Raw genomic sequence first — 144,179 nt, forward strand, 5'->3', positions numbered from 1 at the left:
GACACACATGACCGTGCACGCCAGATGCATGAACTAATGTGATTGGACATGCAAACACACATTCGCATCTTTGAAAGTTCGAAACTCAAATGTTTGTATGAGGGGACTTTATCCATCTCTGGCTAATGTGTATTACTCATCAAATTCCTCTATAGTTCTCACTGAGAGTCTCTTCCACCCAAGAGAACTGGAAACATGGTCATACAAAAATGTGTACACTAATGTTCACAGTGGCATTATTCATAATTGTCAAAAATGTAAACACCCAAACGTCCATTTGGTGAGAAACGGATAAACAAAATGGGGTCTAGCCAAACAATGGAACAGTGTTCAGCCTGAAAATGAAAGGCAGTTCTGTTTCAAGCTACTCATGAGTGAACTTTGAAGATATTGTGCTACGTGAAATAAACCAGACACAAAAGGACCAATATTGTTTGACTCCACTTTTATGAAGTTCTTAGAATAGGCAAATTCACAGAGAAAGAAAGTAAAATACAGGTTACGAAGAAATAGGGATGTTACTTAACCGGTAGAGTTTCAGCTTGAGTTTTAAAAACAGTTCTGCAGACGGATGTGGGGATGTTGCACAACAGTGTGAGTGTGCATCATGTCACTGAACTGTACACTTAAAAATGGTTAAATTTTAAAAGGCACAGGCAAGAAAAAAGAATGAAGTACTGATATATGCTACAACATAAACTTTGAACATAGTATGCTGAGTGAAAGAAACCAGACACCGAAGCCATCTAGCATATGATTCCATTTATATGAAATATTCAAAATAGACAAATCCATACAGACAGAAAATAGATGAGTGGTTTCTAGGGGCCAGGGAGCAGGGGAGGAGTGACTGACTGTAATGGGTATGGACTTCATTTTGGGGGGTAATGAAAAGGTTCTGAAATTAGACAGTAGTGCTGGCTTTACAGCCTTGTGAATATATGAAAATGCTGGGTGGTGTGGTGTATGAATTGCACCTTAATTTTAAAAAACAAATCAGGATCCCTTTTAAAAAATTATGCTATGATTTCTTTAACTCTAGATGTATATAATGAACTTGAAATAGTCCATCTTTAAAGCATACAGTCAAAGCCTTCTTTCCTTTTAACGGAGCATCTTTGCCCCAGAATATAGCAGTAGACAGAATATCCTACCCTGTGAGTTACTGAGATTCATTTTCCCATATGTCTTAGTCCATTCCAGGTGCTATAACAGAACACTGGTGGGAGCGGGGGCTTATAAACAGCAGAAAACTTATTTCTCATAGTTCTAGAGGCCGGAAAGTCCAACATCAAGGTGCTAGCAGACTCGGTGTCTGCTGGGAACCTGCTTTCTGGCTCAGAGACTCTCCATGTGTCTTCATATGACAAAAGGGCTAAAGGTCACTCTGTAGTCTCTTTAATAAAGGACACTAAACCCATTCATGAGGGCTTCCCTGGTGGCTCACTGGTAAAGAATCCGCCTGCCAATCAGGAAACTCTGGTTTGCTGTCTGGGTCAGGAAGATCCCCTGGAATAGGAAGTGGCAACCCACTCCAGTATTCTTGCCTGGGAAATCCCATCAACAGAGAAGCCTGGTGGGCTACAATCCATGGGGTGGCAAAGAGTCAGACACAACTGAGCGATTGAGCATGGATGCTCGCAATCCCATATGCGAATGCTCTCCCTCATGACCTAATCCTCTCAAAGGCCCCACCTACCTCCCTGGGTCATTACCACAGGGTTAGGGTTTCAATTTCGGAATTAGGGGTGACATAAACATTCAATCCATCATAAAGCTCTGTATCTTACTGTTCTTGTTTGTCTGATTTAGTCACCACTTCTTTTCTGTGCTGGTCTACAAGCTCCAGTCTAAAGATATTTACTAACCTAAAGAAGGAAAAAAAAAGTCATGTACACAATGTTTCTGGAAGACTTTACATATCCTCTGGAGAAAGAAATGGCAACCCATTCCAGTATTCTTGCCTGGAAAACCCCATGGACAGAGGAGCCTGGCAGGTTACAATTGTGGGGTCGCAAAGAGTTGGACATGACTGATCGACTTCACTTTACTTTTACTTTTACAAGAAAAGGGGCAATATTGATTTCCTTCAGACAGGAAAACTGTCTAAAGGGTGGAAGAGACTCTTACCTGGAGAGCCTTTTGTGTCTTTTGAATTTTTAATCATGTGAATGTTTTTAATCATGTGAAGGTAATATCTATTCAAAATAATAATAAAATTTTATAAAATAAATTCACTAAAAATGGCAAAATGAGAAATACCCGAAATTTAAAATCTAGCTAAGTTTTTCTCATATTGTATTTGTGTTTTTAAACTAACTTTGTTACCAATAACTTAAAAAAGAGACTTATAAAAAAAGCAAATAGATAAAAAGGGACATATTTAAAATGACTATCTTTGCATTTTCATTCTACATACTATGAATGTAAATCCCTAAATTAATATAACCAGGGCTAATATTCAGCCAGAATTCATTGGTATGGCTGAGCAGCCTCTGCTGATTTTGATTGGTTGATAGCATTGCCAGTTGTTAAACATTTTTAATATCACCCTGGATAAAATTCAAGGGCTTCAAACTTTTAAAAAGATCTTGTTAATTCTTTTCTTTTACCATAACTAATAGAAGCCTATATTTCAAAGGTCACTGATATTTGCAAAGATCACTAATTATCTCTCTACTCCAATCAGCCAAACTATAGGGTCAGGCATGGTTTTACCATGCTCCTTGTTGTACATTGCTTGATGCTATCAGGCATTTAATAAATATTTTCTAAATGAATAAATGGTACTCACTGGTTTTTCTCTTTTGCCCAACAACAAACTTATTCCATAAATCCACTAGATTATATGGTAACCTTTACAGCTCCATGAAAGCCACAGGAATTAAGTTTGAAGGGGATATTTCCAGTTTATTTTTATTCAGTTTTCTCTCTCCAGTTTAGGTTTAGGCTTTATTTGTCTGTGTGTTTTATGAACAACATAACAGATTGATAGCATAAGGAATGCATTTTCAATAAAAAAAAGAAAGGAGAGAAGTAAGTAAGCATACAGGTTTTTTTTTGTTGTTGTTTTTAATTTTCCTTTATTTATGGCTGTGCTGAGTCTTCCTCGCTGCACAGGCTTTTCTATAATTGTGGTGTGCAAGCTTCTCATTGCCAGGGCGTCTCTTGTTGCAGAGACTGGGCTCTAGAGCCTTCTCGTTTAAGTTGTGGTGCATGGGATCAACACAGGCTCAGTAGTTGTGGCACACGGGCTTAGTTGCTCCGCTGCATGTAGGATCTTCCCAGATCAGGGATCAAACCCATGTTACCTGCGTTGGCAGGTAGATTCTTTACCACTGAGCCACCAGGGAAGCCCAAGGATACTGATTTTTAAACTTAGCATTACTTGGGATTTTCATTGTATGAGTCAAGTATTGGCTTTAAAGCTCAATCTCATATTAGAAGTAAAGTCACTTTTAAAAACAATCTGGATAGTAAAGGGCAAGATGTAATGTGAAACCTATTCAATGATAGACAATCCAAAAAGTATTTTATATTTAGCCATGTGTGCATGCTCAGTCGTGACTGACTCTTTTGCAACCCCATGAACTATAGCCTGCCAAGTTTCTCTGTCCATGGGATTTTCCAAGCAAGAATATTGGAGTGGGTTGCCATTTCCTTCTCCAGGGGATCTTCCCAACCCAGGGATCAAACCCAGGTCTCCTGCATTGCAGACAGATTCTTTACCAGCTGAGCCACCAGTGAAGCCCAGGATAATATAACCAAAAAGCAAAAAAAAAATAACAGCCTCTTCCTTCATCTTGACCTCACTGCCTGAGAACTTTCCTTTCCTTGCCATTTGGTGTGCGATGAGTGGCGCTGATGCCCTAGCAATGGTCCTCACATCTTGAAAGTGCAGCAAGAATCCTTGTAACAACTACTCTGAAAATGGGATTTTCACAATCTTATTGTCAAGAAATCTCGAAAGGTATTAAAAGTAACTATAAAATATAATTATGATATGATATAAGATAGTATTGTTGCTGTTTAGTAACTAAGTCATGTCTGAATCTTTTGCAACCCCGTGGACTGTAAACCCACCAGGCTCCTCTGTCCATGTGATTTCCCAAGCAAGAATACTGGAGCCAGTTGCCATTTCCTTCTTCAAGGGATCTTCCTGACCCAGGGATTGACCCCCTGTCTCCTGCTTGGCAGATGTATTCTTTTCCACTGAGTCACCAGTGATGGGCATATAAGATAGTATAGCATAAAATAATGTAGCACAATGTTGTATAGTAATTATATGATATTAATATTAAAAAGGAACTAACTGTAAAATGAGGTATCACACATGGTACTAGGATAAGAAAACGGTCTTAGCTGCTCCCCTACCTCACACATTAGATCCCTGGCTGTGATGGTATGGCTCTTTTTTCTTGAAGAGCTGAAGCAAGTGATGTGGGACAGATATATATACTACTATATATATATATGTATATATATATATATAATAGATTTGAAAAAAAAAACAACAACAACCCAGGAACCTACTGTATAGCACAAGGAACTATATCCAATATCTTATTATAACCTACAGTGGAAAAGAATCTAAAACAGAATGTGTGTGTGTGTGTGTGTGTGTGTGTATACATATATAAATCAATATGCTAGATACCTAAAAGATTGTAAAATAACAATGCTTCAATTTAGAAATTTTTTTAAAAAAGAGAAGGATACTGGGCGATTACCAAATTCATGTAGAGTTAATTCTTCCATGGATTATCTACTTTTTGGATTATTCCCAGCACCTTTTAAATTCCAAGGGGATTTCCCCCAGCTGTTAAGCATTCTTCTCAGTCATCTACCCACCTTCAACTGGTAGAAATTCAAGAAATGCAAATTCGTTTTCTATTAGACTAAATAAACACAATTAGAAAGGGGAAACCCCCAAGGCAAGAACACCTATCAAAGCCAAATATAAATTATCTTTGACTGTTATAATCAGGGAAATAGATGAGAAACCAATGTAATTATCTTTTTAATCTCTAGAGGAAAAGGTTTGAATGTTTTCTTTTATAGATTTCTTCAGCGCTTTATAATCCTAATGTTCTTTTATATTCATTCTAAATCACTGTTCTTCAATCTGAGCCTGTTCTCTTCTTTTGGGCATCCATGACAATAATTGAGCTGACCTCAATCCTTGCAAATGTGCTTCCTGTCCTTGTTAATGTACAAACATGGTAACTTTATGCTTTGTAATTTAATTATTGTATATCTAATGATTTACCCCTCATGCTTATTATTTTTAACATCACTATGATATTTTCTAACAGGGGTCCCCAACCTCTGGGCCACAGACCCATTGGTACCTCTCATCAGATCAGCAGTGGCATCACATTAGAAATAAAGTGCACAACAAATGTAATGCTGTAGTTTTTCCAGGAGTCATGTATGGATGCGAGAGTTGAACCATAAAGAAGGCTGAGTGATGAAGAATGGATGCTTTTGAACTGTGGTGTCGGAGAAGACTCTTGAGAGTCCCTTGAACTGCAAGGAGATCAAACCAGTCAATCCTAAAGGAAGTCAGTCCTGATTATTCATTGGAAGGACTGATGCTGAAGCTGAAACTCCATACTTGGGCCACCAGATGTGAAGAGCCGACTCATTAGAAAAGACTGATGCTGGGAAAGATTAAAGGCAGGAGGAGAGGGGGACGACAGAGGACCAGAGGGTAGGAAAACATCACTGACCCAATGGAGATGAGTGTGAGCCAGCTCCAGCAGATGGCGAAGGACAGGGAAGTCTGGCATGCTGCAGCCCATGGAGTTGCAGAGTCAGAATGACTGAGTGACTGAACTACAATAAAATGCAATGCGCTTGAATCACCCCGAAGCCATCCCTACCTGCCTGTTCCCCCCGTCCATGGAAAACTTCTCTTCTATGAAACTGATCCCTGGTGCCAAAAAGTTTGGGGACCACCGTTTATAAAATTAGCTACCATGAGTACAATGAGTCATACACTCTTTTAGGAATTTTATACATATTTTCATTTCTTTAATCTTCCCAGTAACTCTAAATTTCGATATAATTATTCAATCAATGTGACTCTGAATGGCCTCACTCCCAAAGCCCCCATGCATCCTTAATGCCGTATTTTCTCTTATCATGTTGCTGAGCTGATTCACTATTGTGAGGCATTTGGGGTTATTTCTGATTTACTGTAGTGATAATTATATCCCATAAACATTTCTTCCCTCATCATCCTGGGTCCCCACATAGCTCAGTTTCTACAGAGTAGCACGTAGCACTGCCCAAAGTAATTTTAAAGATGAATACCAATTTTCATGTTGTCTCTCAAAGAAAAATCACAGGGGATCCAATTCAGAACTCATAACACTACCTACCAGATCCCCTTTCTTCATTCCCCAGTTCTCTCACACTGTATAACTGCTGGAAAGGCAGTTACAGTCTGAACCTCCACAGACTGCCTACACGCCAAACCCCTGCAGCTCTCCTGTCTCCATATGCCCCCCACTGGCTCCTTGCTTTAGAGATCACCGCAGCATCGTGGGCTGGTCCTTCCCCTGGCCCTCACCACTCTGGTCTGGCTTCTCTATCATTCTAATAACCCATCCCCAAAGGAAAGAAGTCTCATATTATGTTAGTTAGAAATATGGACTGTGCAGAAACAGGCGGAGAGGAAATCTGGGAACATTCATACATGAATACACTTTATTCACTTATTTGTAAATTAAGATTTCTGATGTTTTTTTTTTCTTTTTTTTTCATTTGAGAGTCCCCCCTCCCCCTTGAATGATAGTGTCCAAAGTGAGATTGATGAGCGCTGAAAAGATCTGGTAACAGTGAATAGTTTTTGTTTTATTTAAAAATCTTTGGTTTGGCTGCACTGGGTCTTTGTTGCAACACAGGCTTTCTCCAGTTGTGGCATGTGGGCTCTTAGTTCCCCGAGCAGGTTATCAACCCTAGTCCCTTGCATTGGAAGGCAGATTCTTTTTATTTGTTTGTTTATGGTTGAGCTGCGTCTTCGTTGCTGTGTGCAGGCTTTCCCTAGTTGTCATGAGCATGGGACCACTCCTCCCTACTTGCAGGACGCAGTCTTCCTACTGCAGTGGCTTCTCTGGTTGCAGAGCACAGGCTCTAGGGTGCTTGTGCTTCAGGGGCTGTGGCATGTGGGCTCAGGAGTTGTGGCTCTCAGGCTTACTTGCCTTGCAGCAGGTGGAATCATCCCAGACCAGGGATGGAACCCATGTCCACTGCACTGGCAGATTCTTAACCACTGGACTTCCAAGGAAGGTTTTAATCAAGAAGTACTCCAACTAATTAAAAAAAATAGATCCTATGATTACAAAGAAGTTGACTTGTCATAAGGCTTAAAATACATTTTTCCTTTTATGCCTTTTTTTTTTTTTTAAAGGGCTTCCCTGGTGGCTCAGATGGTAAAAGCGTCTGCCTGTAATGTGGGAAACCCAGGTTCGATTCCTGGGTCGGGAAGATCCCCTGGAGAAGGAAATGGCAATCCACTCCAGCACTCTTGCCTGGAAAATCCCATGGACAGAGACGCCTGATAGGCTACAGTCCATGGGGTCGCAAAGAGTTGGAAATGCCTTCACTTCCACTTTCATGCCTTTTTAGGTGGTCAATGTATTTTATGATTAAAACTAAAGTATTATAAAATTCTGATTACTTTATACTAACTAGAAAATATCTATTGATGAAATGCAATAGTGTATAAAATACAAGTAGCCCCAAACTTTCCTGTTTTCTCTTCTCTAATGGACTAAAGAAGAAAAACAGAGGTTTAGACTCTGATAACAGCTCCTTCTGCTGCTAGCTGTTCCCATAAGAACCTTTCTTTTGATTTTGGCCAGCTCTCACGCTCTCATCTTTGATGAGTCACTAATCTTGGGACTGGTTTGGGGTCATCACTGGGGAAAATTGTGAAGTAACCCAAGCGTTTGTTTGGTATGCCCCAGATTGCTTTGGCATGTACTTCCTGTCTCTGGCACTCTTTTTTTTTTCCAGGCCCTCCTATCAACTTTTCCTTTCCAATCATATCAATCATTTACATATTAGTAGGACTTTAACTCGGAGAAGGCAATGGCACCCCACTCCAGTACTCTTGCCTGGAAAATCCCATGGGCTGAGGAGCCTGGTAAGCTGCAGTCCATGGGGTCACTAAGAGTCAGACACAACTGAGTGACTTCACTTTCTTTTTTCACCTTCATGCATTGGAGAAGGAAATGGCAACCCACTCCAGTGTTCTTGCCTGGAGAATCCAAGGGGAGCCTGGTGGGCAGCCATCTATGGGGTCGCACAGAGTCAGACACGACTGAAGCGACTTAGCAGCAGCAGCAGCAGGACTTTAACTGGACCTTCCCAGGTGGTGCTAGTGGTAAAGAATCCACCTGCCAATGCAGGAGACCCAAAAGGCACAAGTTCGATCCCTGGGTCGGGAAGATCCCTTGGAATAGGAAATGGCACCTCATCCCAGTATTCTTGCCTGGAAAATTCCATGGACAGAGGAGCCTAGCCGGCTCAGCAAAGAGTCAGACAAGAGTGAGTGACTGAGAACACACACACACACACACACAGGACTTTAACCCCATATAGTCCCCCTTCTCAGAGATATTTGCTTGTATTGCCTTATCTCTAATTGTGAATGCAAAGGTTTGTTTCTGGTCCTGGAGTTTTAATCACTAATGAGCTGATGTAAACTATGGGCGAAGACTGACTGCCCAGGTGTCTTCTCTTATGGTTGTACAGACAGTCCGTGGCTTAAGATGCTTTGGCTTAGCAACTTTTTGGCTTTACAGTGATGCAAAAGTGATAGACGTTCAGTGGATACCATATTTAAAATTTTGTATTTGGGTTTTTTTGGGGGAGGGGTGGCTAGCCATGTGCAGTAGGATACTTATTTATGGTTCTGGGCAGCCACTGAGCCACAGCTCCCAGTCAGCCACTCGGTCACAAGAGTACAGGCCAAATACACTTAAAACCATCAGTACCCAGACAGCCATTCTGGTTTCACATTCAGTGTGCTTGTATACATGCTAAGTTGTGTCAGTCATGTCCAACTCTGTGCAACCCCATGGCCTGTAGCCCACCAGGCTCCTCTGTCTATGGAACTCTCCAGGCAAGAATACTGCAGTGGGTTGCCATTCCCTTCTCCAGGTGTAGTAGTCAATAAATTACATGAACTAGTCAACGCTTTCTTCTAAAATAGGCTTTGTGGTAGATGATTTTGCCCAACTGTAGGTTCATGTGAGGGCTTCCCTGGTGGCTCAGTGATAAAGAATACCTCTGTCAATGCAGAGACTCAGGTTTGATTCCTTGGTCAGGAAGATCCCATGGAGGAGGGCACGGCAACCCACTCCAGTATTCTTGCCTGGAGAATCCCATGGACACAGGAGCCTGCTGAGCTACAGTCTATGGGGTCGCAAAACAGCTGGACATGACTGAGCAACTAAACAACAGCAAGGATCATCAGGGTTCATGTAAGCGTTCTGAGCACGTTAAGGTAGACTGGGCTAAGCTAGAATGTTTGGTAGGTTAAGTGTATTATGTGCATTTTTAATTTATGATACTTTCAACTTATGATGGATTAATTGGGATATAGCCCCATCAGAAGTTAAAGATCTACATTTTACAAGTCTGTATATATTCTCAGTTTACGACTATGACCAGCTCCCAAATGTTTCTGTAACTCCAAGTTTTGAGGTCAAGTGCATGTCTATGTCCACACCGGCCTTGCTTGGGCTCACACACACACATGTGAGAAAGAACAGGTAGGTGGCAAAACATGGGGTGTACTTGTTAGGGAAAGAAATGCATGCAATTTGTTAAGAATAAGTTACTAAACTCACTTTCTATGCAGTTCTTTATCTCTTTCATAATGCGTCTCTGGTGTCAGACTAAACCTGGAGCTTTTTTTTTTTTTGCTTTGCTTTGCTTTGCTTTTTTTTTTTTTTTCCAGTTTGACAAATGGATGGACACTCAGAGGAGAAGAATCCTGACAGTCCTGTTAGAACGCTGCTCCCTGTCACAGCAAAAGTTCTGCTGTTGAAAGCTTCAGGAGTAAATTCCAGCAGAAGCTCTGGATTTTATGACCAAGCTCCCAAAGGTGTTATCTTTATACATCTTTTCTTTCCTGGACCCCCAAAGCCTTTGTCACTGTGCACAGGCACAGATAAAGAAGCAGGGTTCGGTGTTTTGTAAAGACAGCCTAGAAAACACTGAACCTTGAGGGAAAAAAGAAAGCATGCATACAAAACCGAGCACCGACAAGATGCTCACCGCATTTTGTTTGCACAGTTTGGATTGGCCCCATCTCTTTGTGTCTGGCTGTGCACTTAGTGCTCACAGGAGAGAAAAAGTAAGCCATTGCTAAGTGTCCGTAAAATAGTATTAGCCAGTTGGGGAAATATATACACATGTATATAATGGTTCATCATCAGAATAGCCTTATATTGCACAGCAGAGGACCATAGTAAAACTTAAGAGTGTAGAGTGCAGGCCATTCATAAATAGAAAAGCATGAAATAAGGTGCTAATGTGATAAATACAGAAGCATGTGAGACTAAAGGAGTTCAGAGTGGGCAAATGTGCTCACAGGTTGGAAAAGCATCTGACCATTATTTTCTTACAAATAATTTCACGGTGTATTCAAGTATATTTTTTAAGATATAAAATTGATAGTCATTTTGTTGATTTCTTTTCATAGTCTAGAAAGACCAGAAATTCCCTGTTACTGTGCATTCACAGGGTAACTTTAGTTTTTAAAATTAAGAAAATGAAAAAAAATTAAGAAAATGAAAGCAGTAAGATAGATGATGTATTTAATAATTGGTGCTGGGACAATTGGGCAGTATCTGGAAAAAAATTCTAGAAGGATAAAAGATTGATATGAAATTATGGAAAACCATTCCCTACTCAAAGGAGGGAATTCCTTGGTCCAGTGGTTAAGTCTCTGCTTTTTCACTGCTGAGGACAGAAGTTCAATCCCTGTTTGGGGAACTAAGATCCTGTAAGCCACCAGGCATGACTAAAGGGGAAAAGAATGTAATTAAAGGAAATCTAGGGAAGGAAGACTTTGTGAGTAATCTATAATATTCAGAGCCTCAAAAGAAAATGTATAACTTAAAATCTTTATTTATTTTATATATTTTGTATATATATTATATATGCTTTATAAATAAAGAAAGCAAGATTTTAAGTTGTGATTATAAAAGTTAAAATTTTCTCCATCGAGAAGAAAACTGTAAATAAATACAGACAGTAAACAGGAGGGAGCTCCCTGGGAGTGGTTAGGACTCAGTGCTTTCACTGATTAGGGCTCAGGTTCAGCCCCTGGCCGGGAGACTATGAATCCACAAGCTGCTGCAATGTGGCTCCCCAAAATTAAAATAATCTGGGGAAAAACATGTTGCCAGCAAAGGGGTAATTTTCTTATTTTTTAAAGAACGACTATAAATCTACATTAAGAAGAAAAAAAAAGCAAAGCCTAGCAGAAAAATGAGCAAAGGAAGTGAGCAAGTAGTTCACAGAAAGAAAAGCAGATGTTTTGAAAATAGATAAAATGCTTAGCCTCATTTTCATGCCATCGTTTGTGACTCAGATGGATTTAGTTTCTTTTTTAATGATAACATTTTATATTGTTAGGGGTGTGGGGAAACAAGCACCTTCATGTGTTGCACCTTCATAGATAAATTGATGCAAACACCCAGGAGAGCAATTTGGTAGTACCCAATTTTTAAATAAAGATTCCTGGACATTCCCTGGCGATCCAGTGGCTTTCACTACCAAGGATGTGAGTTTGATCTCTGGTCGGGGAACTGAGAGATCCTGCAAGCCATGAGACATGGCTAAAAACTTAAAGAAAGCAGGAATAGAAGGAACATACCTCAACATAATAAAAGCTATATATGACAAACCCACAGCAAACATTATCCTCAATGGTGAAAAATTGAAAGCATTTCCTCTAAAGTCAGGAACAAGACAAGGGTTCCCACTTTCACCATTACTATTCAACATAGTTTTGGAAGTTTTGGCCACAGCAATCAGAGCAGAAAAAGAAATAAAAGGAATCCAAATTGGAAAAGAAGAAGTAAAACTCTCACTATTTGCAGATGACATGATCCTCTACATAGAAAACCCTAAAGACTCCACCAGAAAATTACTAGAAATAATCAATGACTATAGTAAAGTTGCAGGATATAAAATCAACACACAGAAATCCCTTGCATTCCTATACACTAATAATGAGAAAACAGAAAGAGAAATTAAGGAAACAACTCCATTCACCATTGCAATGGAAAGAATAAAATACTTAGGAATGTATCTACCTAAAGAAACTAAAGACCTATATATAGAAAACTATAAAACACTGGTGAAAGAAATCAAAGAGGACACTAATAGATGGAGAAATATACCATGTTCATGGATTGGAAGAATCAATATAGTGAAAATGAGTATACTACCCAAAGCAATTTATAGATTCAATGCAATCCCTATCAAGCTACCAACAGTATTCTTCACAGAGCTAGAACAAATAATTTCACAATTTGTATGGAAATACAAAAAACCTCAAATAGCCAAAGCGATCTTGAGAAAGAAGAATGGAACTGGAGGTATCAACCTACCTGACTTCAGGCTCTACTACAAAGCCACAGTTATCAAGACAGTATGGTACTGGCACAAAGACAGAAATATTGACCAATGGAATAAAATAGAAAGCCCAGAGATAAATCCACGCACATATGGACACCTTATCTTTGACAAAGGAGACAAGAATATACAATGGATTAAAGACAATCTCTTTAACAAGTGGTGCTGGGAAATCTGGTCAACCACTTGTAAAAGAATGAAACTAGACCACTTTCTAACACCATACACAAAAACAAACTCAAAATGGATTAAAGATCTAAACGTAAGACCAGAAACTATAAAACTCCTAGAGGAGAACATAGGCAAAACACTCTCCGACATACATCACAGCAGGATCCTCTATGACCCACCTCCCAGAATATTGGAAATAAAAGCAAAAATAAACAAATGGGACCTAATTAACCTTAAAAGCTTCTGCACATCAAAGGAAACTATTAGCAAGGTGAAAAGACAGCCTTCAGAATGGGAGAAAATAATAGCAAATGAAGCAACTGACAAACAACTAATCTCAAAAATATACAAGCAACTCCTACAGCTCAACTCCAGAAAAATAAACGACCCAATCAAAAAATGGGCCAAAGAACTAAATAGACATTTCTCCAAAGAAGACATACAGATGGCTAACAAACACATGAAAAGATGCTCAACATCACTCATTATCAGAGAAATGCAAATCAAAACCACTATGAGGTACCATTTCACACCAGTCAGAATGGCTGCGATCCAAAAGTCTAAAAATAATAAATGCTGGAGAGGGTGTGGAGAAAAGGGAACCCTCTTACACTGTTGGTGGGAACGCAAACTAGTACAGCCACTATGGAGAACAGTGTGGAGATTCCTTAAAAAACTGGAAATAGAACTGCCTTATGATCCAGCAATCCCACTGCTGGGCATACACACTGAGGAAACCAGAAGGGAAAGAGACACGTGTACCCCAATGTTCATCGCAGCACTGTTTATAATAGCCAAGACATGGAAACAACCTAGATGTCCATCAGCAGATGAATGGATAAGAAAGCTGTGGTACATATACACAATGGAGTATTACTCAGCCATTAAAAAGAATACATTTGAATCAGTTCTAATGAGGTGGATGAAACCGGAGCCTATTATACAGAGTGAAGTAAGCCAGAAGGAAAAACATAAATACAGTATACTAACGCATATATATGGAATTTAGAAAGATGGTAACAATAACCCGGTGTACGGGACAGCAAAAGAGACACTGATGTATAGAACAGTCTTATGGACTCTGTGGGAGAGGGAGAGGGTGAGAAGATTTGGGAGAATGGCATTGAAACATGTAAAATATCATGTAGGAAACGAGTTGCCAGTCCAGGTTCGATGCACGATGCTGGATGCTTGGGGCTGGTGCACTGGGACGGCCCAGAGGGATGGTATGGGGAGGGAGGAGGGAGGAGGGTTCGGGATGGGGAACACATGTATACCTGTGGCGGATTCATTTTGATATTTGGCAAAACTAATACAATTATGTAAAGTTTAAAAATAAAATAAAATTAGAAAAAAAAAAAAAACCCAAGATTACCTTTGGCCAGTAGTTTCACTTCTTGGAATTTGTCTGATGGGTATACTTCAACACATGCAAAATGTATGTCTATATAAGAATATTGCATCATTGTTTGTAGTAGCAAAAGGTTGGAAACAATGGAAATGTCTGCTAATAGCAGACTGGTTGCAACTATCTCCTCAATATATCATCAATAAAACAACAAAGGTGCAGAATTATCCTACCACTTTGGAAGAATAAAAGAATGTATCCATATTTGTTGCTCTTCTGGAATGGCACACAAGAAGCCAGTAACAATGGTTACATTCACAGAGGGAAATGAGTGGCTATATGACAAGGATGAGAGAGGCTTTTTTTTTTTTTTACTTTTTTTTACAGTGTGCCCCTTGGTATCTTTGAATTTAGTATTGATGTACACATATTATTCTAAAATTGAAACAATTTGTTTTTTAAAAAAACATAGTGTTTTAAATGCCCAGTAATAGAGTATCATTCTGCCATATAAAGAATTATTAGGCAGTCATTAGAAAACATGTTTGGGAAGAACAGAGATGCTTATTATGTATAAAATGAAGAAAGCATGATTTTAAATTGCATGCAGTTTCCCAATTTTGCTTTCATATATACCTGAAAAACAGAAAGGAAAATAACTCTACCAGCTTGTTGATAATGTTTGGTCATCTCTGATTGACAGGGTTCTGGGTATTGTTTTTCTTCAGGTTTCTCAGAATTTTCCATGTTTTTCACAATGAGAATGTTATCATTCCAGGGAGATGTGATACGAAATAGATAATCTTATCATCTATGTGTACCATATGTCAATCTTGGTAGATTTCAACATTTTATTTTATTTCCCAGAACTGACTGTGAGGCAATTGTTCTTTAGCTAGATTTAAAGTAAACAATAAAGTCATTGCACCAAGATGAGCTTTGAGCTGTTTGAAAATGTGGTGGTGGTTGTCTTACAGTTTTGAAAGAGCTTCCCCACCCTCAACTTTCCTCATTCCTGTTTAGTTTTAAACAAACAAAAAGCAGCAAAAATCAAAAACAAAGCAAAATTTTATCTATCCCCAGTGCAGGGGGGGAACCCCAACTTAACTACCCAGGTCTAAACCCGATCTAAGTCAAAAGAGGAAAAGAATGAGAGTTGAGAAAAACTTTCTCCCCATCCCCTCCCTCCCAAACCCCACATCTTGATTGAATTAACTAACCATATGAGGATTAAGGGCAGTGCAGTTTCATTCTGGGTTGCACAAAGTGGTTGTGATCTCTGTTTCTGCCTGCAGTGTTGTGTAAGATCCTCTAAGCCTTTTCCTCCATCTAGATCCTGAACCTACTGTTTCTCCTATTTGTGCCCCACCTCTGCTTCCCTCTCCCCTACATGTCTTATCTTCAGCTCATAAAATAATCCTGGACATAACACACTGGCCACCTGATGCAAAGAGCTGGCTCATTTGAAAAGACCCTGATGTTGGGAAAGATTGAAGGCAGGAGGAGAAGGGGACAACAGAGGATGAGATGGTTGGATGGCATCACCAACTCAATGGACGTGAGTTTGGGTAACTTTGAAACTCAGTACACAATGGATGGAAGGAGGGAGGAAGACGGACAGATAGATAAACAGATGGATGGGTAGTGAGTTCCATTACAGAGTGTTCTGCTCCTTTTGGGGGCACTCAAACATTATTTATTATTGAGTTAACCTTGAAAAAGAGGCCAGTTTTCCAAAGATGAAATGAATGTGAAGACTAGTTACCATCTCTGCAATTCATGTTAAGAGATATGGAATGCCTAGTCTGAACTTTATATATGGACTTGACTCTAGTTTCTACTAAGACTTATTTAAAACCTGGAATAAATTATTTTAAAAACTACTACACATAATAGGGTCACCTCCACCATTTTCTGGATATGTAGGATTGACCATAATGCTGTGAAAGTGGAATGTACAGAATACTTTTTTAAAAATGTATTAATTTGGCTGCACCAAGTGTCAGTTGCAGCACATAGAATCCAGTTCCCTAACTAGGGATCAAACCCTGGCCCCCTGCACTGAAAGCATAGAATCTTAGCCACTAGACCACCAGGGAAGTCCCCACGACAAATACTTAATGCTTCATTGAATCTTAAAGGCTATTTAGGACACATCAATATAGTATTAGTCATTGTGTTCCCTTTATATATTTAGGTAAATCATAAGCATGTAGGGAAAACAGAAGCATATCATGAAAAAAATGAGCAATGTGCCAACTGGAGTTTCTGTAGCCTTCACACAACGTTCATATGCAGACTCCCAGAGATCCTTCAGTTCAATTCAGTTCAGTCACTCAGTCGTGTCTGACTCTTTGTGACCCCATGAATCGCAGCACACCAGGCCTCCCTGTCCATCACCAACTCCTGGAGTTTACCCAAACTCGCGTCCATTGAGTTGGTGATGCCATCCAACCATCTCATCCTCTGTTGTCCCCTTCTCCTCCTGCCTTCATTCTTTCCCAACATCAGGGTCTTTTCAAATGAGTCAGCTCTTCGCATCAGGTGGCCAAAGTAATGGAGTTTCAGCTTCAACATCTGTCCCTCCAATAAACACCCAGGACTGATCTCCTTTAGGATGGACTGGTTGGATCTCCTTGCTGTCCAAGGCACTTTTAAGAGTCTTCTCGAACACCACAGTTCAAAAGCATCAATTCTTCAGCGCTCAGCTTTCTTTATAGTCCAACTCTCACATCCATACATGACTACTGGAGAAACCATAGCCTTGGCTAGACAGACCTTTGTTGGCAAAGTAACGTCTCTTCTTTTTAATATGCTGTCTAAGTTGGTCATAACTTTCCTTCGAAGGAGTAAGCATCTTTTAATTTCATGGCTTCAATCATCATCTGCAGTGATTTTGGAGCCCAGAAAAATAGTCAGCCACTGTTTCTCCATCTATTTTGCCATGAAGTGATGGGACCGGATGCCATGATCTTAGTTTTCTGAATGTTGAGCTTTAAGCCAACTTTTTCACTCTCCTCTTTCATCAAGAGGCTCTTTAGTTCTTCTTGACTTTCTGCCATAAGGGTGGTGTCACCTGCATATCTGAGGTCATTTATATTTCTCCCAGCAATCTTGATTCCAGCTTGTGCTTTCTCCAGCCCAGCATTTCTCATGATGTACTCTGCATATAAGTTAATAAGCTGGGTGACAATATACAGCCTTGATGTACTCCTTTTCCTATTTGGAACCAGTCTGTTGTTCCATGTCCAGTTCTAACTGTTGCTTCCTGACCTGCATACAGGTTTCTCAAGAGGCAGGTCAGGTGGTCTGGTATTCCCATCTCTTTCAGAATTTTCCACAGTTCGTTGTGATCCACACAGTCAAAGGCTTTGGCATAGCCAGAGATCTTTAGGAAGTTCCGAAGTCTTATCTGAAGCTTTTTTTATTCTCCCCATTTGCAAGGGGAGAATATTAATTATACTACCCTTCAGGTTGTGACGAGGATGGTTAATAGGTGCTCAATAAATATTAGTTGACTTGGATTCTGTCTGAATTAACATTTAAAAAAAGAAAAGAAAAGAAAAAGGGGTACCTAAAGCCAGTGCTCTGTGAGAACCTGGAGGGATGGGATGGGGAGGGAGGTGGAAGTGGTGTTCAGGTTGGAGGGGACACATGTATACCTATGGCCAATGTATGGCAAAACCATCATAATGTTGTAATTATCCTCCAATTAAAAAAAAATCTTCCTGCCTTGTTAGGAAGCACTTCAGGTAAGAGGTAACTTGGTTGTGATTTGGAAAAAAAAGGACCAAAAAGAAACTACTTGTGAATTCCAGGCCTGGTTTATCAAGTTAAAATTATGTTTGCTCTGATTCATTCATGAATGAATCCATGAATCCACTTCCCCAGTGGCTCAGTGGTAAAGAACCTGCCTGCAATGCAGAGAAGTGGATTCGATCCCTGGGTCAGGAAGATCCCTTGGAGGAGGGCATGGCAACCCACTCCAGAAAAAAAAATAAAGAAGTTCTCTCAGTACCAGGGTGACGGCTCAAAACCTAGAAAAAGTGGACATGTAACCTGAATAGTTTTTTACATTGTTTCTCCAGGTGAGCTGGCATTGGAAGAATTTAACTGAACTGGATCACCTCTGGATGCTAAAATGTTTATGGTTTAACTGGTATATCAATGTCTCCCCAGCTCCCTATGAGCAGGGTGTATGGAAGAAGCATTATATTCAAATGGTGAAAGAACTCCATGTTACCAAGCCCAAGGTAAATTTGGGAAAAGAAGAATTCCTAACATCAGCTACTTAGGAATTCTAGAACTAAGTTGGAGAAGGCCATTGTTTCAAAAGAAATATACCATGACCTCAAAATTCCCTTGTTCTAAGAACTTAACAGCTCTTTTCAAGATATCCATGTTAGTTGAAAGTAATCTGACACTCACAAACCACAGTTCCACCAGGTTATGACTTGGAGCTCCTCATTCTCTCCAGATTCCTGGATTTCTGTGTCTCTGATGCCTACAGTACACAATTCTGACACTGGGATTCTGTGGGTAATGTGCAGTATTTATTACCTATGGGTCATCAAATTTTACTTAACTAATTCAAATTTTCTGTGATTCTACCAGGCAAACTGAATGTTTATGTTTCTATCATTAATAAAGAAAAGTTTGCAAAAAATTAGTAATTAGGAAATGGCATAATGGGCATATTAAAGTTCTTTTCACTTTAGAAACTAGCAATGTAAAGTCCTTACATAGAATTGTAAACAGTAAACAGTATGAGCATAAATTTTTCTAGTGGTTTTCTATGCATTGCAACCAATGTTTATGTTCATTCTTATAGTCACAGTTAATTAGATAACTTATGGGAAATTTGTATGAGCTTTTTCTTTATGGCATGATCTATATACATGCACAGTTGTGCATTGTGTTGTATAATAGAAGAGTTCCTGAAAATTATGTGTAAATTACAATTTTAAAATTATTTTTAAAACCACGGGGATTTTTTTTATTTATAGAAAAGCTGCAGTGGATCCTTTTTGAGTTGGAGAATCCTTTTGAAATATGAATAGTTGGCTCTTAACATGCTGATGTACGTTTCATTTTATTGTGTTTACTTGAAGTAGAAACCCTCTACATTTAATATAGTAATAAACTGCATAATTAATATTGTTATAATTACAATGATAAAAGCAGTCTTTCTGATTTCAGTGATGGCTGTTCTTCATGAGAATTTCTTTTAAAAAGAAAAATGTAAAGTGCAGTGGTGGAAGAGTTATTTTAAAAATTACAATAGCTATGACTCCTTTTATCACAAGGCTTTCCTTAACTCTCATTCAACATCACTCATAGCCAGGGAAAGGCTTCAATAGCTGACGCGTGGGCTGTTCTGGGACAGAGGAGAGAAAAGTGATCAACCAGGTTGTAGAATGAAAAAAGGTTTTGAGTATTGTATGTAATACTGATTTAATACTTGGTCTTCAACAATAACTCTTTTTCCAGAAACCATTTATGCACTTCCCTGGTGGCTCAGACGGTAAGGAATCCACCTGCAATGCAGGAGATGCAGGTTTGATCCCTGGGTTGGGAGGATCCCCTGGAGAAGAGAATGGCCACCCACTCCAGTATTCTTGCCTGGAGAATCCCCATGGTTGGAGGAGCTTGGTGGGATACAGTCTGCAGGATCATAAAGAGTCGGACATGATTGAGCAACTGTTGGAGGCCAGCGTGAGGCACTCCGCCCGTGGCAAAGGTCATGAGGAAGGAGGCTCGACATACGCAAAGGCGGGATCGAGCCCCAGGAGTCCCCCTGGAAATCCTCGAGCATCTACCCCCATAACCAGAGCCTGTCTACTTTACTACTTTGTACTCTCACCTACACCTCTGACTTTATGGGGGGCTGTCCCCCACCACCTCGTTTGGAGAAGGAGTTAACTTAGAGCTCCAGTTAACAAAAACTCCTGGGTGCGACAAGGGTGTTTTAACCTACAAACTCCTCTGAAGGTTCTCTAGCCTGCCTGACAGGCTTGTCGGGCCACATGTGATTGCTCACAGCCTCCCAACCGTGAGAGGCACAAGATGCTTTAAACCTTCTAAAAACAGATTCCTTAGAAAAGTTAGAAAACCATTAGTATAAGTATAGTGGGCTGATTAGAAATTGTATTGCTGAAGGGTTTTTCATTTGTTGAGCCAATGTTTGTTGCTAAGTCTCCACATTCCCTGCCCTTACACACATTAATGAATATATAGAAGAAATAAGTATTAACCTTTGATATTAATCACGTTAGACCTTAGGCTAAGTAAATTCTTTCCTTAATTAAAACCCACTACACCCTCACCCTATAGGAATGTAACTTTATCTGGTACCTTCGGAAGGTGGAGTCTTTTTGAAGAATAATCACCCCTGGAGAAATAAGTGTCCTGGTTGACTGACCGCTGTCACAAGGAGAGGGTCATAAATCGTCAGCAGGCCCCCTGGCCAGAAGATGATGTAAATACCCCTAAGACCTCTGTATACATTTGTATGAAGCACCTGACTTTGATAAAAGTCAGGACTGCTGACCCCACATGACTTTTGTATAACACCTCAGTGTATAAAAACAGACCCTGGAAAATAGAGAATCGGGATCAGTTTCTCGAAATACTAGTCTCCCCATGTCACTTTCTCTCTCAAACTCTGGCTGAGTCTCCATATGGAGCGCGGAACCCGCCATGCTTACTAATTATGCCTAGGCTTCTAAGATCCGACCGGGGAGGCCTCAGTGTCTCCTCTCCTTTGGGAGAACGGAAGGATGCCTGTGGCCTACGTAAGTGGTGCAAGCTTCTTGTCTTGAAGTTTTATTGGTCTCCCGCGTAAACCAAGCTACTCAGCCTCTTTTCTCCACTGAATTTTCCTACTGAGCTATCCTCATTCTATTACTCTTTACATCTCTAATTAATATCTAATTGAAGCTATTGTATCCTTATCCTCGCCGACACCGTCCCCGCTTCGAACTCCCTGGATCAGCCGGGCTGGACCTCGGCAAGCAACTAACACACACATATTTTAAGATGATGAATAGTTCTGATACAAGAAAGTTGCCACATTGTTGCTTAGTATTTCATTTCTTTAGGGAGTAGTTTGTTATAGTAAATTTCAGTTTTTCTATTAAAGAAAAAATTGCAAATTAAACCTGGTAAGATATAAAAAAGGAATAATACATGATGACCAAGTGGGATGTATCCAAGGAGAGTAAGGTTGGCACAATATTAAAAAATCAGTCCATGTAATTCACAGAATAAAAGACAAAAGATGTTTGGTTATTTCAATATATGCAAACAAAAGCATTTAATTTTTTTTTCATCATTTGCCATTTTAAAAAGTCTCAAATGGCTTTGGGTAAAGGGAACAAAGTTTTTGTTTACTTAACAGAAAAGTCATCAGTTTTCATTATTATCTATTCTGTTAATGGGTCAAATATTTTGTACTTTTCAGAATTAATGATGTTTATTTATGTATATAGTTACGAGCATTCATGCCCAAATTTTCTCCCCTGAAAATGCTTTTTTATTATCATGTATTCTTTATTACCAGTGGTGTTAAACAAGATCTCTTCCAGCAAAAATAGATTTCATTCCATATAAACTCAGAAAAATGAAATGAATGTCCATCTTATTTTATTTATTTTATTTTTTTGGCCACCCCGTGTGACTTGGGCTTTTAGTTCCCTGACCAGGGACTGAACTCCTGCTCTTGGCAGTGAAAGTGTGGAGTCCTCACCACTGGACCACCAGGGAATTCCTTGAATGTCCATTTTAAGTGAGATCCGCACTGTGCTGTGCTTAGTTGCTGAGTCGTGTCCAACTCTTTTCAGCCCATGGCCTGTAGCTCACCAGGCTCCTCTGACCATGGGGATTCTCCAGGCAAGAGTACTGGAGTGGGTTGCCAGGATTCACACAAAACACTGAACACTAATCTTGTAATGAGCCATCTATTATATAAAAGTAAAATGTCTTCTTACTCTACTTACAATCACTCACTAAATCAGTAAATATGTATTAAATACTGTTATGTGCTAGCTGCTAAGGGTACAATGGTCTTAACCCCACTTTCTGGGAGTCTAGTCTATGGCCCAGGACAGAAACAGATAGTTACCACACTGAATACGAAGTACTATCCTGTAAGAGAAACATGCACAAAGAAAGAGCAGTTGAAACAAGGATAAGAAACTAACTGATTCTGCTTGGAGGAACTTGGGGAATTTTTAAATTTTCACAAACAATTTAAGCAAACCAATTTACTGAGCAAAGCTTCCCTAATCTCTTAAGGAAAAAAAAAATTAAACCTTTAATGGCTTCTCAACGTAGCAGTATCTCTTCCCTTAGGCTACAACCACATAAAAACCCTTACGAATTTTACATACAAAAAAACAAGACTTTCATTTTGGGCAATTAAAAAATAGACTTTTCAAAAAAAAGACTTTCATTTCCCAATTCTTTAGGAATGGCTGAAGTTTTGATAATTGATAAAATCTATAGTTTACCCCTACATAATGGAAATTATTTCTGTGTTTTAGATAGGTAGAACAGGGTACTGTTTTTAAGAACATATATTGTTATGAACAAACTAACTGCAGTTGTGGAATAACTGTATAATGATATGGCAGGAGAGGTGGCGAGACAGGATAGAGAAGCTCACTGTGTGGCCTGAAGCTGGAGAGTCCTGGATTCAAATTCTGACCCTGGGTCTTACTGCTTATGTCTTCACAGTAGTAGTGGGAAATTTTATCAGTTTATCTTACCTTCAGTTTTCTCTTCTATAAAATTGAAGCAGTTACGATTACCTTTTAAATTTATTATGAAGGTTAAATAAAGTAATGTAGGAACGGGACTTTCCTGGTGGTCCAGTGGTTAAGACTCTGTGCTTCCAATGTAAGTGGTGCAGGTTCGATCCCGGTAGGGGGAACTAAGATCCCACATGCCTCACTGTATAACCCCCCTCAAAAAATAATAAGGTAGGAATACTTCCTGAGACAGTGCCTGGCACATACAAGTACCTCTGGGTTGGTGGCTGCTATAATCACTGCCACCATTATCAGTGCCATCATGGTGATGATGATTTTTTTGAAGGATTTATTTATTTATTTTTGGTTACAAAGGGTCTTCGTTACTGCCCTTGGGCATTCTGTAGTTGCAGTGAACAGGGGCTATTCTTTACCTTCTGTGCTCAGGATTCTTATTGCGATGGCTTCTCTTGTTGCAGAGCACAGACTCTAGAGCTCTGGCTCAGTGGTTGTGGCACACGGGCATATGGAATCTTCCTGGACCAGGGATTGACCCAGCGTCCCATGCATTGGCAGGCAGATTCTTAATCACTAGACCACCAGGGAAGTCCATGTTCTTTGTTTTACTTTTGTTATTATTATAGTGTTTTGAGAACAGAAATAATTTTCTCCTTCTGCTGCTGCTGCTGCTAAGTCTCTTCAGTCGTGTCTGACTCTGTGCGACCCCATAGACAGCAGCCTACCAGGCTCCCCTGTCCCTGGGGTTCTCCAGGCAAGAACACTGGAGTGGGTTGCCATTGCCTTCTCCGACAAACTATGAGCACAATCGGACATTTCTCTGGCTTAAAAAACAAAACAAAAATCAAAGGCTAAACAGAAACCCTCTCTCTGGGTTTTTGACATTTACCATCTGTCACCCTCTAGCAGGGCTTGCTTAAGTTAAAACAGTCATAAATTAAAGACTTCAAAAGTTGTGCTCATTCAAGCCGAAAGGGAAACCAGGGCAAAGTAAACACGGATGGAACACCATTAAGCTACGAGTAGGTGAAGTGTGCGATTATATGGACCTACTTGTGTGTGTTATTTGCTCAGTCATGTCTGACTCTTTGCGACCCTGTGGACTGTAGCCTGCCAGGCTTCTCTGTCCATGGAATTCTCCAGGCAAGAATACTGGAGTGGGTTGCCATTTCCTCCTCCAGGGGATCTTCTGACCCAGGGATTGAACCTGGGTCTCCTGCATTGCAGGTGGGTTCTTTACCATCTGAGCCACCAGGGAAGCATACTTGTGTGGTTTCTGTAAATATGCTAATTAGAATCACTATTTCTGCTTAATTATGATAAGGAGCATTAAGGCATAATTAAACCCTCCAAAAGTGAGCTGGGATGTTTGACTCAACATTGGTGTCTATGATATGCGTGCATGCTCAGTCTTGTCTGACTCTTTGCAACCCCATGGACTGTAGCCTGCCAAGCTCCTCCTTTCCATGGAATTTTCCAGGCAAGAATACTGCAGTGGGTTGCCATTTCCTACTCCAGGTGATCTTTCAGACCCAGGGATCGAACCCGAGTCTACTGCATCTCCTGCCTTGGCAGGCAGAGTCTGTACCACTCTGCCACTGGGGGAGCCTTGTGGCTGTTCAGGCCGCAGACTGCAGGTGGCTAAGGCCCCCTCCCTCCACTGCGCCAGTTTGCCACGCCCCCCGCCCACCACACTCCTACATGAGGCAAGGTGATTGTGAAAATGAAATACTAGCTATGGGGCCTGAGAGGAGAGGAACTGGGTTTTGAGGAAATTCATTTAGGGGACATAAAGAAAATAAGGAGTAAATAAAATCTGACAATAAAATGGATAATGAAGGACCTACTGTACAGCACAGGGAACTCTGCTTAATGTTATGTGGCAGCCTGGGTGGGAGAGGGGCTTGGGGGAGAATGGACACATGAATACATACATCTGAGTCCCTTTGCTGTCCACCTGAAGCCATCACAACATTGTTAATCGGCTGTACTCCAGTGTAAAATAGAAAGCTGAAAATGAAACAGAAACGACAAGTGCAGCTGTGGAGAGAGTGTGGTAGACACAGCCCAGGTGTGATTAAAGTGGAGAAAATCACAGATTCATTAGATAGAAAGTTCTTGCATCATTTAGACAGGTTTATCTAGGAAGATTCAGGAGGAACTAGAGAAACAGGGGAGCAGGAAAAACTTAGGGGAGTGCCTTACAGAGCCAGGATGAGAAGGACAGATCACCAGCGCCCAGGGAGGACCTGAGGCCTGAACACTGGTGTGCACCCTGCCCCTCAAAGTGGGAAGAGGCGTGTGATGCTAGGGGAGGTTAAAGCTTTGTGAGATGGGGCAGTTAGACAAACAGCGTGGGTGTGAAGGACAAAGAACATTCCTTTGAATATCCCTAAACTTTTTGGCACCAGGGACCAGTTTTATGAAAGGGGATTTTCCCCATGAATTGGAGAAGTGGGGAAGGTTTCAGGATGATTCAAGTGCATTACATTTATTGTGTACTTTATTTCTATTATTATTACATCAGCTCCACCTCAGATCATCAGGTATTAGATCCCGGAGGTTGGGGACCCCTCTCTCAGCTGTCTCTCCAGGGCATGGCTATCAGGTCACTGAGGCATCTTCTCTGCCTGTCATTACTTAGAGCCTTCAAATAAGAGAATTATCCCCCCAAACAGAAACATTCTCAAAGAAACAGTTTCAAATCTGTGTATATTGGGTAAGTAAGTGGGTGGTGTTTTCTACTATTATTAGGTTTGAGTTTCAAGGGTACCTGATTCCCCTTTGAATTCTAGTACTGCCTCATCATAGCTGCTTCATTGAACCACCTTTTGGTGTGAATCATTGATAGAAGCTAGCCTTTCCATGTGGCTCAGTGGTAAAGAATCCACCTGCCAATACTGGAGACACGGGTTTGATCCCTGGGTCACGAAGATTCCCCTGGGAGAGGAAATGACCACACATTCCAATATTCTTGCCTGGGAAAATCCTATGGACAGAGGAGCCTCGAGGGCTACAGTCTGTGGGGTCCCAAAGAGTTGGATATGACTGAGTGAATCTCTATTTGATTACTAATGTTTTATCATTTTGAAGTTGATTTATTAAAATTATGTAAACATCAAGGTATGTTCATTCCCATTAGTTTTTTTGTTGTAGTGGTTGTTTGTTTGTTTTGCTTTTTGGCCACACTATGTGGCATGTGGGATCTTAATTTCCTGACCATGGATTGAACCTGTGACCCCCCTGCATTGGAAGCTCAGAATCTTAACCACTGGACCATTAAAGAAATCCCATCATTAGTTATTATAATAAAATTCCAGACAGAACAAAGCCTTGAAAGAAATACAAGCACTACAGGACAGCCAGGTGCCACCTTAAACTTCAGAGATTTTCCCATGTTGAGTAAAGACGTGAAAAAAATAATTGTTTGAAATCTTAACAGCTGGCCCCATGATTCCTTTTTGGGAAGAGGAAGGAGGGAGCTGTCTCCTTGGGGAAAGCCACTGAGGAGCTAATGCTACAGGCACCTGGACTCCAGGGGAGGGAAAACCTGCCAGGCTGGAGATTAGAGGAAGAGTTTCTTGTTTCTGCTCCTGCAAGGAGAGGGGAGTAGGGGCAGAGGGCAGAAAGGAAAGAAATAAGACCATGAAAGAAAAGCCAGCCGGATGGATGGAAGCTGAGCCCGGTCAGGGGAAAATGACATGTCAGTGTTAGATGGTAACCCAGCCATTCCCAATCAAATTTGTTCCCTATTACTGGGATGTAAAGCCTGACTTCCATCTCTTTACACACGGAAGCAAGATCTCAGTAGTCTAGAAACCAAGAAAGCCCTTCAGGACGATTTACAAAAACCAAGGTGGGGAGGGTAGAACTTCCCTGGCAATCCAGTGGTTAAGACTTCACGCTTTCAGGGGGTGAAGGTTTGATCCTTGGTAAGGGAACTAAGATCCTACACACTGAACTTGGCCAAGGGAGGGAAAAATGCTATTCTTAAAAATAAAACCAAGAGAGGTGGGCTTTGGGCTTCCCAGGGCTGGAATTGGGACCCAGCTGAACTGACATCTTATTTTTCTTTCCTTTTCCCTACCAAGTTAAGTATAAAAACAAATACCTTTTTGTCTCACGCTCAGCTTTTTTTTCTTGAAGGTTAGAAGTCCTCACTTTGCAGGTTTTGATTTAGCCAAGGATTTCAAAAAACTTTCTGTTCACAGCGTTCAGCTAAAAACAAGTAACAAAAGCTTGCCTGCTTACTCTAATTGCTTTAGATTAAGACCTTATCTTGCCTGGTTCTCCTCCCCTTAACTCCAGCCTCTGTGGTTACTGTCTTGACCTCCTTCCAGGATAACTTGATTCTTGATGTCCTGATTGTTTTTTTAAGTCTTTAAGCTTTCTCACTCCCCGCCCCCCCCCCCCCCATTCTGGATTAAGAGAGGAAGAGAAAGGATTATTCTCTAAAGCAATTCATGGTTCATGTCTAAGAAAAAACAATGGTTTAAGAATTGGGAAACCCCAGGTTCTGGCCTTAGCTCTACTGTTGACTAGCAGACACACAAGCTATTTCTAAAATAAATTAGAATTGCATCTTTTTTTTTTAATAATTGAGGTTTCTTTTAAATATTTAATTTATTGAGTATTTATTTCACTGCACCGGGTCTTAGTTGCAGCACATAAGATCAATCTTCCTTGTGGCATGTGGGATCTAGTTCCCTGACCAGGGATCGAGCCCACACCACTGCATTGGGAGCACAGAGTCTTAGCCACTGGACCACATGGGAAGTCCTTGAAATACCTCTTTAATGTCTATTCCAGGCTCAAGTCTGAATCTCTGGACCCTCATAGTTTCCCACCACATTTATTCTCTGCTTTCCCCCAGTACCAAGAAAGAATCTGGTGTATTCATGAATCCTAATTCCAAATCATTAAAAACTGGTTTCTGTCTCCTTTTTTTTTTCCTTCAAACTTTAGAAAACCTAAATAATTAAAACAGAAGAACTTATAAAACATAGTTTATACAGTGGTTTTCTTGCAAGCAGTCTTTAATAGACTTCTTTCAAATTCTGACAAATACACTAGGTGTTTGGTTTGGATATGCAGAACTAAAAATATCTAAAGGAGAGATTTTTAATTACTTAGTTCAATCTGTGAAATTCCTGCGAATTCTATCTGGAAGAAAGAATAAGAAAGAATATGGGGGACTTCCCTGGTGGTCCAGTGGCTAAGACACTAGTCCCAATGTAGGGAGCCTGGGTTTGATCCCTGGTCAGGAAACTAGATTCCACATGCCACAGTGAAGACCTGAAGAAGCCAAATAAATAATGATAAATAAAGAAAATTTAGGAGCAAAACAACAATATATATTTTTAACAAATAGAATATGGGCTTTGCAGTCTGAGAGACCTGGCCTTTTTCTTTTTCATGGTAGCAAGCAAACAGGATTTATTTCAGAGAGAAAGTACAAAACTCTCAGCATAGACACAGAGGAGGTGAAGTGCCCCAGACCGGGGCTTTGCAGTGCAACTTTAGATAAGTTATGTAACCTCTCTGAGCCTCAACTTTTAAAGACATTTCCCTGTTTTATTCATACTTTTTTAACTTTATTTTTTAATTGGAGGAAAATCGCTTTACAATGTTGTGATGGTTTCTGCCATAAAAACATGAAATGCTTCACCAATTTGCATGTCATCCTTGAGCAGGGGCCATGCTAATCTTCTTTGTATCATTCCAATTTAAGTATATGTGCTGCCAAAGTGAGCACTGAGCCTCAATTTCTTCATCTATGAAATGGGAATGATACCTCCCTTGCAGGACTGTTGTGAGGATCACATGCCACGTATATATTAAGTACTCAATACATGTTCATGTTCTCCTCCATTAAACACCATCTTATTTTTTACTTTGCTCACCAAGAGCACACGTTTGGGCCTGAAACAGCCTAGGTTCAATGGCCTGATCCCACAATTTTAGCAACTCGGTGATTTGGGACAAGTTGTTAACAATCTCGGAAGCACTGTTTTCTCATCTGGAAAATGGAGTTAGCACCAACAGTGCCCAGCTCCAGGAAGCGTTCACGAACTAGTCACATCCATCAGAATCACATTAAATCACCATGGAGACAGCAGGGATACTGAGAGAGTGCTGATGTTGAGTGGCTGCTGAGTTGCTGACGAGGGGTCAGCCAGGTGGCCAGGAGGAGGCTCCATCCTTCTCTTTCTTGATTTTACCTTTACTTGCCCCACTTTTCTTTTTTTTTAATATTTTAAATTCTTTTATGGCTATGCTGCTGCTGCTGCTGCTAAGTCGCTTCAGTCATGTCCGACTCTGTGAGACCCCATAGATGGCAGCCCACCAGGTCTCCTCGTCCCTGGGATTCTCCAGGCAAGAACACTGGAGTGGGTTGCCATTTCCTTCTCCAATGCACGAAAGTGAAAATTGAAAGTGAAGTCGCTCAGACGTGTCTGACTCTTTGCGACCCCATGGACTGCAGCCCACCAGGCTCCTCTACCCATGGGATTTTCCAGGCAAGAGTACTGGAGTGGGGTGCCATCGCCTTTCAGTTCAGTTCAGTTCACTTCAGTTCAGTCGCTCAGTTGTGTCCGACTCTTTGCGGCCCCATGAATCAGAGCACGCCAGACCTCCCTGTCCATCACCAACTCCTGGAGTTCACTCAAACTCACATCCATCGAGTCAGTGATGCCATCCAGCCATCTCATTCTGTTGTCCCCTTTTCCTCCTGCCCCTAATCCCTCCCAGCATCAGAGTTTCTCCCAATGAGTCAACTCTTCACATGAGGTGGCCAAAGTACTGGAGTTTCAGCTTTAGCATCATTCCTTCCAAAGAACACCCAGGACTGATCTCCTTTAGAATGGACTGGTTGGATCTCCTTGCAGTCCAAGGGACTCTCAGGAGTCTTCTCCAACAGCACAGTTCAAAAGCATCAATTCTTCAGCGCTCAGCTTTCTTCACAGTCCAACTCTCACATCCATACATGACCACTGGAAAAACCATAGCCTTGACTAGACAGACCTTTGTTGGCAAAGTAATGTCTCTGCTTTTCAATATGCTATCTAGGTTGGTCATAACTTTTCTTCCAAGGAGTAAGCCTCTTTTAATTTCATGGCTGCAGTCACCATCTGCAATGATTCTGGAGCCCCCAAAAATAAAGTCTGACACTGTTTCCATTGTTTCCCCATCTATTTCCCATGAAGTGATGGGACCAGATGCGATGATCTTAGTTTTCTGAATGTTGAGCTTTAAGCCAACTTTTTCACTCTCCTCTTTCTCTTTCATCAAGAGGCTTTTGAGTTCCTCTTCACTTTCTGCCATAAGGGTGGTGTCATCTGCATATCTGAGGTTATTGATATTTCTCCTGACAATCTTGATTCCAGCTTTCCATCGCCTTGGTGGGTCTCAATTGCAGCATGTGGGATCTTACATTGTGGGGTGTGGGCTTCTCTCTACATGTGGCTCCCGGGCTCGGTAGTTGTGACTTGCAAACTTAATTGCCCTGTGGCTTGTGGCATCTTAGTTCCCCCACCAGGGATCAAACCCTCATCGCCTGCATTGGAAGGCAGATTTTTAACCACTGGACCACCAGGGAAAGCCCCTCCCCACTTTTCTTTGTCTTTCTCCTTTATCTTCTCTCTCAGTTTCTGCTGTGTGAAAAATGGTTGCATCCAGAGTGGTATGATATGTAACCCATATATTTTCTTTCCCTGCATGGCCTCCATAAATCTTATGTCTGTGTATGACTCCTTCTCAGTGCTGGGTTTTTGATTCCACGTCCCCAGGTAGAATACTGTGTGTTGAACTCTGTGCCATGGATTTGGTGCTGTGCGCCCTCCTTTGCCTCTGATACCTCCAAGATGAAAAGACCTAATTGCTAAGAATCCTGGGGGCAAAATTAATTCTCAGGAAGGACCACGACTTAGCATCTTTGCATTTCTCTTTTACCTCTGAAAGAGCATAGTCTGCTTGTTCTGTCTTGTGGCCTCTTGTTTGATCATGCTATGCATAATAAATTAATGTGGCATTTCCAACAGGAGTAATTCTACTTACTTCTTTCCCTGAATATTTAGACTGTGGCCAAATGGCTTCTTGTTTTTACTTAAGAGTTAAACAAAAGGGACTTCCCTGGTGGTGCCGTGGTTAAGACTGTGCCTTCCAACGCAGGGGCTGCAGGTTCAACCCCTGATGGGGGGACCACGATCCCACATGCCTCACTGCTCAAAAACCAAAACGAAAAACAGAAGCAATATTGTAACAAATTCAATAAACAACTTTAAAAATGGTCCACATCAAAAAAATTCTTAAAAAATATACACATGTGCATATGTAGTCTATATGTATGTGCATGAGTATAACCCTTTGTACTAAATAGTTTGGCTTTTTACAGCAAACTACATTAGAAGCCAATTTTTTTAGACATGGATGCTTTGAAATGTAAATTCATAGTCCCTACTAAAAAAGAACCATAGGAATTCTATGTTCTTTGCACATTTGGCGGCACAACCCGACATTATACCACCTATTTGGGAGGCTGAATGGTATATTTTATATATATATATATATATATATATATATATATATATATATATATATATAATCTTGGACTTAAATTCCAAAACCCTGGCTAGAATTTTCTGCTTAGCCTTCCCCCCACAACTGATGGTTTTACCCCAGAGCTAAAGACAAATGAAGAACAAAAACAGGCCTGTTGCTGTGTTGATTATTTCTTGCTCACCTCTATTTCTCTATTAAAAAAAAAATTTAAGGTATATATTTTTTAATGTGGACCAATCTTTTTCAATGGCCACATCATACAGCATGCAGGATCTTTAGTTGGGGCGTGCAAACTCTTAGTTGTGGCATGCAGGATCTAGTTCCCTGACCAGGGATGGAACCCCAGCCCCTTTGCATTGGGAGCTCGGAGTCTTAGCCACTGGACCACCAAGGGAGTCCTAGACCCATTGTTTCTTGACTGCTTTCCCTTCGTGCCTGCAGTCCTTTCTCCCCTTAAGATCATTAATTACTGAGACCTGTTTAAGGGCAAGCATTGTGGCCAGGTTTAGATCACAAAATCTCTTGGACCAAAATGAGGTCAAGCTTGATTATCTTTCTCCAGGGACCCCCTCCCCTATCTGCTTACAACACCCAATGTTGACATAAAGGAAATTTCCAGTTATTTCAACCAGATCATCAGGTGCTCTGGACCAAATTCAAGACTGTTAGATTTGTACTCTGTATATTTCCTCAGGCTTCCCAGGTGGCTCAAGTGGTAAAAAATCCACCTACCAATGCAGGAGATACAGGTTTGATCCCTGGGTCAGGAAGATCCCCTGGAGGAGGAAATGACAACCCACTCCAGTATTCTTGTCTGGAAAGTTCCATGGACAGAGGAGCCTGGCAGGCTACAACCCACGGGGTTGCAAAGAGTCAGACACAGCTTAGCCACTGGACACACACACACACACGCATGTAATTCCCCATTTTTGTCTTTCCTCTTGTCATCATGGGCATTAAAGTCTTAAAATGAGGGTCTGGAAGCTTTTTTTCAGGGACAACCAGGAATGGTGGTGGCTGACTAGCCCACTCAAGATGGCTGTTCCCTTGCTGTCTGTCTGTCCCTTGCCCGACCAGTGCCTGCTTCATTTACACTTACTCTGGCCTTCCTACATACTTGCCTTGGGCGCCAGCTAGTGATTGTTCTTATCAAAGGGACGGTGAGGTGTGTGCCTTTCTGTTGGTTTCCCTGGTAATCGATGAGCCCATCTGACATCAACTCCCCTGTAACTGGCAATCTCCCCCTCCACCAGGAGCAAAGACTGCTGCCACGTCCTGAAGGTGTATGCTGCACAGGGTGGGAGGTCGCTCCAGGACTTTGCTTCAGACACAGAAGCTCCCCATCTGTCAAACCACTGAAGTCTCTGTTGCCTGATCCATGTGTGCAGGCTAAGGCACTTCAGTCAGGCCTGACTCTTTGCAACTTTATGGGTTGTAGCCCGGCAGGTCCCTCTGTTCATGGGATTCTCTGGTCAAGAATACTGGAGTGGGTTTGCCATTCCCTTCTCCAGGGGATCTTCCTGGTGCAGGGATCGAACCCCCATCTCCTGTGTCTCCTGCATTGCTAGTGGATTCTTCACCGCTGAGCCACCGGGGAAGCCCTCTGTTGCTCAATCCAGGCTTTCGTCAGTCTTGAAGCTGGGCAAATATAGGCTTTGTAGGCCTGTGAGGTGCAGTCCAACAGGTGGGCATAAAGAGACCAGTTTCCAGAGCCCCTCAGGAAGGGGTGAGAAACTTGATAGCTTGGGGTGGTGGTGACAATTACCAAGAGGAGAGGTGGTGGGGTGGGGGAGTCCCTGGGACCTGCCAGGGTGGAATAGGAGAGTTTGAGAGGAGCCTGCCTGAGCCTGTGGATCTCCCCCTGGGGGGACTTAGAAGAAAGGGTTCCTCAAATACACTGATAAATATCCTCTACACTGTAATAGGATTCCATTTGAAACAGTTACAGCCGAGGTGTTATGAGCCCATTCTTGTGTCACAGAAAGCTAGGCTGTTCCTCCATTTGGAAGGTATTATTTTATTTTCCTTGTTCCTAAAATAGCACAAAGGAAGGCTTCTGTTTGTTCTTGTACCTTGTGCTAATCCTAGAGCAACATGAATATGCTACTGTACACGGATCTTGAAACAACAGTGAAAACTTCCAACACGGGAAGACAATTAATTCCCACTCCTTCCCCCTTTCCTCTTGGATTCCAATGACTGGCTGTGTTTAACCCTAGTTTTGCCTACTCTTTCCCAGAAAAGTCACAGCTAGCATGCATGGATCTACTAGCAGGAGCATAGATTCAGTAGGATGTGGGATTCCAGCTTGATTCTCCAGGGGCTGACATCTCATCAGAGAACTAGTCCTGAAGAGCATATGTTCAGTGCTGAGTTTGGGGGTCTGTATGATAATGGCTTCAGGAATGCAGCTGAGACAAAAATCCCTGAGGGTTGAAACACTCAAGCTTCTTGGAGAAGGTGGGCCTCCAAGGATAGATGTAGAGAAGGAGTAAAGAGAGCAGGTGAGAAAGTCAGAAAGAGCAAAACAAATATTGTATATTAATGCATGTATGATATGCATTATGGCAGGCTACAGTCTATGGGGTCTATATGACCAAAGTCACAACCAAAGTGACTCAGCATGCATGCACCACACATATATACAGAATCTAGGAAAACAGTACTGATGAACCTATTTACAGAGAAGAAATGGAGATGCAGATGTAGGGAATGGACTTGTGGACACGGCGGGGGAAGGAGAGGCTAGGACAAATTGAGAAGGTAGCATTGATGTATATACACTCACTCACTCTCAAAGTCACTCAGATGTGTCTGACTCTTTGAGAGCCCATGGACTGCAGCCCGCCAGGCTCCTCTGTCCATGGGATTTCCCAGGCAAAAATACTGGAGTGGGTTGCCATTCCCATCTCCAGGAGATCTTCCTAATCCAGGGATCAAACCTGAGTCTCCTTCATTGCAGGCAGATTCTTTACCATTTGAACCACCAAGGAAGCCCCATGTATGCTCATAACTTGTGGGAGGCTGCTATGTAGCACAGGGAGCCCAACCTGGAGTCTGTGATGACCTAAAGAGGTGGAATGCGGGCCGAGGGAGGCTCAAGAGGGTAAGGGGATATATACATATATATCATTATGACTGATTAATATTGATGTATGGCAGAGAGCACCACACCATTGTAAGGCAATTACCCTCCAATTTAAAGATATATATAAAGAGAGAGAGGCAGGTGGAGGGTGCAGGTGAGAGCAGCCTGTGTGGGGCATCTCTGTGGAAGGAGAGGGACCCAGTTCACTGGAGACAGCAGTCATGGCTGAAGCAATTTCAGATTCAGTGAAAGCCTAAAGTAGGACTTTCCCTAGATTAATGGAAACCCTGTGTGTTGCAAACATATCCATCAGAGCATTAGAGGGAGGTAATGGATGACCTGACTCCTGGGGCCTGCCAGCTGAATATGGAGTCAGGAGGGGGACAATGTTTGGAGAGGCTCAGCCTCTGTACATCTGCTTGCTCTCCTGTGTTGCTCTGCCCAGTCAGGGCTGAGATAAGAGTGCATGTGCCCCTTCCTGGTCCCCGTAAACTCAGCTCGTATTAGGTCTTTCTCTCACTCTCTCCCTTCCTCTGCATTTTCTGCTCACGGCCAGATGTTGAGAAGTCCTTCCTCACTGTGAGTTTTGGATGGAATGTCCACGTGTGACATCAGTCTTTAGTGCACATGCCCAGATTAGCAGGGAGGGTAAACGATGGGAACTCTATCAATACCCACCTGGTCTGAGGATCACGAGTCTCCGGGCCCAGGTCTAACACTTTTTAGCTCCTTGAATGCTGGCATTTCAACTACCTGCTCTTCAGTTTCATTTATTTGTAAAATGGAGACATTAATACCTCCCTATCTACCTCACACAATTTCCTTGAGGCTCAAATGAAATATGGTTGTGAAAGTGCTTTGGAGACAAAGAAATGTATTTATTAGGAGTAACTCAATACTTGAGGGGTGAATGAGGCGGAAGGTGGTAAAACTGGGACATCTCAATAAATCCCATCCCGTCCTATGATTTTATAAAATTGTTTCACACTACTTTGTCGTTGGTCAGTAACTAGGTTCTGTCCGCCTTTGGCCAACCAGCCTCTCTGTCCATGGATTTCTCCGGGCAAGAATACTGGAGTGCAATGCCATTCCTTTCTCCCAGGGATTTTCCCAACCCAGGAATTAAACCCACATCTCCTGCTTGGCAGGTGGATCCTTTACCACTGAGCCACTAGGGAAGCCCTTTATATTCCTTCAATAAGTTGAATTAAATAGCTTTTTCTGCTGTTCTAACAACTCACTGTAGCGGTATCTTTTTTTCCTCCCTAGATCTCCTTAAATGCAGAACCCAGGGCCTCCCTACATGTTCCAGCTCACCAGCCACTGGGTCTCCCAGCCACTGAAGCAGCAGCAAAAACTCTCACACAGCATCTCCAAAAGCTCTCTGGACTTCAGTCATCACCCCAGGCCTTCCAGCAGCAGCTGATGTAAAAAATGTGAAAAGATTTTTCCTAAAACGACAAGATGCTCCACACAGAGACTTGGATGTCACTTGGCTCCTCGCTTAGAAACAGCTTAGGAACCTTACTGTGAAAGTAAGTCCTGCAGTATTTCAGGAACAGGTATTCACAACACAAACGTTGACATATTTATAAACTTAGGAATGTGATGATAGATACCGTGGAGTGGATAAAGGGACATATGATAAGTGTCCTTGGTGAGGTTGGCTGTGTGAGACCAGGTCCGAGAAGGATATAACCAGCACATCCCCAGGGCTCCACAAGTGGTTTAGTGATGGGACGATTGACCATGGTGTCATAGTTTGCTGGGGCTGCTGTAGCAAAACCTTAGTCCGTTTAGGCTGCTGTAACAAAAGTACCATTGATAAGTGGGCTTCCCTGATGTCTCAGAGGTAAAGAAACAGCATGCAATGCAGGAGACTTGGGTTTGATCCCTGGGTTAGGAAGATGCCCTGGAGAAGGAAATGGAAACCCACTCCAGTATTCTTGCCTGGGAAATCCCATGGACAGAGGAGCCTGGTGGGCTACAGCCCACAGGTTCACAAAGAGTTGGACACGACTGAGTGACTAAGCTACCACCACAATTGATGAGTGGCTTAAAAACAACAGACATTTATTTTCTGGAGGCTGGGAAGTCCAAGATTAAGATGTGGGCAGGGTTGGTTTCTTTTGAGGCCTCTCTCTCTGGCTTGCAGACGGCTGCCTTGCCCACAGACTGTCTTCCTTCTCTGCTTGTCGATGTCCTAATCTTCTCTTACTGTGTATATGCTAAGTTGCTCAGTCATGTCCGACTCTTTGGCACCCCATGGACTGTAGCCCGCCAGGCTCCTCTGTCCATGGGATTCTCCAGGCAAGAATACTTGAGTGGGTTCCTATGCCCTCCTCCAAGGTGATCTTCCAGACCCAGGGATCGAACCCACATCTCTTATGTCTCCTGCATTGGCAAGCGGGTTCTTTACCACTAGTGCCACCTGGGCCTCATTATATGGACACAAGTCAGATTGGATTAGGGTCCACCTGTATGACTTTGTTTAACTTTAATTACCTTTTTGGAGACACTCTCCTAAGACAGTCACTTAGGGGGTTAGAACTTCAACATAGGTCTTGGGGGTTAGAACTTCAACATAGGAATTGGGGGCAGGGGTTACAACTTAACCCTTAACTCACACTGTGGGCAAGGTAAAAAGAATCAAGATGAATGGAGAAGCCACTGGGAACTATTAACAGCAGAAGCTTCCATCATCCTTGGGCCTGGAGAAACAAAAGAGAAAGGGTGTGCTATTCCTAGAACCCATCCAGAGCTGTGGTCATAGGAGAGGGGCCACCCGGCATGGGTGCTATATGACAGAGGAAGGCACCCATGGTGGAGACCAGGCTCTGGCAGGGAGGGAGGGAGGGAGAAGACCCACCCCTCTCTCTCCCCGCCCTTCACACTCCTCTCTTCACACTCTAATAGTGCTTCCCTTTGGTCAAGAGCCTAGAAAGAGGCGCTGAGAACAGCGAGGCCTGGGGGCTGCAGCTTGTAGATGTCAGGATTTGAGGCAGGGAACAGGATGACAAGTGTGGCCAGGGGTGGGAGGGGAGTGGTAGGATTTGAGTGGGACGATGAAGAATCACCAGCTCAGTGGAGAAAACAAAGACATTTCCAAAGGAGGAATTAATTATGCATACTCAGTAACACAAATGGGCTTTAAAGTATCATTGGAAAACAGAAAATGCTACTTAGCTGCAAAAAATATTAGTCATACATTTGAAACTGAACCACGTATTCATGTAACCATTTCCAGTCCCAGAAGTTACTATTCTAAGATACTTGTTTGCAGAAGTAAAGCAGAATGATAGAAAAATAGGTTTGTCAATCTTGACATGTTGAACACTTATGTTCTTAAAATGGGATGGGAAGTATTATTGGAAGGGTTTTGGAATAGAAAGCAGCTCTCTGACTCAGGAGGGTACCTGTGTGACCACACCCATCAATCGTCACAGCATGGTTATATGAACTTGGTATGAGCCCTGTGTTATCGCGCTGGGTGTGCCATAACAAAATACCATAGGCTGGTGGCTTTGACTACAGAAATTTGTTTTCTCACCACTCTGGAGGCTGGAAGCCTGAGACCCAATGTTGACAGGGTGGATGTCTGCTGAGAGCTCCCTTTGGGAGCTCCTTTTCAGTGTGTGCTCACACGGTCTTTCCTAGGTGACTCTGCAGGGGGAAAAAGTGAGGGGGATGGAGGGAGGGGGAGAAAGAGCGATCTCTTGGTGTCCCTTTTTTTTTTTTTTTTTGCTGCTGCTGTTGCTAAGTCGCTTCAGTTGTGTCCGACTCTGGGCGACCCCATAGACGGTAGCCCACCAGGCTCCCCCGTCCCTGAGATTCTCCAGGTAAAAACACTGGGTGGGTTGCCATTTCCTTCTCCACTTCTTTTTTTTTTACCTAAGTTCAAATCATCCTGACTTTATGATCACAGAAATACTATAAATATCCACAGTTGGTGAACACTGTTATAACAAATACAGATAGAAGGATGAATAGAGAGCTACATAGACAGAGTGACTGTAACAGGAATAGGCTCAATCTGCACATGCTGTTTTTAAAGTATAGTGTTGAATTTAGGGTTACTTCAATTTTTAAAAAAATTTATTTAATCACACCAGGGCTTAGTTGCGGCATGTACAGTCTAGTTTGCTGACCAGGGATCAAACCCAGGCCCCCTGCATTGGGACACAGGCTTGATCCCTGACTCAGGAAGATCCCCTGGAGGAGGAAATGGCAACCCACTCCAGTATCCTTGTCTGGAAAATCCCATGGACAGAGGAGCCTGGCAGGCTACAGTCCATGTGGTCGCAGAGAGTTGGAGACGACTGAGCGACTTAGCACACACTCATGCATTTCCCTAAAGGATCCACGTCCAAATACAGCCGCTCTGGGGGTTAAGACTTCAACATATGAGTTTTGGAGGGGACCCAAACATTCAGTCCATAACATCCCATGTAGTCATATGAAATAGATGACACTTGATATGTTGATACTGATAGTCATTAAATCAATAAAACTTCATTGCACACCTACTGTGCACCAGAATCTCTGCTAGGCTCTGAGATTATAGGTAGAAGGGAAAAAAAAACTGCCTCAGTCTTTAATGAGTTTATAACTTGAAGAGAGACAGAGAAGCTGTTAGAACACAGTGGTCACTGCCAGGAGAGCCTGAGCATTTGTGCTAAGTCACTTGGTCATGTTCAGCTCTTTGAGACCCCTTGGACTGTAGCCCGCCAGGCTCCTCTATCAATGGGATTCTCCAGGCAAGAATACTGGAGTCGGTTGCCATTTCCTTCTCCAGACCCAGGGATCGAACCCATGTCTCTTGGGTCTCCTGAACTGGCAGCGGGGTCTTTTCCACTAGCACCCCTGGTGACTCAGATGGTAAAGATTTCACCTGCAATGCGGGAGACCTGGGTTCTATCCCCAGGTCAGGAACATCTCCTGGAGGAGGGCATAGGTACCAGTATTCTCGCCTGGGATTTCCATGGACAGAGGAGCCTGGCGGGCTGCAGTCCATGGGGTTGCAAAAGAGTCAGGACATGACTGAGCGACTAACACTTTCACTTTCTGTTCAGTGCCTCCTGGGAAGCCCCAGAGCGCCTAGATAGGATGAATAAACCACTCCCTGGGGGCAGCAGAAGTGATGTGCAAGCAGAAACGGAGGATGAGGAGTATTGGAGAGTAAACATGGGATGGGACCGACAAGGGGGAGCATTCAGGATTGAGGAAGATGATACACAGAACTAGGGTGACCAGGATCCTGGTTTGCCCAGAGCTGTCCTGGTTTTAGCACTAAAAATCCCACATCTGGGAAAGCTCGGGGTTGCTGAGCCTTATATGCTGCTGCTGCTGCTAAGTCGCTTCATTCGTGTCCAACTCTATGTGACCCCATAGAAGGCAGCCCACTCAAATGAACTTGAAATGAAAAAGGAGACGTTTCAACAGACAACACAGAAAGAGAAAGGATCATAAGAGACAACTAGAAACAACTGCATGACAATAAAATGGATAACCTGGAACAAAAGGACAAATTCTTAGAAAAGTACAATCTTCTAAGGCTAAACCAGGAAGAAATAGAAAATATGAATAAGTCAAGCACCAACACCAGTCACAAGCTCTAACTATGAACAGATCAATCACAAGCACTACTAACTGGGATCGAAAGTCTCCAACAAAGAAATGCCCGGGACTTCACAGATGAATGCTTTCAAATGGTAGAGATGTGATAATACCTATGCTGGTCAAACTGTTCCAGAAAAATGTGGAGGGAGGAGCATTCCCAACTCATTCTGCGAGGCCACCATCACCATGAACCAAAAGGAAACAGAAATGCCACACAGAAAAGAAAATTACAGGCTAACATCACTGATGAACATCAATGCAAAAATCCTGGGGAAAATTGTAGCAAAAACCAAACAAAAACACATGAAAAGGATCATACACCAAGTTGAAGTGGGGTTTATCCCAGGGATTCAAAGATTCTTCGCTATCTGCAAATCAATCAATGTGAAACTGAAAGATAAAAAGCATATGATAATCTTGATCAATGCAGAGAAAGGTTTTGACAAAACTAAATACCAGTTTTAAAAGCACTCCATAAATGGGCATGGAAGATACCTACCTTAACATAAGAAAGGTCATATAGGAAAATCTCTCAGCAAACATTATTTTCAATGGTGTCAAAATGTAAGCATTTCCTCTAAGATCAGCATCAAGATCATGGGGCCCACTCTATTCCTATTAATCAATATAGTTTTTTTTAAAGTCATAGACATAGCAATCAGAGAAGAAAACGAGAAAGAACACATATTGGAAAAGAAGAAGTCCATCTGTCATTGATTGCAGATGACCTGTTTCTATTCATAGAAGACCCTATAGATAGAACCAGAAAATTACTAGAGCTAATCAATGAATTTAGTAAAGCCCAGGATACAAAATTAATACACAGAAATCCTTTGCAGACTTACAGCACAACAAGAAAAATCAGAAAGAGAAACTAAGAAAAAAGTGCCATTCCCCACTGCAACAAGAAGGATAGCATAGCTAGGAATGCTGCTGCTGCTGAGTCACGTCAGTCACGCCCGACTCTGTGCGACCCCACAGATGGGAGCCCACCAGGCTCCCCCATCCCCGGGATTCTCCAGGCAAGAACACTGGAGTGGGTTGCTATTTCCTTCTCCAATGCATGAAAGTGAAATGTGAAAGTGAAGTCGCTCAGTCGTGTCCGACTCTTTGGGACCTCATGGACTGTAGCCTATCAGGCTCCTTGTACATGGGATTTTCCAGGCAAGAGTACTGGAGTGGGTTTCCATTTTTCTTCTCCAATAGCTGGGAATAAAGTTATCTAAACAGACAAAACACATGTATGCAGAAAGACAGGCTGTATGATGAAAGATAGCCAAGTTGAAATAAACAGATAGAAAGATATGCCTTGTTCTTGACTTGAAAGAAATCAATGTTGTGAAAATGTCTATACTACCCAAAGCAATCTGAAGATTCAATTCCTCCCTATCAAACAACCAATGACATTTTTTTAAAGAACTAGGACTAATAATTTTACAATTTATATGGGGGGAAAAAAGACCCAGAAGGGCCAAAGCAATCTTGGAAAGAAAGGTGGAACTGGACGAATCAACCTTCTGACTTCAGACTATACTACCAAGACACTATGGTACAGACACAAAAGCAGAAACAGAGAGCAAAGGAACAAGACACAAAGCTGAGAGATGAACCCACACTCCTATAGGCATCTTTTCTTTGACAAGGGAGGCAAGAAGCTACAATGGAGAAAGGACAGAAAAGAGAGCCTCTTCAGTAAGTGGTGCTGGGAAACTGGACAACTACATGTAAACGAATGAAATTAGAACACTTCTTCATACTATACACAAAAATAATTCACAATGGATTAAAGACCAAAAGTAAGGCCAGAAACTATAAAATTCTTAGAAGAAAACACAGGCAGAACACTCTTTGCCATTTATCACAGCAAGACCTCCGAGAATGACTGAAATAAAAATAAAAATAAATGGCATCTAGAGAAACTTCAAAGTATATAAGCAGCAAAGAAAACTATAAACAAGATGAAAAGACAACCCTCAGAATAGGAGAAAGCAATTGTAAATGAAGCAATTGACAAAGGATTATCTACAAAGTACACAAGTAGATCATCGAGCCTAATATCAGATAAAAAGCAACCAACTGAAAAGTGACCAGAAGACATGAACAAATTTATCCAAAGACGACATTAAGAAGGCCACCAAACACATGCAAAGATGCTCCACATCACTCATTATTAATGAAACGCTAATCAAAACTACGTGAGGTATCACCTCACACCAGTCAGAATGGCCATCATCAACAATTCTACAAATAATAAATGCTGGACAGGACATGGAAGAAAGGGAACCCTCTTGCACTGTTGGTAGACATGTAAATGGATACAGCCACTATGGAGAAGGAATGTAGGTTTCTTTAAAAAGTAGGAATAAAGCTACCATATGATGCAACAATCCCCTACTGGCCATATACCCGGAGAAAACCATACCTCTAAAAAGACACATATACCCCAATGTCCACTGCAGCACTATTTAAAATAGCCAGGGCATGGAAGCAACCTAATGTCTATCAAGAGAACAATGTATAAAGAAGTCGTGGAACATATACACAATGGAATATTACTCAACCACGAAAAGGAACAATACGAGTCAGTTTAACTGAGGTAGATGAACCTAGAAACTGTGATACAGAGTGAAGTAAGTCAGAAAGAGAAAAATAAATATAGTAAATGAACGCATACACATGGAATCTTGTAAAATGGTACTGGTGAATATTTGAAGAGCAGAAACAGATACACAGATGTAGAGGAAGGACTTGTGAACTCAGCTGGAGAAGGAGAGGGTGGGATGAATTGAGAGAGTAGCACTGAAACATCACCTACTACCATATGTAAAATAGCTAGCTAGTGGGAAGTTGCTATATAACATGGGGAGCCCAGCACTGTCCTCTGTGATGACCTAGAGGGTGGGATGGCGGGAAGTGGGAGGCAGGCCCACCAAAGAGTGGATAATATACTTATGGCCTATTCATGTTGTTGTATGAGGAAAACAAACCAAACAATGTAAAGCAGTTATCCTTCAATTAAAAATTAATAAATACAATCTAAAAACTATCATTCAACACATTTGTACTGTCATCTAAAGCTATATGGGATCATCTTCTATTCCTAGCTATTTTTCCACTATAAGTGCTTATAAATGTCATTAAAGGTTTTGAAAATATGATTTTAAAATATGATTTTAATAGCTACACAGTATTGCTTAATATCTCACACATACATAATAACATTTCAGTCTCAACATAGAAACATAATACCAAAAAAGGTTTGCATTTTAAACTAAAGCTTGCATTTTAATTCAGTTCAGTGAGAATTCCTCTGAAGATCTAAAATTCTTATGAAAAGTACATTATGTCGAGTCCTTCTTGCTTTCATCTGTTATGCCATATTCTCACTTACTTCTAAGGACTCTTGGACTTTTGACATTTTTGCCTTAGGCTGTAATTTTTGACTGAGATAAAATCTTAAATTTAGATATTAAGAATGTCAAGAAGCACTCTTGTAAGTGTGAGTCACTCAGTCATGTCCAGTTATTTGTGACCCATGGACTGTAGCCCACCAGGTCCTCTGTCCACAGAATTTTCCAGGCAAGAATATTGGAGTGTGTAGCCATTCCTTTCTCAAGGGGCTCTTCCTGACCCAGGGGTCAAACCCTGGTCTCCCGCATTGCAGGCAGATTCTTTACCATATGAACCACCAGAGAACCCTAACCCTGGTGTACACGGATGTAAAAATCCTCAAAAGAATATTAGCAAACCAAATTGAAGACACATTAAAAAGAATCATACACTATGATCAAATGGAATTTATTCTGTGCCTGCAAGCATGATTTATTATTTGCACATCAATCACTGTGATACACAATATGAGCAAAATTAAGAATGAAATCATGTGATCATCTCAATAATTGCAGAAAAAGCTTTCAACAAAGTGTAACATCAATTTTGGTACAATCTCTCAATACAGTGGTTAAACATGGAACATCCTAAAGGGTATATAAGACAAGCCCACAGCTAACATCCAAGTCAGTGGTAAAGAGGTGAAAGATTTTCCTAAAAGATCAGGAATAGTACAAGGATGCCCACTCTCCCCAACCTTGTTCAACATAGTAGTGGAAGTGTCCTACCCAGAATAACTAGGCAAGAAAAGGAAATAAAAGCATCCCCATTGGAACAAATGAAGTTACACTGCCATTATTCGATTATGACAGGATTTATATGAAACCATAAAAACTCCACCAAGTAACAAGTATTAAAACTAATAAACTCAGCAATGTAGCAGGAAAATGAGCCATCAGAGAGAGAACAGAACAGTACCATATACAAATGCATCAAACAACAACAACAACAACAACAACCATGAAATAAAATTTACCGATGAGCAGAAACACCTGTACAGTCACAGGCTCCAAGACATAGAGTCTGGATTCAAATCCCACCTTACACTGACCTGCAGAGTGACCCAGGGCAAATCACACAATGATCTGAGGCTCAACATATTCAACTGTAAAATGGACACAAACCCAGTATCTCCTCCCAGGGCTGTGAAACTCCAAGGAAATGCTTATTTAGGCCCGGGCATTGGAGTGTCTCCTGGAGCCTCTCCCTGTATGAAACTCTTCTAGAACTGGGCTCTCCTGATCCTGTGGGTGAGGGTCAAGTGTAGAGCCTGGGAGCCAAATGGGACTAGACAATGACAAGGACAAAAAAAATACTAGTTCTGTGTCAGGGAGGGAAGCCACCTCCTTTCCAGATCTCAGAGTGGGGCCTGCACCAAAGGCCCGGGGGATGCACAATCAGATGTGAACCCCGACCCCACCCCACCCCCAGCAGGGATGGAGCCTTCCTGGCAAGAACCTTCTCTCTGGTCCGGGCTCCAGTGTGATGTGGGGCTGCTCCCTGAGTTCTCCAGGTCTCCACCAGGCAAAGAGCTCTTGGGACTTGGAGGTCTATTAAACCACAGGTGCCTGAGAGTCAGAATGACACAAGGACTAACAACATTGAAAATTAGCTATATTTAAAAAAATGACAGAAGTACAGACAGGTCAGGGGATGAGAAGCAGGAGGATTGACTACCTCTCAAGCCTTTAGCAGAAATATCTCCACAGCAGCTCAGCAGAGCCCACAGGAGGAAAATATAATGGAAAAGCAGGCTATGGGTATATCTCTACACTGCTGGACCCAGGGACCCATGTCCCAATCCACCAACATCCTTTTGCATATCCAGACAGCAAGAGGGAGAAACACAGACCTTGCCTTAGGAAGTCTCAGCCAGACTTAATATTGAGGTTGCTGAGCATGGTTACGTGGTCACTAGGGTCACTCAGTCCCTCCTCTGTGCTCACATCCTCTGTCCTCACAGAAACATACATGGTTCACTACAGAGAACCCTCTGAGGGTACTTGTGTATACTAGAAACAGGCAATGGTGAAGTGTGAAGAGAAGACACAGAAATGGAAACATGCTTCTGGGGTGCTGTACAAATTTCCAAAGATCTGAAGTTCTTGATACTTGGCATTGTTAAAAGAAGCTTCTTAATGTGTAAACGCAGAAAGGATATTTCCAGGAGAAAGGACAAAGGAATCGTCCCATTGGGACAATTTGGTATCCATGTGGGAAAGTAAGTTGGATCCCTTCCTCAAAAGACAGCAGCAAATCAATTAGACACATACTAAAAACCAACAATTGAAGGAAAAGCTTTACAAAATTTCGAACCATTTTTGATGAGGGAATATCTTTTCTTTAAATTGAGGTATTGTTGATTTACAATAATTTGTTTAAGGTTTACAGCAAAGTGATTCAGTGATTCAGCCTCTCAGGTACTTCCTTGGAAAAAATTCATCCCCTTTGGGAGGCCCCTAGGCCATGCCCCTCTACTCAGAACAGCTAAGAATCCTGAATAGGCAAAGCAGCATATGGTGGTGCTCAGTGAGGGTTTTTAGACTGAATAAACTATTCTAACATGATACAAGGAACAAGCCCAGAGTTTAAGAGAGGATCTCCAAACCTACCTTCCAAAAGGAGGTCATGCTCCCTTGAATGTCAGTGCGTGAAACAGCGCTTGGGAAGGGAAAAGGTATGTCATGAATATTTGGTCTGCAGAGGAGACAAAGTGGTGTGTAGAGATGATGTGCAGGCATGTCCCAGGACACTGAGCACACGGACAGAGTGACCGGACTCTCAGCCCTGCTCTGGGGGCATTGCACTCTCTCCATCCCTGCCAGAGCGTGAGCAGCTCACACGTGTCTTGGAGAGTATGGTCACATGACCTGGACCTGGCCAATCAGTGTGCTCCATCCCTGGCCACCATGATTGGCACTGACCAATCGGGACCCAGGACCAGGCCTCAAGGGGGATTCAAAGGAAGAGGAGGGCTGGCTCTGCCGGAAGGGGTGGGGCCCTGTGAGGTCAGGCTGCAGCAGTGGGAGGGGGCGTGAGTTCACCTGGGGCAGTTGGTGACCTTCTTGCGCCCGTTAGGGCAGAGCCGCTGGCCTGATAAGGAGGGTGCTGCTGAGCCCAGGGGTTGAGAGCGCCAGTTCCTGCTGTGGTCCCGGAGCTCCACCTGAGACCGGAGGGAAGCCGTCTGCCCGTGAGTCCTCTCCTGCTTGACTGTCAGCTTGTTTGGACTACGCTGGGTTTTCTGTCCAGCTGGCTACGTGAAGACCCTGGAAATGCACCTGTGTGGGTTTTGGCTGGCTTCAGGGAAGAAATGCTAGATGACACTGGGAGACTCCAGTTTAATCTGGATTCAGGTCATATCTCTTGAAAGTGAAGTGAAAGTCCCTCAGTCGTGTCCACCTCTTGGCAACCCTGTGGGCTATACAGTCCATGGAATTCTCCAGGCCAGAATACTGGAGTGGGTAGCCTTTCCCTTCTCCAGGGGATCTTCCCAGTCCAGGGATTGAACCCAGGTTTCCCGCATTGTGGGCAGATTCTTTACCAGCTGAGCCACAAGAGAAGCCCAAGAATACTGCAGTGGGTAGTCTGTCCCTTCTGTAGCGGATCAGCATTCCCGACCCAGGAACCAAACCGGGGTCTCCTGCATGGCAGGAGAATCCTTTACCAGCTGAGCTGTCAGGGAAGCCCAGTATCTCTTAAGGCCAGCTATTCATTGTAGTATCACCCTAATTAGCCTTCATGGGATTAAGGTAGCAACCTGCTAAGGTAGCAATCGATGTCCTTTTTCTACAGGACAAAACTGGGGCTCAAAGAAGGGGGTAACACAGCTAGAGCAAGGAAGTGTGTACCTAAACAAAACCCCCAGATCCTGCTGTTAGAACTCAGGGAAGCCATATGGTGTGGCTTGTCCATGTGATGGGGGCTAAGACACCCAGCCCACACCGGATACTGTGGGGACCTAACTTGGTAACTGCCTTCTTGCAGCTCTGAGACTCAAAAAAGCGATTTTCACTGGAGAGAGGAAGGATACGTCCCTCCATCCAACCCACCACATCCTCCAGGTACTCCCACACCCTGCCCCCTTTCTCTTTCTTTGTGAGGGAATAAGCGTCACGCTCATGTGACCACATTGGCTGTCCACTGTTCACGAGCTACCACCTGGAGCTGCTACTGGAGAGGCCAAGTGCCTTTGCCCCCGAGTACCCCTCTTTCCTTTGCACTGTGGGGGCCTTTCTCAACACCTGCACACCAGAGGCCGTTTCTGAGACATGCAGGGACCCTCCTTCAGTTTGCAACAGATTGCATCCATCACTGTCCTTTCAATGCTTCCTTTGACACTCAGCTCCTGAGCTCCTTTGTCTGCACTGTGACCCACCTGGCTGCCACGGAGGGACAGAGCTGACCATGAATCCAAAGCTCAGATCTGACAGGCAGGAATCTGTGTGTAAAGGGCCTGATTAATCATGCTGTAGAGGCTGTAGTGGGCTCCAGGGATCCGTAAGTAGGACTTGGGCCAAAGTGACTCCACAGCTGTTTTAATGCCTGGGGAGGGTCTGGCTATAGTTGGGGTGGGGTGAGTCTCCTGAGGTTCTGAAGGCCCACTGTGTGCAGATTCATGGTGCATAGAGAAGAGAAGGCAGAGTCCTTTCCTGGAGGTGGTCAAAGCTCATGGATGAGCCAGACAGGCAGGCAGGGCACGAAAGCACCTGAGCTGCCATTATGAGTGAATGGTGTGGGGGCAGAGGAAGAGAACCAGGTTTGCTCGCTTATTGGAGCCCAGGGCAGGTTGTCCCCAGACTAAACACTTACTATGGTGATGACCGTCACTGCTGTCTGCAAAGGGTTTACGTTGGTGTGTGTCTTCATCGAGTGGTCAGGCCGTCTCTAAGCTACACTGGCCATGGGCATTGCCTCTCCTTGGAACTTGACATGTTTCGTCTCTTCCCTATGGAACATTCATTTCTAAGAGGGTTTTTGGGCCACAAGGATGTTGGGTTTTTCTCTAGCTTTGTCTCATGAGGAACGCTTTTCCACTTGTTGATGTGGTTTGTTTTCCCAGCTCTCTTTCTTGCCTTATTTTGTCAATTTGTTTCTGCCAGAGGAAGAGCTCAGAATTTGCCTCTGGCTGATATGTGACACTTACAACAGCAACACCTACCTGGATATAATGACCACATTTGCCGAAAGGGCTTTGTTTTGCAGAAGACATCTTGAAAGTACCTACACTGTCCTTTCAGATTCCCAAAGGCTATTTGAAATGAAATAAAAACACGAATTCTCAAGTTTAGTCTTACAATATGTGGGGAGTCAGAAAAATCCCCTGGAGAAGGGAAACACCACCCACTCCAGTATTCTGGCCTAGAGAATTCCATGGAGTGTATACTCCGTGGGGTCACAAAGAATCGGACAAAATCTGATGACTAATCAACAACACCGAAGCTTCACCATTTGTCAGAGATAACAACAGTATTTACACGACTGTGTGCATGTTCAGTGGCTCATACGTGTCAAACTCTTGCAGCCCTGTAGCCCCTAAGATCCTCTCTCTGTGGAATTTTTCAGGCAAGAATACTGAAATGGGTTGCCATTTCCTCCTCCAGGGGATCTTCCCAACCCAGGAATTGAACCCAGGTCTCCTGCATCTCCTACATTGGCTGTCGGGTTCTTTTCTGCTGAACCACCTGGGAAACAAGTCATTACATAACTGGGTTATCCTAAAGTACTTAACTTGGAGTCTGGCACTCGGGAAATTCTCACTGGTGATGTGAATATTCAGTCATATATCATTATTGCTCATATGATAATGAAATGGCCATGCTCATAAAGGAGAAAGAAGAGCCTTTCCAAGTCCAATTAAATCCTTTGCCACACATATCTTTTTAAAAACTTCTGACTTTGAAATGAACATCAAACATAAAGACATTGGTTATGGCCTCCAGAAAAGATTGAGCTGTACCAATAAGTGACGAGGATTCTTCTCCCAGTTCCAAAATGCATGCGTTGTTTCCCGGGCACCAGCGAGCACTTCTCTGGTGGGCTCAGAGAGGCTGAGTCACTCACCAGAGACAACACAGCAGCAGACCAGGACTCCGACCCAGGTCGCTGAAACCACAGCTCCCTCCTGTGCCCATCTGACCTGCCCCTTGAGGGCAGCAGGAAGATCTGGGCTCCCCTGGCCTGAGCCCCCGGGCCTGCCTCCCCTTGTCTGCGCTGGGATGTGTCCATTCCCAACCATGCACTGTGTCCCCCAGCCCTGGGCCGTCATATCAGGCTCCAGGCTCCCTGCAGGTGAGCCCCACGCCCACCAGCACACCTCCGAGCCCTGCCCATCTGGTCTCTGTGCCCGAGTGTCCTGATCCTAACTGTTTTCTTGAGGCAGCCCCAGGACTGAGCCCTGCTTCTTTGAAGCTCCCTTCACCAAGCCCAGTGAGGCTCTGCCCTGTGGCTTCATGACAAGTATGGTGGGCTGAATAGTGGCTCCGAAAGCCATCCATCCTTCTGCAGCCTCCAGAGGTGGCCTTATTCCGATGAAAGGTCTCGGCAGATGGAAGTAAGTTCCTGACCTCTGCACCAGATCACCCGGGATGCATGTGGACCCTAAATCTAACGACAGATGTCCTTGGAAGAAAAGAGGGGGTGATCTGAGGCACAGAGCCACCCAGGGGAGAAGGTTTGTGCAGATGGACGCACAGGTCGGGGTGATGTGGCCAGAAGCCCAGGGTGGCCTGGCGTCCCCCAAGGACTGGACCAGGCCAGAGGGACCCTCCGCTGGAGCCTCTGGAGGGAGCTCAGCCCTGCCCACACCTTGATCACAGGTTTCTGACTCCAGAACTGGGGGGGGGGGGATGAATTTGTGTTAAAGCTGTCCAGTCTGTGGCCAGTGGCTGCAGCCACCCCTGGACACTGAGAGTGAACTTGCTGGCTCCAAGGTGAGAACAGTGGCAGGACCCACCCCCTACCCCCCAACCCCAACACACAATCTTGTCATGAGGTTAAATGAGTTCATACACACAGATGGCTGAATCAGGGACTGACATTTGGATCTCAGCCCGCTTCACTTCCTCCTCGTCACCATCACCGTCATTGTGAGGGGCCCTCATCCACTCATTCAGTGGACATACAAGGCCCTGATGCGGGCAGTGAGGCCAGCGAGCTGGGAGGCTCCACACAGGGCTCACCCTGCCTGCTGGGGCCGCATGGAGAAGGCTTGTGCAGTGACACGGAGACCCCGGGAGAGGCTGGATCCTCCGGTCGTGGGAGGCATGGGCGCCTCAGCATCAGAGGTGGAGGGTTGATCCGGGTTCATCCTGGGGGGGTGCAGCCCTTCACTCAAAGTGGGGGAAGAACCCCATGTGGCACCCAGTGTCCGGTAGCCTCCCCTTGCCATGGCAGGCTGCGGGCAGAGCCATGGATGACAAGGAGTCTGCATCTCACTAGGGGCCGAGGCTGGCACTGAGGGAATCCTCAGTGAGGATTTTTTTAAAAAAAAACCATCATAAGTGACTTCAGCTCCATTGCTTTTTGCCAAAAACCTACAATGATCCCAAGAGCTTTGTACACTCCAAGGGTGGTGACTTGGACATGGAGCCCAGCACAGACCCAAGTCAGTCCTGCCCTGAGTCCCACGGGCCGGCCACACCATGCCCCTTCCTTGGCCTGGCTTTCTTCTGCCAGGACCCCCAGAATGGTGGAAAGGCAAGTGTGGCCTCAAGCTGAGGGGCCCAGCCTGGGCTCCAAACCCCTGGGGGTCCCCTTGGGACGTCTGGTGGACCTAGTTCCCCCTGCCGTGGGGCAGCTCTCTCTCGGGGACTGTCGTGTTTCTTTGCTTTCTGTTGTGATGGGGCACTCCAGTTATCTCAGGGCGATGGGAAGTCTGTTGGTGTTACATGCTCCTGCCTTAGATGGGGAAACGTTATTGCTGCATTGACACTGCTCACTCGATACTGGGAATCTGTTAAACACAAATGGCAAGGGGAACAGAGCAAAACAGAAAAAGAAAAATAGAGAGTTGCTGGGTTGCTTCAGGTCTCACCTGTGATTAAGAGTGTGTACAGCCTGCATGTGAACCTGGGTTCCCACACCTGCCAGCTACCAGGTGCCAGGCCCTGATTTTAGACCCCCAGCTTCACTAAGGAGTCATTGACAGATACAGTTTGTGTGTATTTCAAGTCTACATTGCGATGACTTGATGCCCATAGATATCATGGAATGATTGCCTTACATACGCATCACCTCACACGGTTAACTCTGTGTGTGTGTGTGTCTTTTATGTTGTTCTTATAATCCGTGAACACAATATAGATAGCTCTCCATTTTTTAAGATCTTCTTTAATTTATCTTAGAAGTTTATAGTTTGCCATATGTCTTGCACATGTTTGATTAGATATCTTGATATTTTCAGTGCCATTATAAATTCCTAATAGATACAGAATTTACTTTTCTATATTCACTTGGTAAATCCATATATTTCAAATCATTCTAATTGTATTTATTTATGTACACACAATTATGTCTGCAAATCAGTTCTTTTTTCCCCTTTGAAACTGTGATAACCCTTTACTTTTTCTTGCCTTATTGTATGGACTAGGATCTCCAGTCCTGAGTACATTGGTGAACAGAAGTAGTAAGAATAAGTATCCTTGTCTCTTTCACATTATCAGAGGAAAAGCTTTCAGTATTTCACCATCACACATGATATTAGCTTTTTTGTAGATAGTTTAATCAAAATATGTAAATTCTTCTCTGTTAGTTTACTAAGAGTTTTTTCTTAGTTGTGAACTAAAATTATTACATTACATTTTCTTGTTTATTTTCTGCAGATTTTGAAACAGGTAATTTTTCTTTTATGTGATTATTTTTCTTTTATGTGATTTAACTTTAAAAATTTTTTGTGATTCTAAAACGACCCCAACCTGATCTCAATGTATTCTCTTTCAGTTGGACTTTATTTCTTAGTGTTTTATTTAGGGTTATTTCATCTATACTCAGAGTCTGTAATTTTACTTTCTTGTACTTCTTCCTGGTTGGATTTAGTATCAAGGTTATGCTAGTCTTATAAAACAAGGTTGGAGAGTGTTCCTTGTTTACTGCAAGAATTCCTGTGAGATTACTGTTTTCTTCCCTAGAATTTTGGAAGAATTGATTGGCAAAACCAGTTGGTTTTATTGTGGGGAGGCTTTTAATTTCAGATGTAATTTTTTTCATGCAAATAAAATTTTCTGATTTTGTATGTCTTCTTGGGTCTATTTCAGTAAAGCATTTCCCTCCTGCTAGAAAGTTATTGAGGCGAGCAGACTCTCCAGTTAGTAAGTGAACTGTGGTTCATAGTATCTTTCTTATCTGCAAGATGTGTTGTCTCCCCTTTTAAAAACCCCTGATGCTGGTGATTTGAGCTTTGTCTCTTTGTCTTAATAAGTCTCTCTAGGGATTTATCAGTTCTTTCAAAGAGCAAACTTTTGGCTTTGTTTTTAAAAAACTTCATATTTGCTTTCTGTTTGCTTGTTTTCTGCTCCTTTTTTTTTTTTTCCCCCATCTACCTTGTGTTTCGTTTGCTATGTTTTTTTCCTGGTTTCTTGGGAGAGAGGCTTAATTGATTTTTAGCCTTCCTTTTTTTCCAGTGTATGTGTTTAAGACTTTAAGTTACCCTCTAAACACAGTTGCTGTGTCCCACAGGTTTGAATAAGCCAGATTTTCATTATCTTTTATGGAAAAGTATTTTCTAATTTTCATTGTGTTTTTTAAAATTATTATTCATGAAATTCTTCAAGCAGTGTGTCATTTAACTTCGCAATGTTTGGGGAGCTTTTTCCAGTGACCCTTTTTTGATTTCTAGCTTAATTCCATGAAGAGCCCCATTGTAGGCTTTTGGGGTTACTGTTATAAATCCCGTAGACTAGCTGATAAACAACAGAAAGTTGTTTCTTGTAGTCTTGAGGCTGGGGAGTCCCAAGATCACCAGCAGGTGCCACATCTGGTGAGGCCTGTTTGCTGGTTCCTAGACTGCCTCCTGCTTCTCCCTGTCCTCACAGCACAGGAGCCCATTCCCTCCTGGCCTGACCCTTCGCAGGGTGCCTGCCTCCTCGGATCATCACCACGTGCTGGGTGAAGTTTGAGGGCCCATAAACTGTCAGCCCATTGCAATCCCTAAGTATCCTCTGCATTATTTCAGTCCTTTGAAATAATTCAAGCTTTCCTAATGGCTCAATACATATTCTTTCTGTTATATGTTCCTTGGGCTCTTGAATATGTATCAGTGGGAATGCAGTGTTCCATGTGTATCAGTCAGATCAGGCTTGTCACTCATGTAATTCAGATTCCGGTAGCCACGTTGAATAAAAGCAGAAGTAGGTGAAATTACCTGTAATATATTTTATTTTAACACACCCCAAATATTATCATTTCAGTGTGTAATCAACATGATAAAACCTAATGAAATAGTTCACGTTCTTTTTTTCATGCTAAGTCTTTAAAATCCAGTGTGAGTTTCATGCTTGCAGCGCATCTGATTGTAGAGCCAGCCGCATTTCAGGTACTTCATGGCTGCAGGTGACTACATACCAGGGCCCAGTTCCACGAGAGATGTGTCTTTAACGTCTCCCACTGGGATTATGAACTTGGCTGTTACTCCTTTTCTATTTCTGTTGGTTTTTATGTATTGATATTTTGAAGTTATGTCATTAGGTACATTCAAGTTTAGAATCCTCATCTTCTTGCTAGATTGAACTTGTATCAGTATGAGATGCTCCTTTTTATTGCTAGAAATGCTTCTTTTTTAGAGACTATCTGACAGTGATATTGCCACATCGGTTTTCTGTCCTTGTTGGCCTGGGTATCTTTTAGGTTCACCTGTCTAAAAGATATTCCATCTTAACATGTAGCTCTGTGAATAGTGTACAGTTTTCATTGGAATCAGTTTGACACTTTATCTTTTAATGAGAGTGTTTGCTCTGTTTATAATGTTGATATTCAGTGTGTAGACACCATGTTGCTGTGTGTTTTCTGTTTGTCCCACCTAGTCTGTGTTCTTTGCTCTTGCCTTCTTTTAGAAGTTTGAAGTGTTTCTCTAGTTCTGTGCTCCTCTGTCAGGTTGTTGGGTGCACATTCAGAGACACAGCGTGTGTTTTACATTCAAGTCTAACTTAGTACTTTTACTGCCTCCCTGACACGACTGTTTCCTCCTTGTCACTGTTACACTTTAAACTGTTAGATGTATATTTGGCGTTAACATCATTGTTTTGTAAAGTTAGTATTTACCCTCACAGTTACCTCATTGTTGGTCTCTACTTGTTTTTTATATTTCCATCAGAGACTACTTTTCTTTTTCCCAAAGCACTGCCTGAATATTCTTTTAGTGCATGTGTGTGGGTGATGAGTTGTCTCATTTCCACTTGCCCTAAAAGTCTTTATTTTGCTTTCATTTTCGAAGAGTGTTTTTCTTGGGTATAGAATTCCAGGTTGGTGGTTATTTGTTTTTCAGCATTTTACAGATGCCAGTCCATTATTTTCTGACTTCCTTGTTCTTGAAAAGTCAGCTCTCAGTGTTGCTGTGCCATTAAAAGCCACACCATTTTTCCTCTGAGTGCTTGAACATGTTCTTCTAGCCTTAGGCACCCACAGAGCTGCTGAAACCAATGGGTGGTTATCATTTTTGAGTCAGTGGTCTGATTCTTGAACCAACTCTTACCACTGTCCCTATCAGCCAGTTCAGTCGCTCAGTATCTGCCCCGTTGCAACCCCATGGACTGCAGCACACGAGGCTTCCCTGTCCATCACCAACTCCGGAGCTTGCTCAGACTCATGACCATCAAGTTGGTGATGCCATCCAACCATCTCATCCTCTGTTGTCCCCTTCTCCTCCTGCCCTCAGTCTTCCCCAGCATCAGGTTCTTTTCCAATGAGTCAGTTCTTTGCATCAGGTGGCCAAAATATTGGAGCTTCGGCATCAGTCTTTGCAGTGAATATTCAGGTCTGATTTGCTTTAGGATTGGCTTGTTGGATCTCCTGGCAGTCCAAGGGGCTCTCAAGAGTCTTCTCCAACTCCCCAGTTCAGAAGCATCGATTCTTTGGCATTCAGCCTTCTTCATGGGGCAACTCTTACATCCATACATGACTACTGGAAAAATCATAGCTTTGACTCAGTGAACCTTTGTCGGCAAAGTAATGTCTCTGCTTTTTAATATGCTGTCTAGGTTTGTCATAGGTTTCCTTCCAAGAAGCAAACATCTTTTAATTTCACCATCTGCAGTAATTTTGGAGCCCAAGAAAATAAAGTCTGTCACTGTTTCCATTGTTTCTCCATTTATTTGCCATGAAGTGATGGGGCCGGATGCCATGATCTTCATTTTTTGAATGTTGAGTTTTATGCCAGCTTTTTCACTCTCCCCTTTCACTTTCATCAAGAGGCTCTCTAGTTTCAACCCCTGGAGGCATTTCTTATTCCCCTTTCTGTCTTTTCTCCACCATGAGGGTCCCCATTTATACTTTTTAACAACATAGTTTAACAACAGACTCCTTCAATATATTCTATCCTTTTTTTCTCTCTCTTATATATATTTTTTACTCGACCAGTCCTTCAGTTCACTGATCCTCTCTTCAGCTACGTCCAATTTGGTGTTAAGCCCAGAGACTGAGTTCTTAAATTCAGTCACTGTTATTGTAAAGTTCGAGAGTCGGTTTTGATTCTCAGAAATTTTTCCTTTTGTCAAGTATATTTTTGAACAGGTGACATTTGCATCTGATACCTCTAGCACACTTCTGATATGCTGATATACATCTGATACCTCTGGATCTGGTTCAGCTCTTTTTCTCTTGGTCTTGTTTGTTGTTACACCCTCTTTTGCTTTTTTGATTGCATGTTGGACATTATGTTTGGAAAACCCTAGAGGTTCTGAGTGATGCTGCCTTCTCCAGAGTTTCCTCTGACACACACGTCCAGTGGGGACAGAGCTGTCTGTTCACTTAGGGCCTGAGGGACTTGAGGCTGGGGAGGGGGCAGTGTCCTTGTAAGCTCAGTCTCAGCAGCCTTCACCTACCTTCCACCACCACCCCAGGGAGGAGCTTTCCAGCATCTCGGTCTGGAAGCCTGGGCTGCCCCATAGGTTCCCCCCCCTCTCTCGGCAGGTCCTGAAGTCGGGGGCTGCCCCCATCCGCAAGAGAGTGTAACCAAAGGGCCCGCCTGTGGGCACTTTTTCAGTGTTGCAACCCCAAGGCAAAGACCAAGACCAGGAAGAACTTGGCCTCGGCCCAAGTCCTGGAAGCAGAGTGGCCTGAGGTGAGAGCAGCCAGGGGCTGGGCCCATCAGATTGGGCCTCACCCAGCGAAGTGTTGGGGTTGTGTTTCATTTTGTTAGCATAGTTGTGGGCCCTGCCAGCCAGGGCGCTTTGGCCTTAGTGGGCACGATCGACCCCAGCAGGATTACCTTGTAAGAGGTTGTGCAGGTGTCACGTGGAGGACAGGTGGGGGCCCCACAAGAAGGGAAACACTGCATGGAGGAGTCACTGGGGCACGTGGACTAAGCTATAAAGTCAGTCCTTGAAGCAGAAAGGCTAAGCCCCTTAACGTCTCCCTTCTTCCAAAGAAAGGATACACTGGCTGGAGGAGTCTCTGGGGCATGAGGATCGAGCTAGAGAGTCAGTCCTTGAAGCAGAAAGGCTAAGCCCGTTAATGTCTCCCATCTTACAAAGCACAGACCAGTGTGTCCAGTATTTTAATGTCAGGTACCTAGTGCTTACATGTATGACATACACCCTCATAGCTACACATGTCTACTACATGCCTCTTACAAGTGCTGGGCATTGTTCTGGGTGCTGGACACTCAGTATGTAGTAGGGGATACGTAGCCCAGGATTTTTTTATTTCTGCAAAGAAAAATAGAAGAACGAAAGATTCCATGTGGTTCAGTTTGAGAAAGTTCACCATGTGGAGGGCCCCATGTGCACGCAAATTGTGGTAAAATACATATAACATAAATTTAACATTTTAACCACTTGATTGAATGACTGGGTGGCTTCAGTGGAGTCAGGCTAACAGATGGCCCTGAGGTGTCATCCACCTTTCTCCCAGAGGAACACTCCAAAGCTTGGTGGCCTTGTAGACCTTCCCTTTATTCTTCACTCTCCCCAGTGGCTCTAGGTCATTGGTCTGTGTGTCATTTAAGAATCTCTTTATCCACTTTGTTGTTAGGTTTATATTTTGGAAAGCTTCTCAGATGCCCCTGGGTCTTGAGAAGGTAGGCTTGGATTCCACGTTCTCCCCTGCCACATGCCTGCCAGGTTGAGGTGGAGGCCGAAGGCTGGTCTGAGTTGTGGTGGTCTGTGTGCTCGTGTGGTCAGTGGACCCCCTCTTCTCTGGAGGGGCAAGGAAATCCTTTGTGTGGAGCCTGGAGAGACTTGACAGCGTCAGTCTTCACAGTCTCTCTCTCTTTTTAATTTATGTTTGCATTTAGTTTCTCATTTAACTGTTTTCTAGGAGATTCCAACTCCTACTGAAGAACTAAAAATATGCATGGAGCAGCTTCTTGAAAGACTAAGAAGAAATCTCTGAGCTTAGAGTGGAAAGAAGCAATACCAGGGTCAGTAGGGGGATTCTCACGTGTTGACATTTGCCCCGCGGGGGTCACCGCTGGCCTCCGTGTGCTGTCTTTAAACTCTGTCTGATTTCCAAGTCATTTTTCACACCTTCCCACTGAGCAAACCAGGGTGGATCAGTTCGGGGTTCTCATACCTTGCTTCAAATTTATGATGAGAGCTAATGTAATTTTAGAACATTTGAGGGGGGAGTTCTCTTAACTTACATTTTTGTCCATGTTACACTTTGTGTGGGATCTTAGTTCCCCGATCAGGGATTAAAACCAATGACCCCTGCAGAAGTGTGGAGTCTTGACTACTGGGCCCCTGGGAAAGTCCACTCTAACTTTAGCCTGAACTGGCGGGATTCCGATGTGCCTTAGCATGTTTTCCGCTATAGGGTGAGTCTGAGAGGAGTTATTGGGCCTGAATCAAGCATGAGGTTGAAGGTGCTCCTTTGGCCCTGCCCTGCAGCTGCTACTGGAGCACCTGGAGTGCCTGGTTTCCTGGTATGTGTCATCCCTCCAGATGACGGTGGGCAAGCAGCAGGCGCAGTCCCTAGCCGGCATGACCAGCGACGTGGAGGTGCTCAGCGCACTGAAATTGCTGTTTGAGCACCACAAGACCCTGGACGAGAGGGTACCAGCCACCCAGTCGTCCTGGATTTGTACACTTGCTGTCTTGTTAGGTGGATGATGCATGTATTTATGTAACTACTTGACTTTTGAGCTTCTTGAATTCTTGTATATATATTTTTTCTGTAAGAAGTCAGAGTTTTATATAGTTAAAAAGCGTTGCCTGTGTACATGCTCAGTCATGTCCAAATCTTTGTGACACTGTGGACTGTAGCCCACCACGCTCCTCTCTTCATGGGGCTTCCCAGGCGTGAATACTAGAGTGGGTGTCCATCTTCCACTCCAGGCAGTCTTCCCAACCCAGGGATCGAACCTGCCCTCTTGTATTGGCAAGTGGATTCTTTACCACTGAGCCACCTGGGAAACCCCCAGTTAAAAAGTGTTAGTTGGCATAAATGTCTCCAGATTTATTATATTCTCTATATCAACTTGCAGTTAAAAACTGGGTAATTCAGTAAGAAAAGAAAAAAAAAAAAAAAAACAACTGGGTAATAGAATTAATTTAGGATAACATTTTGTTCTCTCAAATTTAGAATTTAAAGCTGTTAACAAGCAGATTTACTTGACGTTAAGATCAATGAGAGACATTAAAGGTATTCTGTGACAGTATCTATGTATTAGGGTGAGTATACACTAAGAAGTGTACTAATGTATATACACACATCAACACACAGTGACTTGGCCCCTTTTGTTTGAGTTGAGAGCGTGATTACGAGTAGCACTCGAAAGGTGTAGTTTGTTAGAAGAAGAATTAGGTGCCACACATAAAGAGGTAAGTTTGATCAGTCATTGTGTAATTTCCGTGAAGGGTTTGTCATTTGAATCCTTTCATTTTAAAAAAGAATGAAAGCTGTAGTGGTGGGCATCAGGTGTTATTTATCGTTCTGATTGAGGACCTGCCCACCTGGGTTATTTTAATGACTAGTAAACTAGACTTGTGGCTCAGAGTTGCAGGATCTCTTAAGTACCCCTTTTTCCAGCAGAAGACAAATTCTGACTCTAATCACCTGGTGGTATTCGGGATGGATAGTATCACCATGTATTTTCTTTTTATGTTGCGTTTTCAGTTTAGACTTGAATTTTTCCAGGTGTTTTGCTGTCTTTACTTATTTCTTTACTCTAATTCAACTTTTTGGTTTTAGCAGATGATTCTTAAAGAGGAGAATAACCAGGAAAAGATACTAATGCACAGGGTGCTTGATGTAAATCATGAGCAAGGAAACATGCCAAGCGCCAATGGAAAGGCAAGTCCTTGGTCTCACTCTCTGTCTGGTTCTTGTCTTACCATCCAGTCTGTGTGGGGCTGTCGGGACCTCTCACCAACATACCATGTAGGTCTGAGTGGCTGTGAGGGTCTTGTGAGCTCCCAGAGAGCAGAAGGCAGTTTTGACCTCACCGATTGCCCGGAAGTGCTGTGGTCCCTCCCTCTCAAAACAAGGCTGTCTAAGGCTTCCTTTCCCCCTTAGAGACCCTCTAAGCCACGAGGAAGACCTGGCTAAGGTGATCGACCTCCAGGAAGTCATAGACAAGCAGGAGCAGAGCCAGATGGAGGAGCGCCTGGCAGCCCTCTTTGCCCATGTGACTGAAGGAGGACCTGGACATGGCCAGGAAGGACCTCCTCAAGTCCGAGGACGTGAACAGGAAACTGCAGCAGGATGTTCACGAAGTGAGTGACTGCAGCTGTGTCTGTTGTCCTGAGGTGGACTGTGAGTCCCTTGTTCTCCCGGTGATCTCAGCCTTGGCATGGCTGTGTGAGCAAGAGCAGAGCTCTGGTGAGACTGCAACTGGCTGCCTCCCCGCCTCTGCATTGAGATCTCTGGGGTAGAAGAGGCCTGGTCCAGGCATTCCGTTGGCAGTGAACCAACATTAGGGCAGCCCTAGCGCTGTGCTGCACCCTGGGTGTGGACTCCTCATTTCTACAAGTTCTAGGGTGCCCAGTGTGTTCCTTTTTTAAGAATTCATTCATCCATTTTTTGGCATATAGTTGCTTTACACTGCTGTGTCAATTTCTGCTGTACAGCAAAGTGAATCAGTCATCTATCTATCTATCTATCTATCTACGTATCTCCCTCTCTTTTAGATTTCCTGCCCATTTACTTCACCACAGAGCACTGAGTAGACTTCCCTGTGCTATGCACTAGGTCCTCACTCGTTGACTTTATGTGTAGTATCAGTGCTGTATATATGTCAACCCGAGTCTCCCGGTTCTTCCTCCCCCACCCCCACCCCCACCCCCCGCAACTCCCTGTCAAATGTGTTCCTGATGATGCTGAAATTTCCTTCTGATTCACTCAGGCGAGTCTGGTGACGTCTGTGGAGCCCGTTCTCTCGGAGAGATGGGAGCATGCTGTGTGGACTCTGCTGAGGCAGTTTGCCTGGCCATCTTCTCTGGTTTTCTGAGGTTCCGCTCCTTGAAGGGATGTGTGACAGTGATACCGGCGGTCAGACAAGTCAAGTGGCATTTGCTCACCCTCAGATCCTCAGGCCCGAGTTGTGTAACCATGTGGAATCATGATGTTTCTGGCGGTCGTGTCTGTGGGTGTCATGATTTATAAGAAACTACCTAACGGTCACCGTGAAAACAGAAGAGTGCTGGGGGTTCAGGCCTCCTCCTGTGAGCCTCACCTCTCCTCTGTGCACAGATAGACAGCGCCCACCCTGCCCACCCCTCCCCCTTGAGACCATCTCAGAGAGAACCCCTCCAACATGTGGTACAGCAAGTGTCCTTGTTTAGTAGCTTGGTGTGAGTAATTCTGCGTGAGAACTCAAAAAAGAAATATTTGCACAGGTTTGTATAAGCTATTCACACTACTCTTTGGCAACAGGAGATTAGGTGGCAGAGTTTAATACATACAGAATTCTGGAAAAAGCGTTTTTAAGACCTTTCACTTTTAATGTTAGGACTTTGCCCACATTGGTTACTTAATGACCAGGGAGGGACCTGAAATGGATTTTGAACTGGCACACAGGAGTTGTACCAGCAGCAAGTTCTGGTCCTGGTTTGAGCGTTTCATACATGTGGTGTAACTCTGCTTTAGAAGAACTAGGCTTGAGAAATCTGTGCCCAGTTGTGTTACACTTTGATCTGCTTGCCTCATTCACAAGCCAGGTGATTCCTCCCACCATAGTCAATGACAAGTCATGTCTCAGTCTCCATTCATGTAAAAAAGACTACAGGTTATTAACCTTCTGCAACTCTTAAGAAATGGCAGTGTCACAGTCTGTCAGGCCCCTCAAATAAATACACCCAAATATCAACTGGTCGCCCCCCCCCCACCCAGTTCCAAACCTCTGCCTGTGTTTTTGAGTGTTGTCAATCCTGTGACTACCACTCCGTGGTACCAAGTTTGACCCTAAGGAACAATGTTTGTCTCTTCTCTCTCGCTGGCCACGAAGCTACAGGCTCCTTGAGGTGCGACCATGAGCAACACCCAGTCATACTGTCCACACACCAGAGAGGCCCTTGTCACACTCGACAGCGCTGAGGGGAGCTGCTTGGGGGAGCGGCCTACCCATGGTGGAAGGGAGCCCCTCGTAGCCTCGTCTGGTCCAGTTCGGCTCTCAGGGTCTCCAGGTTTAGAATCAGCTGGGCCTATGAAAAAGCAAATGACACAGCCTGCACCGCTTGCTTTCTGGATGTAAAATGACTTGCACCAAAATGTGTAGAACAGGTTATAGGAGTAGTTATCAACTCCAAATATTTTAATTGTGAGAAAATATTCTCTAAGTGTCCCATAGCAAATAGAAGCACTCAGAACAGTATTAAACCCTATAAACCATAATGAATAAGAAGTTCCATCTCAGGTGTAGAAAAGCTTCTGGAGGAAACACGGCAAGCCATTAACAATGATGAAGTCTGTAGAGAGAAGCTGGACTTGGGACGGGGCTTCGGGTAGGGGGGCAGGACTCACTCTATTGCCCTCGCTCCTCTCATTGCTTTAAACTGTATCCATGGAGCTCACCTGCATTCCTGGGCATTCCTCACATTCATTCCTCTACACCCCACTTCTTCATGGGGTAAAACAAGTCAAACGGGCCAAGTTTCTGAGTCACTTGACTCAACCTGGCAGCTCTGTGCTGTCGGCCATGGCAGTCACTCGCCTCCTGCAGCCCCTGAGCACGTGAGACAGGCTGGTGCAAACCTCGATGTGGAAATCACACAGGATTTCAAGACTCGCAGTGAAAAAAGGACGTCAAATAGCCTGTTGGTTTTTAAGAAAGTTTAGATTGCATATGTGGCTCATATTATCTTTCTAACGGACAGCACAGTCCACGTGAAAGGCTCACGCTTTGTCTCAGCTTTCGGGTGAACCCAGAAAGGACTACTCAGAATTCTGAACCACACACAACGGCCACACACTCTAAATCCATCTATAATGCAAACACATTCAGTGTTCAAAACCAGAAATGCTATACATGTTACAGCAGTGGATTAGCCATAAGGAAAATGTAACTCGACATCTGCTAAGCATCTTTAGTGACTGGAACAATGAACCCAGCTCAATTCAGCTCTTAACAAATTGCTAAACGATTTAGAGATTTAAGTAGCTTGTTGTTTTGCATTTCTTCTAATTGCTTTTTAACATTTTTAGCTTCCCATAGGAGAGAATTCTGAAAAAGATACAAACAGCTTTAGTGTCAATTCTTACAGATGTTGCATGGACTGCGGGATGGCTACTCTTCTGTCTGAAAGCATAAAGCACCTTGGGATGAGTGGCGGACCTCGCGCCCAGAGTGAAGTGCCAGCAAGAGGCTGGATGACAACTTTTAACATTAACTTGTACACAGACAATCTCCTCCTTCCCTGACTGATCTTTTAGATACAAGGAGGCCAGGTCCCGGCAGAAGTGAAACTGCTTATAGCTTTTTGCAGTTCAGTGGTCACTCAGGAAACTGGCGCAGGTTTCACATGCCAAATTCAAGCCTGAGACAAAACTATCCCCACCTCAGGGCCAGCCCACAGTTCAGGGTGAAGTGAGGGGACCACACTGTGTGGTCTCTAGTGAGGTGTGTGTTTCATCTTGGGTTTTGTGGGGGGAAAACGTGCCACAGAACTTGTAGTGACCATTGGTCTCTCTCAGACAAGCGTTGCCCAAACGCCAACCTCGGGGAAGGTTCTGGGCCTCGTCTTTAGGGCACTGGTGCAGGTGGGACAGGTTTTCACCGAACCTGAACCAGAATGTTGCCCACTGAGCTGCTCTGGTAGAGGTTCTCAGCCATTTTTCAAAGCAAATGAAAAGAGAGAAGGCTGGAGTTGGAATATGAGAATACTTGCTTTTAGTTGATTCAGTCTTTTCTATCACTTTATGTAAAAGATCCTGAACTAAACTTATTGATTTGACTGTGTCAGGCCTTAGCTTAGCTGCATCATGCGGGATTCCTTTGTCATGGTTGCCACGTGGTCTGTGGGATCTTAGCTCCCCAACCAGCCATCGAACCTGTGTCCCTGACCTTGCAAGGCAGACTCTCAGTCACTGGACTGCCAGCAAAGCCCCAGAAATAAACTTCTAAGAAAGAAACGAAAGGGTGAGGGTGGACCTAGAAGAAAGTTCTAGCATGGTGGCTGGTAACACTGGGGCCATCAGTGGATCCGGCTCTCTGACGCTTTCTGTAAAGGTTGCAGGCACACATCTATGTCTGTTCCTTTACACACTGCCTGTGGATGCTGTCACGCTTATTCACTAGCATGAAATGCTGCTACTCAATTATTCATACCAGTAAAGACATTCACTCCGGGGCCCTCTATGGGAAGAGTTTTCCAACTCCTATGCTGGAGATTTCCCCCACACACAGGCCGGGCCAGGCCGGGCCAGGCCAGAAGCGCCTCTTTCTAAAGAGGCCATGGGGCTGGCTCACCTTACCCTCCAAAGCTGCCATTCTCTCCTTCAGATGAAGCTGAAGTTTCTCATCTGATTCGCATAGAAGCTTATCCAAGGTATCTGATAAGCATTTATTGTGCTCTTCATTTTTAGTCTCTGCATCGCCTAAAACAGGAAAAACAAAAACTCATAAACTTCAAGAGCAAGTATGGTCTTTCTTTTAAAACACCAGGGAGCCGCGACGTGAGCGGCCTATGTCTTGGTTCCCGAGGCAGTCCCCTCCCATGGCCACCTCTGGTGGGCTCTTAAGCATCACCAGAGCAGATGGGCAGGTGCAGAGGGAGGCAGGGACTTCACTTGTCAAAGGTCACTCCCAATGCTTCTCTTTGGCAGAGCACCTGGTGGACCTTACTGGCACCAGATATTACTCGTCGCAGGGGCTTGGGGAGCAAGCAGATTTACACTCAGAAACAAGCAGACTTTAAAGGGGATCGGCTTACACACATGTTGGTGGAGGAATTTCCCAGTATACAAACAGAATCTTGAGTCTGGATTAAGGGGGTAAAATGAATTCAATTTATAAAGCAAAAGGTGAGAAAATTCATTTTGGAAAAAAAGCCAGTGGAGATAGGCTTTCACATATTTGTCTTTACATGCAACATCACTTGAATTCTTTGAAATAATTGCTGTTGTTCAGTTGCTCAGTCGTGTCTGACCCTTTGTGACCCCATGGACTGCAGCACGCCAGGCTTCCCTGTCCTTCACTATTTCCCAGAAGTTGCTCAAACTCATGTCCATCGAGTCAGTGATGCCATCCAACCATCTCGTCCTCTGTCACACCTTCTCCTCCTGCCTTCGCTCTTTCCCAGCATCAGGATCTTTTCCAAGGAGTGTGTTCTTCGCATCAGGTGCCCAAGTATTGAATCTTCAGCTTCAGCATCAGTCCTTCCAATGAATATTCAGGACTGATTTCCTTTAGGATTCATTGGTTTGATTGCCATACAGTCCAGGGGACTCTCGAGTCTTTTCCAACACCTCAGTTGAAAAGCATCAATTCTTTGATGCTCAGCCTTCTTCATGGTCCAACTCTCACATCCGTACATGACTACTGGAAAATCCGTTTCTTTAAGTAGGTGGACCTTTGATGGCAAATGATGATCTTAGTTTTTTGTTTTTTTTTAATGTTCAGTTTCAAGCCATCTTTTTCACTTTTTTTCACCTTCATCAAGAGGCTCTTCATCAAGGTCCTCGTGGCTTTCTGCCATAAGGATGGTGTCATCTGCATATCTGAGGTTATTGATATTTCTCCTGATAATCTTGATTCTAGCTTTTTCTTCATCCAGTCCAGCATTTCTCATGATGTACTCTGGATATAAGTTAAATAAGGAGGACGATAATATACAGCCTTGACTTACTCCTTTCCTGATTTTGAACCAGTCTGTTGTTCCATATCCAGTTCTAACTGTTGCTTCTTGACCTGCATACAAATTTCTTAGGAGGCAGGTCAGGTGGTCTGGTATTCCCATCTCTTGATGAATTTTCCACCGTTTTTTTGTGATACACACAGTCAAAGGCTCTGGTGTAGTCAATTAAGCAGAAGTATGTGCTTTTCTGTAAGTCTCTTGCTTTTTCAATGACCCAACATATGTTGGAAATTTGATCTCTGATTCCTCTGCCTTTTCTAAATCCAGCTTGAACATCTGGAAGTTCATAGTTCACATACTACTGAAACCTGCCTTGGAGAATTTTGAGCATTACTTTGCTACCGTGTGAGATGAATGCAATTGTGCAGTAGTTTGAGCATTCTTTGGCATTGCCTTTCTTTGGGATTGGAATGAAAACGGACCTTTTCCAGTCCGGTGGCCACTGCTGAGTTTTTCCAAATTTGCTGGCATATTGGGTTCAGCACTTTCACAGCATCATCTTTCAGGATTTGAAATAGCTCAACTGGAATTCCATCACGTCCACTAGCTTTGTTCGTAGTGATGCTTCCTAAGGCCCACTTGACTTCACATTCCAGGATGTCTGGCTCTAGGTGAGTGATCACACCATCGTGAATATCTTGGTTCTGAAGATCTTTTTTGTACAGTTCTTCTGTGTATTCTTGCCACCTCTTCTTAATATCTTCTGCTTTTGTTAGGTCCATACCATGTCTGTCCTTTATTGTGCTATCTTTGCAGGAAAAGTTCCCTTGGTGTCTCTAATTTTCTTGGAGAGATCTCTAGTCTTTCCCATTCTATTGCTTTCCTCTATTTCTTTGGATTGATCACTGAGGAAGGCTTTCTTATCTCTCCTTGCTATTCTTTGGAACTCTGCACTCAAATGGGTATATCTTTCCTTTTCTCCTTTGCCTTTTGCTTCTCTTCTTTTCACAGCTATTTGTGTGGCCTCCTCAGAAAACCATTTTGCCTTTTTTGCATTTCTTTTTTTGGGGGGATGGTCTTGATTACTGTTTCCTGTACAATGTCACCAACTTCCGCCCATAATTCTTCAGGCATTCTATCAGATTTATTCCTTTGAATCTCTTTTATCACTTCCACTACATAATTGTAAGGGATTTGATTTAGGTCATACCTGAATTGTCTAGTGGTTTTCCCGACTTTCTTCAATAGAAGTATGAATTTAGCAATAAAGAGTTCATGATCTGAGCCACAGTCAGCTTCCGGTCTTGTTTTTGCTGACTGTATAGAGCTTCTCTATCTTTGGCTGCAAAGAGTATAATCTGTCTGATTGTGGTGTTGACCATCTGGTGATGTCCATGTGTAGAGTCTTCTCTTGTGTTGTTGGAAGAGGGTGTTTGCTATGACCAGCGTGTTCTCCTGGCAAAACTCTATTAGTCTATGCCCTGCTTCATTCTGTACTCCAAGGCTAAATTTGCTGTTACTCCAGCTATTTCTTGACAAATTAAGGTGCGTGAGTGTAAAGTCACTTCATTCGTGTCCCACTCTGTGCGACCCTATGTGCTGTAGCCTGCCAGGCTCCTCTGTCCATGGTATTCTCCAGGCAAGAACAATGGAGTGGATTGCCATGCCCTCCTCCAGGGGATCTTCCAGACCCACATAGTGGCACCTGTGAAGCTGCACAAATTAGCGGGGGGGTCATATGTATTTTCATTTTGTAATCTATGGCTTTGTACTATTAAAAGACTCTTAGTTCTTGGAGGATCTCTTCAGTATTGAAATGTTGCTGCGATGAGCTGTGACAGATGCCAGGATACTTGGCCTCTGGAGGAAAGGAATTCGATCCAGTGCCAGTGATGAGGCTTGATTGCTCAGAGCTTTTTATGTAATAAAGTTTTATTAAAGTATAAAGGAGATAGAGAAAGCTTCTGATATATGTCAGGAGCCACCACGAGAGATCCCAACCATGACAAACGTCATGTGGAGAGGACCTGACAGACAAAGGCGAAACAGGACTCAAGGGATTCTCTGGATCTGCTCCAGCATCTACCCCAAAACTAAAATCTGTCTGTCTACTCTTTATTATATTATGCTTTTCACCAACTTTTTTGACATTTACAGGGGGCTATCCCTGACCACCTTTTTCTGAAACAAATCAACTTAGGGCTATAGTTACTAAGTCTCCTGGGCTTGAAAGGAACATTTTTCCTGTAACCCCTCTGTTACTATTTTAGCTTGTTTGGCAGGTTTATCCACATTCTTACAACTAATGCACATGATTGTTCACAACACCCCAAGCATAACCTTCGAGCGATAAAAAAGCTTTATTAAAATAATACTGCATTGTTGAGCCAATGTTTGCTGCTGAGTTTCCTTGTCCTTTACCCAATGTGCGCCTGGGAGTACATTAACAAAAATAGTTGGTATGCAAGAAAAACAAGCAGTAGCCTTGGCATTAGCAACATAAAACCCTTGAGTTAGTAAGTTCTTTCTTTGTTGTAACCCACTGTGCCTTTGTTCCATAAGAATGTATCTCTGTTTCTTGAGGGGGACTGTAGACTAAAACGATAAAGGGAAAACAGGTTTTCTGGGCGACCAACCTTTATCAAAAAAGAGTTACAAAATGTTAACAGGCCACAGGGCCAGAAGATGGTGTGCACAACATAAGACCCTTGTTTATAAAAAGCTATACAAAAAATGTCCTGCTTTTGATAAGGGTGAAACTGATGTAATGTTGAGCTGACTCTATATAACTCTGTATCTTTCACTTCTGGAAATATGCAACTTAGGGTATAAAAGCTCCTTTTGAAAATAAAGCTACAGACCTGGCTTCATCAGAGCTTGGTCTCCCTGTGTCATTTTTTTTTTTTCCTTTTCATGCTTTTTTCCTCTCTGTTCTTTTTTTAGGATGACTACTTAAAACACAGGGGCTCTCTGTTCACTTTTTGCCTGGGCTTCTAAGACCCTATCGGGAAGGCGCCCTGCGTCTTCACCAGGGAGAGGGCGCCCTGCATCCTAACCTCATCTGAGAGGGCGCCTGCGGACTCTGTGAACAGAACAAGTTCTGTGTCAGGAACTTTATTGGCTTTCTGTGTAAACCAAGGAAGATTAAGCCTATTTTTCCCCCCTTTTATCTATCTCCTTTACTTTCTCTATTTGCCGACACCGTTCTCCTGAGGGAATCCCTGGATCCAACTGGGGCTGGACCCCGCTAAGTGGCACCCGAAACAGGGTCCCGAAGGTAAGTCTCCCCCATTGTACAGTTTTTCGAACAGCTAGGACCCCACTCAGGATGCTGCAGACCCCCCTGCATAAAATAGATAAAGTAAAAAACAGTGGGAAGTAAAAATCTTTTTGACGAAGAGGTAAAAAAGATAATTTTCTGACACGGGTAACAGTGAGTCAAAAGAATGACAACTCTTTATAGGAGTAATCTTACAACTGTTAAACAAAAGAGGAATTAAGTTTAAGAAAGCTAATGTTCAATCCTTTTTACATTTGTACAAGAGCAATGTCCTTGGTTTCCAGAAGAGGGCACTGTTAACCTAGATATCTGGGAACAAGTAGGGAAGCCCCTAAAAACTTATTACACTTTACATGGCCCAGAAAAGGTCCCCACTGACACCTTTTCTCTATGAAATATGATTAGAGACTCTTTAGATCCTGCTCATGAATCTGGTTAATCCACTACATTAATTGCCAACGTGATTTAGTAATAAAATATATAAATAACTTACATTAATTTATTAAAATGTATTATTATTATTTTGTAATTAAATAATATAATTTTAATATTAATAAATGTTTATGAATCTAATAATATATAAATGTATTACATTTATTACATAATGCTATTATTACATTATTATATTATATATTATATATATTATACTTATGTATATACACATACATTATATATGATTAATATTTAATATTAGCTACGAATTACATTATAATTATTTACATTACATAAATAATATTACAAAAATTTATTGTAAATACTTATATTTACAGTATATTACTTTAATTAATTAAAATGTACAATTATATAAATACATATATTTATTTATGACAATGCATAAATAATTATAAATTATTAATAAAAACAATTCGTTAATTGTTTATAATTAATATACTTCACCTCAAGATGAAAAAGATTTAAAAGAGGCAGCAGCCCGATACCATTCTAATAAAGATTGGTCTTTTTTAGCTAAAAATGCTCCTAAGAGCTTAAGAGAAACATCCCCAACCAGACCATCCATAAGATTCAGTCACCAAACAGTTAAAAGATCTCCGGAACAGGGAAAGAGAAACATGAGCCAAAAAGGGTTCCTGTAGATGCTTTTGCTCTGTGGAATGTGATTAGAAATGTCCTGGACCCCCGTCATGAGGCTGTTAGATAGCCTGTGGGGGAGGCTATGGCGGTGGATGGTGGTGGGTCTCCACTTTCTGCGCAGATCATATTTTTCTACCATTGATGAAGAAAAGGAGGGAGACTGTGCTCTACCTCCTGAGAAAGGAGGGGGCTTACAGGGCACTGCAGCTGGGCGCCCTGGCGAGCCCCCTGCCCCTCTACGCAAACCTTTAAAAACTTATCCACCACTTTCTGATTTAAGGCGATCGCCACCGCCTCTGTTTGCGCCTCCCAGGGCCCTCCCGATCTCTGAGTCGGGAGGCACCTAACAAGTCAAGAGTCTTCGGAATAGTGTTTTATGTAGTGGTATCTGAGCCAATAACGAAACTTGTAACAGTAGTTGCCTGGATTCTTCAAAAAAAAAAAAATGATAATAATCCTGGCTTTAAAATCTGTCTTATCTCCTGGTAGGCCTTATCACACCTCATCACTGGACCCGGCTTTTTTCCCTCAGGCTTTCCTAGGTATTCTTGCTCATTTTTCATGTGAAACTTAGAATCAGTTTATCCTGAAAATCAGTCTGAATGGCTGTTAATTAGGATTGCATTAGATGTTAGACTAACGAGAAGTGACATTTATATGACATTCAATCTGATCATTGAGAATACTGTGTGTCTTCACAATGACCCAAGTGCTTGCAGGTGTGTAGTTTCCTCCAGATGGTGTTGAAGTTTCCTTTATGTTCCCTCTGGAAACACTGGGCATCTGTACTGGAGATGCGGCATGAATGCAGCAGACACAAATTCCTGCCCTTGGACTTTTGGCTACCTGAGGTCATGAAGATATTCCCCTATGTCATCTACCGGTTTTTCTTTCCTTTCCACTTAGGTTCACTATTCACTTGGAACTGACTTCTGTTGGATCAATTTTATTCCATCTAGATGGGCAGTTAATTAAGCAGCATTTACTTTAAATCTACTTGCCTGCTCACTGGTACTGAGTCAGTGAGTGAATGAATGAAAGTCACTTAGTCGTGTCTGACTCTTTTCAGCCACCTGGACTGTACACTCCATGGAATTCTCTAGGCCAGAATACTGGAGTGGGTAGCTTATCCCTTCTCTAGTGGATCTTCCCAAGCCAGGAATCGAACTGGGGTCTCCTACATGGCATGCAGATTCTTTACCATCTGAGCTATCAGGGAAGTCACTGGTACTAGTAGTGTAATAAAGCAAGTACTCATGTATGGGCAGAACTAGATATATCTCAAAGACAGAATCAACTTTATTTTCTTCAATTCATGTCTGGAACTGGTGGAAGGAAGGACCCAAGAATGGAATCGTTGTTTGGGCCTGAGAAACAATAAGCAGTGATTACTATGGGGGGAGGGGTGGGGGGGGGCATCTGCAGGAACAGAGTAGAGGCAGAAAGTCATGGCTGTGGCCCTGCTGATACTGAGGCAGATCTTAGACTTCAGAATGAAGATGGGAGGTAGGCAGGTGGAGATGAAAGTATCAAGTTATATCTCTGAGCACCATTCCCTTTACAAAATTAGTTCTCTGAAAGCAAAAAAGTATTAAGATCCTCCATGTAGTCAAAAATCTGTGTACACTTTACAGTGAGCCCTCTATAACCTCGGTTTAATGTCTGTGGATTCAAAAACCATGGGACATGCCATAGTATATATTTATTGAAAAAAATACAGGTGTAAGTGGACCTGTGCAGTTCAAATCTGTGTGGTTTGAGGGGTAACTGTGTTTGTAATGCATTTTGCTTATCCATTGCCCATGGATGAACGTTTGGGTTGCATCTCCCTTTTGTCTGTTGTGAATGGTGCTGGTATGAATATTCGTGTACAAGTATCTGTTGGAGTCCCTACTGGCAATTCTTTTGGGTTTAGACCTAGAGTAGTTTTGTTTCAGGAAGGAGGACCCCTTCCAGGGCCCGAAGCTGGGCTCTTGTCTAACACTCAGAAATGAATTGTCCAAGGAGACACATGTGCTGACAAATCAAGAGATTTTATTGGGAAAGGGCACCCGGGTGGAGAGCAGTAGGGTAAGGGAACCCAGGAGAACTCCTCTGCCGCGTGGCTCGCAGTCTTGGGGTTTATGGTGATGGGATTAGTTTCCGGGTGGTCTTTGGCCAATCATTCTAATTCAGAGTCTTTCCTGGTGGTGCACGCATCGCTCAGCCAAGATGGATGCTAGCGAGAGGGATTCTGGGAAGTGGATGGACACACAGTGTCTCCTTTTAACATTTCCCGAACTCTTCCTGTTGGTGGTGGCTTATTAGTTTCGTATTCCTTATCAGGATCTCCTGTCATAAAACAACTCATGCAAATGGTTACTATGGTGCCTGGCCAGGGTGGGCAGTTTCAATTAGTGTGCTTCCCCTAACAGTTTTGCCAGCTCATAGGTCAATTTTAACTTTTTGAGGAATGTGTGAATTTTTTTCCACAGTGGCCACATCATCTTCCATTCTCCCCAGCAAGATACAGGGTTCCAGTGTCTCCACGTTCTCCCACCACTTGTTAATCCTGTGCACTCTTGTCATATTCTGTTGTTTCTGATCTTTACATTGAAGCTATCTTAGATGTGAGATAGTTTCTCATTGTGGTTTTAACTTGCATTTCTCTAGTGACAAACCATGTTAAGTATCGTTTCATGACCTTAGTATAATCCACATGCAGTAAAATTTAAGGGTATAGTTTTATGTTTTCTGACAGATAAATACACCCATGTACAGCCACCACAAGCAAGATACAGAATGTTTCCATCACCACAAATCTTCTCTTGTCCTTTTCCCAACCATTTTGATCAACACCAGGCAGCCAATGATTTGCTGGTTTCGAGAGATTAGATCTATTTTCTAGGATTTCATAAAAACCGGATCTTGTGTTTGCATTTGTGTCAGACTTCTTTTGTTTGGCATAATAGGTTTTCTGTTGTTGCTTTTTGTTTGTTTTTAAATTTCCTTAATTTATTTCTAATAACCATCAGGGCTTTTCCTGAAAAGGAAATGTCCCCATTTTTTATAACATTTATCAGAAATATATGGATACTATTTTATTTTTTATGCTGTCTGTGGCATTCGTAATTTTTCGTTTTTTTTACAATTTGGCTACGCTGGGTCTCAGTTGCAGTTTGTGGGATACAGTTCCCTGACTATGAATCAATCTGGGCTCCCTGCTTTGGGAGTGCAGAGTCGTAGCACCAGGACCACCTATATGTTTTCTCTTTTTAAAATTGTGTCATAGTCATTTTACAATGTTACATTATTCTCTGCTGTACAATGAAGTAAATCATTTATATGTGCATATATATCTGCTCCCCTTTGAGCTTCCCACCCACCCCCTCATTCCTCTTCTTTAGGTCAATGGAGAGCACCAAGCTGAGCTCCGTATATTAGACAGCTGCTCTCCACTAGCTGTCTGGTTAAAGACCTGAGGATTATTAGAAATAAATAAAGGAAATTTAAAAACAAACAAAAGCAACAACAGGAAACGTACATCTTAACAGGGCATTCATGTCCCTGCTGGCCTCTCAGTTTGCCCCTCCCCCCTCTCCTGCTGCGTCGTCAAGGTCCTTCTCTGTGTCTGTGCCTCTATGTGGGCTCTGGCGATAAGGGCCTCAGCACCATTTTCCATATACGCTGTGCTTAGCTGCTCAATCCTGTTCATTCTGTTGCCTGCAAGGCTCCTCTGCCAAAGGGGATTCTCCACACAAGTATACTAGAGTGGGTTGCCATGCCCTTTTCCAGGGTGTCTTCCCAAACCAGGGATCAAACTCAGGTTTCCCACATTGCAGGCAGATTCTTTACTCTCTGAGCCACAAGGGAAGCCCAACAATAGTGGAACGGGTAGCTTATCCTTTCTTAGGGGATATTGCCAACCCAGGAATTGAACCGTGGTCTCTGGCATTACAGGAAGATTCTTTACCAGCTGAGCTACTATGGAAGCCTACAGATAGACAGAAAAACATATAAATTCATATATACATATATATATATATATGAAGAGATATATATATATATATATGAAGATACAATATATGTTTTTGTTTTTCTGTCTCATTTCACTTTATGACTGACCGTCCATCCACATGTCTTCAGAGGACCCACTTTCATTCCTTTAACGCCTACATAATATTACACTGTATATATGTAGCACTCTTCCTTACCCATTTCGCAGTTGATGGACATTTAGGTTGATTCCATGTCCTGCTGCTGCTAAGTCACTTCAGTCGTGTCTGATTCTGTGCAATCCCATAGACGGCAGCCCACCAGGTTCCCCCGTCCCTGGGATTCTCCAGGCAAGAATACTGGAGTGGGTTCCCATTTCCTTCTCCAATGCATGAAAGTGAAATTGAAAGTGAACTCACTCAGTCCTGTCCAGCTCTTCCTGTCCCCATGGACTGTAATCTACCAGGCTCCTCCATCCATGGGATTTTCCAGGCAAGAGTACTGGAGTGGGTTGCCATTTCCTTCTCCAGATTTCATGTCCTAGTTATTGTAAATAGGGCTGCAATGAACATGAGCGTGCATCTATCTTTTTGAATTATGGTAGTCTCAGCAAACCCAGTGGGATTGCTGGGTGGTATGGTAGTTCTCTTTTCAGTTTTTTAAGGAACCTACATACTGCCCCCCAAAGTGGCTATGTCAATTTACATTCCCACCAACAATTCATGGGGTCACAAAGAGTCAGACATGACTGAGCGACTGAATTGAACTGAACTGAATAGTGATAGAATAGTGAGTGATGTTGAGATTCTGTTGTGTTTGGTATTCCATCCTATGACTTACTTATACAATGAATAAGTACATTTGAATAGATTCTGATCGACCCTTTGCACTATATAAAATGACAGGCTTAGACAAATGCATATTGACAGGTATCCATCCTAAACGATCACTTCCAATTCCCCACTCCGTGATCTGCTTATCATCTATGTAGCTTTACCTTTCCAAGAATGTCACAATGGCGTCATACTGGGTGCAGCCTTTTCAACTGGATTCTTTCACTTAGCCATGTGCATCTAAGATTTATCCCTTTCAAGGTTGATGTTTCATTCCTTTCCACTGTTGAGTGTTATTCCTTTGCATGTATATAGGAGGAAAATAAATTTCCCTCTCCCCTTCCAGGTTCTTGGTTGAGCCCTCCTTCTCCATCATTAAACACAAATTATCAGGAGAAAGAAGTTTAATGAACATGTATACCTTTTGCATAGAGAGGAGATGCCAAGGAAAACTGAGTCCTCCCTGAAATGACCAAAGACTTCACCATAAATAGCTCTTCAACCCCAAACAGAAGAAAGACCTTGAGGGGAAGGCAGAGGCCATTTATGGCAGGTTATCATGCAAAGCACAGTAAATAAACAGAAGATTGTTTGCAGATTTAAGTCCTGACTTCCTCACTGATAAGTGTTCCTTCCTTGAGATGTAATTATTCCTCTCCTAGGTTCAAAGGGGGACACCCTTACAAATGGAGATTTCTCTCATAAATGTAAATGTACCTCACAAAAGGGTAACCTCAGTCTTCCCTGGCAAGCTAGCTGCTAAAAATCTGCCTGCTAATGCGCTGGACACAGGTTCTATCCCGGATCCAGGAGTATCCCACATGCCTCAGAGCAGCTGAGCTCATGCACCACAACTACTGAGCCAGCGCTCTAGAGCTGGGGAGCCACAACTACTACATGCAGGCGCCACAACTACTGAAGCCTGCACACCTAGAGCCCACGCTCTGCAACAAGAGCAGAACCAGCTCTCCACAGCTAGAGAAAGGCCTCTCAAAGCAACGAAGACACAGCATGGCCATAAAGAAATGAACACATTTAAAACAAAATAGGGGGCAACCTCTACTCAGGTTTTTATTATTATTATTTTAAATTAAACTAAACTAACTCATGTCAGACATAATTTGGGGTGGTGTGTTCTGGTCCCCTTGATATCTGTGTACACCAATTTGCTTGCACATTCATCTACTGAAAGATATCCTGATTTCTTCAAGTTTGTAGCCATTGTGAATAGAACTGCTGTGCAAAACTGCATCCTCGTTTGCATTTGGATGTAGAATTTCAGAGCAACTGCGTAAATACTGAAAGCATGATTGTTGGATCCCAAGGTGAAACCTGTGAGCTTTGGGGAAAACTACCAGACTGCCTCTCATGGGGACTGTACATGCATTCCACCAGCAATGAGGAATTGCTGTTGTTCCTCACCCTCCAGCAATTAGTATTATCTTATATTTGGCATTTAGCAGTCCTAAGAGGTGTGGTGTGATATATCACGATTTTCATTTGTAATTCCCTGACTGTACATGATGGTGAGCCTGTGTGCTATTTATTTTTAACAACTAAGGAAATTCTGACATGTGTTGCAAATTGAGTAAAGTTTGAAGTCATATGCCAAGTGAAACAAGCTAAACAGTAATGGACAAATAATCTATGATTCCACTGTGAGATGTCCAGATAAGTCCACTGCAAACACAAAGTAGAATAAGGCTGCCAGGGGATAAGGGGAGTTGGACCTGTTGGACTTGAACAAGGGCCAGTGACCGTGCACGATGATGGTGGTGGTCAGTCAGTCAGTTCAGTCGCTCAGTCGAATCTGACTCTGTGACCCCATGAATCACAGCACACCAGGCCTCCCTGTCCATCACCAACTCCTGCAGTTTACCCAAAGCATGTCCATTGAGTCAGTGATGCCATCTAACCATCTCACCCTCTGTGGTCCCCTTTTCCTCCAGCCTTCAATCTTTCCCAACATCAGGGTCTTTTCAAATGAGTCAGCTCTTCGCATCAGGTGGCCAAAATGTTGGAGTTTCAGCTTCAACATCAGTCCTTCCAACGAACACCCAGGACTGATTTCCTTTAGGATGGACTGGTTGGATCTTGTAGTCCAAGGGACACTCAAGAGTCTTCTCCAACACCACAGTTCAAAAGCATCAGTTTTTCTGCGCTGAGCATGAGACACAGGACACAGCCAGCAGTAACACCTTCTCACACAGATTTCCAGTCAGTGCCTGTCAACCTTCTACACCCTTGGTTTCTCTCCTTTGGGTCTGAGAGCTCAAGGCCTCATGAAATTGAGGTGTTCTCCTTCTCAGAAAATGGAACTTGGCACACAGCGCCATGCCTCATTCTGCCAGCCAAGGCTATCAGCTCCTCTTACTGAAGAGCCATGTGTCACACGTGTCCTATAAAAATCCTCAAATTAACAACAATGCCAACAAGAAGACCTAGGGTGGGGGAGGGCTGAGTTTAATGAAATTATCACCAGATGTGCCAGACTGCCAGCTGCTAAGGTATGTGGCATCAACTTCCCACTGGCCTGACATCTTGGAGGTCATATCCTCAAACTGGTGACAAGACACCTATGAGGGACACTGTGGCAACATGATCAGCAGGTAGTGAAACCTGGAGGGAAAAGTGGAAGTGGACAGAAGGTGGATCCTGCAGCAAGAGTAGGTTCTCCGAGTTGCTGTGCTTGGCATGTGCTATGCTTAGTTGCTCAGTCATGTCTGACTCTTTGCGACCTCATGAACTGTGGCCTTCCATGCTCCTCTATCCATGGGGATTTTCCAGGCAAGAATACTGGAGTAGGGGATCTTCCCAACCCAGGGATCGAACCCACGTCTCCTGCATTGCAGGCAGATTCTTTTACCGTCCAAGCCTTCCCAGAAGAGAGATTGTAAATGGAACTGAGTAAAGGTCAGGTTATTTGACCAGAGACCAAGCCCTTGGCCTCTGAAAGCTCTTGAATTTTTATTTGCTTTGCTCTCACTACTGTTTCTTGACTTTCCAAGAATTTCAGAAGGTTAGGGGGTAGGGAGAGGAGAGCAGTGAATGATCAAGGAGAATTGTAGTCCTACAACTAAACTATGATCCTAAGATATTGTCTTATATCTTATATAAGACATATATAAAAAGACTTCCACCTCCACGAACCCAACTCAGGAGATATTCAGAGTTTGAATGTTGCCAAAGAAATTTTCATTTCCTTCTTTCATATTGCATAATGCATCCTCCTTAATTTTCAGTCTCTAAAATCTAAATTAATGGGGACATCTGCTTCTAGCAGATGCAGTCAGTGTTGTCTTGCCACCACCAGTATGCAATCATAAAACCAAAAGAAGAAAAAGAGGAGTAAAAAGGACAACACGGTACAGCTTCCAGAAACCAGACCCTTTCCCAAATCACCCCCTTTCCACACCCATCTTGCTTCTTCCCATGTGTCACAATCTGCTGTCATAATTCAACTGCAAATACACATGTGTGCTCAGTCATTTCAGGCATGTCCGACTCAGTGCATCCCTATGGACTGTAGCCCACCAGGATTCTCTGTCCATGGGATTCTCCATGCAACAATACTGGAGTGGGTTGTCTTGCCCTCCTCCAGGCGATCTTCCTGACCTAGGGATCAAACTTTTATCCCTAGTCTTCTGTGCGTCCTAAATTGGCAGATGGGTTCTATACCACCAGAGTCACCTGGGAAGCACCCTGCTATAAATATACTTAACAGGAAATGCACTCCAGGCCTGTTTGGTCTCTCGTCAATCAAAAACCACCAAGATTTGGTCAGAACTGAAAAATTCAAACAATAAAATCTTTGTAAAGACAAACTACACTCAAGGAATCTATATGCCCCTGACCAGTTCAGCTACAAACGACTCCAAAGGGGAGAGTCTAACTCTTTCTGGGGAGAGGGGTGCCCCACTCCCAGCCCGATGGTCGTTAGGTCCCCCAGCATTGCTTTTGCTCTAGGCCAAAGCTGTCCAGTGAAGTGTACTATGGACTACAAACTCAAGCTCCATATAACACCTTAAATTTTCTAGTAACCACATTTAAAAACATAAAGAAGCAGATGAAATTAATTTTCAAATTATATTTTAATCCAGTAAACAAAAAGTATTATCATTTCAACATGTGATCAATATGTCACAAGTCATGGCTGGCGTGCAGGTAAGTCTGACCTTATTTTGATGACTAAATACATTCCTTTCTAAGACAAAGTGCCACTCCTAGGATGGGAAGCTAAAATGGGAACCCCTTTACCTTGGGAGTAAGCCTGTCAGGTAAAACACAAGACATCTAGTTAAATTTGGTTTTCAGTGAATAATTTTTAGTATAAGTACATCCCAAGTATTGCAGGAGATGGACTTCTACTAAACAAAAGAAAAAAAAAAGTTTTCATTGTTTCCCTAAAATTCAAATTTAACTGGGATTCGTGTATTTCTGTTTGGTAAATCCAGCCACCTAAAAAGCATGATTAGAATGGATTCCTTCTTTAGCTAAAAGAGAGTACATCAGTGGTGGGTGAACACAGCTCTCTCCCATCAGGGCCAGAGTTAACGATCACGGGAGGATGACGTGTCATCAGGTGGCCAGTAGGGTTCAGAAGTGCAAAGGTGCGTCTTCCTTGGCCCAGCACAGACCACAAGGTACTGGCACCCCCACAAAAGACCAGGCGATAAAGGCAGAGGAGATGAAGGCAGAGGGAGAAAACATGGCCAGTTCAGGAAGCAGCAGAAGGTGATGGTGCCCAGGAGGTCACAGGCCAGCCTGCTGGGGAGCCTCACAGTTCAAGGTGTGAAGCGCTCTTCCCAGGGTTCAGTGGTGATCACACCTGCAGGAAGGTGCACAGCTAAGCAGTAGGGGGTCACTGAAGCCCAGTGGCTACTCTGCTCCACCCTTGTTTCTTTTCCATGAAGGTAACAAACTATCTGTACATCCTGTACTCCCATGAACCTTGTACAAGACCTTGATCTTAATGCAGCATCTGCACCTTTCCAACATGCTGTAGGATTTTCTTTACCAATCAAATTGTTCTTTATTTTTACTTTATGTACTAAGAACTCTCACAATGGGTGACGAGAGAGAAGTATCGTGTCCAACTTATTAGATATTCCTTAGTATCTTCCAAGAGAGAGTGGTGAAACATGCCCCCCCAAATTCCTAAATTTCCTCAGAATTGCAAAACAGTAGTACCTGGTTAAAGCTAAGGGGCACGGTGGGCCCAGAACCTTGGGGAAGATGTGTTTCAGGTTAATTTAGTATTGAGCATGTGTATGGCTAGGAGGAATGATTCAGAGCGTCTCATACAGTAGATCAGGGTGGACCTTAGGAAACTCCAGTTTTAACCACTTCCCAGGTGATGCTAACACGGCTGGTCCAGTGATGACACTTGGAGAACCACTGACTTACGCAAGGAGACAGCTTCCACAGAAACTGAAACAGCACTTTTTGAGACACTTACTCTATTTTATTCTGAGAGCTTCCTCACATGGAGAACCCAGATGCCAACTTGAAAATTAGCAGAGTAGCTCTTCCACAACTAAGGTTGTAAAGAAAAAACAATATGGAGATGCATTGGAAGGGAGAGATAGAGTCTAGTCAGGACCCATACTCCTGATGGGTAACCCAGAATTAGGAGGGGACATTACCAACTTGGTATCTTCCCTGGGAGGACATGCTGAGCACCTGAGCCCTGGTGACCTGAATGAGGAAGACAAGCCCCCATATCTTGATTTGAAACCAGCAGAGCTACGTCTGGGAGAGAGCTGGGGGCTGTGGTAAGCCAAGACCCCATGCTTAATAGGTTAGTGCCAAACTTACTGACGCTGAATGTTGTCAGTAATGACGCTCAATGTAGCCACAGGTCACATGGGAAAGAGAATTATATACTAATTTTAGGACACGTGCCAAAGGGGCAAGGATTTCTTGAAACTTTATCCAGGGATGAAATCACTTGACATTTAAAAAAATCTTCCCTGTACCCAGCTGTCCCAGTGCTAGAAGGAGACTTTTCTGACATTCCTCACTTACCTTGCTAGCACTGCTTGCCCTGCTATGTCTCTGTGTTCCCTGTGGAACAGACATATCCAGCCCAGCCATGCCCACAACGCTCCTCCAAAATGGCTTTGCCCTCAAGGGCCTGGATTCCCACACAATCGCCTCCTTTCCTACCATTCACGGTGGGTGGACTCAGCTGTGACTTGCATCCCCTCAAGTTGATTCCCACTTCAGGTCAGCTCCAGCCAGAACTACACCTGCAACTGTTGAGGTGGGGCTTACATTCAGCTGCACTGGGGGCCAGCCAGACCCACCAGCATGCCCAAAGCAACGCATGCACATCTAACAGAACACCAAACTCAGCCTACACAGGAGACACCCTGGATTTCCTGTCTCTGGTGACCTGGGGGAACTGTTCCTTTGGGCCGCATAGGAGACACTCTACAAAAATCCACTTATTCAGACATAGTTCATCTACCTAATATTAATGCATAGAAACAAAAAGGCAAAATAAAGAGACAAAGAATCTATGCTAAATGAACAGCTAAGACATAAACTCAGAAAAAGAACTAAACAAGATGGAGATAAATAATCTACATCGAATGACTGCAAAGTAAGGGTCATAAAGATATTTACTGGGTCTTCCCTGCTGGTTCATTTGTTAAGATTTTTCAGACAATGTAGGCAACAAGGGTTCAACCCGTGGTCTGGGAACTAAGATCCCAGGCTGTGGGGCAAGTAAAGCTGCATGTCACAGCTGTTGAACTCATGTACCCTAGAGCCTGTGCTCCACAAGAGAAGACAGAATGATGGGAAGCCCACGCACCATAACTGAGTGCAGCCCCCACTCTATGCAACTAGAGAAAGCCAATGACACAGCAAGCCCCAGTGGACCCATTAAATAAACGAATAAAAGATATTTACTTGTATCAGGGGAAGCATGAAAGAACAGAGTGAGAACTCCACAAACAGGCAATAAGTATAAAAAAGAACTGATTATAATGGAAGAATACAATAACTGACATGAAAAATACAGCAGATGAGTCAAGAGATTGGATGATTCAGAGGACAGATCAGTAAGCTGACATACAGAGCAGTGCCGGTGCACTGGGCTGACCCAGAGGGAGGGGGCGGGGCCTCAGGATGGGGAGCACATGTGCACCCGTGGCGGATTCATGTCAATGTAGAGCAGAACCACTACCGTACTGTAAAGTAATTAGCCTCCACTTAAAATAAATACATTTATATTTAAAAAAAAAGACAAAGAAATACAGAGTAGTGGAAATCACCCGATCTGAGCACCAAAAAGAAGAAAATAAGCCAAAAAATTGAGGATAGTTTAAGGCATTTGGTGGATAATATCAAACATACTAACATTCACATTATAGGAATTCAAGGAGAAGAGAGAAAGATAAACTCTCCCTTGAAGAAACAATGACTGAAAATTTCCCTATATTGTTGAAGGAACCACACCCAGGTCCAAGAAGCACAGAGAGTCCAACACAGAGTAAACCAAAGGAGAAACATGCCAAGACATATACTAATCAAACTAAGAAAAACTTAGCAAAAAGAGAAAATATTAAAAGCAGAAAGGGAAAAGCAACAAAGAACAAGGGAATCCCCATAAGTTTAACAGCTGATCTTTCTGAAGAAACGCTGCAGGCCAGAAGGGTGTGGCATGATATACTTAAAGTTATGAAAGGGAAAAACTTACCAGCAAGACTACTCCAACCAGCTATGACCTCACTCAGATTCAAAGAACTCAGTACCTTTACAAATAAGCAAAAGTTAAAAAATTCAGCACCACCAAAGTAGCTTTACAAAACAAATATTAAAGGATGCTCTCTAGGCAGGAAATAGAAGGGAGTGAATAGACATGGAAAAAAACAGAATAATAAAGTATATAATAGTATCATGCATAGCAATAATTACCTTACCTATAAATGGATAAAATGGTCCAACTGAAACACAGACTGGCTGAATGGAAACAGAAACAAGCCCCATATAAATGTTGTCGATAATACATGCACCTCAGACCTAGGGACACACACAGACTAAAACTGAGGGCCTGGAAAAAAGGTATCCCATGCAAATGGAAATCAAAAGAAAGCTGGAGTAGCAATTCTCATCTCAGATAAAACAGACTTTTAAATAAATACTATTACAAGAGACAAGGAAGGACACTACATAATGATAAAGAGATCGATCCAGGAAGAGGATATTGCAATAATAATACACACGCATCCAACACAGGAGCACCTAAATACGTAAGACAAATACAAATAACCAAAAAACAGGGAATCGACAGTAAGAAAATAATACTAGGGGACTTTAACACCCCACTTATACCAATGGACAGATCACCCACAAAGAAAATTAATATAGAAACATAAGCCTTAAATCACACATTAGACTAGATGGACCTTATTGATATCTTTAGCATATTCCATCACCAAACAGCAGAATACATTTTTTTTTTTTTCTCAAGTGCACATGAAACACTCTCTGAAATGGATCACGTCTTGGGTCGCAAATCAAGCCTTGCAAATTTTAAGAAACTGAAATCACAGCAAGAATCTTTTCTGATCACACTGATACATGATTAAGGATCATTTATAGGAAAATTTGTAAAAAACACAAACACATGGAGAAATCAAACAGGTCACTGAAGAAATCAAAGAGGAAATTTAAAAATACCTAAAAACAAATGGCAATGAATAAATGATAACCCAAAACCTATGTGATGCAATAAATCAATGCTAAGAGGGAAGTTTATAGCAATACAAGAAGCCTACCTCAAGAAATGAAAAGAACATCAAATAAACAACCTAATCTAACACCTAAAGAACCTAGAAAAAGAGGAAAATGGCCGCAAAACCTCCAAAGTGAGCAGAAGGAAAGAAATCATAAAGATCAGAGCAGAAATAAATGGAAATGAAGGAAACACGAGCAAAGATCAATAGAACAATAAGATACGTCTTGGAGAACATAAACAAAATTGACAAATCATTAGCCGGACTCATCAAGAAAAACAAGGAGAAGACTCAAAGCAACTTGAAATGACAAAGGAGATGTTACAACAGACCACACAGAAAGACAAAGGGTCATAAGAGACAATTAGAAATAACTGCATGACAATAAAATGGATATCCTGGAACAAAAGGACAAATTCTTAGAAAAGTACAATCTTCTAAAGACTGAACCAGGAACAAATAGAAAATATGAATAAATCAAGCACAATAATTGAAATATTATTTAAATTAAAATAAATTAAATATTAATTTAAATAAATCAATTTAATAGTTAACAGTTAATGTAATCAATATAATAAATTACTTTACAATATTAATACAATAAATAATTTAATATTTAATAATTAAATTAACTCAATAATTTAATTTAATAATTTCCATTATTAAATTTAAAAATATTCAATTATTCAAGTACAAAGGAATCGTCCCATTGGGACAATGTGGTATCCATGTGGGAAGGTAAGTTGGATCCCTACCTCACAAAACACCACCAAACCAATTAGGCACATACTAAAAACCAACAATTGAAGGAAAAACTTTACAAAATTTTGAACAATTTTTGATGAGGGAATATCTTTTCTTTAAATTGAGGTATTGTTGATTTGCAATAATTTGTTTGTTTAAGGTGTACAGCAAAGTGATTCAGTGATTCAGCCTCTCAGGTGCTTCCTTGGACAAAATTCATTCCCTTTGGGAGGCCCCTGGGCCATGCCCTCAGAACAGCTGCTGCTGCTAAGTCGCTTCAGTCATGTCGGACTCTGTGTGACCCCATAGACCCACCAGGCTCCCCTGTCCCTGGGATTCTCCAGGCAAGAACACTGGAGTGGGTTGCCATTTCCTTCTCCAATGCATGAAAGAGAAAAGTGAAAGGGAAGTCGCTCAGTCCTCTCCGACTCTCTGCAACCCCATGGACTGCAGCCTACAAGGCTCCTCTGCCCATGGGACTTTCCAGGCAAGAGTACTGGAGTGGGTTGCCATTGCCTTCTCTGTCAGAACAGCTAAGAATCCTGAATAGGCAAAGCAGCAAGCATATGGTGGTGCTTGTGGGGGTTTTTAGACTGAATAAATTATTCGACCAATATAAGAAACTGGAGAAGGCAATGGCACCCCACTCCAGTGTTCTTGCCTGGAGAATCCCAGGGACCGGGGAGCCTGGTGGGCTGCCGTCTATGGGGTCGCACAGAGTCAGACACGACTGAAGTGACTTAGCAGTAGCAGTGGTAGCAATACAAGAAACAAGTCCAGAGGTTAAGAGAGGATCTCCAAACCTACCTTCAAACAGGAAGTCTTGCTCCCTTGAATGTGGGTGTGTGAAACAGCGCTTGGGAAAGGAAGAGGTGTGTCATGAATATTTTGTCTGCAGAGGACAAAGCGGTGTGTAGAGAGGATGTGCAGGCACGTCCCAGGACACTGAGCACACGGACACATGGACTGGACTCTCAGCCCTGCTCTGGGGGCATCACACTATCTCTACCCCTGACACAGGGTGAGCAGCTTGCACGTATCCTGGAGAGTATGGTCACATGACCTGGACCTGACCAATCGGTGTGTTCCATCCTCCCTGGCCACCGTGAGTGGCTCAGGACTGGGGTGGTGACCAATCAGGGCCCAGGGCCGGGCCTCACACTGGAATCAAGGGAAGAGGAGGGCTGGTTCTGCCGGAAGGGGTGAGGCCAGGTGAGGTCAGGCTACAGCTGTGGGAGGGGATTGAGGTCAGCCTGGGGCAGTTGGTGGCCTTCCTGCGCCCGTCAGGGTAGAGCCGCCGGCCTGAGAAGGAGGGCACTGCTGAGCCCAGGGGTTGAGAGCGCCAGTTCTTGCTGTGGTCCGGGAGCTGCCCTGAGGCCAGAGGGAGGCCGTCTGCCCGTGAGTCCTCTCCTGCTTGTCTGTCAGCTTGTTTGAACCACACTGGATTTTCTGTCCAGCTGGCTACGTGGAGACCCTGGAAATGCTCCTCTGTGAGTTTTGGCTGGCTTCAGGGAAGAAATGCCAGATGATACTGGGAGACTTCAGTTTAATCTGGATTCAGGTCATATCTCTTGAAAGTGAAGTGAAAGTCCCTCAGTCATGTCTAACTCTTGGCAACCCCATGGGCTATACAGTCCATGGAATTCTGCAGGCCAGAATACTGGAGTGGGTAGCCTTTCCCTTCTCCAGGGGATCTTCCCAGTCCAGGGATTGAACCCAGGTTTCCTGCAATGCAGGAATATTCTTTACCAGCTGAGCCCCAAGAGAAGTCCAAGAATACTGAAGTGGGTAGCCTGTCCCTTCTGTAGTGGATCAGCATGCCCAACCCAGGAATCAAACCAGGGTCTCCTCATGGCAGGAGGATTCATTACCAGCTGAGCTATCAGGGAAGCCCAGTATCTCTTAAGGCCAGCTATTCATTGATATCTCTTAAGGCCAGCTATTCATTGATATCTCTTAAGGCCAGATATTAATTGTAGGATTACCCTAATTAGTCTTCATGGGATTAAGCTGGCAACCTGCTAAGGTAGCAATTGATGTCCTTTATCTAGAGGACAAAACGGGGGCTCACAGAAGTGGGTAACACAGCTACAGCAAGGAAGTGTGTACCTAGACAAAACCCCCCGATCTTCTGTTAGAACTCAGGGAAGCCATGTGGTGTGGCTTGTCCATGTGACGGGGGCTAAGGCACCCAGCCCACACTGGATACTGTGGGGACCTGACTTGGTAACTGCCTTCTGGCAGCTCTGAGACTCACAAAAGCAATTTGCACTGAAGAGAGGAGGGACACCTCTCTTCATCCTCCCCACCGCACCCTCCGGGTACTCCCACACCCTGCCCCCTTTCTCTTTCTTTGTGAGGGAATAAGTGTCACGCTCATGTGACCACATTGGCTGTCCACTGTTCACGAGCTACCACCTGGAGCTGCTACCGGAGAGGCCAAGAGCCTTTGCCCCCGAGTACCTCTCTTTCCTTTGCACCGTGGGGGCCCTCCTCCACACCTGCACACCAGAGGCCGTTTCTGAGACATGCAGGGACCCTCCTTCAGTTTGCAACAGGTTGCATCCATCGCTGTCCTTTCAATGCTTCCCTTGACACTCAGCTCCTGAGCTCCTTTGTCTGCATTGCGGCCCACCTGGCTGCCACGGGAGGGACAGAGCTGACCATGAATCCAAAGCTCAGATCTGACAGGCAGCAATCTGTGTGTAAAGGGCCTGATTAATCATGCTGTAGAGGCTGTAGTGGGCTCTAGGGATCCGTAACCAGGGCTTGGGCCAAAGTGACTCCACAGCTGTTTTAATGCCTGGGGAGGGTTCTGGCTACAGTGGGGGTGGGGTGAGTCTCCTGAGGTTCTGAAGGCCCACTGTGCAGGTTCATGGCACACAGAGAAGAGAAGGCGGAGTCCTTTCCTGGAGCTGGTGGGCTGCGGGCACAGCCATGGATGACCAGGAGTCTGCATCTCACTAGGGGCCGAGGCTGGTGCTGAGGGAATCCTCAGTGAGGATTTTTTTCCTTAAAAGCCATCCTAAGTGACTTCAGCTCCATTGCTTTTTTGCCAAAAACCTACAATGATCTCAAGAGCTTTGTACACACCAAGGGTGGTGACTGGACATGGAGCCCAGCACAGACGGAAGTCAGTCCTGCCCTGAGTCCCACGGGCCAGCCACACCTTCCCCCTTCCATGGCCTGGCTTTCTTCTGCCAGGACCGGCAGAATGGTGGAAAGGCAAGTGTGGTCTCAAGCTGAGGGGCCCAGCCTGGGCTCCAAGCCCCTGAGCGTCCCCTTGGGACGTCTGGTGGACCTAGTTCCCCCTGCCGTGGGGCAACTCTCTCTCGGGGACTGTCGTGTTTCTTTGCTTTCTGTTGTGATGGGGCACTCCAGTTATCTCAGGGCGATTGGGAAGTCTGCTAGTGTTACATGCTCCCGCCTTAGATGGGAAAACATTATTGCTGCATTGACGCTGCTCACTCGATACTGGGTATCTGTTAAACACAAATGGCAAGGGGAACAGAGCAAAACAGAAAAAAAAATGGAGAGTTGCTGGGTTGCCTCAAGTCTCACCTGTGATTAAGAGTGTGTACAGCCTGCATGTGAACCCCGGTTCCCACACCTGCCAGCTACCAGGTGCCAAGCGCCGATTTTAGACCCCCAGCTTCACTAAGGAGTCATTGACAGATACAGTTTGTGTGTATTTCAAGTCTACATTGTGATGACTTGATGCCCATAGACGTCGTGGAATGATTGCCCCACATCCGCATCGCCTCACACGATTAACTCTGTGTGTGTGTGTGTGTGTGTGTGTGTGCCTTTTATGTTGTTCTTATAATCCATGAACACAATACAGATAGCTCTCCATTTTTTTAGATCTTATTTATCTTAGAAGTTTATAGTTTGCTGTATGTTTTGCACATGTTTAATTAGATAACTTGATATTTTTAGTGCCATTATAAATTCCTAATAGAGATAGAATTGACTTGTCTATATTCCCTTGGTAAATCCACTTACTTCAAATCCTTCTAATTGTATTTTTTTTTGTATACACAATTATGTCTGCAAATAAGTTCTTTTTTTTCCCCTTTGCAACTGTGATAACCCTTTCCTTTTTCTTGACTTATTGTACGGACTAGGATCTCCAGTACAGTGGTGAACAGAAGTAGTGAGAATAAGTATCCTTGTCTCTGTCCAATTATCAGAGGAAAAGCTTTCACTATTTCACCATCACACAGGATATTAGCTTTTTTGTAGATATTTTTATCAAAATATGTAAATTCTTCTCTGTTAGTTTACTAAGCAGTTTTTTCTTAGTCATGAACTAAAATTATTACATTAAAAATTCTTAAGTTTATCTTCTGCAGATTTTGAAACAGGTGATTTTTCTTTTATGTGGTGATTTAACTTTTAAAAATTTTGTGATTCTAAAACAACCCCAACCTGATCTCAATGTATTCTCCTTCAGTTGGACTTTACTTGTTAGTGTTTTATTTAGGATTATTTCATCTATACTCAGAGTCTGTAATTTTACTTTCTTGTACTTCTTCCTTGTTGGTTTTAGTATCAAGGTTATGCTAGTCTTACAAAACAAGTTTGCAGAGTGTTCCTTGTTTACCCCGAGAATTCCTGTGAGACTACTGTTTTCTTCCCTAGATTTTTGGAAAAACTGATTGGCAAAACCAGTTGGTTTCATTGTGGGGAGGCTTTTAATTTCAGATGTAATTTTTTTCATGCAAATAAAATTTTCTCATATTGTATGTCTTCGTGGGTCTATTTCAGTAAAACATTTCCCCCCCTGCTAGGAATTTATTGAGATGAGCAGACTCTCCAGTTAGTAAGTGAACTGTGGTTCATAATATCTTTCTTATCTGCAAGATGTGTTGTCTCCCCTTTTAAAAACCCTCGATGCTGGTGATTTGTGCTTTGTCTCTTTTTCTTAATAAGTCTTTCTAGGGGTTTATCAGTTTTTATCATTCCTTTCAAAGTGCCAACTTTTGGCTTTCTTTTTAAAGAAACTTCATATTTGCTTTCTGTTTCCTTGTTTTCTGCTCTTTCTTTTTTTTTTTTTTCCATCTGCCTTGTGTTTCATTCGCTATGGTGTTTTTTCTGGTTTCTTGGGAGGGAGGCTTAATTGATTTTTAGCCTTCCTTCTTTTCCAGTGTACGTGTTTAAGGCTTTAAGTTACCCTCTAAACATAGTTCGCTGCATCCCACAGGTTTGAATAAGCCAGATTTTCATTATCTTTTATGGAAAAGTATTTTCTAATTTTCATTGTGTTTTTTAAAATTATTAATCAGGAAATTCTTCAAGCAGTATGTCATTTAACTTCCGAATGTTTGGGGAGGTTTTTCTAGTGACCCTTGTTTGATTTCCAGCTTAATTCCATGAAGAGCCCCGTTGTAGGCTTTTGGGGCTACTGTTATAAATCCCGTAGACTAGCTGATAAACAACAGAAAGTTGTTTCTTGTAGGCCTGGAGGCTGGGGAGTCCCAAGATCACCAGCAGGTGCCTCGTCTGGTGAGGCCTGTTTCCTGGTTCCTAGACTGCCTGCTGCTTCTCCCTGTTCTCGCAGCACAGGAGCCCATTCCCTCCTGGCCTGACCCCTCCCAGAGTGCCTGCCTCCTTGGATCATCACCACCTGCCGGATGAAGTTTGAGGGCCCATAAACCATCAGCCCATTGCAGTCGCTAAGTATACCCTGCATTATTTCAGTCCTTTGAAATAATTTGTGCTTTCCTAATGGCCCAATATATATTCTTTTTGTTATATGTTCCTTTGGCTCTTGAAAATAATATGTATCAGTGGGATGCAATGTTCCATGTGTATCAGTCAGATCAGGCTTGTCACTCATGTAATTCCGATTCCAGTAGCCACATTGAGTAAAAGCAGAAGTAGGTGAAATTACCTGTAATATATTTTATTTTAGCACACATAAAATATCATTTCAGTGTGTAATCAACATGATAAAACCTAATGAAATAGTTCGCATTCTTTTTTTCATGCTCAGTCTTTAAAATCCAGTATGTGTTTTAGGCTTGCAGCGCATCTCATTGTAGAGCCAGCCATATTTCAGGTACTTCATGGCTGCAGATGACTACATACCAGGGGGCCCAGTTCCACGAGAGAGGTGTCTTTAATATCTCCCACTGGGATTATGAACTCGGCTGTTACTCCTTTTCTATTTCTGTCAGTTTTTATGTATTGATATTTTGAGGTTATGTTATTAGGTACATTCAAATTTAGAATCCTCATCTTCTTGCTAGACTGAACTTGTGTCAGTATGAGATGCTCCTTTTTATCACTAGAAATGCTTCTTTCTTTAGAGACTATTTGACAGTGATGTTGCCACATCAGTTTTCTGTCCTTGTTGGCCTGGGTATCTTTTAGTTTCACCTGTCTAAAAGATATTCCATCTTAACATGTAGCTCTGTGAATAGTGTACAGTTTTCATTGGAATCAGTATGACACTTTATCTTTTAATGAGAGTGTTTGCTGTGTTTATAATGTTGATATTCAGTGTGTAGACACCATGTTGCTGTGTGTTTTCTGTTTGTCCCACCTAGTCTGTGTTCTTTGCTCTTGCCTTCTTTTAGAAGTTTGAAGTGTTTCTCTAGTTCTGTGCTCCTCTGTCAGGTTGTTAGGTGCATATTTGCAGACACAGCGTGTGTTTTACACTCAAGCCTAACTTAGTACTTTACTGCCTCCCTGACTCGACTGTTTCCTCCTTGTCACTGTTACACTTTGAACTGTTAGATATATATTTGGCGTTAACATCATTGTTTTGTAGAGTTAATATTTACCCTCACAGTTACCTCGTTGTTGGTCTCTACTTGTTTTTTATATTTCCGTCATAGACTACTTTTCTTTTTCCCAAAGCACTGCCTGAATATTTTTTTAGTTCATGTGTGTGGGTGATGAATTGTCTCATTTCCCTTTGCCCTCAAAGTCTCTATTTTGCTTTCACATTCGAAGAGTATTTTTGTTGAGTATAGAATTCCAGGTTGGTGGTTATTTGTTTTTCAGCATTTTACAGATGCCAGTCCATTATCTTCTGACTTCCTTGTTCTTGGAAAGTCAGCTCTCAGTGTTGCTGTGCCACTAAAAGCCACACCTTTTTCCTCTGAGCGCTTGAACATGCTGTTCTTGCCTTAGGCACCTGCAGAGCTGCTGAAACCAATGTGTGGTTTCATTTTTGAGTCAGTGGTCTGATTCTTGAACCAACTCTTGCCACTGTCCCTGTCAGCCAGTTCAGTCGCTCCGTATCTGCCCCGTTGCGACCCCATGGACTGCAGCACACCAGGCTTCTCTGTCCATCACCAACTCCCCGAGCTCGCTCAGGCTCATGACCATCGAGTCATTGATGCCATCCAACCATCTCATCCTCTGTCGTCCCCTTCTCCTCCTGCCTTCAGTCTTCCCCAGCATCAGGTTCTTTTCCAATGAGTCAGTCCTTCGCAGCAGGTGGCCAAAATATTGGAGCTTCGGCATCACTCTTTGCAGTGAATGTTCAGGTCTGATTTGCTTTAGGAGTGACTTGTTGGATCTCCTGGCAGTCCACAGGTCTCTCAAGAGTCTTCTCCAACTCCCCAGTTCAGAAGCATCGATTCTTTGGCGTTCAGCCTTCTTCATGGGGCAACTCTCACATCCATACATGACTACTGGAACAACCATAGCTTTGACTAAATGACCTTTGTCGGCAAAATAATGTCTCTGCTTTTTAATATGCCGTCTAGGTTTGGCATAGCTTTCCTTCCAAGGAGCAAGCATCTTCTAATTTCACTGTCTACAGTAATTATGGAGCCCAAAAAATAAAGTCTGTCACTGTTTCCATTGTTGCCCCATTTATTTGCCACGTAGTGCTGGGGCCGGATACCATGATCTTCATTTTTTGGAATGTTGAGTTTTGCCAGCTTTTTTACTCTCCTCTTTCACTTTCATCAAGAGGCTCTTTCGTTTCAACCCCTGGAGGCATTTCTTATTCCCCTTTCTCTTTTCTCCACCATGAGGGTCCCCATTTATACTTTTTAACAACGTAGTTTAACATGGGGCTCCTTCAGTATATTCTATCCTTTTTTTCTCTCTTATATATATTTTTACCTGACCCATCCTTCAGTTCACTGATCATCTCTTCAGCTATGTCCAATTTGATGTTAAGGCCAGAGACTGAGTTCTTAAATTCAGTCACTGTTATTGTAAAGTTCGAGAGTCAGTTTTGATTCTCAGAAAGTTTTCCTTTCGTCAAGTGTATTTTTCAACAGGTGACATTTGCATCTAATACCTCTAGCATACCTCTGATATGCTGATATACATCTGATACCTCTGGATCTGGTTCAGTTTTTTTTTTTTTTTCTCTTGGTCCTGTTTGTTGTTACACCCTCTTTTGCTTTTTTGATTGCATGTTGGACATTATGTTTGGAAAACCCTAGAGGTTCTGAGTGATGCTGTCTTCTCCAGAGTCTCCTCTGACACAGACCTCCAGTGGGGACAGAGCTGTCTGTTCACTCAGGGCCTGAGGGACTTGAGGCTGGGGGTTCCTTGTAAGCTCAGTTTCAGCAGCCTTCACCCACCTTTCCCCCCGAGCCCAGGGAGGAGCTTTCCAGCGTCTCCATCTGGAAGCCTGGGCTGCCTCCCAGGGCCGCCCTCTTCTCAGCAGGTCCTGAAGCCCACCATCTGTCTCCTGAGCACCACGAGGTGACAGATAGTGCTCAACCAGTTCGGGCAGAGTGTTGGGTACATTTTCTGATATCCGAACTGATTCTCTAGGCCTGCACACAAATTTTTGTCTTCCCAGCCCAAGGAACCATCCAGAGCTGTGTTATCCAGTCCCCTCTGCTTGACTTTTTCCCTGCCTTTTCTTCGCAGAGTCGGCTTTGTTCAGATGGCCCAAGGGAAGGAGCGGGCCTCTCAGTCTTCAGTTCCCTCACTGGGCTTCCCTTTTGTTTGAAATCTTGGATTGTGGCTGCCTAAGGACCTCTTTTTAAACTGTATTTAGCTTTTCTAGTTCTCGGTAGGCTGACCTACAAGCTGCTTGCATCTGTCACTGGATGTGGGGACACCCTGGGTGTAGTCTGTCATCTGAAGCCACATGCAACAGTCACAGTACTTGTATTGATCAACTTTGATACTGGGGAAAACAAGAACCAGGTGTCCTTGCTTAGTACCCACGGTTGTGTTTCTGGTCAGAATCCCCAGCTTGCCCAGGCTGTTTCAGTGCCACGTGAACTTGGGAAGGAGGTGGAGCAAGCAGCCGACGTGGCCTGGAGACAGAGGAGCCGGTCTCCCCTCTTCCCTTGCCCCTGCCGGCCCAGGGCAGGCCTTGCGACGACGGGCTGCTGGTGGTGGAGGCCAAGGCTGAGGAGGGAGGGGTTACGTGACCTGTATTCTGTGACATGGTCACATGTGGGTTTTCTTTTTCAGTTTGAAAAAATGACTGCTTTTAGTTTTCCCTCCAGTTTTACTTTAAGGTGGAAAATGAAGATTTTATTCTTAAAGTTGAACACAGTGATTTTACAGTCTTTTTGAAAGCAACAGTTGAGGTTTTAAAAACACATCTCAGAGAACTCCAGTAGATAAAGCCAAAAAAAGAGAACGTGTTCAGGGTGAACTGTGGGCAGGACCCCAAACTGTACTCTGTCTCTCCCAGAGTGTGTAATTGGTGAGATGGGTGGATATAGGACCCCAAGCACCCTGGGGACTGAGGCCCTCAAGTGACAGCAGAGGTCCAGGCTGAGCCAGGAGCAAGTGGCCTGTGCCCTGGCAAGTGGAGAGCCGCAAGGGTGGGAGTGGGGCCAGGAGAGGGGTGGGAGACTCGGGGGCGGAGGGTGGGGCAGCACCTGGTGGCGTCTGCGAGGCACTGGCTGTCACGGCTCGAGGCAGGGACATCCCTGAACCTCCACCTTGCAGCCCCCACGGAGCAGAGTCATCTGACAGCCCAGGGTTGAAGTTAAAAGGATGAGTTCACAGCAGGTTGAATGAACCCCTGTACCCACTGTGGGTTCATTTTAAGTACCTGGAGCGAGGTTGGTCAAGCCCTTGCTGAGCTTGAGTGAGGGAGTCAGTCAGGGAGGACTGAGCTCAGGGTGAGAGTGAGGGGCAGCTAGCGTGGTGAGTCCTCCTCAGCCGGGTGGATTCTGGGGATGCCCTTGAGTTCATGGGTGCCCTTTCAGTAGCCTCACTGGAGGCTTGTTTGGGGCTTAAAGGGGTGCAGAAGCCCACTTAGAAGACGTGCTCATTCCCAGGGGTGGTGGTTTCTGAAAGAGTTTATACTGGTCGGTTCGACTGTGACCCAGTACCTTGCAGGGTCGTGTTTGACAGGGGGCCTGAGCCATGGGCACGGCCTTCCTTCTCCCGCACCCCACACTCACCTGTCATCTTTTTGGCAGCCCGTCCCCCCTCTCTGTACCCTTGACGGTGGGCCTGAGCCCAGCCCCCCTGTTACGACAGAGCCCCTTGTGACTGAGTGGGTTCCGGTTCTGGGCTCCTGGGAGACGTGCTGGAGGCAGAGCCTTCGTGCCATTTCTCCTTGAGACAGTGGTGCTATTGGTCATAGTGTGAGAGCAGTGGTCATAGTGTGGGAGTGGTGTGTGTGAGAGCAGTGTGTGTGAGAGCGGTGGTCATAGTGTGAATAGCAGTGTTTGTAGTGTGAGATTGGTGGTTATAGCTCAGGAGCGGAGGTATCCTACCGTGAAACAGCAGTTGCCCCCGAGTGGGGGGCTGCCCCCATCCGCGAGGATGGGTTGCAGAAGGGCCCGGCTGTGGGCGCTTTTTCAGTGCTGCAACCACAAGGCAAAGGCCAAGACAAGGAAGAACTTGGCCTCGGCCCAAGTCCTGTAAGGAGAGTGGCCTGAGGTGATGTCAGGATGCATTTAACAGGAGGCTTCCTGTGTGCTGTTTTGGATCTGTCAGGAATTCTCTGCTCCTTATTAATTCCTGAATACTCAGGAATTAAGAGGAGAGGCAAGCCTCTCCTGCTGGCCGAAGAATCCAGGCATTTCCTTCATTAATTTTTCTATATAGTGATAAGTACCCTCTTCCTTCTTGTGAACCATACGGTAAAAGTGACTGTTTACAACTCTCTCTCTCTTTAATATGGTTCGCCTATGTTTTGTAAGTCTGGAATTTTAATCTTTATCTTTGCTGAGAATAACTACCTTGTAAGACAGTATGTATTTCCACACCATGTTGATTAAAACACCTTTGTTCCATCAGAGCTCTGGTCCCCGTGTCTTTCTCTCTCTCTCTCTCTATCTCTTTTTCAGGCTGATCCCTTGGAGCTCTGCAGAGGCTCTCTGAATTCACTTTCCTGCCTGGGCTTCTAAGACCCTCTCGAGAAGGCACTTTGCATGTTCACTCCATTGAGAGGGCACCTGAGGCCTCTGTGAACAGAGCAAGCCCTGTGTCGGGGGCTTTATTGGCTTTCTGCATAAGCCAAGGAATATCAGCCTCTTTCTGTCCCTTACCTTCTTGTCGTCAACTCCGGACCACCAAGTTCCGGTCCATTAAAGGACCTCAACAAGTGGCACCCAGAACAGGGACTTGGTGCACGTAGGCAGATTCTTGGACGGAGTGACCCCAGGGCCTATTGAGGCCGGTAAGTACTAAGACATGGGTAAAAAGGCTGGAAAGCCCCATCACTTTTCTACTTTAATTCATCACTTATTTAAAGTTCAGGGATCTAACGAAATGCATGCTGATTTTTTAGCTAGATTAGAAACTGCTATTTCCCGTAGTGTATTTGGAGAAGCCAAAAGGCAACTAGAGAAATTATTTGCTTTACAACTCTCTCTCTCTTTAATATGGATTGCCTATGTTTTGTAAGTCTGGAATTTTAATCTTTATCTTTGCTGAGAATAACTACCTTGTAAGACAGTATATATGCCCACACCATGTTGATTAAAACACCTTTAATTACTTGCAAATTACCTGCATTATGTGATAATGCAAATCAGGGATGTCAAAAAGCTATGGCTCCAATTCGTGAGAAAGGGACTATTGATTATTTGAAGGCTTGTCGCAATCTAGGATTAGAAACTCAAAAGATGCAAATGGTCGCTGAAACAATAGCTGCTGCCTTAAGAAAGGGAAATAAAGGATGCTTTACATGTGGAAATAAGAACCATTTGAAAAGGGACAGCCCTAAGAAAGCTTAAAAAAAAAAAGAAAAGAAAAATATATAAAGATAAAAGACCTCCAAAAATCTGCCCTCGCTACAGTAGAGGAATGCATTGGGCAAAAGATTGTAAGTCTAAATCTGACATTGAAAGGAAACCTATTCCAGAAAACTGCAAGCAGGGACCCCCCAGGTCCCCTTCAGCAAAAACCTGAGACAAATTCCATCTTTTACCTGAAACCCTCAACATCTGGCAGTGCTGCCATCGATATACCAGCTTTGGTTTTAGATACTATGAAGTTAATGAGCTCTATTTAAATTCAAATTCACATGAACTGAAAAATATTAAATATATATAATTATTTACATATGAGTATAATTTAAATATAATTGTTTGCTAATCTAATTAAGACATGTCTTAAATCATCAACATTATATAATACTTTTATTATGCCTAGGTTTAAGGTAAACTAAATTTGTCAAAAAGGTAACTCTTTATATATATATATATATATATATATATATATATATATGAGATATATATATATATATATGAGATAAAAACTTTTGGATAAACTATTAAAAGTTATTATATTTTTAATAGAATAATCTATTATTGTAATCTGTTATTATAATCTAAAATAGTCTCTTAGGATTGGAATAACTTAAATTTCTAGAGTTCTACTAAACTAAATAATAAAAGTTTATTAAATAGCTAGGTCATTTCCAAATAAAATAAGATTTTAAAACATTAATTACTAAACATTAAATTCCTCTTACAAAAAGTTTTTCTTACAGAAAGACTAAAGAGATTTTAAACTATTAATAAATATATTTTATAATGTATAATATATTGATATATATAAATATAAATATATATTTATATGTAATAAATATATTCACCAATCTATAAAATGCTAATGTACAAGACACTTCATAGTTGCTAAGGAAAAGTGAGATATATGCTTTTAATAAAAAGATATAAGATATGACATACTCAGATATACATTCCACATTTTCCCTGGGGGCCCCTCCTCATTTAACAAACAATACAATTATTAAAATAACTTGGAAGAATGACGAGCCTATTTGGACAGAGCAGTGGCCCCTCACGAAAGAGAAATTACAGGCAGCTAAGGAACTTATAGATGCACAACTAGAATTAAAACATATTGAAGAGTCTTGTTCTCCTTGGAACTCTGCTATCTTTGTCATAAAAAAAAAAAAAAAAAAAAAAAAACCTAACAAATGGCGTCTCCTAACAGACCTTAGAAAAGTTAGTGCATCTGTGAAACCTATGGGTGCATTGCAACCAGGACAAGATTGCTTTTTTAATAAACCTTTACACCCTTTAGACCAATAGAGATTCGCTTTCTCTCTCTCTTATCCTAATCATATTAGACCTCATAAACGGTACCAATAGACTGTACTGCCACAAGAGATGATGAATTCTCCCACCATGTGTCAGTACTACGTAGCCAAAACCCTTGAGCCTGTGAGAAAGCAATTTCCTAACTTTCTCGTTATTCAGTATATGGATGATATATTGTTTTCGGCTCCATCTATCTTAAACACTGAACACATGTTTGATATAGCTCAACTATGCTTTAAAAACTCTAGATGAATCATTGCCCCTGAAAAAATTCAAACCTCTACACCATACTATTACTTGGGGTTCGTTGTTAATAGGCAACGCATTACTCCCCAACTAACTCAGATCCGTGCTGATAAATTATCAACCGTAAATGATTTTCAAAAGCTCTTAGGGGATATTAATTGGATTAGACCTTCTTTAGGCATTGCTAATTATCAACTGAATAGTCTATTTAGTACTTTAAAAGGAGATCCTGATTTAAATAGCCCTTGTTCACTTTCTCAAGAGGCACGAGAAGAACTCTGTTTGGTGCAAAATAAATTAGAAAAACAATTTCGTACTCGCATCAAAATAGATTTACCTCTAGAATTGTTTATACTCCCCTCTCATTCTCCCACAGGACTTATTGCCCAACAAGAAGACCCAGTAAAATGGATCTATATCCGTTTTATGGAAATAAAGTCACTTACACCCAACCTTGATTTAATTGCTCTAATCGTTATCAATGGAAGAATTAGGACTAAAACTCTAATTGGCTCCGATCCTCATAAAATTGTAATACCTATCAATAAATACGTATTACAGGTATTCCTTATAATCCACAGACACAAGACATAGTCAAAATAAACACATCACACACTAAAGTTACAAATAAAAAAAATTAAAAAGGGGAATACACAGGTACACTACTGTCTTCCTTATCTAAAGCAGACTTTACTAGCTTCTAACATATTTTCTAAACCTATAACTATTGTTACTACAGCTTTATTTGTTTTAAATTTTTTAACCTCTTCTTAAGATTCAACCCAAGGGGGCCCCCGGCATTCAAAATGGAGATGAAATAAGAACCCCAGGAAGAAGAAATTCCAATACGGGCCATGTCTGCTCCAAAGATCTCCAGAAAGCACCGCCTTCGACGGCATCACCCCGATGATCTCCTCACTTGGAGACAAATAAAAGCCCTACTAATCAAGCTGAAAATTTGGTCTCTCAACAGGGGTTGCCTCCGAGTCCTGAGTACATTCTCCCGGCAATGCTCAGTCTTTTGGCCTGTACCTCCCCCTGCTCAAGCTCAGACTAACACCCAACCCCCCTCTATTGCAGGTGGTCGAATGGACGGAGAGAGGACCAATCATTTCAACTAATGACTCTATACATATGCTTTCTCCCTAGTACATGAAAGGGCCTTCATACCCTGGGCAGGAAAGAAAACTAATTAATATTTCTTTAGGCTATGAAGTCCTTCCCTTGTGCACGGGCCCAGCAAAATTGTGCATAAACGTCAGCCGACAAATTTGGGCTGACAAATTTGGGCTTTCATCCTACCTCCAAAAGAAGACTTTCAGACACTGCTTGGATTATTTACTGCCCTTTCGTTGTCTGTAAACCATGTTTATACTACTGAAACTTTCGGGAAAGAGTTAGGGAAAGAACAAAGAACTTTGTGCAAAGGGTTTACTTATAAAAACTTTACTTATACTCCCATTCCTTGGGACAAATGTCAAACCAATCAAGAAAATCAATGTTTGTGGCTAATCATACAATTGTTGCTTGGGGACCCCATGGTATGTGGTTATCTGACTGCTCAGATGATATTAACAACACTGTGTGTGATATGGAAGGTCACTGACACTATGATGGAACATTACTATGACAAACGACTTCTTGAGTGACTTGACCATGGATTAGCCCCACCTCCTCCTAAGATCGTCCTCCATAAACAGAGTGGGCCTGAACAATGGGCCATTTGGAAACTTGCTGCAAGCATCAGAGCACAGAACAACTTGGAACTTGGACCGGACATTTCATAGGGACCAGTCGTCACAATAACTATTTCTTTCGCTACAGTCAGTCATATTTTATACAGGCCTGTGTCCCACTTCCTTTTGTTATAGCCATAGAAAATTTACAATTTAATAAGACTTTTACATTCTGTAACTTGTATTAATTGCAAACTATATACTTGTATTAACACCTCTATTTCTTTAAGCTTTTTGTGTTATTCCTGTTCACGTCAATCACAGTGCCTACAACTGGGAACAAATCAAATTTCATTTAATAAATATACGTGATAATGCCTCTCTGAATGTACAACTACTATAAAAGAAAATCTTTAAAACTTTTTTCTAAAAATCTGCCCTCTTCCCCTAATTTGGAAACTTTAGCTGAACAAATTACCTGGGCTAGACCCACGAGGATGGTTTCAAAGTATTACCCACAGTATCGGGTCTGGAACTGTAGCTTTGGTGATTGTCTTGATAATTTTATTTGTTGTTTACCGTCACCTTTCTATAAGGTTGGTTAATACTAACCAAATTCATTTGGTCAAGACCTTTTTTTTACAAATATAATAAAATAGAGGGAATTGTCAGGAAGCATTTAACAAGAGGCTTCCTGTGTGCTGTTTTGGATCTGTCAGGAATTCTCTGCTCCTTATTAATTCCTGAAGAGGAGAGGCAAGCCTCTCCCACGGGCTGAAGAATCCAGGCATTTCCTTCATTAGTTTTTCTATACAGTGATAAGTACCCTCTTCCTTCCTGTGAACCATACGGTAAAAGTGATCGTATACAACTCTCTTTCCCTTTAATATGGATCACCTATGTTTTGTAAGTCTGGAATTTTAATCTTTATCTTTGCTGAGAATAACTACCTTGTAAGACAGTATATATTTCCACACCATGTTGATTAAAACACCTTTGCTCCATCAGAGCTCTGGTCCCCATGTATTTCTCTCTCTCTCTCTCTCTCTCTCTCTCTCTCTTTCAGGGTGATCTCTTGGAGCGCAGAGGCTCTCTGAGTTCACTTTCCTACCCGGGCTTCTAAGACCCTCTCGAGAAGGTGCTCTCCGTCTTCACTCCATCGAGAGGGCACCTGAGGCCTCCGTGAACAGAGCAAGTCCCATGTCGGGGGCTTTATTGGCTTTCTGCATAAATCAAGGAATATCAGCCTTTTTCTCTCCTTTACCTTCTCATCATCGACTCTAGACCACCAGGTTCCAGTCCATTAAAAGACTTCAACAAGGTGAGAGCAGCCAGGGACTACGCCCGTCGGATTGGCCCTCACCCAGTGAAGCGTTGGGGTTGTGTTTCATTTTGTTAGCATAGTTGTGGGCCCTGCTGGCCAGGGCATTTTGGCCTTAGTGGGCAGGATCGACCCCAGCAGTTTACCTTGTAAGAGGTTGTGCAGGTGCTGCATAGAGGATGGGCGGGGGCCCCACAAGAAGGGAAACACTGGCTGGAGGAGTCACGGGGGCATGTGGACTGAGCTATCAAGTCAGTCCTTGAAGCAGAAAGGCTAAGCCCCTTAACGTCTCCCTTCTTCCAAGGAAAGAATACACTGGCTGGAAGAGTCTCTGGGGCATGAGGATCGAGCTAGAGAGTCAGTCCTTGAAGCAGGAAGGCTAAGCCCGTTAATGTCTCCCATCTTACAAACCACGGACCAATGTGTCCAGTATTTTAATGACGGGTACCTACTGCTTACGTGTATGACATACACCCTCATAGCTTCACATGTCTACTACATGCCTCTTACAAGTGCTGGGCACTGTTCTGGGTGCTGGACACTCAGTATGTAGTAGGGGATATGTAGTCCAGGATCTTTCTATTTCTGCAAAGAAAAATAGAAGAACAAAAGACTCCGTGTGGTTCAGCTTGAGCAAGTTCACCACGTGGACGGCCCTGCATGCATGTAAATTGTGGTAAAATACATATAACATAAATTTAACATTTTAACCAGTTGACTGAATGACTGGGTGGCTTCAGTGGAGTCAGGCTAACAGATGGCCTTGGGGTGCCATCCACCTTTGTCCCAGAGGAACACTCCAAATCTTGGTGGCCTTGTAGACCTTCCCTTTATTCTTCACTCTCCCCAGTGGCTCTAGGTCATTGGTCTGTGTGTCATTTAAGAATCTCTTTATCCACTTTGTTGTTAGGTTTATGTTTTGGAAAGCTTCTCAGACGTCCCTGGGACTTGAGAAGGCAGGCTTGGATTCTGGGTTCTCCCCTGCCACGTGCCTGCCAGGTCGAGGTGGAGGCCAAAGGCCAGTCTGAGTTGTGGTGGTCTATGTGGTCTTGGGGTCAGTGGACCCCCTCTTCTCTGGAAGGGCAAGGAGATCCTTTGTGTGAAGCCTGGAGAGACTTGACAGGGTCAGTCTTCACAGTCTCTCTCTCTTTTTAATTTATATTTGCATTTAGTTTCCCCTTTAACTGTTTTCTAGGAGTTTCCAACTCCTAGTGTAGAACTCAAAATATGCAGGGAGCAGCTTCTTAAAAGAGAAGAGGAAATTGCTGAACTGAAAGCAGAAAGAAGCAACACCAGGGTCAGTAGGGGGATTCTCATGTGTTGACATTTGCCCCACGTGGGTCACCGCTAGCCTCCGTGTTGCTGTCTTTAAACTCTGTCTGATTTTCAAGTCATTTTTCACATCTTCCCACTGAGCAGACCAGGGTGGATCAGTTCGGGGTTCTCATACCTTACTCCAAATTTATGATGAGAGCTAATGTAATTTTAGTACCTTTGAGAGGGGAGTTCTCAACTTACATTTTTGTCCACGCTACACTTTGTGTGGGATCTTAGTTCCCCAATCAGGGATTAAAACCCATGACCCCTGCAGAAGGGTGGAGTCTTAACTACTGGGCCCCTGGGGAAGTCCACTCTTAACTTTAGACTGAACTGGCAGGATTCCAACGTGCCTTAGCATGTTTCCAGCTGTAGCGTGAGGCTGAAAGGAGTTATCGGCCCTGAAGTCAAGCATGAGGTTGAAAGTGCCCCTTTGGCCCTGCCCTGCAGCTGCTGTTGGAACACCTGGGGTTACTGGTTTCCCGGTACGTTCCATCCCTCTGGATTACAGTGGGCAAGTGGCAGGCACAGTCCCCAGCTAACATGACCAGTGAGGTGGAGGTGCTCAGGGCACTGAAATTGCTGTTTGAGCACCACAAGGCCCTGGACGAGAAGGTACCAGCCACCCATCCATCCTGGATTTGTACACTTAGTGCCTTGTTTTGACCTCACCGATTGCCTGGAAGTGCTGTGTTCCTTCCCTGTCAAAACAAGGCTAAGGCTTCCTTTCCCCCTTAGAGACCCTCCTACGGCTCTCTAAGCCACGAGTAAGACCTGACTAAGGAGATCGCACTCAGGAAGTCATAGAAAAGCAGTCACAGGAGGAGAGCCAGTTGAAGGAGTGCCTGGCAGCCCTCTCTTTCCACGTTACAGATCTGGAGGAAGACCTGGACACGGCCAGGAAGAACCTCCTCAAGTCCAAGGACATGAACACGAAACTGCAGTGGGACATCCGCGAAGTGAGTGATGGCGGTCCTGTCTGCCTGAGGTGGACTGTGGGTCCCTTCTTCTCCCGGTGATCTCAGCCTTGGGATGGCTGCGTGAGTAAGAGCAGAGCACTGGAGAGACCACAACTGGCTGCCTCCTCACCTCTGCGTTGAGGTCTCTGGGGTAGAAGAGGCCTGGTCCAGGCAGTCCGTTGGCAGTGGACCGACATGAGGGCAGCCCTGGCGCTGTGCTGCACCCTGGGTGTGGACTCCTCCTTTCCACAAGTTCTAGGGGGCCCATTGTGCTCCTTTTGTAAAAATTCATTCATCCATTCATTCATTAATTGGTGTATAGTGGCTTTACACTGCTATGTCAATTTCTGCTGTACAGCAAAGTGAATCAATCATCTATCTATCTATCTGTCTATCTGTCTGCCTCTCTTTTAGATTTCCTGCCCATTTACTTCACCACAGAGCACTGAGTAGACTTCCCTGTGCTGTACACTAGGTCCTTACTCATTGACTTTATGTGTAGTATCAGTACTGTATATATGTCAACCCCAGTCTCCCAGTTCATCCCCGCCTCCACCTGCCTGTTGAATGCTGAAATTTCCTTCTGATTCCCTCAGATGAGTCTGGCGACATCTGTGGAGCCCGTTCTCTCAGAGAGATGGGAGCATGCTGTGTGGGCTCTGCTGAGGCAGCTTGCCTGGCCATCTTCTCGAGTTTTCTGAGGTTCCGCTCCTTGAAGGGATGTGTGACAGTGATACAGTCAGACAAGTCGAGTGATGTTTGCTCACCCTCAGATCTTCAGGCCCGAAGAAATGTGGAATCATGATGTTTCTGGCGGTCGTGTCTGTGGGGGTCATGATTTATGAAAAACATTCCAGGGATGTGGTGCTGCTACGGGAATCGTCCCCACTGCCAGCCAGCCAGCCAGTCAGCCACCTTGTCCTTCTGGTGGGAAAGTGTTGCCCCGCACTGCCGGTGGGCACTGGCTGGTGATGAAGAGTCAGGCGGGGTTGTGCTGGCGTGGCTGTTGGGAGCGTTGCCCGGAGCTCAGTGAGCAGCTGAGGGGCCGTCCATCCGTTGGTGGGTGGTGGGCGGTGTCGGGTGCTCGCAGACCCTCCCAGAGCAGGGTCACTAACAACCGCCAGGGGGCGCCCTTCTGCCTGTGATCTTCTCCAGGCTTGGTTTCTCCTCCCCGCTGGCATCTCTGCTGTCCTTCCCCGGTTGGCCTCGTAGTCCGACCTTTTGTCTTCCAGAAGCTCTGCCACTAAGGAGGCTAAACGGTTCAAACTTCCTTCCCAGCTTAGGAAGGTAGAATGTGTGCCTCGCGCGTCCTGCTGCCTGCGCTGGCTTGCCACATGCAGTCCGAGGAGGGGGCGCAGTGGCGGCGGTTGCGGCGCCCAGGGCAGAGGGGAGCACGTCTTCTCTCACGAGCCGGTCACCAGCACCCTCCGTGAGCCACGCGTCACACACAAAACTGCACAGGCTGCGTGAGCAGGCATGCGGGCATGCCCCCCACGAACCTGGGGCCGGTGGTCCACACAGAGCATGGTCTGCTTGCCGCCCCTGCGGTCACAGCCCGCGTGCTGTCAGGACAGGGTCGTTGAGAGCGGAGCTGATGCTGTTCTTGGCGGACAGGCGGGAGAGAGTCATGGCAGCATGGAGAATAGGCTGTGCCAGATGGAGGCCCAACTGGAGGAGAACAAGGAGCTGCAGCGGGTGCCTGTGCTGACGGGGAGGCGGCGTCTGGGCAGGAGACACGGCTTGGGCAGGGGCCAGAGCTGCCTTTCTCCGCCGCTCCCTTCTCTGCCGCCGAGTGTGTGCATGTGTGGCCCCATCTGCTGATCCGGGCACCCACCTCCTCGGGAGCAGGGCCAGAGGTGGTCGCCCATAGGCGGTGGGCAGGAGCCAGGGCGTCCCCACGTTCAAAGAGGCTGCTTGTTGCTCTGACCAGCCAGTCTGGGAGCTGCTTGGGATACAGGTGGACCTCCCAACTGCCCCTCAGACAAACCTGAGGGTGCCAGCCCAGGGCCCATGAAACTGAAGGCATGGTGCCCAGGTGTGGAGCCTGCTTGCCTCGGATGTGGCGCTGGAGTCCCACATGCCAAACTGCTGGTCCATACACGGTGTATGTGTAGGATGGCTGCTCCTAGGCAGGACGAGAACCGTAGTTGCGCTGCGACAGAAGGTGCGTCAGGAAAGGGTGATGGTGGAGGCTCACATCACCGAGTCCTGAGAGAGGTTTCCTGGAAAGGTTGGCCACACGGCGATACAGACCATTCAGGAAATGGAGTGGGGATCCCAGGTCCAGCCTCACATGTTAGTACTGTCCCCACTATGCCTGTGTTCTTGGGCCTGGACTGCAGAGCCTCAAAGACGGGCTCCCAGGGGGCAGTGGTTCTGACTCCCATTGTGAGACCTGTGGTGAGGCGCCTTCCCGGCTTAGGCAGAGAGCTCAATATCTCCCGATCAGGGGTGCTCTTCCTTACTTTCAGAACTGCTGTTCAGAGGCTGTTGAGATCAGGATGCTGTTTATGACTAAGCCAATTCAAAGTCAACTTTTGTTTTGCTTTAAAAATCTTTGAATGCCGATGCCTTATTGTGGAAGCTGTGACAGGTTTTATTTCCTTGGGCTCAAAAATCACTGCAGACGGTGACTGCAGCCATGAGATTAAAAACTGCTTGCTCCTTGGAAAGCTATGACAAACATAGACAGCATATTGAAAAGTAGAGACATCACTTTGCTGACAAAGATCCATATAGTCAAAGCTATGGTTTTTCCAGTAGTCACGGATGGGTGTGAGAATTGGACCATAAAGAAGGCTGAGCCCTGAAGAACTGATGCTTTCGAATTGTGTTGCTGGAGAAGACTCTGTTCTAACAGAAAATAAACTGTTTTTAAATGTATTACAATGGAAAATTTCAAACATGCACAAAAGTGGATGGAGTAGTATAATAAATACCCATGACCCATCAATTAATCTCAGCAATTTTTAACACAAAGCCAATCTCAACTAGATCATTCTTCTCTCCATTTCTTTATACAGTAGATTCTAAAACAGCTTTTTAAACCTTGAAATTGAATTGATGCTCATTTTATAAAACACAGCCTTGCCAACTTTGTTATTACATTTAAAAAATGCTTGAGGTAATTATTTCCAGTTTTTTAATATGAATTTTCATATTGGAAAAGACCCTGATGCTGGGAAAGATTGAAGGCAGGAAGAGAGTGGATGACAGAGGATGAGATGGTTGGATGGCATCACCAACTCAATGGACATGAGTTTGAGCAGATGCTTAGCAGAAGTCAAGTTACATTTTCCTTATGCTAATCCACTGCTGTAACATGTATAGCATTTCTGGTTTTGAACACTGAATGTGTTTGCATTATAGTTGAATTTAGAGTGTGTGGCTGTTATGTGTGGTTCAGAATTCTGAGTAGTCCTTTCTGGGATCACCTGAAAGCTGAGACAAAGCGTGAGCCCTTCACGTGGACTGTGCTGTGCGTCAGAAAGATAATACGAGCCACCTACACAATCAAAAATTTCCTAAAACCCAATGGGCTCCTTGACATCCTTCTTTCACTGTGAGTCTTGAAATCTTCTGTGTGATTTCCACATCTAGTGTTGCACCAGCCTGTCTCACGTGCTCAGGGGCTGCACGAGGCAAGTGACTGCCATGGCCGAGAGCACAGAGCTTCCAGGTTGAGTCGAGTGACTTGGAAACTTGGCCCGTTTGACTTGTTTTACCCCATAAGGAAGTGAAGTGGGCTGTAGAGGAATGAATGTGAGGAATGCCCAGGAATGCAGGTGAGCTCCATGGAGACCGTTTAAAGCAACGAGAGGAGTGAGGGCAATAAAGTGAGTTGTGTCCCCCTGACCCGAACCCCCGCCTGAAGTCGAGCTTCTCTCTACAGACTTCATCGTTGTTAATGGCTTGCCATGTTTCCTCCAGAGAAACCTTTTCTGTGCCTGAGATGGAACTTCCTCCTCATTGTGGTTTATGGGTGAATATTGTTCTGAGTGTTTATATTTTCTAGGGACTCCTAGAGAACATTTTCTCAGAATTAAAATGTTCGGAGTGGATACCTACTCACATAACCTGTTCTGCACATTTTGGTGCAAGTCATTTTACATCAGGAAAGCAAGCGGTGCAGGCTGTGTCATTTGCTGTTTCATAGGACCAGCTGATTCTAAACCTGGAAACCCTGAGAGCTGAACTGGACCAGATGAGAGTGCGAGGGGCTCCCTTCCACTATGGGTAGGCTGCTCCCCCGGGCAGCTCCCCTCAGCGCTGTCGAGTGTGACAAGGGCCTGTCTGGTGTGTGGACAGTATGACTGGGTGTTGCTCATGGTCGCACCTCAAGGAGCCTGTAGCTTCGTGACCAGCGAGAGGGAAGAGACAAGCATCGTTCCTTAGGGTCAAACTTGGTACCATGGAGTGGTAGTCACAGTATTGACAACACTCAAAACCACAGGCAGAGATTTGGAAGTGTGGGGGCGACCAGTTGATATTTGGGTGTATTCATTTGAGGGGCCTGACAGACTGTGACACTGATGTTTCGGAAGAGTCGCAGAAGGTTAATGACCTGTAGTCTTTTTTACATGAATGGAGACTGAGACATGACTTGCCGTTGACTGTGGTGGGAGGAATCACCTGGCTTGTGAATGAGGCGAGCAGATTACTGAGCATCCTGATTTTTTCTTCCTCATTGTTCGAGGGGTGGTAATTCTTATTAAGTATTTAAATGTTTCTTTGGCTTCTTCACGGAAAAATGGTCACAAGTGAGAGACAAACTTTAGCAAAGGTCATTAAGTGCTTAACTGGTGACATTCATTCATCTGTAGGAAATCGACTACTGCTTGAAGCCTGACTTAGGAGACAGTTTGGAGCCCATACGCATATTTCTGTGTTTGTGTACTTAGGGGATCCTCACAGTCCAGGGCCCCAACCCAGCCTTCTTCTAGAGTAAGGGGATATCATTTGAGACAAAGGCAGAGCCAGAAACTGGCAGGTGGAGTCCGAAACCACAGTGGGTGGAGTTCAAGGAGAGCACGTGCCCTGCAATATGGATAGGGGACATGGCTGGACTTGCTGGTAGAGCTCCCCCAAGGTGAGAGGCTGGTGCTGTCAGAAGTGGGGAACCCCTGCTCCCGGGATGGACAAGGTGAGTGTGAGGCAGACTGTGTAGACAGTGGAGAAAGAGGAGGTGGACATGGCCTCCTGCTCTTGGGGGTTTTTGGGTAATGAGGAGGGCCCTGGTGCCAGGACCCGAGGCCTGGCATGGTTGGGGGGCTCAGATGGAGAAACCTGGGGCCTGGTCACCAGTCCCCTGTGTGTCAGTGAGTGTGAGAGACAAGAAGAGGAAGCAGCCGCGGGGCAGGAGGGCCCGCTGTGCTCTGAAGACAGTGGGCCACAGCGGCTGGTGCGAGGGAGGGGTGTCTCCAGGAGGCAGCTCTCGAGGGGTCACAGCAGTGACGTAGCAGCACAGGTGGGGCTTCGGAGTGGGGCTTGCGGGCACTGTGGGCTGGGTGGGGAGCACTATGCTGGCTCAGGAGAAAGGGAGTGGGGACTGAAAACCTGGCTCACAGGCAGGGCAGGCACAGCATATTTAGTGGGCCTCCCAGAGGAATTGGTCACCTTGTCTCTGAGACCTTCTCCGGGGGGGATAGAGCTTCGGGTGATGAGGGGGAAAGAGATGGAGGCTGCATCCCGCGAGGGGACTGGGAGGTGATGGTTGGGTGGCGACCCAACCCGGAGGCCTCTGTGGCCCTCAGAGGACCCTCGAGGGTCCGCAGTCCACAGTGGGACTGTGTCGTACCCCCTACCCAGTTCCCAAGTGTGTTCTGGCCCCAGGCCCTTGGGTGCAAGTGGGGCAGAGAAGGGAGCAGTTCTGTCAGGAGGGAGAGGAGACAGGAGGGAAGACAGGTGTGGCTCCGGGAGATTCCAGACTTCCATCTCCTATGCAACACAGTATTCCTTGCAAAACCGTCGAGCAGAGCAGCGGGTGACCCCGAGCAGGCTGAGCTGGTGGTCGGCCCTGGCCACTCTGCAGACGTATGGGGTGTCCTGTCCTCGGAGGAAGGTCCTGTCTCCCAGGTTTAGGGACTCCTGCACGTGAAGGCACCACCCTCTTCCCAGGGACAAGACTGAGCACAGCCCGGGCGGTCCTGCAGTGCAGGTGGCTCACAGTCAAGGCGGGGCCACCCTGCCTCTCAGCAGGCCCCTGCTGAGTGAGCTCCTGGCACCTGCAGGCCCAGGCCTTAGTGCTCAGGGCCTGAGCATCTGTGCTGGGCCTTGTTCAGCCCAGAGTCCAGTGACACGCTCGCCTTTGTTTTAATGGGAGACACCAGTGGTGCTCAGCTCCGAGGTGTGGGTCCGAGCCCTTTCTGCTGCGGGTTGTTTGAGACACCTTTAAAAACAATGAGAGCAGTGCAGACAGTGTTCCAGGCAGACTGGTGATTGTGATCCACAGACTTCCCGTGGGAGAGGGAGGTCAGAGCAGGCGTGGGCCGAAGGGGAGGTGGGGTGCCAAGGGGAAAGCAGAGCAGGTGCAGGCCCCGCCCTGGGACCTGAGAGTGGGCTCCAGAGGGACCCTGGATGCCCCAGCCTCAGACAGCCGATCCTGTCCTAGTCAGCTCCACACCCTCGCGTCAGCACTGCCTTCCCCACATATGGGAGTTTTCCAGCTGCTGGGGATGAGCCCTGAGTGTCTGTGGAGCAGCGGGTGGCCTGTTGCTGTTGGAGCCAGAGGGCAGTGCCCTCCCGGGGGCCCTTTTGCTGTGAAATTGCCAATCTTCCAAATGGACAGGCTCTGGCTCGACTGACAGAGTGAGCTCTCTTTTCTTCTAACAGCGCTGCTCTTTGCCGTGTGTTTCAGCTGACCCCACTTGGGCAGTGCTCTGGACCTCAGGTTCCCTGTGGCAGACTGGTCAGCAGACTACTCAGGAGATCGGGCAGTGCTACAATGCCCCCAGAAAGGCCAGCTGGCAGCGCTGCACGATGAGCTGTCAGAGGCAAGGACACAGCGGCCCTCTTCCCGTCCCTGGTGGGCACCTTGTGAGGCACCTGCCCCCTCACACTGTGGTCCTGAGGTGGGTTTGGAACAAAGCGCTGATAGGTCGCTTTATGTCTTCCCATTTTCCTTTTTCTGGCTAAGAGTTTACTTTTAAGGCATGCTTTTTTTTTTCTTAAAATAACCAATTTGGATAACTTGTGGCCTACTGTGAGCTCCAGCATGGTACTAATTAGCACAGTTTTGAAATCATCCTACGAGTAAATGGATACACATATCCATCAGCTTATAGTGAGAAGAATTCTCATTGGGAGTTTAAGTGCCTTTATCTTTTCACCTCATTCATGCCGTGTGTTTGTTCATACATGTCTGTGTTTTGAGCTTCCATATTCAGTGAGCAGTTAGTTTGGGCCAGACATGGTCAGAAGTAGGACTCCAGCAGTGAATTAAAAACCGTGTGTGTCCTTTATCCACTGCTATGTAACGAATCATTGCAAAGCTTAATGACTTCCTAGGGAGCAGCTCACAGTCCACAGTGCCTGTGCATTGTAGCAGGCGGGCCTGGTTCAGGGCCTCCTGAGGGCACAGACACAGGAAGGCCCCCCAGGGCTGGATGGCAGGCTTTCAGATTCACTTGGCTGCTGGGGACAGGCCCAGGTCCCTGCCGTGTGGCTTTCCCATATGGCCTGACTCTCCTCGGAACACCCTCTAAGAGTGAGAGCGTGGGGTTTAGCCCGGGGCCTTTTGCACCCTGATCCCGAGGCCGCACACCTTCACTTCTGTTTGCAAGAGTGAGCTGCACAGTCCTGCCTCGCTTAGGGGCTGAGCAGGAGTTGCCCCTTCTGCCGCTTGAAGGGAGGAGGAGGGAAGAATTTGTGGACCCCTTTTTAAACCCGCACAGCCTGTCGAACAGTAATGAGCAGGGAAAGGAGACCAGAGTGCCCGAGTTGTCCAAGGAGGAGGGGACGATTGTGTGTGAACAGGGTGGCCAGCAAGGTGACACCAGGAGGGTGACCTTGAACCAGAGACCCCGAGGCAGGAAGAGAAGTAGCCACTTGGAGATAGAAAAAAGGTCGTGTCAACCAGTGGGGACAAGGGAGAGAGCGGGCCGCATCAGGGAGGAGCCCGGGCTCAGGCCTCAGCAGCTTGAGGCCAGAGCCTGTTTCCTGAGGTGAGGAGGGCTGCCGGGACGGGGAGCTAAGAGCTGGGCCTCAGCCCTGTTGAGGTGGACAAGCCCATGGGGTGTCCCAGGGACTTGTGAGGAGAGCAGCTGAGTGTTCCGGCCTGCATCCGGGAGAGGACTCACTCAGCTCAGGGTGGACTTGGGGTCGTGGGCATACAGATGGCATTGAAAGCCACGAGCACAGTAAAGTCACCAGGTGGGTGCCCGTGGAGAGAGATGGGGTGCAAGGGTAGAGCTGTGGGGAACCCTGCATTCCAAGGTTGAGAAGGGGTGCAAGCGACAGGAATAACTGCAGGGAGGGCAGGGCCTGGATCCCAGGGAGAGACATGCTGGGGCGGGTGTGGGGGAGGGCAAAGAGGGGAGGGGGCTTGGTAACATGGGTTCTTCAAGCCCCCGGGGAGCTGCCCTGCAGGTTGGGGCACACCCACCGCCTGCTGGCAGAGAGCTAGGAACCGGGCGGGAGGGGACCATAGAGGCTGCTCCCAGGGAGCTTTCAGAGACCCACAGTGGGTGCTGCAGGGAGCCCTGGAGGAGGAATCTGCTGGTTCCCCTTGTGCTATTGGAAGGCGAGAGAAGGGAGAGGATTTGCTGACCGGGCTGATGGGGGTGAACCCATAGGCAGCTGGTTTGCTAGAGCGGAGCAGGAATGATGGCAGGTGGTCCTGGAGCCAGCGAAGGGGGTAGCCCAGGCCTGGGGTGGGGTTGTGATGAAGACAGGAGGCGAGGGCACTGGCCACAGGGGACAGGGAGCCAGCAAGCCAGCACCTCGAGGCTGCCCCTCAGTTCCTTTGAGGTCATGTTTGGGAAAGAAGGCAGGACCTGGGTGACAGTGTGGCAGGGGGGACGTTTTCAGAGAGAAGGGTGTGAGGTGTGAGAGCCGGAGGGCGGGACGGGGCCCCGTGGGCCCTCTCCCGTGTGTCTCTGATGACAGAGCCACACTTGTGGTGCGAGGGGCCGTCCCCCAGAACAGCCCGAGGGCCTGTGCCCAGAGAGGAGAGCCGCAGGGGGGCTGGCCCTCCTGTCTCCTGGCTGACCCTGCTCGCTCCTGTCTGTGGGTGTTCAGACCAGCCTGGGAAATGGAGGGCTGGAAGCCTGCGAGGATGGCACTCTCTGGTGAACTGGTACCAGAGGTGACCGCTGATAGGGACCCAGTGCCTGCCGAGCTGAAGGGTTCTTTTTTCTTATTTTCCTCCAGCCTGGCTGATGGAGGCATGGATGTATTTTTGTAATTTTCAGTTTCTGTCTCTGACTCCATCAGCCCACCCTTTTGAATAACCTCATAGAATGCCTGCTGTCCTGGGTGTCACCAGGCCATCTAGGAACTGGATTCTCCCCCTGCCCGTTTCTTCAGTCCTGCTCGATTAAGAGATGGCAGTGTCTCATGAACATGGCCCATTTATCCACAGTCAGGGTTTCCATGTAAAATTGGGTTCAGTTCCTGATAGACTTGAGCTGCCCTGAATGTTGCTGACGAGACGTGGTCCTCTCGTGCCCAGATGCAGACCCTGAAGGAGCAGAACTGGGAGCACGCGGAGCAAGCCAGCATGCTGGCCGACGTGGCCCAGGCATTTGAGAGTGACGAGGGCGTGTCTGACGACGAGGGCGACAGGGTCACCCTCTTTAGCTCGGCCACTCAGCTGTCGCCCAGCGGGCAGGCCAATGCCAAGACTCTGACTGTGATGCTTCAGGAGAAGCTGGACACCATCAATGAAGAGATTCAGTGGGTGATTGCGAACTCGGCTCCCCAGAAACTCGGTTTCTCTGAGGAGCTGTCTTCTAGGGACATCTGAGTGTTCCATAGCAAGAAACCTGACCTCAGGTCTGCTTCAAGAATTTTCAGTTTTTAGATTGCCCTTGCTTATAGAGCTCGGTCAGCCAGGGCGTTCTATCCACGGTGTGGTGTCAGCACTCTGTGGGGGGGCGTTGTGGGGTGTTCCCCGTCAGCTCTGAGCCCCAAGGTGGGTGAGGTGCCGAGGCGGTGTCCCCTATGGCCCTTGCACCCTCCTGTGTCCCTCGGAGCCCCCCACGTTCTGGTGAAAAGCCACCTGGTGAAAGCTGGAGTTTTGGGGTTGGCAAATTCCCACTCAGATCTGCATTTTCCTTTTTAACTTAATGCAGTGTGAAGATTGGCTTGTTGTAAGACAGTGGTCCAAGGACATGTGTTTGAGTTTTTCACATCTCATCAGTATATTTAAGATGTTTTCTTTAGACACCATCTTGGCAGTTATAACAATTTTCAAAACGGGATAGAATCCAAAGGCCTCCCTCGTGGTGAGCAGGGGGCCTTGGGTCTGGGTGCGGCCGGGTGGCTGGGGGCCCCGAGGCCTGCCTGGTGCCACACCCGCACAGCTATGCCCGTGTCCCGAGTCCATGTTCAGAGTGGCCGCAGGCCGGTGACCCTGCACAGGACCAGGCAGAGCTGCTGCTCAGACTGTTCTCGCCACGTCAGCCCAGGCTGAGGTGCCCTTTCCTGTCGGCCGAGTGTGGGGATCCCGGGGAAAGGCAGGGGGTGAATGGGACAACCAGCAAACGCAGGTGGTGTCGCCTGCCCATTTGACGCCAAGACAGACAGCTTTGTGGGCCGTGTTTGAGCAGAGACGAGCTCAGAAAGATGATCTTTCTGCATCCCTGCAGGAAGTATGGAATGGTTATATATTAATATTTTTATTTTTACAGCAAGTTGTCAGGTAAAAGTGATTTTTCCTTATTTGACAAGTTGACTTGATGTAAATGGTAAATTCTGTCCATCAACTTGTAATCAATAGTGAAAAACTTTCAAGATGTATGAGTAGAAGTGAAGCTGGAGAGTTTACTGTCTGTAAGAATCTTGTATTTTAATTTGAAAATCATTTTATTTGCATAATCGTGTATTTAAACTGCTATATAAAAACATCCACCACACATTAGGGGAGAAGAGCAGAAACTGTGAATTCTAGGTTAATGCAGCACATTGACATGAACCCAGAAACTCACACAAAGCTGGTGGAGAACTTCATCAATTGATGCGTTTGTATATACACAACCTTAAAAAAAAAAAAAATCAACTCAGCACTTCATCTGGTCTGGAGACTTGTGTTTAGAAACTGCAGCTTGTTTGTGAATTGCTGTTTTGATTATACAGAGTTCCTGATTCCCAGTGGAAAAGACTTGAGGCACTGACATGCATCTCTGCCCTGAGAGCAGGGGAAGTAAGGGTTGTCAACTTGAGGTATCTCCTCAGAGGAAGAGAGTTGCCACCAGGGTCCCTGCAGAAGGTTAGAGTAAATAAGTGAAATCAAGCGTGAATGATCAGGGGCCAGTAAGACTCAACGCTAAGTTATTCTAAGTTTGAGAATATTCAAAAGAGGAAACGTAGAACCTTTTGGCTGAGATGTTCATTGAGCAACTGTTTCTGGAATTTGCTAATCATGACACAGAATGCCAGCCCAAATTTATTGTCCAGACAGGTTCCTCTGCTGACAAAGGCAGGTGATGCATTTTATTCTATTTTAGGTTGATCAAAGAAGAGAAGGAGAACACGGAGCAGCGGGCCGAGGAGACTGAGAGCAGGGAGGGCAGGGGGAGCTTAGGCAGCCTCTGTCGTTTTAAATCAGTGAGCTCCCTCAACCTGCTTCCCACCTCCTCGCATGCTGGTTCCTGCCCACCCCTGCCCAAGCCCAGAACGAGGCGGCACAGCCTGGCACAGGAGGGAGACCAGCTGGGCATCATGACTCTGGTATGTGTCTGCCTCCTCCCTGCCGCATCCCTCCCCCAGCACGCTGTTTTTTGTTTGTTTTTTTATTTTTCTCTTTATACCCAGAAGAAAATCAGGTACATTTGCTACGCTCAGAGGTCTAAAAGTTTTTAAACCGCCTAGTCTTTAATCATTCCACAATGGCACAGTGACAAATTAGTCTTGATATTTGGACCACCAACTTAGCATGTCATCATGAACTCAGCCAGAGCCTGCCTCTGTAACGTTGGGCCTGGCCTGTGCTGGGCACAGCAGCTGCAGGGAAGTTTCTGTTCTCAGGGAGCAGACAGCTTTGTGAAAGTAACTATAGGCAGCTGTCATGGCGTGGGAAAGTCGTGCAACACATTTTCCATTGGGAATGCCTGGCTACAGGGTACAGGGCATGCGGTGGGAACAAAACCAAGAATCTACACTGGTCTGCTTGCTGATGGACCTGGCCACGCACTCCGGCCAGCTCTGCGTGTGAAACCAGGTTAAAAGCCCAGTGCCCCAGGGCCCCAGGGAAGATGTCAGGCTGCCTCACTTTTCCAAGTCTAAAACTGGGATGACGACCTAGGGCTTTTGGTGACAAAGTGTGCGGCTCTAAAGCACATGTTCCAGCTTTCTTGGGTGTTTAGCTTAGGTGTTGTGAGTGCATTGCTGTTTACCCCATGAAATCACGTGTACAACACTCTGCTTTGTAACTGGACTTGTATTATCTCTTTTTTCTGTTACCACCCATTTCATGTTAGCTGCATTGTTAGTCAGCTTATAATTAAATTAACCGTGAATCATTTTAGAGGCCTGTGAAGTGGTAACTAGTCCATTTTGTGGTCTTTTGACACTGTTTTTATAATTGGCATCATTGGCTAATTAGTTGATATTTAAAATTCTTTGATGATTTCTCTATGGTTTCATGCTTGATTTCTTTCCGAATATTTATGAAAAGAACAGTTCTGTATGTTTTCCTTGCTGTTGGAGTTCTCTGACAGTGTGTCTGCTTTCATCATTGGTTTTGATTTCCTGTCTCATCCTGTTGTCTGCTTAGTCGTCCTCAATCCAGATCCCGCCCCCCCCAGCCCCCGAGGCTGTAGTTTACTCATCCATCTCCCCTCCCCCATCCCCCCACTTCCTCTGGTCATAGCAGTGCTGTGGTCCACAGCGTGAGTCCCCTTAGTCGGGTTTGTGCTTTGTCTTCCTGTCTCGTTAAATGGTGTTTTTCCCCCATAGCAGTAATTTGAATTGGTGTATCACTATGCATTTACAGGAGAAGGCAATGGCAACCCACTCCAGTACTCTTGCCTGGAAAATCCCATGGATGGAGGAGCCTGGTAGGCTGCAGTCCATGGGGTCACACAGAGTTGGACAGGACTGAAGGGACTTAGCAGCAGCAGCACGCAGGTATAAGCATAATGTAGATGGATCCTAAACTACATATCATGTGTAATTCATAAATGAGATTGTGCTTACATAAAGAAATGATCCTCTTAAGTGTAGAATTAATGGACTTTTAGATATGCAGATGACACCACCCTTATGGCAGAAAGTGAAGAGGAACTAGAAAGCCTCTTGATGAAAGTGAAAAAGGAGAGTGAAACAGTTGGCTTAAAGCTCACCATTCAGAAAACTAAGATCATGGCATATGGTCCCATCACTTTATGGGAAATAGATGGGGAAACAGTGTCAGGCGTTATTTTTGCAGGCTCCAAAATCATGGCAGATGGTGATTGCAGCCATGAAATTAAAAAGACGCTTACTCCTTGGAAGGAAAGTTAATGACCAACCTAGATAGGATATTAAAAAGCAGAGACATTACTTTGCCAACAAAGGTCCATCTAGTCAAGGCTATGGTTTTTCCAGTGGTCATGTTTGGATATGAAAGTTGGGATGTGAAGAAAGCCGAGCGCTGAAGAATTGATGCTTTTGAGCTGTGGTGTTGGAGAAGACTCTTGAGAGTGAGTCCCTTGGACTGCAGGGAGATGCAACCAGTCCATTCTAAAGGAGATCAGTCCTGGGTGTTCATTGGAAGGACTGATGCTAAAGCTGAAACTCCAGTACTTTGGCCACCTCAAGTGAAGAGTTGACTCACTGGAAAAGACTCTGATGCTGGGAGGGATTGGGGGCAGGAGGAGAAGGGGACGACAGAGGATGAGATAGCTGGATGGCTTCACCGACTCGATGGACATGAGTTTGGTTGAACTCCAAGTGTTGGTGATGGACAGGGGGGCCTGGCGTGCTGCGATTCATGGGATCACAAAGAGTCGGACACGACTGAGCAACTGAACTGAACTGAACTGACACAATATCCTTTCTGTGTTGGTGCTTGTATTTAAGACTGTAAATCTCATCAGCTTTTGCACAGTTAATGTCTCTATTAGACTCGTTAAGAAAGTATCTTCTATAGTTAATAAAATGTAAAGACTGCACCTGCTATTATGCTAGCTTTCATTCTTACATATTTTCACAGGGAACTTGCTTTAATGAATTTATTCTGAGAAGTTTTAAATCAAATTCTATGTCAGGATTTTACATTAATGTCCAAGAGCTGGTTAGATTTGTTCAATGTTAAAATAGATATTATGGTAACTTCCTCATCAGTTAAATTACTAATTTAAAATATAACATGTTTTTGATTAAGAGAAACTAACTTATAGAGAAATTTGGCTGAGAATAGACACCTGTTAAGGCCCTTTGTTGTACAGAATGCTGTGCTTTAATAAATCATGATGTTGTAATAGAATGGTATCTTCCTGAGTAATAATTTATAGTGTTTCTCTAGTAAATCTTGAATAGCTTATTTATCTTCTGTGGTCAAAAAAAATGTTCTGCTTCCAGTCATATGTTCTGTAAATCTTCATGTCACTTACATGTTTGCCATCATTTTTGCTTTACTGTATTTGCCTCTACGGATTCTTGAAATTTTAGCTTCAGAGTCGCAATGAATCTGGTTTCTCTTCATTTCTTTGCATGCATCTATCAGCCTAGTGATTTAAGGAAGCAGTGTCGAAAGGTAAACTATTTAGTAATGTAGCACGCCTTTGTTTCTCTGTGAAGTATTAAAGAGTCCTTATCGTTTAACATGAATGAACACTGTGTGATTATGTCCTGGTGAATAATTGACGTTTTAATGGAAGTGATGAAACTCACCCACCACTTAAAATGTGCTGATGGTTCTGTTGGAAATAGGTCATTCGTTGGGACAGTTGTAACAGTTTGCCTTTCTCCCACTTGTTTGCCTTCTGATCATCTCATGCATGTTTATAATAGACATAGTATGATTTCTTATTTTTAAAATGTTCTTTACTTATGTTTTTGGCCATGCTACACAGCTTATGGGATCTTAGTTCCCCAAGCAGGGATCAGACCAGTGTCCCGGCAGTGAAAGTGCCAAGTCTTAACCTCTGGACCACCATGGAATTTCCGCTTGGTGTTTTCATGTAAGAAATGACTGAATCAGAGCCATAGATGTTAGATTTGCGGGAAGCCAATTTAATGATGGTGGGTAGCAGTGTGCAGGAGACTCTGTGTGCCAGGCACGTGCTTTCCGAGTCTGTCATCTCAGCCCCAGGTGAGATCCAGATTGCTGCTATCCCCATTCAGCAGACATAGACACTGAGGCTTAGCGAGGCCAGGCACCCTGCCCAGGCTCTCACACCCAGCAGCACGGTGCGGACTGGTCTGATCAGAGCCTGGACACTTAACCATGGTGCTGTCCAGCCACCTTTCCTCCAGAGGCTCTCGTGTCCATCACGGCATCCCTGATGGAGGGAGCATCAGGAGGGAGCTCGCTGCCTCTCCCCTCGGGTCACTTGGATGAGCCCCTGTTGTTGGAGTCCAGTGCCCCAAGGGCTGGCCTTCCTTGTCCCTCTCCTGCTCCCAGGCCACTGACCGAGTACTCCTGGGCCTTCCCGCAGGACTGGGGTGGCTGTGCTCCAGTTCAGGCAGCTCAGTGCCCAGGAGCCCTTCTCCTGGGCACAGCAGACCAGCGCTGTCCCCCTGGGGTTGGTGACCTGGGTGTGCCACTCGCCTGCTCTGTGGCCTGCTTTGCCCTCCTGTTAAGTGGACACGGTGCTGCCCATCCTGGCCATGTGGGCACCAGTGGTGTGGCTCCCATCCTGGGTAGGGCAGCCAGGCTGTGGACCCAGAGGCCTTCCTCAGGAGAAGGCCCAGGCGAAGGGGCTGGCCACAGTCCCTGACTTTGAGGCAGGTGTTTGTCTCCACTGAGTCCATAGTCAACCCAGGTGTGTCACTTCCCTGCTCTGTTCGTTGCTGTTTTCTGATTTTTATAAATGCTTATTTTAACTTGAATTTGAGATCGATCCCTGTTCAGTTCCATGTGGATAATTTCTAGCCTTTGTAGCCTTCTGTTGTCTGAGGGTTCTTGTTAGAGCTCAGGAGAGGGTGCCCAGTTTATCCAGCTGCTGTTAAACGAGCTCAGCTGTATTTTGCACTGTCACTTTGTTGTCACCAAGCTCCCGTGGGACTGCACGGGATCAGTATTCTTTACAGAATCCCACTAAAAAGGCACAGGTTAGTTGGTTAAAACAACACACTCATTGTTTATAAAAATACATGCCATGCATGTCTCCTAAAACCTCCCCTGGCTTAACCACACACCCAGATGTGTCAGTGAGACCTGTCTGGACCCTGAGGGGTTAATCTGTTCCCCACACTGTTGCCACCACTGTCTTTCCTGTCCTCACACCCAGGACCAGCAGAAACGCTGGGAGTCCAGGAGAGATCATCTCTCCTTTTTTTTTTTTTTTAATTTGTTTATTTTTTAGTTGAAAGATAATTGCTTTACAGAATTTTCTTTTCTATCCAACCTCAACATGAATCAGCCATAGGTACCCATATATCTCCTCCCTTTTGAACCTCCCACCCCACTAGGGTGATACAAGATCATCTCTTAGTGAAGACCAGGGGGTGCTTTACGGAAACCACTGTGAGCGAATGACACTCGAACTGCGTGTAAGTACTTCAGTGAGTAGCCCCAAGTCTGTATGTTACCGAGAAATACGATCCAGGCACATGGTGTTCGCGTGGAGGGGTTAGGTACCTTTTCTGTGTTTCTCTTGTTGTCATGGGTTCCAGTAACCTGCATCATCATTACAAATGATCTTGGGTGGTGGCACAAGCTGTGTCTTTTTCTCCTTCAAACAGAAAGGTCTGGACGGCTTTGCTGAGAGGTTTCGTACTCTAGCTGTGGTGCTTCTGAGCAGCATCTGGCAATGAGCACAGTCCTTTCATCAGGGCAGTTCATGCCATGCAGGGTCCACGGTGCTGGCGTCGCTCTGCTGTCCTGCCCGGCAGGGCCATCTGGTCGCTGGATTCCAGAGAGGGCAGAGCCCAGCTGCAGGAAGGCTCCCATCCATGGTCTCTGCACTCAATCGGATGCTCTCGCTGCCCCATAGCCCTGCTTCTCTTGAACAAGACAGTCCTTTAAGATGGCATTAAGCTAGAACAAGGGGGTTTTTTTGTACTTGGGGGAAAGCATAGCTAATAGATTTTCAAATAAGTTTCTGGTTATAATGTAACGCCTATGTGATTGCCATTTTCAAAACAGTCTATTGTTAGCCAATTGGACACTTACCTCACTCCCTCAGCTGCCAGCTATACGGGAAGAGGTAGGAGATGACAAGACCACCATCAAATGTGAAACCTCGACCCCCGCCTTACCGCTGTCCCTTCGGCTGGGCCGCCTGCACACGGGGGCGCTGCACACAGCCACCCATGAGGACCTCAGGGACGCCCACAAGCAAGCGGCCTGTGTGCCCGTCATCAGTTTCAGGAGCCCTGCGCCTCTTGTCTTGAAGGAGTTGCAAGGATGATTTTAAAGGAATACCCTTGGGTTTAGTGCCTGTGTTTAGTGGTGAACTTCAGGTGCTGGGGAAGAAGAGCTCAGTGACCTCAGTGATTTTAGAAAACGTCCTTCTCTACAGATTGACTCCTGTGGGAGCTTTCTTCCTGATCTCGGTAGAGGTCTGCCCGGCCCGGGGCATGTTCCTGACAGTGATGGCCCTGTGCCTCTCAGGTTCGCTCTTGAGGGTCCCTCCCTTTTCCTCAGGGGTCTCCTCTCAGGAGACTCTGTCCCCTCCTGTGACTGACACTGTCCTCATTGAGACCACCACCTAAGCTCCCGTCCTGAGCCAGGCAGCACTCGATGGAGGACACATGTGGTCACTTGGCCAGCAGACCTGCACGGTGACCGTCGCTCTCCTGCCATGGCCGGGGACAGTCACCCTGCAGGAGGTGGGGGGAACTGCCCAGAGCAGGGGAGCTTGCCTTCTGCTTGAGCGTTTTCACCTGCTGAGCAGCGACCCTGATGGAGGGTCGGAGTGCCCTCTGCACCAGCTGGCCTGGAGTCCAGCCCTCCTAGGGGGAGAGCTCGAGGCAGAGAATCTCAACTTCCTGGGGTGGTTCTCTGTGTCTCGGAGCCTGCATTGCTTGTGTGGAGTGTGTTTGGTGAAGGAGACTCCACTGTCTGCTTCGAGGTTGAGGTGCGGGTGTTGCTGGGTGCCCATTTCTATCAGTAGATCTTGTGGAGGGGTGTGTGTTTGTACAAGGGTGCCAGTTAAAGGTCCTTTTCTCTCCCTAAAGCTCGACAGGCTCTCAGGACAGCCCCGGGAACAACCCCAGCAGCGGCACCAGCAGGCAGGACTCGCTGCACAAAGCCCCAAAGAAAAAGGGCATCAATTAAGTCCTCCATCAGCCTCTTGTTTCGCAAGAAGGAAAAGGGCCGGCCTGAAGACCCCAACAAGGAGGCATTAGGACCAGGTGGGTGCTTCACCTTTCAGAGGGAGGAGGGCCTGCAGGCATCTCCCTTCTGTGTCTCCCCTGTTGTCCCCACAAGGCTCCAGTCACTCACGCTGGGGGTCCTCCTAGGAGCAGGAGTGGAAGAGGCGTCTGTCTTCTCAATGGGTCTGAGATGATCAGATGAGTTAATGAGTGGATGGATGGATTGATTAGTGAGTGGATGGTTGGATGAACAGATGGCTGGCTGGCTGGGTGGATGGATGGAGCATGGAATGAATAAAGCAGATGATTGTACTCCAATGCTAGAAACATATTGTACGAAATCAATTGAGTAGGAGCTAGGCAATGATTGTTTCCTCCTAACAGTGACATGTGTTTGGAAACTGCCTAAGTGCTCATCAGTGAGGGGTGAAGTACAATCTGTGGACACCCCACAAGGAACAGCCCGCCCTCCTTCCTGCCACCTCCCCATCCAGGAGCTCATCTGCCCATGCCCCTACCCCACCCCACAGCCATGCAGGTCCTCCTGAGGTCCCCTCATCACACAGGGTTATCATTAGGCCCTCATCTCGCTTGGCTTCATCTCCTTGAAGACAGGGTATGTTCCTGCCTCTTCAGCCACAAATTTGTTGAGTCTTGTTTGTGCTGGGTGTGGGATTTACGGGGGTAAGTAAAGCAGATGTGATCTGGAGCACAGTTAAGTGACAAGAGAGAAAAAGGAGCAGGTTATTAAATGTGATCCCTGTTATTAATATATACAATGCTGCGATGGATGGTGCATTGATTATATACAAGATGCTGTGTGTGCCCCTTCCCAAGCAGGTGTTGCCCCCTCCAAATTTACAGAGGAGGACACGGTGACGGTCACACGGTCAGGGAGTGGTGAGGGCAGGTTCACACCCATGCAGCAAGACCAGGCACTTTGCCAAACCCCAGCCACCTCTCTGGTGGATGCCACCGGAATGAGATGGTTCTATGGCATGATGATTCAATGGACATGAGTTGGAGCAAATTCCAGGAGATACTGAAGGACAGGAAAGCCTGGAGTGCTGCAGTCCATGGAGTGGCAAAGAGTCGGACACACCTGAGTGGCTGAACTAAAACCTGAGTGTGTGCTAACCTGCTTCAGTCGTGTCTGACTCTGCGACCCCAGGGACTGTAGCCCACTAGCTCCTCTGTCCATGGGATTCTCCAGGCGAGAATACTGGAGTGGGTGGCCACGCCCTCCTCCAGGGCATCTTCTCGACCCACGGATCGAACCCACATCGCTTGTTATCTGATGCACGGGCAGGCAGGATCTTTATCCCAAGCACCACATGGAAAGCCCCAGTGAACGGTGACAACTAGAAATGCAGAAAATAAGGGCTGCTTCTAAGTTAAACTGGAAGAGCAGCAAGCACGGGTTATAAAGAGGAAAACACATGCCACCCCGCGGAAACTGCGACAGCCAGACAGAGGCGGTTGCTGTGGGGCGCCCTAAGAGCCTTGCTCGTCGCCACCCTTTCACTCTGATCTGCAGGTCAGGCCAACAGGCCGCACCTCTCCTTGGGGGGCGTGCTGTACTTGAGGTGCACGGCCTGCGAAAGGACACCAGCCTGCTGACGCCAGCCCGCCACCAAACACCGCCAAAACCAGACCAGGAATCGCCAGGCCAGGCCCGGGGGCCCGAAGGGCTTCCAGGACATCCCAGTGACGGGGAGGGTGGGCGTGTTTGCGCGTGGGGCCTGGGGGGTAGGCTGAGGGGTGCGGAGGTCTTGGCCCATTCCCACCCCCAGCCACTCCAAGCCCGGCTGCGTTCGCTGAGCAGGGCCTGCCCCCAATCCGTTTCTCTGATCAGGGCCACGCCGCCCTAGAGGTGTCGATCTTCGGGACCTGCCGTGACCTGACTCCCGCGGCCCGCTGGACTCTAAACCTCCTTCGGGACTAGGCGCAATGAATATTGAGCGCCCATCTTGCTGGGCACCTGCCTGGTGCTGAAACACACCTGGAGCCATGGAGGCGCAGTCCACTGGAGCGCGTCAGCCCCACCCCTTCGCACTACCGAGGCCCCCCTTTGCCCCCACGCCGCCCGCCAAGCACTCGACCTTCCTGAGAGAGCAGATGAGCCACAGGCAGGCACACAGACAGACACACAGACACTCGCACGCACCCATGCCAAGGGAGACAGCTGGCCTGCGCAAGCTCCTCAGCCAGAGCCAGAGCACCTGGCAGAGGCCGGGGCCAGACGAACGGGCCGGCGGCCGGCTGTCAGAAGATACAGAGGCAGAAATACATGAAGATTCCGAGACAGACTCCAAGACGGCAAGAGGAGATACACACACACACACACACACACACACACACACACACACACACACACTTGAGTGTGGTCTTTGGAAATACTTCTGTTCCTAGTTGCTGGGTTGAGCCCAACTTTGATACGACCCATGGACTGCGGCCCATCAGGCTCCTCTGTCCGTGGCATTTCCCAGGCGAGAATACTGGAGTGGGTTGGCATTTCCTTCTCTGGGGGATCTTCCCAACCCAGGGATCAAACCCCAGTCTCCTGCGCGCGGATGCCTTGCCATCTGAACCAGGACATTGCTAATTCCCTAGGCAAAATACAAAGAATAGAGCTCGTGTTCTACTAAATGGAAAGATGATTTCAGAAACAGAAGCTGTCCTTTGTTGGTATCTGTCAATCTTTATGTGGTTTTTGTTGATTTTTACTATTAAGGCTACTGGAACAAGGCAAGAGAGAAACCCCAGAATTGAAAAGCAACTGGCATTTTTGAAAGAAACATGTGCAGGCGAAGCTCTCTTCCTTTTTGAGAGGTGGTTAAATGCAAAATCTTGATTCAACACATAAGACTTTTGTGAACTTTCTTTCAAATCTCCATGATGAACCCCTAAGGCATCCAGGAAGAAAGGACTAGAGGGGCAGACAGAAAGAGCAACCTTTACCCTTGGAGCCATCTCAACCAGCTGCTTAGTTCCTTCATCTCAAGGACTATCATCTGGGCTTCTCTGGTTTGTCTGATTCTTGTTTCGGGACCGTTTCTAGTCACAAGGCTGTCAACAGTGGGGGTGGTGTGTGTGTGTGTGGGAAACCCTTCTCTCCATTCCACATGAGACCCAGTGGATAATCCAGGCCCTGCCCACTGCATTGAGTGTGCAGCAACAGTATCAAGGGTGATGCTGGTTAACAACGCATATTCCTGGAATCCACTCCGTTGGCTACTGACTGTGTGTGGTGGTGGTCTGGAACCTACACCTGGAAGCTGTCTTGATGATTGCAAATGACACCAAAGTCTGAGGACGATGGAAGACCTTCACATTTCTGCAAGAGCCACACACCTCCAGAAGGAACCACAAGACTTGCCTGAAATGGTCAAGGTATAAGTATTGGACTCAACGTTGGAAGGTCTCCACCTTTGCTATGGAAGTCAAACGATCTTTCTTTGAAATGAAAATGGAGCATACTGAACGTTCACATTCTTCTAGAGCATTTGAAAACCCCCACCTTGTAGAAATCTGCGGTACGAGTTCCTTGAAAGCAAGAACCTATATTTATGGATGTGTCTTAATGCCGTAGATTGTGCCTCAAATATAGTGTACACATCAACCCAGGAAAGGAAAGAATTGAATCGACAAATATACAAAGAGATCAAAAGAGACACCTTGAGGCTTCCCAGAGCTTTTCTATCTTTCACACACTATGTAAATACTGAGCACCTACGAAGAGCTAGGAGGCAAGTAATAAGTTTCTGGAAATAGAATGTGGAGAGAAGAAGACACAGAGTTCCTGCTTTCACTGAGACGACTCTAATGATACATCACAGGCAGATCCTGTGAGAATTATAGAGGGGCCTCTTCCTTCACCAAAACCTGGGTGTCAGGGAAGGCTTTTCAGAGGAACCATTGCATTGAGGTCCATAGGGTGAACCTAGGTAAACCAGGGTTGAGATGCAGGAAGAATTTCAGGCAGGGAAAATAGCATCTTGGAAGGCTATGTGACCAGGGAAACTTAGGACATTCAAGAAATGAAAAATGCCCTATGGGATGGAAGCCAAAGAGTGCAGAGGGCATTCCAGGCAAAAGACATCAGAGAAGAACGTGAGGAGCAAGCCTGAAGAGAAGTGGTCGTATCTTCAATATGATGGGAAAATACAAGAGCTGTTGGAGCAGGGAGGTGACAGAATTGCATCTGCACTTCCAAAAGGTCATCTTGTTCCACATCACTAATGACTGGAGAGACTCAACTCCAAACTCCAGGGAGGGACGACTTCACATGAGTCCGATTGGGCCTCACTGCAATGTCTGTCAATAACAAATGCTGGAGAAGATGTGGAGCAAAGGGAACTCTCCTCCATGGTGAGTAGGAATGGGAGTTGGTGGAGCCGGTATGGACAAGAATATGGAGGTTCCCGAAGGAACTAAAAGTGGAAGTAGCCTATGGTTCAGCAGTCCCACTCCCAGGCATAGATCCACCCACAGTATAAGTGAACAAGATAGATGCCCCGTTTGGGCACATCTATCTGTGCGTGCGCGCGCGTGATCGCCTGCTAGGCAGGGGGTGGGGTGGGGGCTGGGGCTCTGGCTGGAGTCGGTGCAAGCCCCGGGATTGCCTGAGGCAAGCCAAAGGAGCCCCAGATGGAGAAGGGACTGCCTGTCCTCTGGTGTCCTGGAAGTCGAATGCGAATGCGGAGGGGCTCGCGGGCAGCGTGGAGGCAACCCAGGTCTGCAGCGGGAGCCGGGGCCCGGGCCACCCACTCCCCCCGCCCTGGGAGGGGCTGGGGCTGCGGGGGGGATCCAAGAATTGGGACGCGGGAGGTGGGAGGGGGTGGGGCTAAAGGACCTCTTCTGGCAGGCAAAAAGCCTCGAGCACCCGGGATTCCCAGGTGGTCTCCCATCCAAGATACTAACCAGGCCCGACCCTGCTTAACTTCTGAGAGCAGACAAGATCTAGTGCCTTCAGGCTGATATGTCCGGAGACTGAAGCGGTTGGCGCCGGGCGCCCTAAGAGCCTTGCACTTCGCCTCCCTTTCGCTCCGACCTGCAGGTCGGGCCAACCGGCCGCACCTCTCGTCGGGGGGCGTGCTGTATTTGAGCCGCATGACCCCCGACCTGACTCCAGCCTGCTGACGCCGGCCCGCCCCCCGAACACTGCCAACACCAGACCAGCAAGCGTCTGCCCGGGCCCGGGGGCCCGAAGGGCTTCCAGGACCACCCAGTGACCGTGAGGGCATGCGTGCGTGCGCGCGGGACCTGGGGTGTGGGCTGAGGGGTGCGGAGGTCTTGGCGCCGTCCCACCCCCGGCCACTCCAGACCCGGCCGCACTCGCTGAGCGGGGCCACCCCCGATCCCATTCGCTGCTCAGGCCCGCGGGGCCCTGGAGGTGTCGGTCTTCGGGGCCCCCCGGTTCCCAACCCCCGCGGCCCAGGGACCTTTGAACATCCTGCGGGCCTAGGCGCAGCGAAACTTGAGTGCCCAACTTCCCGGGCACCTGCCTGGTGCCCAAACCCACCGGAAGCCACGGAGGCACGGTCGAGCGGAGCGCCTCAGCCCCGCCCGTTCGCACTACCGAGGCCCCCTTTTGCCCCCACGCCGCCCGCCAAGCACTCGACCTTCCTGAGAGTAGACGAGCCACAGGCAGGCACACAGACAGACGCTCGCACGCACCCACGCCAAGGGAGACAGCTGGCCTGCGCAAGCTCCTCAGCCAGAGCCAGAGCACCTGGCAGAGGCCGGGGCCAGACGAACGGGCCGGCGGCCGGCTGTCAGGAGATACAGAGGCAGAAATACATGAAGATTCCGAGACAGACTCCAAGACGGCAAGAGGAGATACACACACACACACACACACACACACACTTGAGTGTGGTCTTTGGAAATACTTCTGTTCCTAGTTGCTGGGTTGAGCCCAACTTTGATACGACCCATGGACTGTGGCCCATCAGGCTCCTCTGTCCGTGGCATTTCCCAGGCGAGAATACTGGAGTGGGTTGCCATTTCCTTCTCCGGGGCGGGGCGGGGGGGGGGATCTTCCCGACCCAGGGACCAAACCCCAATCTCCTGCGGGCGGATGCCTTGCCATCTGAACAAGGACATTGCTAATTCCCTAGGCCAAATACAAAGAATAGAGCTCGTGTTCTACTAAATGGAAAGATGATTTCAGAAACAGAAGGTGTCCTTTGTTGGTATCTTTGAATCTTTATGTAGTTTTCGTCGATTTTTACTCTTAAGGCTACTTGAACAAGGCAAGAGAGAAACCCCAGAATTGAAAAGCAATGGACGTTTTTGAAAGAAACATGTGCAGGTGAAGCTCTCTTCCTTTTTGAGAGATGGTTAAATGCAAAATCTTGATTCAACACATATGACTTTTGTGCACTTTATTTCAAATCTCCATGACGAACCCCTAAGGCGTCCAGGAAGAAAGGAGTAGAGTGGCAGACAAGAAGAGCAACCTTTCCCCTTGGTGCCTTCTCAACCAGCTGCTTAGTTCCTTCATCTCAAGGACTATCATTGGGCTTCTCTGGTTTGTCTGATTCTTGTTTTGGGGACCGTTTCTAGTCACAAGGCTGTGAACAGCGGGTGGGGGTGTTGGGCTCTGTGGGGGTGGGGGAAGCCCTTCTCTCCATTCCACATGAGACCCAGAGGACAATCCTGGCCCTGCCCACTGCATTGAGTGTGCAGCAACAGTATCAAGGGTGATGCTGGTTAACAACGCATATTCCTGGAATCCACTCCGTTGGCTACTGACTGTGTGTGGTGGGAGACCTGGAAGCTTTCTTGATGATTGCAAATGACAGCAAAGTCTGAGGACATTGGAAAATTTTCACATTTCTGCAAGTGCCACACACCTCCAGAAGGAACCACAAGACTTGCCTGAAATGGTCAAGGTATAAGTATTGGACTAAACGTTGGAAGGTCTCCACCTTTGCTATGGAAGTCCAACGATTTTTCTTTGAAGTGAAAATGAATCATACTGAACGTTCACATACTTCTAGAGCTTTTGAAAAGCCCTAACTTGTAGAAATCTGCGGTACGAGTTCCTTGAAAGCAAGAAACTATATTTATGGATATGTATTAATGCCTTATATTTTGCCTTGATTATAGTGTACACATCAACCCAGGAAAGAAAGAATTCAATCGCCAAATATACAAGGAGATCAAAAGTGCCGAGCCAAGTGACACCTTGAGGCCTCCAAGATCTTTTCTGTCTTTCACACACTAAGTAAATACTGAGCACCTACAATGAGCTAGGAGGCGTGTAATAAATTTCTGGAAATAGAATGTGGAGAGAAGAAGACACAGAGTTCCTGCTTTCACTGAGAGGAATTTAATGATACATCACAGCCAGATCCTTTGCAAACTTATAGTGGGACCTCTTCCCTCACCAAAACCTGGGTGTCAGGAAAGGCTTTTCAGAGTAACAATTGGTTTGAGATCCGTAGGTTGAACCTACGTAAACCAGGGTTAAGATGCAGGAAGAATTTCACGCAGGGAAAATAGCATCTTGGAAGGCTATGTGACCAGGGAAACTTAGGACATTCTAGAAATGAAAAATGCCCTATGGGATGGAAGCCAGAGTGCAGAGGGCATTCCAGTGAAAAGGCATCAGAGACAAACTTCGGGAACAAGCAATGAAGGGATGTGATCATATATTCAATATGATGGGAAAATCCAAGAGCAGTTGTGGCAGGGAGGTGATAGAATTGCATCTGCATTTCCAAAAGTTCATCTTGCTCCATAACACTAATGATTGGAGCGACTCAACTGCAAATTACAAGGAGGGACCACTTCCTCGAATCCGAATGGTCCTCATTGCAAAGTCTATCAATAACAAATGCTAGAGAAGATGTGGACCAAAGGGAACTCTACTCCACATGCAGACTGTGTGGGTGAATTCTCTAAGAAATTACGGGAAGAAGTGCTCCATCTTGTTTATTGCATTGTGTTTAGGGGAACTAATTTGGAATTAGTGGAGCCCATTTCTCAGTATATTATTTCCAAACTAGGCAACTATAATTACAGTCTGATAAGATGGAACTCAAATAACTTCTGAATGTTAATTTATTTTGAAAGAGGAAATAATCTTGCAAGAGAAATATAGACAAACAGGAAAAGCATAGTTGTCAATATATTAACCTAGAGATGCTTCAAATATTGTTTAAGAAATATGAAAGTTTCATGGAGTATTTCACATGAAGGAATTATTTCCTCTTAAAAGTCAAAAGGGCTTCCCTGGTGGCTCAGAGGTTAAAGCATCTGCCTGCAGTGCAGAAGACCTGGGTTTGATCCCTGAGTCAGAAAGATCCCCTGGAGAAGGAAATGGCAACCCACTCCAGTATTCTTGCCCGGAGAATCCCATGGATGGAGGAGCCTGGTGGTCTACAGTCCACGGGGTCGCAAAGAATCAGATACTACTGAGCAACTTAACTAACTTAAAAGTCAAAAAGGATTATGAGTCCACTCATAAAAATGATTTGTTCTTCAGTTTTATCATGAATTACCTGACTAAAGGATGATTATTTATTGTATTATTCCTTCAAAATTATAGCACATTGTTCACTTTCCAGATTTTTATTTAATTGATATTTATTTAACATTGACTCTGTGCCAGCACTGCAAAACCCACCCACACACCCTACACCAATTTTGTGATTTCATTAGAAACCACTTAATCAAGCAAATTCTATAGTTACCTCTATTTTACATCCTAAATTGGCACATTATATGTCACCCTACTTAACACTATTAAGATTATCTCTTTTTTAAAAATTCTTGATAAATATAATTCCTTGCTTCCTCACAAAATAATTTAAATTATATAAAAACTGGAACTTTGTCTAATTTATCACTGTATTCTTAGCTCATAGAAGAATATTAGTACTAGATAGTCAAAGACTCGTATTAAATGAAAATGATTTCAGTGGGTCTCAAAATAACTTGTCTTTAAAAGGCATTGGTGCCATTTAAAGTAGATATTAGGTTTCCATTTTCTCATCAATGATTCGTTTCATTGGTTTTGTCATTTCAGATCACTTTCTTGAACATCAGATCATGGAAGATAGACATAATGTTACTGAATTTATCCTCTTAGAACTTTCTATGGACAAGAAAGTCCAGATCCTCTGCTTTTTATTTTTCTTATTCTGTTACCTGGCTATTTGGTTGGGGAATTTGATCATTGTGATTTCTATTACATGCAGTCAGCTAATCACCCAGCCCATGTACTTCTTCCTTAACTGCCTTGCACTCTCAGACCTCTTCTACACCTCCACTGTGACACCCAAACTCCTGACTGACTTACTGATGGAGAAAAAGGCCATTTCCTATAAAAACTGCATGACACAGCTTTTCACCACCCACTTCTTTGAGGGGGGATTGAGGTCTTCACCCTCACAGGGATGGCCTGTGACTGCTATGTGGCCGTCAGCAAACCTCTCCACGACGCCATCACCATGAACAGGCAAAAACGTCACTCAATTCTCATAGCGTCGTGTGCAGGGGGACTTCTTCATTCTCTTGGTCTCTTTCTTCTTGCGATTGTTTGACCTTTCTGTGGCCCCAGTGAAATAGATCACTATTTCCGTGATGCATATCTTTTGTTGAAACTAGCCTGCACTGATACTCACAAAATTGGCTTTTTTGTCATTGCCAGTTCTGGCTTGATGGGACTGGTGCTCTTTGTGGTTTTGATGGCCTCCTACACTTTGATTCTGTATAATGTGTGCACATATTCTGCAGAAAGCCACCATAAAGCACTTTCCACCTGTAGTTCCCACATCACAGTCCGTGATCCTCTTTTTCACACCTGTCATCTTTGTTTACATTAGACCTGCCACAACATTACCAGAAGATAAAGTGTTTACGCTCTTCTACACAATTATTGTCCCCATGCTCAACCCGCTTATCTACACACTTAGAAACATGGAGATGAAAAATTCCATAAGAAGAGTTTGGTGCAATAAAAGGTTCTGGGAAGGGAACTTAATGATCTGAAGGTCATTCGTCTGACGCCAGTGACTGTCTTCTCATCACTCCCTCTGTTGCTGATTCTCTCCTGCTAATGGGAAAATCAGTCAGAATGTGTAAAAGCCAAGCCTCCAACAACAGCTTGCCTTCGGTGGTTCCTTCTTTATTTTCCTCTCAATGTGTTTTCCTTGATTTCACTTTTCACTAATAATCCCCTTTGTTTAAAAAAAAAAAAAGAAAAGAAAAGAAAACTTTTTACAGAGTAAAAACACACTGAAAAATCTGGAGGGAGAGTGATCCTGCCTGTATTGAAGGCTAAACCTGGGGGAGACTTCGCTCTCAAAATAGTTGGCCTCAAGGTATAAAAGGTAATAATATGTTAAAAGGTAAAAGACAGTTGAAGAATCCACCTGCTAATGCAGGAGACACAGGTTCAATCCTTGGGCCAGGAAGATCCTCTGGAGAAGGAAATGGCTACCCACTCCAGTGTTTTTGCCTGGGAAATCCCATGGAGAGAGGAATCTGGTGGGCTACAGCCCATGGGGATGCAAAACAGCTGGACATGATTCAGCGACTAAACAAAAACAAAAAGGCAGTTATAGGAAAATAAGAACAATCACATACTGCAAACTCCTTTCAGAACTATATACCTAGCCTCGTATCCTACAACTCTAGATTTCTTTTAATCAAATACCTAGAGATCTTTTTGTGTGTATTTGTGAACTGCGATTATTTTACTTAAGTGAAAAGAATATATAGATCTAAATACAACATAGTGTAAAGTCCAGCCTTATAGTCTACATGGCAAGTCTTACAGTCTGAAAAGCAAGTCACTGTGTGATCTGTTTGTGAAGTAACATTGTAAGTATTGGGGAAAATATATGTGTGTGTGTATATATATATATATATATATACACACACAAACTCTTGCTATTTTAACTGGGTTTCACATTAAGTATACATGATCAAGGAATATATAAACTACAACTGACTTTGCTACAAAAAAGAAGAAAATATAAATCCTTTAGTTCCTCAAAATAGATGATTTATTTCAAAGTAAAAGACTTTCACTTCGTTTCTAATTTCAAGTGTAGAATAATCCTAAAATAATATTTGACAAAATATAGATCAGACTCAGTGATGGGAATATATATATATATTCTGCTGCTGTGCTTAGGTGTTTCTGACTCTGTGGCCACATGGACTGTAGCCCACCAGGCTTCTCTGTCCATGGGGATTCTCCAGGCACAAATATCAGAGTGGGTTGCCATGTTCTCCTCCAGGGGATCTTCCCAAGCCAGGGACTGAACCCAGGTCTCCCATACTGCAGGCAGACTCTTTACCAACTGAGCCATCAGGGAAGCCCAAGTATACTGGAGTGGGTAGCCTATCTCTTCTCCGGGGGATTTTCCTGACCCAGGAATCAACCAGAGGTCTCCTGCATTGCAGATGGATTCTTTACCAGGTGAGCTACCAGGGAAGTCTAATGTGTATACATCCATACCTATAGGATTTTCATGATTTTCTAGTGCAAAGTATACATTTTGTTTGAAATACATTTTTAAGATTGCTGCATTTTCTTATGAAAATGTGCATAGTTTTGGATATAAAATGTAACTATTGATAGTATAGATTTGTATTCTATATAATGAGTTAAACTATATTTAATACTATAGATTTATTTTAGGTAATAGGATATTTTCTAATGTTTCTCTCTCAAATAATGTAATATTTTTTAGAATTAATAGGAAAGATTATGAATTTTAAAGAATCATATTATTAATATGTCATAAAAATGTTGTTAACTGTTCTCCACACAAAGATAGGCCATATTAATATTTGGCTATATTATGTGTGTGTCTCCTTCAGAATTTTCCACAGTTTATTGTGATCCACACAGTCAAAGGCTATGGCATAGTCAAGAAAGCAGAAATAGAAGTTTTTCTGGAACTCTCTTGCTTTTTCGATGATCCAGCAGATGTTGGCAATTTGATTTCTGGTTCCTCTGCCTTTTCTAAAACCAGCTTGAACATCTGGAAGTTCATGGTGCACGTATTGCTGAAGCCTGGCTTGGGGAATTTTGAGCATTACTTTACTAGCAACAAAGATCTGTCTAGTCAAAGCTATAGTTTTTCCAGCAGTCATGTATGGATGTGAGAGTTGGACTCTAAAGAAAGCTGAGGGCCGAAGAATTGATGCATTTGAACTGTGGTGTTGGAGAAGACTCTGGAATGTCCCTTGGACTACAAGGAGATCCAACCAGTCCATCCCAAAGGAGATCAGTCCTGGGTGTTCATTGGAAGGACTGATGTTGAAGCTAAAACTCCAACACTTTGGCCACCTGATGAGAAGAGCTGACGCATTTGAAAAGACCCTGATGCTTGGAAAGGTTGAGGGGAGGAGGAGAAGGGGACAACAGAGGATGAGATGGCTGGATGGCATCACTGACTCAATGGACATGGGTTTGGGTGGACTCCGGGAGTTGGTGATGGACAGGGAGGCCTGGTTTGCTGCAGTACATGGGGTCTCAAAGAGTCAGACACGACTGAGGGACTGAACTGAACTGAATATGTATGTGTCTTATTTTTGTACTTGCAAGATACTTTGCAAATATTATTTTCATATTTTGCTTCATATTTACATGTCAAAAAAGAATGGTGTTTCAGAATTGTAAATAATAATCTTAAGGAGGCAAAAGTTATCAAAGTAACTGAATGAATATGTAGTAAATAATGTAAATTAACCAAATCTTACTTATTTTCCCAATTGAATTATCTCCTCAAGTGGATCAGTTGTTTGGAGTTACATTTTCATAAAGATCATCCATTCATCTTCCCAGATAGTTGCGAATATCTGGTAATAACTGATATTTTTCAATATCCCCATCTCTGTGTTTGCTTATAGTGTTTAATAGCCTTCCATAGAGACCTCAGTTCTGCCTTCATGTGTAAATTAAGCATAAACCATAATCCATGACCTTCAGCCACGAACTACAGAGTTTAATACCAGATATTTTGGGTGAGGAATTTTTAAAAAAGATGCTTACAATATATGCCATTCTTATCTCTCTTGTTAATAAGTACAAGTACTAGGAAATAAAGAGGCCAGAATATATTGCTTCATTTCACAGAGACATCATTCATACAAATCTCTCTCTCTCGGAATGAGGCTTAAAATAAGACATTATTCTGCCTGCCTCATTCAGTCTGGATTCATGAACAGTTCAGGTTGTGGGGTGGTGGTTGCTTTTCGCTAGTAAATCAAACTGTATGAGAAAACTCATATACTGATTTTAATTCCTATTGCGTGGGGATTTCTTATGTTATGTCGGTTCAGTTCAGTTCAGTCGCTCAGTCCTGTCCGACTCTTCGTGACCCCATGAATCGCAGCACACCAGGCCTCCCTGTCCATCACCAACTCCTGGACTTCACTTAGACTCATGTCCATCGAGTCAGTCATGCCATCCAGCCATCTCATCCTCTGTCGTCCCCTTCTCCTCTTGCCCCCAGTCCCTCCCAGCATCGGAGTCTTTTCCAAAGAGTCAACTCTTTGCGTGAGGTGGCCAAAGTACTGGAGTTTCAGCTTTAGCATCATTCCTTCCAAAGAAATCCCAGGGCTGATCTCCTTCAGAATGGACTGGTTGGATCTCCTTGCAGTCCAAGGGACTCTCAGGAGTCTTCTCCAACACCACAGTTCAAAAGCATCAATTCTTCGGTGCTCAGCCTTCTTCATGGTCCAACTCTCACATCCAAACATGACTACAGGAAAAACCATAGCCTTGACTAGACGGACCTTTGTTGGCAAAGTAATGTCTCTGCTTTTGAATATGCTATCTAGGTTGTTCATAACTTTTCTTCCAAGGAGTAAGCGTCTTTTAATTTCATGGCTGCAGTCACCATCTGCAGTGATTTTGGAGCCCCCCAAAATAAAGTCTGATACTGTTTCCACTATTTCCCCATCTATTTCCCATGAAGTGATGGGTGCAGATGCTGTGATCTTCGTTTTCTGCATGTCGAGCTTTAAGCCAACTTTTTCACTCTCCACTTTCACTTTCATCAAGAGGTTTTTTAGTTCCTCTTCACTTTCTGCCATAAGGGTGGTGTCATCTGCATTTCTGAGGTTACTGATATTATCCTGGCAATCTTGATTCCAGCTTGTGTTTCTTCCAGTCCAGCATTTCTCATGATGTACTCTGCATAGAAATTAAATAAGCACGGTGACAATATACAGCCTTGATGTACTCCTTTTCCTATTTGGAACCAGTCTGTTTTTCCATGTCCAGTTCTAACTGTTGCTTCCTGACCTGCATACAGATTTCTCAAGAGGCAGGTCAGGGGTTCTGGTATTCCCATCTCTTTCAGAATTTTATACAGTTTATTGTGATCCATGCAGTCAAAGGCTTTGGCATAGTCAATAAAGCAGAAATAGATGTTTTTCTGGAACTCTCTTGCTTTTTCCATGATCCAGCAGATGTTGGCAATTTGATCTCTGGTTCCTCTGCCTTTTCTAAAACCAGCTTGAACATCTGGAAGTTCACGGTTCGTGTATTGCTGAAGCCTGGCTTGGAGAATTTTGAGCATTACTTTACTAGCATGTGAGATGAGTGCAATTGTGCGGTAGTTTGAGCATTCTTTGGCATTGCTTTCTTTGGGATTGGAATGAAAACTGACCTTTTCCAGTCCTGTGGCCACTGCTGAGTTTTCCAAATTTGCTGGCATATTCAGTGCAGCACTTTCACAGCATCATCTTTCAGGAGTTGAAATAGCTCCTCTGGAGTTCCATCACCTCACTAGCTTTGATCATAGTGATGCTTTCTAAGGCCCACTTGACTTCACATTCCAGGATGTCTGGCTCTAGGTCAGTGATCACACCGTCGTGATTATCTGGGTCGTGAAGATCTTTTCTGTACAGTTCTTCTATGTATTCTTGCCACCTCTTCTTAATATCTGCTGCTTCTGTTAGGTCCATACCATTTCTGTCCTTTATCGAGCCCATCTTTGCATGAAATGTCCCCTTGGTATCTCTAATTTTCTTGAAGAGATCTCTAGTCTTTCCCATCCTGTTGTTTTCCTCTATTTCTTTGCATTGATCGCTGAGGAAGGCTTGCTTATCTCTCCTTGCTGTTCTTTGGAACTCTGCATTCAGATGCTTATATCTTTCCTTATCTCCTTTGCTTTTCACTTCTCTTCTTTTTACAGCTAAGTCATACAGTGACTCACTTAGTGGCTCAGTCACACACTTGAGAATGTAAGGAACAACACTTCTTGAAACAGGCAATATCGAAAACAATAGCAGTAATAGTAGAATCATAAGAAGTTAAGTCAAGAACTTCTATTAGGTGTAGCCCAGTGACATCTCCATGTCATCTGACTTAGTTTGCTAAATGACTATAGCTTGCTGTTGATATCCTGCTTGTAGATCCTGAGCATCTGATCTTTATTCAAAGACTGGTTATTGAGATAAGCTTTAGAAACAAACTCAGAATGTCCTTTTTAACAACTTAATTCAACCTCTGAGCAATGTAACATAACCACAAGGAACTATCTAAGGAGTGAGTCTTAGTAAATACAGACCTTAATTAAAAAACTGGAACTTAATATTCAGTGAAACATAATAGATGCCATAGGCCTGACATCAGTTAGGTGGATTTTTCTTTTAGAGCTCCCCAGTATACGTTGAGATTTCTGTATATGTCGGGAGACAGTCTTTTTATTTACCTGATAAGGCTGTTCAGAACCCAAGTGTCTCCAGTTTCTGGAGGGATGAGGCAGAGAGAAAAAAGGTATAATTTTACCCATAGGAGTAAATCACTAGATTGTTTTAAACGATCAGTAACTCGAGGAGAAGTGCTTCTTTATATCTGAAAACACAGAGTAAAAGTCAACAATATGTCAGACAAAAAGTCGTGAAAATTGTGGTCATATTTAGCGGTCTACTCCATCCCATGCAATTGATCCCTTTGTTCTGCTGTCCTTGCCCAATGACCAAGGACATCAGTGAAAGCAATAGTCTCGAAGAGACTCATGAAGTTTTTGTGAACGTCTGTATGACCTGTCCAGCAAAGTGGGTGCCCTGATCACTGGAGATTGTGGAAAGCACCTTTTAACCATTTTTTTCTATTCTGAGATATTAATCCTGAAGCCAGGAAAGGCATTATCAAATAAAAATGAGGTTTGTCAGGGAGCCAGGAAAAGCCAAGTGGACATCTTGGACCTCTCATAGCCCCAACTCTTTGGTTTGTGGCCATTTATAATCCATTTTAAATTCCCTGAAGACATGTTAACTTTTGTAGAAGCAGAATGAGCTTTGTTCATATGTGCTGTAGTCTGTTCTCAAAAGCCACATTCCAAGAAAACTTTGTTCTTTTAATCAGTGAGAGAAAACCAAATTCCAGTTTGGTAACAGCTTATATTCACTGTGAAACAATAGTTATTCACTTAGTCATAGTAACAATAAGACTTCAAAGGCAGTTTAATGTCTTAACAAACTTGTAGCATGCACAAAACTCTTCTTTCACTTGCAACACACCTGGTTACACTTTCTGTATTCATCACTTCATTTGTCCATTTAGAGGACAGCCACCTGTACGTTTAGACTTACTTTGCTTTCCCTTAATAGAATGGAATTCCATTCCTTATTACTTTTTATTAAAAACACACATCTTACTTTTCTTCAGAAACCATGACTTGTACTTTACATCATCATTCTGTAGATTGGTAAGGATAAATCACCCAAAGTTATATCATTTATAAAAGTATCTTCACAATGCCTCTGTTAATTAGATCAATAAACAAACATCAATATCATGTATCAGTTCAGTAATGATTATTTCCCAGATCACACAAGCCTCAAATTCATTTACTTTAATTTTCTTGAATTTAGAATTGTTTGATTTGTAAGCACTGACTTCTCTTTAGGCCAATTAATTAGAGCTCATTGAACCACTTAGCCTTTAGCAATTTTTTCCAAGGATGGAGACATACACGAGACACACACAAATCTGGACAGACAGAAACCTCACAGTTTTCCACCTGAAATTTAAAATGTCTCTTTGTCCCTTTTAATTTCTTGGCTTGAGTTCCAGCTCATGGCTGGAGTCCCAGATAGAGTGGGCTGTGTATCTCAAGGACATGATAAGAGTTAACTCAGGTTTTTCCCCAGGCATGTTTCTGTTTCTCAGGCAGGATCAGAGCTCCCCAAAAGAGTATTTTCACAAGTCAAACTTTTAGTAATTACATGTGCAAAAAGAACCAGTTTTGCAATTTCAAAAAGATTCCATTTTACCTAGTTTTCTCCGGAGTCTATAGAATACACATGGCCATTCAGGGTTCAAAATGTCATTTCTCCTTCATGTAGTCATAGCTTCATAGCTAAGCTTTAAACCAGAGAGTGCTCAGATGGGCTCTGATGACAGGGGTAGACTGATCGATAAGATGTCCCAGCAGGGATTCTCTCTCTGGGCAGGTGAGGTCTTCTCTTAAAGCAAAGAAACCCCATATATAAGGGATTTTTAGGCCTTGAGGATCAAAATTATCCCAGGTTTTCAAGATATTATTCAAGGGGGGTGGTTCTGGACTGTTAGGCCCCATCTGTAAGAGAGAAAAAAGCAGTGCCCAGTGCCATGGCTTTTTTCTACCAGAGGTGTCTGCCCCTGCTCTAGACGGGGTTGGAGACTGATTTTCCACCTAAGCTTCCTTCCCTGGCCAGAGCTAACCTGTCTCTTACAGGTGAAGGTGTCCTACTCCCAACCCCCCTCGTTCTACCACCCAGGCATGGTGGAGATGCACCAGGGTTAGACCTGATGGCATCCCAGATTGATGTCCAGGTCCTCACCATTAAAACCTTGGTTTGATTTCCCTTTTATTCCGGCACCACCTGGGGTGGAACAGAGTAGTTTTCCGGATGCTTGCCGAGCCAAGACCACTAGGGGAAGCACCCAACTTCTGTGTACCTGCGCACATTCCTCATAACAGTATAAGTGGCAAGTCATAAAGGGATGAACAGAAAACCCAAGACATCCTCCTGAGAGTGGCCACACGAGTCTATTTAATAACAAAGGAGGCGATGGAGGGCCCGCCTGCGAGGAAAAACTAATCCTTCATATTCATGGAGTGCCAACATCATCCTTTTTATTCCTGTCCATCAGACTGTACAAAAAGAATACCTAAGGAGTTGAGACAAGAGCCACTGGAGGGCTTCGTCTGCTCTGCTAAGAGCTAGCGTTACTAAGGGAAGAAGCCCAATGCACTTTCAATCTGCCCAAATCTGGGGTGTGCCAATCTGTGTCCTCAGGAATCTCATGCTCACCAGCAATGCCTCAATCCATATAGTCCAGAGGCATAGCCATGACAAGAACTTGCCTGTGTGTCTGTGGGATCAGGATGGTGATTTCTAGTCTGAGAGATGTCCCTGGAGCTAGAGCTCCAGCTAGCTCCCTAAAGTGCTCCTGTCTGCAGTGTCCTGTAAAACTTGGAGTGGGGGCCTTGCTAGAAAAGCACAATAACAGCATGGATTGCAAGTCCCTTGAAAGTCTACAATCTGGCACACAAGGTTAATAACTTTAATTCCCCAAGCAGATATGAAATGGTCAGAGGGACCAGGAAAAGCTGACTGGGGAAAAGAAATTCAGTCCACATGCTTCTGATTTAGTAAAGTAGCTGCTGCTGCTGCTGCTGCTGCTGCTGCTGCTGCTAAGTTGCTTCAGTCGTGTCTGACTCTGTGAGACCCCAGAGTTGGCAGCCCACCAGGCTCCAACGCCCCTGGGGTTCTCCAAGTAAGAGTACTGTAGTGGATTGCCCTTTCCTTCTCCAATGCAGGAAAGTGAAAAGGGAAAGTGAAGTCACTCAGTCGTGTCCAACTCTTAGCGACCCCATGCACTGCAGCCTACCAGGCTCCTCCGCCCATGGGATTTTCCAGGCAAGAGTACTGGAGTGGGGTGCTATTGCCTTCTCCGTAGTAAAGTAGAGACCACAGTAAAAGAGCAAAAGAATCTCAACTCTGAGTGTTCTTACCTTGTCTTGAAGATCTTGGTCAAGCCCCCAAGATGATAACCTAGCAGTCAACAGTGACCGATACCACTGGATTCATGGTGTCTAAGAAGAAGATATTACTCTGGGGCCAAAGACAGTCTCAGTCACTCAGAGCTTTGTGTATATTTTATTTAAAGTGAAGGTGACAGAAAAAGCTTCTGACACAGACATCAGAAGGGGCTCACTAATTTAAGTGGGGCCATATATACTTCTCAACCAGCCTCTGAGAATAGACAAAAAACATCTCAAGGATGTGAGCGTTTTGCCCACACCCTTTCCTATAACATACATCCAAAGCTCAAAAAGAGGAATGTCCTTGAACCTGAGATACTGCTCCCTACAATGCCTACTTGTCTTAGGCAAAAGAATGTGAAAAAGAAAGCAAGCTTGCCTCCTCCTTAAAGGGGCTTTAGGCTTGGACTCTTTATCAACCTGCTGGGACAGGTAAGTATACAGTTAAACTCAGAAAACTCTAATGTTGTAATGGTGGTGAGTAAAGCATTTGTATAACATACCACTGATAACTCATGTAAGTATATCACTTATAAATTCAGTATGAAGGTCAAAAGATAAAATATCAAAATAATGATAACTACAAAATGAAATAACGGAACTATGTTTGAAGAATTAGATGACAGTATGATACGAAGTCAACAAACAGAGAGACGCAATGAAGAGCTACAAATTATTTTTTTTTTTAAGGAAACTAACAAATTCTGGATTTGAAAACTAAAATAATTGAAATGAAAAATTGATAGGTTCAACAGCACATTTGAGATGCTAGCAGAAATAATCCATAAACTTGAAGATGAATTCATAGAAATCAATGTAAAAATAAAGAGAAAAAATGTTGAGGGAAAATGATGTAAGGCATCCATTCATTACACCATCAAGTATGGAAGGAGAGAGACTCTCAGAAAGCAGGGAGAGAAAGGGGAAGGAGTAAAATTACTTGTAGACGGAATGGCTGACCGGCAGTTCAGAGCGAAACGGAGGTGCAGCGCAGGGCTCTTAGGGCGCCGGGCGGCAGCAGCCTCGGTCTAAGGCCATAGCACCCTGAACGCGCCCTATCTCATCTGATCTCGGAAGCTAAGCAGGGTCGGGCCTGGTTAGTACTTGGGTGGGAGACCGCCTGGGCATACCGGGTGCTGTAGGCTCTTTGCCTTCCCTCTCCTTTAGCCCCCGCCCCACGTCCCAACTCTTGGGCTCCCGCAGCCCCAGCCCCTCCTGGGGGTGGGTGGCCAGGGCACTGACTCCCGCTGCAGACCTGGGTTGCCTCCGCGCGGCCCGCGAGCCCCTCCGCATTTGGCTTCCAGGAAACCAGACGACTGTCCCGCGGGTCTCCGTCTGGGGCTCCCATGGCGTGCCTCAGGCAATCCCGGGGGGCTGCACCAGCCCCAGCCCCAGCCCCAGCCCCACCCCACCCCACCCCCATCCTCGCCGGCGAACGCCCGAGCTCACGCGCACCCGCACGCACACACAGATGTATGTGCACAGACGGTGCATGTATCTTATTCAGTTATACTTTTGGTGGATATATGCCTGGGAGTGGGACTGCTGAATCATATGGTACTTCTAGTTTTAGTTCCTTCAGGAACCTCCATACTCTTTTCCATAGTGGCTCTACCAACTCACATTCCTACTAACGGTGGAGGCGAGCTCCCTTTTCTCCACATCCTCTCCAGCATTTGTTATCTACAGACTTTTCCATGAGGACCATTCTGACTAATGTGAAGTGGAACCTCATTGTAGTTTGGAGTTGAGTCTGTCCAATCATGAGTTATGTGGAGCAAGATGACCTTTTTAAAATGCAGATGCAATTCTATCACCTCCCTGCTCCAACTGCTCTTGTATTTTCCCATCATAGTGAAGATATGACCAAATCCCTTCATTGCTTGGTCCCCCCTTTCTTCTCTGATTTCTTTTCACTGGAATGCCCTCTGCACTCTTTTGGTTCCATCCCATAGGGCATTTTTCATTTCTTGAATGTACTAAGGTTCCCTTGTCACGTAGCCTTCCAAGATGCTATTTTACCTGCCTGAAATTCTTCCTGCATCTCAACCCTGGTTTACGTTGGTTCAACCTATGGATCTCAACTCAATTATTAGTCTGAAAAGCCTTCTCTGACACCCAGTTTTTGGTGAGGGAAGAGGCCCCTATAGAAGTTCTCAAAGTATCTGCCTGTTATTTATCATTAGATTAGTCTCAGTGAAAGAAGGAACTGTGTTTCTTCTTCTCTCAGCATTCTATTTCCAGAAACATATTGCATGCCTACTAGCTCATAGTAGGTGCTCAATATTTATTCAGTGTGTGAAAGACAGAAAAGTTCTGGGAAGCCTCAACTTTTCACTTGGCTCAGCACTTTTGATCTCTTTGTATCTTTGTCGATTCAGTTCTTTTCTTTCTTCTGTTGATGTGCACACTATATTCAAGGCACGATCTAAGGCATGAAGACATATCAATAAATATAGGTTCTTGCTTTCCAGGAACTCATACATCAGATTTCTATAATTCAGGGTTGTTTTTTTTTATTTAATGCTCTAGAACAATGTGAATTTTTAGTATTATCCATTTTCATTTCAAAGAAAGATCATTTTACTTACATAGCAAAGGTGGAGACCTTCCAACTTTCAGTACAATACTTATACCTTTACCATTTCAGGCAAGTCTTGTGGTTCCTTCTGGAGGTGTGTGGCTCTTCCAGAAATGTGAAGATCTTCCATAGTCCTCAGACTTTGGTGTGATTTGGAATCATCAAGAAAGTTTCCAGGTATAGGTTCCAGACCACCACCTCAAAGAGTCAGTAGCGAGTGGAGTGGATTCCAGCAATATGCATTGTTAACCAGCATCACTGGTGATTCTGTTGCTACAGACTCAATGCAGTGGGCAGGGCCT

The 144,179-nt window shown here is 44.5% G+C and overlaps 1 protein-coding gene, 4 long non-coding RNA genes, 1 other non-coding gene and 3 pseudogenes across 10 annotated transcripts; 7 read left to right on the forward strand and 2 right to left on the reverse strand.

Moving 5' to 3' along the window:
* Positions 1-18,273: 18,273 nt before the first annotated feature.
* LOC147350651 (uncharacterized) lies at positions 18,274-21,813 on the forward strand. Its single transcript, XR_015149073.1, has 2 exons — positions 18,274-18,438; positions 19,676-21,813. It is a non-coding gene; the product is annotated as an uncharacterized LOC147350651 (long non-coding RNA).
* A 6,788-nt stretch (positions 21,814-28,601) lies between these two features.
* LOC147350652 (U6 spliceosomal RNA) lies at positions 28,602-28,708 on the reverse strand. Its single transcript, XR_015149285.1, has one exon. It is a non-coding gene; the product is annotated as a U6 spliceosomal RNA (small nuclear RNA).
* A 17,843-nt stretch (positions 28,709-46,551) lies between these two features.
* On the forward strand, positions 46,552-49,481 carry LOC147350653 (uncharacterized). The gene is made up of 2 exons (XR_015149036.1): positions 46,552-46,799; positions 47,594-49,481. It is a non-coding gene; the product is annotated as an uncharacterized LOC147350653 (long non-coding RNA).
* A 7,912-nt stretch (positions 49,482-57,393) lies between these two features.
* LOC147350654 (uncharacterized) lies at positions 57,394-62,066 on the forward strand. Of its 2 annotated transcripts, none has more exons than XM_086362310.1 (4): positions 57,394-58,178; positions 59,954-60,052; positions 60,275-60,474; positions 61,104-62,066. In XM_086362310.1, exons 2-4 carry the CDS (start codon positions 60,018-60,020, stop codon positions 61,361-61,363), a joined length of 495 nt encoding a protein of 164 aa, XP_086218436.1. In that variant the 5' UTR covers positions 57,394-58,178; positions 59,954-60,017; the 3' UTR covers positions 61,364-62,066. The 2 variants fall into 2 exon arrangements, with proteins under 2 accessions (XP_086218436.1, XP_086218437.1); XM_086362311.1 differs by lacking the exon at positions 57,394-58,178 and adding an exon at positions 58,574-58,861.
* A 198-nt stretch (positions 62,067-62,264) lies between these two features.
* On the reverse strand, positions 62,265-85,710 carry LOC147350655 (uncharacterized). The gene is made up of 3 exons (XR_015149050.1): positions 85,470-85,710; positions 64,670-64,792; positions 62,265-62,400 (listed from the first exon to the last, which is right to left on the reverse strand). It is a non-coding gene; the product is annotated as an uncharacterized LOC147350655 (long non-coding RNA).
* Positions 85,711-85,825: 115 nt separating this feature from the next.
* LOC147350656 (uncharacterized) lies at positions 85,826-101,065 on the forward strand. 4 transcript variants are annotated; one of them, XR_015149043.1, is made up of 3 exons: positions 85,849-86,060; positions 95,912-96,243; positions 99,156-101,065. It is a non-coding gene; the product is annotated as an uncharacterized LOC147350656 (long non-coding RNA). The 4 variants fall into 4 exon arrangements; XR_015149041.1 differs by having other exon boundaries at positions 85,863-86,152; XR_015149044.1 differs by having other exon boundaries at positions 85,863-86,152; positions 99,461-101,065.
* A 12,151-nt stretch (positions 101,066-113,216) lies between these two features.
* On the forward strand, positions 113,217-113,736 carry LOC147350657 (liprin-alpha-1 pseudogene; annotated as a pseudogene).
* A 17,423-nt stretch (positions 113,737-131,159) lies between these two features.
* On the forward strand, positions 131,160-131,978 carry LOC147350658 (olfactory receptor 4P4-like; annotated as a pseudogene).
* A 10,344-nt stretch (positions 131,979-142,322) lies between these two features.
* Positions 142,323-142,441, forward strand: LOC147350659 (5S ribosomal RNA; annotated as a pseudogene).
* The last annotated feature ends 1,738 nt before the right edge of the window (positions 142,442-144,179 follow it).

This window comes from Bos grunniens, chromosome 20, assembly GCF_055505025.1.
Source record: "Bos grunniens cultivar Pamir isolate PY7600 chromosome 20, Bosgru_T2T1.0, whole genome shotgun sequence".
NCBI lineage: Eukaryota > Metazoa > Chordata > Mammalia > Artiodactyla > Bovidae > Bos > Bos grunniens.

What these genes read in the sequence shown, in the direction of transcription:
- LOC147350654 (XM_086362310.1), top strand. Translation starts at nt 60,018, where the DNA reads ATGAGCAAGGAAACATGCCAAGCGCCAATGGAAAG. An exon ending in TGCCAAGCGCCAATGGAAAG is followed by an intron (nt 60,053 to 60,274) that starts GCAAGTCCTTGG and finishes TTTCCCCCTTAG; the next exon opens with AGACCCTCTAAGCCACGAGG. An exon ending in TGCAGCAGGATGTTCACGAA is followed by an intron (nt 60,475 to 61,103) that starts GTGAGTGACTGC and finishes TGATTCACTCAG; the next exon opens with GCGAGTCTGGTGACGTCTGT.